Source organism: Ictidomys tridecemlineatus, unplaced genomic scaffold, assembly GCF_052094955.1.
Source record: "Ictidomys tridecemlineatus isolate mIctTri1 unplaced genomic scaffold, mIctTri1.hap1 Scaffold_95, whole genome shotgun sequence".
Lineage (NCBI taxonomy): Eukaryota > Metazoa > Chordata > Mammalia > Rodentia > Sciuridae > Ictidomys > Ictidomys tridecemlineatus.
This window is the reverse complement of record NW_027526166.1, coordinates 464,063-608,241: the sequence shown is the minus strand read 5'-3', so window position 1 is coordinate 608,241 and position 144,179 is coordinate 464,063. Positions and strand designations below refer to the sequence as shown.

At 37.4% G+C, this 144,179-nt stretch overlaps 1 protein-coding gene and 1 long non-coding RNA gene across 6 annotated transcripts; both read left to right on the top strand.

Annotated features, from left to right (window-relative positions):
- Nucleotides 1-31,542: 31,542 nt before the first annotated feature.
- LOC144374916 (neuronal acetylcholine receptor subunit alpha-7-like) lies at nucleotides 31,543-135,113 on the top strand. Of its 5 annotated transcripts, XM_078037653.1 has the most exons (10): nucleotides 31,636-31,675; nucleotides 68,657-68,796; nucleotides 77,057-77,101; nucleotides 86,776-86,885; nucleotides 121,331-121,410; nucleotides 124,733-124,900; nucleotides 126,451-126,645; nucleotides 127,593-127,679; nucleotides 128,665-128,774; nucleotides 132,994-135,113. In XM_078037653.1, the coding sequence occupies exons 3-10, from the start codon at nucleotides 77,099-77,101 to the stop codon at nucleotides 133,510-133,512; spliced, it is 1,272 nt and encodes a 423-aa protein (XP_077893779.1). In that variant the 5' UTR covers nucleotides 31,636-31,675; nucleotides 68,657-68,796; nucleotides 77,057-77,098; the 3' UTR covers nucleotides 133,513-135,113. The 5 variants fall into 5 exon arrangements, with proteins under 5 accessions (XP_077893778.1, XP_077893782.1, XP_077893779.1 ...); XM_078037652.1 differs by lacking the exon at nucleotides 68,657-68,796 and having other exon boundaries at nucleotides 31,543-31,675; XM_078037655.1 differs by lacking the exons at nucleotides 31,636-31,675; nucleotides 68,657-68,796 and adding an exon at nucleotides 51,853-51,875.
- A 1,467-nt stretch (nucleotides 135,114-136,580) lies between these two features.
- On the top strand, nucleotides 136,581-136,988 carry LOC144374917 (uncharacterized). The gene is made up of 2 exons (XR_013434156.1): nucleotides 136,581-136,705; nucleotides 136,910-136,988. It is a non-coding gene; the product is annotated as an uncharacterized LOC144374917 (long non-coding RNA).
- The last annotated feature ends 7,191 nt before the right edge of the window (nucleotides 136,989-144,179 follow it).

Below are 144,179 nucleotides of genomic sequence, written 5' to 3'. Positions count from 1 at the left end.
CACTATAGAATGCTAGAACTCATGTTCCTGTCTGGATGTATTTTGTGTCCCATCATCAACCTCTTTCTATCCTCCACCCCTTCCCAGCCTCTGGTAACCATCATTCTAATCTACTTCAATGAGATCAGCTTTTTTTTTTTTTGATTACACATATAAGTGAGTGAGAATGTGTAGTATTTGTCTCTCTGTGTCTGGCTTATTTCACTCAATATAATGTACTCCAGACTCATCCATGTTGCTAAAAATGATAAAATTTTATTTTTAAAAAAAATTTATTTTTTTATAGTTGTACACAATAACTATTTTATTTATTTATTTTTTAAATGTGGTGCTGAGGATCAAACTTAGGGCCTTGCTTGTGCGAGGCGAGCACTCTACCGCTGAGCCACAACCCCAGCCCCCCAAATTTAATTTTTGTGGATTAATAATAATCTATCATATGCATGCTACATTTTCTTTATCCATTTATTCATCAAAGGACATCTCAGTTTATTCCACATCTGTGCTTCCACCAGAGGGAGAGGAAAACATGCATTTTGAAGCATGACCAGAATATTCTGTTCTTAACAAGGCCTCTCCTCAATGGAAACTATTTTATCAGAGTCTAACTGACTTATGGGGAAGGAAGTACCCAAGTCTATCTCTCCCATACTTCCTGTCTCACACTGGGGGCAAACAGGTCACCAGGAAGCACTTAGGAAGGTCACAGCCCAAGGGTATGGTCCCACTAAAAGACTGAGACCTAATTATGGAACTATGGAGTATGTCTCTCTCCTCACACCATGACAACCCACTAGTTGGGCTCCTGTGTGACAACAGGAGATCACAATTCATAGAATGGCATGTCTCAGACCTTATTTAAGGAAAATCTCTAGGAGACCTAAGGAAAACAGGAAAGACAAAAACAACAAAATGGAAAGAAATTATAGCTTCTGACACCTACAGCAAATGGTAAATACTGCTAACTCCTAGCGTGGTAAGTGTGAAACCCCACAGTGAAATCTACTAACCTCAGTTTCTTTTATCTAGTACATCATGTCAGGCTTTTGACAACAACAACAAAAACTTCAAGGGTAATAAAAGAAGAAAAACATTATTTGAAGTGACAGAGCAAGCATCAGAACCAGACTTAGATAAAGCAGAGATTTTGGAATTCTCAGACTGATAATTTGAAACAACTATAATTAGTATAAATCTCTGTGGCAAAAGTGGTCAGAATGCAAGAACAGACTGGTGATGTAGGCAGAGGGATGAAAAGTCTAAGAAATAATTAAAAGAAAATGGAAGAAAAGATATCCAAAGGAAATGGAATCAATGTCAAAGAGATACTATCTTCACTGCTGCATTATCCACAATAGCCTAGATAGGAAAACAACCTCAGAGTCCATCAGTGGATGAGAAGAAAAAGAAAATGTAGAATACTACACAGTAGAATACAATTCAACCCTAAAAAGGAAGAAAACCCCATCAACTGTGACAACATAGATGATTCTGAAGGGCATAGTGATAACTGAAATGAGCAAGACACTGAAAGACAAATGGCACGGGATCTCACGCAGATGTGCGATCAAAAAGAGTGGGACTCGTAGAGTCAGACAGCAGAAGTTAGAGGTATAGAATTCTAATCTCCACTAGAATTCTATACCTAGAGTAATTATCTTTCAAAAACTAGAGAAATAAACAACTTTCCCAAACATAAACGAGGGAGTTTGTCTTGTGTCATAAGATCTTTGAAGTGGTGTACTGTATTTGAAAATGAAATTGAATTAGTGTTAAAGTTTATATTGAAAAATCTGGGCCAACAATAGATTGTCTATCACTAATTGATTTTAACTGTAAATATACAAATAGGTTAAAAGTAAAGTACAGAGAAAATATGCCATGTTAATACTAATCAAACGAAAGCTGGAATGGCTATATTAATTTCAAACAAAGAAGACTTCAGAGCAAGGAACGTTATTGGGGATTAAAAAGAGACATTTCATTATGATTAAGTTGATTAATTCAACCAATTCTTAGTATACATGAGCCTAACAAAACCATCAAAATACACGAGGGAAAATCAGACTGACCTTCAGGGAGAAATAGAGGAGTGTACTGTTCTAGTTGGAGACTTGAATACTCCTCTATCTGCAATTGACAGTCCAGCAGGGAGAAAATCAGTAAGAAAATAGCTGAACAAAACAACACCATCAATCAACTGGATCTAATTGCCACTTACAGAACACTTTATTCAACAACAGCAGAATATACCATCTCCTCTACTTTGCATGCTAAGCTTCACCAGGATAGATCATATTCTGGGGTCATAAAACATGCTTTAACATATTTAAAAGAATAAATGAAAGCAAAATGATAAAGTAAGTATTTTGCAGTTTTACAATGATCAACCAGGTAATGGATCCATTGAGTATCATTTGGTGACATGAGAAAAATGAAAACCAGCCACAATCCTGTTGAAAGACTACACCATCAACTATAGCCTCATCAACAGGATTGAACCTGATTCTGATTGATTAGCTGGATTGAGCTCCTTGTTTGCAGAAAATGGATAGGTCAGAAAAACATGTTGAGTTGCCCAGTGAATTTGAAATTCAGGAAGTAAGAAACTTCATAGGTACAACAGCTCTGATTCTTCAACAGATAAATTATGAAAAACAGAAGATGGAGGAGAAAGGGTAGAGGAGTAATCTTTAGATTGAAAGATATTTAGCAAGTTGCTACAGTACACATAACTATAGTATAGTGTCTAGTACACACACTTGAAATGATAAAACCATGAAGAAATGAAAGCAAAGTCTTCTTGTAAAAGTTGGTATAGTTACATTTAGAGGAAGGGACTGGCTGAGATGGGGCATGGAGGAGGGCTTTTGGGGGTGGCTGCAAACTTCTATTTCTTGACCTGGGAGGTGAGGACAAAGGCATTGTCTTATAATCATAATTAACTAATCTTTACATTTGTTTTGGTCTGGTTTTCTGTTTCATTTGAAAATACTAAGATAAATAGCAAATCAATTAATGTATACATAAATCTAAAAAAAAGTTAATGGGAAGTATGTTCTGGAATTTGAAAGAAAGAAAGTGCATTTAGGGGAAGAACTGAGATCTCCTTCTGTCTGATTCCCTTCTGTACAAATCACAGCCCCTTGACCATCAGCTCAGACGGCCCCACACAAAGCTTTCTGATTTATTTGACTTTCCAGCTCCAAGGTCAGCCACAGCCACCAGATGACAAAAGAGTGAATGTGACTGGATTAGCAAGCCACTGAGGTGTTCATCTTTAGATTAGGCATACAACATCTGAGGAAAGAAAGAAGTCCAGGGGCAGCTGGGATTCTCTCCTTTCTGTGTGTTCATAGAAGAAGAGGAAAGGAGTTACTGTCATTTTCATTATGGTCTGTATCTCTTGTTGAGTGTGTTTTTGGTCACCTTCCCTTTTGATAGCCTAACTTTTCTATCCATATTGTTGAATTAATTTCTTTAATTTTTTGTGTCTATTTGTGCATAAGAATTGTCAAGTCATGCAAACTTAAAATTATCAGGTCATTAAATTTGAAGATCCCTGCATCAATCTGAGAAATGTCATTATCTTATCCTTATTCTGTGCTCACCATCCAAATGCTTGGCTTTACTAATTATTACTTAAGCAGTATCCATTCTCTTTTAAAAGGACAAATACAAATTAAATCTCAATTTGAAATTTCAACTGACTTGGTAGCTGCAGTTTCTTTAATGAACCAGCATTTCAGAGCCAAATTCTCAGAAGGAGCTTCCTGTGAGTGATTCTCAGGGTCTCATCCCTGATCTCTCATGGCCAAATAAGTCAAGACTGGCTTGGGGTAGGGATTTGAAGGTAAACATCCTCTGCATAGGGGCTGTAGACTCAGATTTATCTTTTCTGCATATCAGTCACCAACATAGAAAATCAGTGCCATAATATCAGAGAATCATTGAGTTATAAGTTTTGAATATCTATCATCTATGGAATCTGAAATCTGCTAAGTCATGATACAAGAAAAGTATGATTTAAAACATAATTTGCATTAGTAGAATATTAAAACCACCACTGTGGAATCCCATAGTCATTCTCTCTGGAAACTTCAGCTTTGATTCAAATATTCTGACTACACATGCATAAATCTGAGAAACTATGAGTTATACAGTCATAATGTCTTAAAGATGCAGCTGGGGATGCTGGAGCAGTATTTTCATGCAAACTGAGAATGTGAAGATTGAGGACATGCTTGGCTATGGCAGGAATATCTCATTGTTCACAGAGTCTTTTGGGGGACTCAGATATTCAAAGTGGTGAGAAGGAGGAAGAGACTAGCAGTATATACTGCATTAGTCACATACCAGTTGCATAATATGGTTCAAGTACAAGATGTGGTATTATCCTAATTTTAGGAGTAAAGAAACCAAAGTTGAGAATGAGTTGATGTCAAAAGTCAACTGGTAGGTACCAGAGCCAGGACTTTAATACCACATCTGTCAGAAGCTTCTGTGTGTGTATGTGTGTTCATGAAAGCTGTGAGATATTTAAAATGTCTTTATTACATTCTTTAAATTACACATAATAATTGTACCTATTTACCATGTGTGACATTTCAATACATGTATGTAACATGTATTTATCAGATCAAAATAATTAGCATATATATCACTTTTGACATGTATGATTTTGTTGTGCTGGGAACATTCAAAATCCTACTAGCTATTTTGAAATATTCAATTAATTCTTGTCAATCAATCCTACTGTCAAGTTATCCTACTGTGCTTATAGAAATTTAGAAGTTATTCTTTTTATCCAACTGCACCCCTATCTTTACTCATTATTCATCCTTTCTCCATTCCCCCTCTACCACACCCTTTTCAGAATCTGGTAACCATGATTCTATTCTCTAATTATTTGAGATCAATTTCAGAGAAGCTTAGATAGATGGTAATGACAGTGGTGGGGGAAAGATAATGGAGGAGTCTGCATCTCTCTAGCCAGGGTCCACCTCAGTTACCTGCAAAATCTCCTAATCATGTGCGCCTACTCCTCATCTGGGCAGAATAGCAAGAATGGGCTTTTAGCTAACTCACGGGGCTTGCAAATGGTCTTCTGGTGATAATCTGAGTACTTAAGTATCCACACAACTTTACTCTTCCTCTTCTCAAATCCCAGGGCTATTCTGGGAGAGGACATAGGAGTGGATCCCAAATTAATGGATCTGCACATAAGAATAACTTCCTGATCTTTAAAGACTCCCCAAGCTCTGGCGATCCCCAGGCCAGTTAAACAACAATCCCCAGAGGGACGTGGGGGATTACCACCATGAATATATTTTGAGCTCTCCTGATAATTGATTGTAGTAGGAAAAAAAAATTGGAAGCCATAGAATTATTTTGTTATTTGGTAAGCAATGATTTCATTTAAAAACCAGTTCTTCATTAAGTTCAAACCCAGATGAATGGGATCTGAAAGGATGCTTGGCCTGGATGCTCTTCAAAATCATGTTTAGACAGAGATAAAGTCCCTAGATACTCAAGGTAGGAGCTCCCTGAACTTCATATTCCTCTCCTGAGACATTGTGAATTATGTTTTAGGGCTTTTCTTCTTTGGAGTCAACAAATTGCCTATCTTTGCTTAACTATTGAGGTTTGGGCTTCTGTTATTTGCAAGAATTGACCTAGTTTCCCAGATTGCCCAGGACTCTCCTGAATATAGTTCTGGAAAATCTCATATCTCAGGAAACACTGCAGTTGCAGTAAAATGGAGATGGTCAGTTATTCCACTTGCTACCAACATGTTCTGGCTATTTTGCTTCTGGATTTCTTGGGATGTTCTCTCTTCATTCTCCCAAATGGGTTCCTAAATGAACCACCATGATTATTTAACTTAACCACATGGGATTCTGAGTACATTCCCCACATATATTTTGAGATGCCATCCTAACCTTCACTGGCTTCCATTCTCACACATGACTCCTGCTTCACTTTTATTCTTTAACGAACACAACCCCTATTCCCTAATTCACAAGCACCTCTAAGTCAGAATGACACTATTAACTCTGTCTCTGCAGATCAGATTACTTGTGTGGCTCATAGTCAGATCAGGCAACTTGTGTGGCTCATAGTCATTGATAACAGAAGCATGAAGCACTTTCTAGCTATCTATTCTTACTCCTGACTTAGTATTCTTGTTCAAAGTTGAAGGTCACCTTCTAGGAAGTTAAGAAACCAAAACAGTTATTACCATAGGCTTTTTTCCCCCTTTATATACAGATTTTTCCACAATACCTTATGTAACTAGGAGTATATCTTAAGGATTCATTAAAGAAAATGAACAACAGGAATCTTAATCTGAGGTGGATCTTTGTAGAGAGCAGGCTGTGCTTTACTTTGAGTTACTTCATGCTGTATAGACCACTAGTTTTCAGGTTGTGCCTAAACCTAAGTTACGCCACTTTGGAAAGCAATAGTTTGCCATATGCTACTTGCTACCCCGTTTTGAGTTCATGTGCTGAGATGGAATGACTCTACCCTTTGTTTGTACAAGTGAACAACCATCATCTGCCTGGAACAACCATAAGTCACAATCTAAGTCACAATAAATAATTTAATCATGTTAATAAAAATGAACACCTGTGGACTTATCATATTAATCAGAAGCACATGGAAGCACATGGATGCATGGGCATATCAAATTTGTACTGGAGAAACCAGGCCCGGGATCTTATCAAACACATCAGACCACTGAATGATACAACCCCTCACTCATCATGAGTCTTTTTTTTTTAATTTATTTTTTTTTTATTGGTTGTTCACAACATTACAAAGCTCTTGACATATCATATTTCATACATTAGATTGAAGTGGGTTATGAACTCCCAATTTTACCCCAAATGCAGATTGCAGAATCACGTCGGTTATACATCCACAATTTTACATAATGCCCTATTAGTAATTGTTGTATTCTGCTGCCTTTCCTATCCCGTACTATCCCCCCTCCCCTTCCCTCCCCTCCCTTCTTTTCTCTCTACCCCATCTACTGTAATTCATTACTCTCCTTGTTTATTTTCCCATTCCCCTCACAACCTCTTATATGTAATTTTGTATAGCAATGAGGGTCTCCCTTCATTTCCATGCAATTTCCCTTTTCTCTCCCTTTCCCTCCCATCTCATGACTCTGTTAAATGTTAGTCTTTTCTTCCTGCTCTTCCTCCTTGCTCTGTTCATTCATCATGAGTCTTGCCCTGGAAAACAACAAACTTCAGAATCTCTGTCCTCAGGCTTTAGGGGAGTACAGTTTCTTCTACCTATGTTGACCACCCACAGCCAACCCCAACCTAACATCTTGGGCTAACAGTCGAACCTGAAAGAGAACCAGCCATACATCTGGAGCTTGGCCTGGAATAAATTCCTGTGGTTTGACAGTTCTGTGCCCTGAACAAGTTCTTTTATTGGTTCCTCATTTATCTGACCACATTCAGTGACTCTTTGCACTGTCTCTCTCTCTCTGCCTTTGCTCTCAGTTCAGCCTCCTGACTCCCTATGGCTTCCTTAAGCCTTTCTGTAACCAATATATGTAATTATGTAAAGTGTGATGTGTGTTTGTCCATTGTTCTCTGTGTGGCTCCATTTTCCCCATTACCTATCAAGCGGTTCATTGTTACCAAACCTCTCACTTTAAATTCTAAAGAGATAGGTCCTACTTTATTTAATTCACATCCATAATAACTATCAGGGAAAATCTTGTCTTTCTAGACCATCCCTTAGGTTCCTGGCTGTTGTAGTAGTTAAATTCAAGCCATTACTGGTCCCTAATTCAGCAGCTGTGAACTAATTAGGAGTGGAGATCTTGACATGACTACCTACTGTACCGTCTCAGAAGTGTAGGCACAGCATTTTATCTTAGAAACAATAAGAAACCCTGTGACTGGCATACCGAAGAAGATGATAAAATCAGCATTGGATGAATCCACATAGATAATGAGATGCAACTCTAGCCTTTTAGATTATATATTACAAACAGCCAGAATTATTTGGGTTTGAACTTTAGCTTGTTTTTACCAGTTGACCTTATGCAATTTACATTATCTCTCTTGTTCTCATCTCTAAAGGGTAAGATGAGCATACTTGACTGTTGGGCTTGTCATGAAGATTGATTAATGCAGCCTACATGTGCACCTGGCACACAATAGGGCCTTCATAACTACTGGCTTCTAATGTGGACTCAAGCATTTCATTCTCCCGTCTCTTTGTCCTCAGCCATCATAACGCACCATGACACAGCACAAGATGGGCTCTTCAATCAGCAATCAGCTCTCTTTTGGATGGAGCACAAACTGGTTGGATTTGGGCATCCAGCAGCCCTCCATCAGTCCTGAGTCTCTTATGTAATCCAAGCACATGATCAGAGATCTTATACCTTAAACCTGAATCATCAATCTCAGTGCTAATGGAATATAGAAAAACGCTTTCCCCTGGAAGATCACTAAAAGGTCACAGTCTTATTTTCCCCTGATAGATTTTCTGTCATATTATATAGTAATGTTCTGTTGGGTGGTGAGATTACTGTCCTCTTGAGAATAATAGCCATCTCTGTAGCTGTTACCCAAGTCTCCAGCTGGGCTGTGAGTTTCTCCAGAGACGACGTTTGAATCACTGGCCTTTAATTTTTAACGAGTTTTTATCTTAAAGGAACACAGATGAACAAAATCAACTCAACCCTATCCCTCGGTTTATGGCACATTAGCCATTAATATTTCCAAAAATCCTTTTGTGTTGTCTTACTCCCTTCCTCAATCAGTTATTAATTCTTTATCTATATTACTTATTAATTGTATCCTTCATCCACAATCCCCTTTCCCATTCTGCTCCCCACCTTCGTCCTTGCAATGGGCACACGTAGACATAAAGTTCTTTCAAAGCACTTTAACACATTCACGTAAACAAAAGTGTGATAAGAGTTGTTGTATGTATATGTGATTTTTGCAAATAATGCTTGTTTCACTAACTACACGTATGTTGATATATGTAAATTCTAATTCTTTAACTTTGGTGCTGAGATCTGTACTATGTGCACATATAACTATCACTATCCATTTCTGTAGGGAAGGCTATCCACATTAACCTCAGAGCCTGGCTCTCACAACTAAAGTCCCTTTTCTCTTTTCATGGGAAACACCCTAAAGGAAGACTCCTGAGTCAGAAGGTATACAATTATATAATTTTTCCTGAGTGCATTCCAGAAAGGCTCCATTAGTTGTTAATTCCCAAAGTTCACATACTCGCTAGCATTTAAAATGGTCAAGTTTTCAGATTTTTGGTTCTATCATGTCAATATGGTAACATGATGCTTAGTTTTTTATACCAAGATCATTAGCAAGGTTAAGCACACATTCATTCAGTTAAGAGATATTCTGCCTAGTTTTTCATCCAAAGGCTTTCTCATGTTTCTTGACCATTTTTTTGTATTGAATTATTGGCCTTTTCCTTGCTGATTTACAGAAGTTCTTTGTATTTTCTATATGCAGAGTAAAGCAAAGCTCAATGCCATTAATATGTTAAGTTTACATTTGCTAAATAGAAATCACCAGTTCTGAATGAGGCTTGTCCATTTTCTTCTTGTCCGACTTCTTCTATTAGCTTAAATTTACTTTCTTATGGAAACGAACCTATTTGATAGTATTCTTATGTGCATCTGTAAGGTAGACACATACATGAACACATACTTGGCTCTGCTGGAAGGTCTAGGCTACTTCCATGGCTCCTGTCCTACTAGCACACTTTTTATTCAAATGGTTTTGTACTACGTATTATTACTACCACATATTGAGCTTTATTTTTGGAATTTGTTTAGTAAGTTATGAACTTCTATAATCCATTTCTTAATTTTCCACAAATAAGATGATTGCAAAAATAAAACCTAGCTATTAGAAATAATCTGTTTATATAGATTAATACCTGGAAAGATTATTAAAAACTTTGAAAATACAATTAAAGAAGACATAAAATGTAGGAGAATTAACATGAATATATTGGATATTTTAGTAAGGATATTTTAAATATGCAATATTAAATTTATATGAAAAATTCCTCTAAAATCAGAGTAAAGAAGGAAAACAAAGCATCTGTGTAAAAAAAATGAAGTGTGGATAACATCCATTAAGAGATATTAAAAACTTATAAAAGTGGGAAAGTAGAAGGACTCTTAGAATATGAGTTCCAGTCCACAGAATGCTAAGTGCCTAAGTGCAGTGAAGCCAAGGAATAAAACAGAGTATTTACTCCAGGGAGTAAGAGCATGAAGCTTTTATACCATTGAGAAAACAAACATTTTCAGAAATTAAAAATATGATGGGAAAACAAAATATTTTACAGAAAACAGGACAGATAATAAAGAGTAGTTTCTCTCTCCCAAAGTCGTAAAACAACAAACAGATAAATGTTAAGAAAGAAAAGAAAAAAAATGACCAATTTGCAATTTGGGAGAACAAATATCCATATAGCTGGGGTTCCAAAATGTGAGAACAGATAAAACAGAAGAAAGATAAATAACAAGAAAATAATACTAGAAAGAGTTTAGGCATTTGAGGGCAGGAGTTTCTAGATCCGAAGTTCCCACTGAATACCTGATACTAGGTATAAAAGGGAATTTCATGAAATAAACCACTGTGATATTTCAGAACACTGTGGAAAAGAGCCGAAAATATGTTCAAAACATCAGGAATATAAACGGAGTCATTAAAATGTCCTCACACAGCAAATAGTGCCTTTACCTTGCTACTGAAAAAAATATTTCCTCATAGACTTCTATATAACTTAAACAATCAATCTTGCCTAAGGATAGAGTGAAAATAATTTTAGATAGTAGGGTCTTAAAACATACAGTTGCCATTGCAGTACATACTTTCTGAGAATTATTTGGTTACTGAAATGTGACATAATTTTTTTTTAAAAAAAGAGGTTAGTATGATATCTTTAAAAAATTGGTAGAAGCAGCAAAAAGAATTTCTAGGATGATGATAAGAAAAATCTTGAGGATGGCAATAGGTATTAAGCTTTCACTAAATTCAAGATTCCATAGGAAGATTATCTGGGAAAAATGGGAAGTTATTAGTGGTTTGGAAATGTTAGGAAAAAGTGCCTTTCTTTGCTAGAAATTTTTTATGTGGAAGGCTTGATCACCAGCTTGTGGTGCTACTGGGAGGTGGTGAGATCTTTAGGAGATAAGGCCTAACCAGGCTGGAGGCAGATCCTTCAAGGCTATGCCCCCAATGACCTAACTTCCTCAGGCCTTTCTCTTCCTCTCTTTTTGCTTCCTAGTCAACAGGAGGTGAACATGCTTCTCCACCATAATGTACTGTGTTACCTTAGGCCTAAAGCAACCATAGCCCGGAACCTTTAGAAGCATGAGACAAAATAAATCTTTGTTCCTTTTAGTTTGATTATCTCAGGTGTTTGCTGCAGTAATGGAAAGCAAATAACACAAGAGAAAAGTATTTATTTGATAAATTTGAACAACAATTTAATTTAAAATTCATTGACAAGAATATTATGGGAACCAGAGACAATTAAACATAAAAACCTAGATGAAGTGGGAAGTTTTGTGATAAAAAGTTAAAATGACAAATTTGATACCAGAAAAAAGAAAACCATTTCTTTAAAAAAAATTGTAAAGACTAATAACAAGTGAAAATACTAAAATTGATCAGATTCTTCCCTGCCCCAGAAGCTGCTGACACAGACAATATCATATCGGAAAATTCTACCAAAGTTCTGTTTATGTAGCTACTATTTTACACAATCTGTTTCAGAAAATAAGCTTCCAAACTCATTTTCTCAAGTCAGTTAATAACCTTCATACCAAAACAGAGCAAGTAAATTACCATCAAAGAAAATGACAGACTGATTTCATGGGTGAACATACATTCACAAATCAGAGATAGAATATTAGATAATGAAACCAATATTATTTTTTAAATTAATAAAGCAAAGTGATTGTGTAGTGTTGATCCCAGAAAAGTAGGAGTGCCATCAGAGAAGATTCAACATCAAGATTATTTATCAGAAAATCTACCAGTGCAATTTACTATCTGAGTGCATGTAAAGAAGAAAATCACATGGTTTTCTCAATACACTTATAAAAATCATATTAAAATTTTCAGTGTTTCTCACATTGAAAACCCACAGTAAATGAGACTTGGCTAATAATATGTAAGAACAAATAAGAGCAACTAGCAAAATTGCCATATCAATAGGGCACCAGTGTATAAAAAAATGAATTTCATTCCTCTAAACTAGTAATAACTATTAAGAATATGTAATAGAACTGGGGATGTGGCTCAAATGGTAGCGTGCTCGCCTGGCATGCGCGGGGCGCTGGGTTCGATCTTCAGCACCACATAAAATAAAGATGTTGTGTACACCGAAAACTAAAAAATAAATATTAAAAAATTCTCTCTCTCTCTCTCAAAAAAAGACAAATAATTTTTAAAAAGAATGTATAATAGAAATATTTAATTTGTAATAGAAATCATATTTATAAAATATTTAGGAAAACCTAATAAAAATAATTTATGAGATCTGCACAGAGGAAAACAATCTAAAGAACTGAATTTTTTAATTAAAGATTTTTGAATTAATTATAGATTCACCTGCATTTGTGAGCAATATTATATAGAGGGCTTCGTATTCTTTGCCCTCAATTGTATTTGGTAAAACTGTTACAATACAGCCAGGAAACAGACATTGGCACAATCGACTTACCAAATTCAGATTTCCCAAATTCATCTCATTTGTGTGTGTGTATGTGTGTGTGTGTGTGTGTGTGTGTGTGTGTGTCTGTGTGTGTGTGTTTAGTTCTATGCAATTTATCATACATGTAAGTTTATGTCTTTATGACTGTACTTAAGATACCCAATGGTTAAATTATCACAAAGGACCCTAATGTTGCCTTATATATCCAGGCTCCTGCCTCCCCTTCCCCATTTCCCCTGCATCTCTAACCATTGTCACCCACTTACATAATTTTGCCACTTAAAAGATGAGATATAAGTGGAATTGCACAGTAGATAGTCTACTGTTATTGGTTTCCTGGATTTATCCAAGTTGTTGTGTGTTTATCAATAGGACATTCCTTTTTATTGCTGAGTAGTAGTCTGTGGTATGGATAGAACAGTTTATATAACCATTTGCCCAGTGAAGGAGAGTTGGTTTGTTTGGGGCTATTAAAAATAAAATTACTGTGAACATGTATGAACATGTTGTGTAAAGATGAGTTTTCATTTATTTGGGATAAATGCCCATGAGTGCAATCACTGGGCCATGTGGTAATCACATATTTGTTTGGTGTGTGTGTGTGTGTGTGTGTGTGTGTGTGTGTGTGTTTTGTAGGGAATGGAACCTGGACCTTGCACATATTAGGCAATCACTATACCACTGAGCTACATGCCCACCACCATATGTTTACTTTCATTAAAAATTCCAAACCACTTTCCAGAGTACCTGAACCATTTTACATTCTCACCAATGATGAAGGGTAGCTTTTTAAATATAAGCACAAAAAAGTTATGTTAAAACTGCAAACTATGTGAAAGGGTAAAAATATAAAAGCACTTCTTACCTCATTTCTAATTACTGCAGTTAATGACTGCCAACAGTCCCTTGATTAGTTTCCAGAGTTATTTTACCCAAATGGAATCATATTATATGTGCTATTAGCTTCTTTATGAGTGGCTTCTCATATCTTTTCTATATGTACATATCTATCCCATTCTTTGCAAGGTTTCATAGCATCTAGTTTGTGGATATGTCATCTTTTATTCAACTTGGAGTTTAACAGGCTTTTATGGAATTTCTTATTCTTTTTGTTAATAAGCATAGTACTATAATAAATATTTTAATCTACATTCTAAATGCATGCATTACTATATACTGCAAGATATATTATGAATTAGTAGATTAAATAGAATTCAAATTAAATCTTCTTTTAAAAATTTTTTAGTTGTTGATAGACCTCTATTTAATTTATTTATATGTTGTGCTGAGAACTGAACCCAGTGCCTCACACATGCCAGGCAAGTGTGCTACTGCTGAGCCATAGCCTCAGCCCTGAAAATTAAATCTTTTCCTGATATTCTTAAACTGTTCTCCTAAAGAGTTGCCCCATTTACACTCTCCACAATAGTGTATAGGAATAAATCTTTTCTTAAGCCCCTTAGACTCTGGACTTTATCAGAATTTTTAATCCTTACTAATTTGAAATACTGAATATAAAATCTGCTATGGTTTGGAAAGGCCCACTGTTATAGGCTTGGTCCCCCGCTGGGTGCTATTAAGAGGTGGCCTAGGGAGCATCTTTTGGTCATTGGGGAAATGCCCGCAAAGAAGATAGTGGGACCTTGCCTCTTCCTCTCTGGCTATGTGGTTTTGTTCCCTTCCTGTTCCCACCATGTTGGCCTGCCACAGGCCCAAAGCAAGGGGTCAGTAGACCATGGAGTGAAACCTCTAGAATTACAAGTTTAAACAATCCTTTTCTCTTTATAAGTTAATTACTTCAGGCATTGTTATAGAGACCAAAAGTCAACTAACACAAATTTTAAATTAAGTCAAGGTAGTGTTGAAAGATCATATTCTGAAGTCTCCTTTTCCTCCAATCACATAGATAACATATACAGGGAAACAAAATTTTAAAAATGTGCAGCCAGGCTGCAAAGCAGGAAAATCACATCTGAGAAACCTAGAAAAACAGAAACTAGAGAGCTGATAGAAGCCTCTGGCTCCTGGGAGAAATGGGACATGAGCCATGTCAGTGCTGTGGAATAATATCTTCATAGAGCTGAATGTAAATAACTATCAAAATAGAATTCTATATACAGTTACACTATTTTTTTCAAGGAATATGGGAAGAGTACAAGCCACAGCATCATTTTTTAATCTCTCCTGATTCCCCATAGGTACACAGAAATGGGGATAGCAACACCTCAATTCCACAGACAGCCTCAACAATAGAGCTAGATAACCCAGCATCCCTAAGAGTCCAGAATACAAGAAGGAAACACTGACCTCCCAAAGGCATGTGTAGCTTGGGTGTCCGAGAGTTCTGAGACCTTCAATATAACTATAGAGAGGGTTGTTAACACATGCTTGCCATGCATGAGGCCCTTGGTTCAATCCCCTGCATGCATGTGCATACACACACACACACACACACACACACACACACACACACAATTAAGGCAGGGCCAATTTTTATGGGCAAGGAAATAGTACTTAGAAAGGGATCCTGCTTGGAAGTTAATGTTCTGCAGTTGCTGTCTAGATTCTTTTTCTTTACAAATAAAAAAAATGGTTTTTGAAGTGCAGGGGATAGAACCCAGGGCCTTGTGCATGCTAGCCAAGCATTGTACTACTGAGCTACACCTCCAGCTAAAGATTTATTCTTAATGATTTTATCTTTGAATTTGCCCAGTGAGACAACAGAGCATACACTGGCACTTGGAGGCTCAGCTTCTGTGTGATTCTATGTCTTGCTGCCTTTCTAGATGATTTCTCATCTTCCACTACTCAGCCTCTGCCTAACAACCATAATTACCCCATGGGACCTGAGGGAGAGTTCTAAATATGTGCACTCCAGGTGCTGAACTGTGAATTGAGGTTCCAGTGCCTATGAAAGTCTGTTTGCACTCAGCCCACAAGTATCTCTGTGTGCAACCAAGTGCAAAAATAAACAGCAGGTAAAAAACACCATTACAAGTTGGGAGAAAAACCACAGAAGACAATTTTTATCTTTTGTTTTCTTATGATTCCATTTTCCACTGAGCCCCCAAATTATGTGGCAAGCCTGGTGATGGTTTCTTTCTGGAAATTTAGAAAGGCCAACTTTTGAAAGCAACTGGAATTGGGAGAGGTTTTCTTACCTGTAAAGCAAGTGAGGGCAGGAGGATCTCAATTAAGTCTCAGGGGACCAGAGTAGAGTAGGTCCTGCAAACTCTCAGTGATAATAAACCAACCTGCGTTGTAGCACAAAGCTCCACAGTGAGAAAAAAATCACTGAGAAGAGCATCCAAATTTAGTTGCATAGGGACAAAAGAAAAAGAGAGTCCTAATACAGGTTTGGGAAGGTAGTATGGTTTGAATATGGTTTCTCTTCTCCAAAATTCATGTTGGAGTTTAGTCCTCATTGTGAAGATCAAGAGGGTGGAAAATTAATCCATCAATGATGCTTAGAGGTGGAAGTCTTTGGAAGGCAATTAGGATTAGGTACGGTCATCAAGGTGGAGCCCCCATGATTGAATGTTGGTGGTTTTATAAGAAGAGATAGACTAGAGGATGAACACACACACACACACACACACACACCCCCGTCTGCTCTACCTCTGGATTCTGCCTGCAAGAGGGCCATAACCAGATGTGGGCAATTGACCTCAGGCCTTCAGAACCATGAGCCCAAAATAAAAAATCTTTTCTTTATGACTTAGCAGTCATAGTGGTGTGTTATAAGCAATAGAACAGACCAAGATAGGAGGGGAACAGAGTCAGACTCAAAAAGCAAAATGCAATATTTTCTTACATTTCTCAAAAATAATAGCAGTGAGGATTCAAACAAAGAAGCAGTGAGTGAGCTCGTATGCACATATGTATTTGAGTGTCTGTGTGTGTGTGAGGTCAAATTCTGGGAGGTGGTTAAGCAGCCTTTGTCAGACTACTGTCTTTGCCTTAGATTCTGGAGTCTGATATTCCTGAAGAGCAGTTGGGAAAGGAAGAGGTCTGTACAGTGGAGGAGCAAGAACAAGCTGGAACTCAGGAGCCTGTGCTGGAACCTTGTAAAGATGGACTGAGACCTGTATCAGATCTTGCTACCACTGGTACGGGCAGTACTGGTGTTCTAAGGCAGCCATGGCTCTGTCATGGAGCAAAATTCATACTTGGCTCAGACACGGCAGACTTGCTGGGGAATGCAGAGTCTAGTTTCTGCTTCATGCCAGTATGCATGAGCTACCACATGGCTGTGGTTTCACTTCCTTCTTCCAAACCTCCCACAACAATCTCTCTATTCTAACAAATGGAAACAAAACCAATATAAGTGAAGGGATTTGTCAAGGAGACTCATTACAAAGCCTCCACAGTCCTGCAGAGCTCAGTATGATGGGAGAAAACCTGCTAAATTATGCCTCCTCTGGAAAGATTAGCACAAATTTCATGTAAAGTCAGCAACAGAAAAGGAAATAATCCATACAGAGTTTTTAATAGAAAAAAGAAATTAAAGTATATGGGGTACAAATGGGAGTTCATAACCCACTTGAATCAAAATGTGAAATATGATATATCAAGAACTATGTAATGTTTTGAACAACCAATAATAAAAAAAAGAAATTAAAAAGAAAGAAAACAAAAGATATTATAAGCATGCCAGATAGATATTTTACTCAAAGGCTTAGGAATATATCAATAGATGAAATCTATATCCTGCTATTTTAAAATAATTTATTAAGAAAATGGATACAAAAGACAAAGTAGCATAAATTAGTTGTTAGAACTCAGGAATAAAAGGAACTTAAGGATAACAGCATCTTATAAATAAACACAACACAAATTCAAATAATCATAATAGGAACCAGACAAATGAGAAAATACACTCCATTTAATTATAATGAGTCAAAATGCACTCTACTGTCATGTGTAACTAATTAGAACAAATAGGAAATATGTAAAAATAAAAGAATAATCATAATAGGGAATGTCTTAAAATGTAGAAGAGAAAGCTAATATTTTTCAAAGAATATATATAAAGAATTTGAATGAAATTAATAATGTAAAAGACTACTACTACCACTAATTACAAAAAAAAAATTTTAAAACCCCAAATGCACAAAAACAAAAAAAGCAAAATACAGATCAAAGGGGAGATTCAATAAAAGGGAATGAGAGAAATACTAAGGGTTGTAATTTTTAAAATATTTTGAAAACCAAAGGTTTGAAAACATAGAATAAAAGATATTTTGCATACTTGGGAAGGTCACCAGAAAACAATCAACAATACAGTTCTAGTACTGAGTTTTAAAGAAAAAGAAGAATTTGGGTATTCAGGAAAGAAAGAACATCCAATAGGAGAAATATATAAAAGAAAAAGAAAATGATACTATCATCAGACCTTTTAAGAGCAGCATTTTAGGCCAGAAGAAAGGAATACTATACTTCAAGATATTCAGATTTTTAATAAATGAGCCAAGGATTTTATATCCAGGCAAAATGACTTTGAAGTATAAAGGGACCAAAAAAGTCATCAATATGCAAAACCTCAGAGAACATTTTCTAGGAAACTTTCCTAGGAATGTACAGAGAACAAGCTTTAGACAGTGAGATTACTGAAGAGACATTGGCACAAGGACTATGGTAAACATTAAATGTATATTCCTATGTAGAACAAAGATTAAATATCATATATGGGCATAGAGGAAAGCGTGTATGTGATAGCTGTATGTTTGACAATGGATGTACGATTGAACTTTTTAAAAAGAGAGAAAATGAAAAAGAAAAACATCCAAAACCAATTTTAAATATTTATCTGTAGTCCTTTTGGTGACAATGATGCCACTGTTAGTCTGGATATGCTTTGATTGTAATATGAGATAAAATAAATGAGAAATAGATATATTGTTGCAATTCAATTGTCCTAATAACTGTTTTAGAACGAGGGGTTTTATGAACCAAAATTTAAGAGAGAAAAGCTTAAGAAGTAATCCTGAATTTAACTGAGTTACTTTATCATAAATAGAGATGAATGGACACATGGATGCATGGATGGATGGATGGATGGATGGATGGATGGATGGATGGATGGATGGAGAGATAAATAGATTGTCTTAAACCTACCCACCAAGGAGGCCTAAAAATAACATTTACAACCAAAAGACACCAGAGTTTCTTAGAGAAATGGTTGAAATAGCTTATTCCAGGCCTAGGACAGAAAATGTAGGAGATGAGCTCAGGATATTATATTATAACAGAGGACAGGAGCATCGACATTGTAAGACTGTGTTTAAAGGACCTGGGAGTTCCATCTACAGAATCTCCATTCACCAAAGACTGGGAAATTTGAGCATCAGTAACGTTGTCTGTAATCAAAGCAGACTAAACAGATGTACATCTGTGAGCTCACTATTAGTGCTCACAGATGTACACCTATTAGTATAGATCCACCAAGATAGTATTAAATGCACAAGGGTTGGTTCATGTTTTTTTTTTTTTATTTGAAATGAAATGCCCATGTGGGAGAAAACAGGAAGCGAGCCCAAGAAGTGTGGGAGAGTTATCAGACTTCAATATATATATGTGCTCCAAGTGGGAGAAGGAGGGGGATGCCTGGGTGCAAGAGTCCTAAACTACCAGACAAGATGGTTTGACAGGAGCATTGGGAACCAACTTTGAGACAAAGTTGGATGTCAAGGGAGTTCAGCATCTCCCAGGAACTGATGTCTCAGGAACATGAAGTAGGATGTCAAAGGTATGGCCCCAGCACAAACAGGGAGAGAGATTTCATCACTCTGTGGCTGGGTTGAATATGCAACCTGATGTTGGAGGTCTGCCTGGTTGTAGACATATACACACGCAGGTGCACACATACACAGTTTTAGTTAAACTTATACTAAGGAGCCAGTTTTTTGTTTTGAAATCTTGTAAATAAAAGAAACACCTGTCCTGCTTTTATACGCAAATACCACTGAGAAACTAAATGGCAGACATGGGGATATATTTAAAGGAAGAAAGAGTTACAGAATTGGAGCATCACCACTTTTCAGTAGTTACAAGTTAAAGATCTAAGCACTGCCAACTAAAAACCTATGGCTGCTAGATACAAAAAAAAGTGATATAAGTAGACATTATATGCCTCTTGACAATGCATTCAACAGCATCAATGAAGTAATCTTCCTTCCAAAATGAAATCTGAGTCAGGTTAAGTTTATAGATTCAACTATTGATTGCAGGAAACCTAGAGGGCCAATAAAAATGCCATACTATACTATGGGAAGACCAGCAGCTGAATCTTAATTCTACAGTTTGATTTCTTCCATGAAATTATTAAGGTTAAAAAGATACAGAGGCGTAGAAGACATATTTTTAAAATCAGGCTGACCTAAATTACAGTGTTCAGGGCTTCTCACTTGAAAGTCACAAAATTATAATAAAAAGTAATCAGAGATTTCCTATAAACCCTGGTGTGGCAGTTACTTTTGTTAAAGGAAGTTGCTGCCTTTCTTGGGAAGGAAACTTGAGCCTCCTGAGGTGCCATCATATGGTCTCATCCATGGGTGGTTAAAAGGACATTCATCTTATCATACACCCTTAGGTGACATTTCATCTGCACTGTTTTCTGTATTCATATGAGTGATAATAACAAAATCAAAATATTAATGGAAAACAGAGACATCTATAGAGATATTAATAATAACAGAGCTTACCTATGAAGACACTGAAATGAATACTAAGGATGTATGTTCATAAGAAGAGTAAACATAGAATAAAGAGTGGGTTAAGGAATAATGTTGATAAAATTAAATACTGCCTACCTAAATTATATTGGCAACCTTAGCTAAACAGTAAGTATAAAAAGTAACTCTCAAGAACTACTTACATTTATTGTAGTTTGTAATCCTGATAATTGCCATTCTGACTGGAGTGAGGTGAGATCTTAGTGTAGTTTTGATTTGTATTTCTCTAATTGCTAAAGATGTTGAATATTTTTCATATATTTGTTGATTGATTGAATTTCTTCTTCTGTGAAGTGTCTGTTCAGTTCCTTAGCCCATTTATCGATTGGGATATTTGGTGTTAAGTTTTTTAAGTTCTTTATCTTGGAGATTAATGCTCTATGCGAGGTGCATGAGGTAAAGATTTTCTCCCTTTTCTGTAGGCTTTCTTGTCGTGGTATTGATTGTAATTATCAAGAATACAAATAACAATAAATGTTGGCAAGGATGTGGGAAAAAGGGTACATTCATACATTGTGGTGGGAATGCAAAATGGAAAGTGGTATAGAGATGCCTCATAAAACTTGGAATGGAACCATTATTTGACTCACTGCTTGGTTTGTTCTGAAAGGACTTAAAAGCATCATACTATAGTGATGCAGCTACATCCTGTTTATAGAGATAAACTCAAAATAGATAAACTATGGAACCAACCTAGGTGCCCTTCAACAGATAAATAAAAAATGTGATATATATATATGATGGAATATTACTCAGCCTTAAAGAAAGATGAAATTATGGCATTTGCTGGTAAATTGATAGAGCTGGAGAATATCAAGCTAAGGAAAATAAGCTAGTTCCAAAATACCAAAGTCCAAATGTTTTCTCTGATATATGGATGCTAATTCACAATAAGTGGGTGGATAGGGAAGAATAGAGTTACTTTAGATTATTAGGTAGAGAGGAATGAAGGGATGGGAGAGGGCATAGTGGTAGAAAGGATAGTAGAATGAATCAGACATTATTACTATCTATCTATCTATCCATCCATACAACCAGTGTGATTCTATATCATGTACAACCAGAAAAATGAAAAATTATATTCCATCTATATGTGATGTATCAAAGTGCATTTTACTGATATGTATAACTAGTTATAATAATACAAAAGAACCACTTACAGGGAAGATGGAGGAAACACACACCAAGCAACCTTCTTATTCCATGGAATGGGAGTAGAAATCCTGAACAGAACTCATGGGCAGCAATTTGGGAATTTGGAAAAATAAATATCAGTAACAATATCAGAGAAAACTGCCAGAACACAAAGTATCAATGAATTGCTGGTGAGTTTAGCGTTATTTTCCTTGAAAAATTTCCAGTCTGAATTCCATGCAGTAAGAAAAACTAGAATTATGCACTGTGGTGCAGAGAGTTCCAGTAAATATACTAAAGTTTAGACTGAAAGACCATAAAAGAGAAATAGAGTGAAGGAAATCCCTCATTTTTTCCTTGCCCCCTGCCCCCAGGCAATTATGTAATGGGGAAGCAGTCACAGCAAAAGCAGCATCAGTGGAAACTTGAAGGAGTCAGATCCTCAAAAGAAGGAAAATTTTTTTCTAATGTTTGTTTAACAACATCTTCAAGAGAGCAGAATCATGTCTATAATCCTAGCAGCTCAGGAAGCTGAGAAGGAGGATCGCAGATTCAAACCATCCTCAGCAACTCAGTGAGGCCCTAAGTAACACAGCGAGACCCTGTCTCTAAATAAAATACAAAAACAGGCTGAGGATGTGGCTCCCTGAATTCAAATCCTGGTACCAAAAAATAAACAAGCAAACAAAAACCAGAATCAAACCTAGAAAAGTTTTTTTTTCTCTTTGGTCTGTGTGCTCTAGAGTATTTGTAATTGTGAAACTGAGTAGCTTCTGTGTAGAGGAACTTTAGCAAACCAGAAAATACTATAGATAGAGCAGAGTAGAACTCAGAAAATTACCCATAAAGTTGGACTGGATTCACATTCATGGATCTGATGCTAATCAGCATAAAAGACTAAAAGAGATGAGATGACCAAAGACCTGTACTCAGGCCCTTGACAGAACACTGGGTAGGACAGATCAAGGACAAATCTGAATAGCACTGAAGAGCTTAGAAAAATCTGTGGGATACCGTAAACACAGCTTATAGACAACTAAAGCATAAAATATTCTTCATAAGATTTACATAAGAGGCCTGAGGGTGTTGCTCAGTAGTCACAGTTATCTGGCATGTGTGAGGCACTGGGTTCGGTCCTCTGCACCAATAAAACTAAATAAATAAAATAAAGGTATTGTGTCCATCTACAACTAAAAAATATATTGAAAAAAAAAAGAGTTACATAAGAACCAGGATCTCACAACCTAATATTCAAAATGTGTTAGCATATAATTCTGCTTCTTGAAATTACTTTTATATAATTCAATCATAGTAGAACTATGATGTTAAAATTCAAGATAATATACTCTTTGAAGAATAGAAACTGGAATGTAGTAAAAGAAGGGCTTTTGGGGTGCTGGCAATTTTCATTTTCTGGTTTTTGTTTATTATTTTTTCAGTACCGGGGACTGCACCCAAGGGCACTTTACCACTGAACTACAATCTCAGCCCTTTGTATTTTATTTTGAGACAGGGTCTCACTAAGTTTCTTAGGCTGGTCTTGGACTTGAGATCTTTCTGCCTCTGAGTGACCTGGAATTGCAAGCATGCACCACCACACTCAGGCTTTTGTGGTTTTTGATGCAAGAATTACAAAATTATTACTTGATATTTGGTTTATAGGTTATACTTCCATTTTAAAAAATCACAAAATGAAACTTCCTGCAAAGGAAACATCAAATTAGATGGCCTTGCCAGTTAATTTTTCTCATTTCTCATTTCAGGAGGAAATAACACATCTAACACAATGCTTACACAAAGTCCTTCATAGTATAAGAAAATGGGAACTAATTCCCAACTCCTTTTAGGAGACCAGAATAATCTTGACAGCAAAACCTTCCAAGCTTATTATTAAAACAAGAAAATCTCAGGTATTTTTTTCATAAATGTAGATGTTAAGTTCTAAAGAAAAGATTTGCAAAACAAATTCAATAAAACACTAAAAAGCTAATAATAGGGCTGGGGATGTGCGCGCTCGCCTGGCATGCGTGTGGCCCGGGTTCGATCCTCAGCACCGCATCAAACAAAGATGTTGTGTCCGCCGAAAACTAAAAATAAATAAATAAATAAATATTAAAAATAAAAAACAAAAAAAAAACTTATAATACACTAAAACCAAATGGTTTATTTTTCAGGACTACCAGATGGGAAAGAATTAGTAAACAGTGTGTCTGTAACTCACTCCTCCTGTTTCTCAGGCAGTTTTAATTCTGATCAAATGCCTAGCAAAGAGTGGTTGATGATATGTATAGCTATGAGGTAAATAAGAATTCATCAGGAGTTGTTAGGTACTGACTGCTGAACCAGGATTACTTTTAATATGATATACCTGGTTTGTCTATAGTATTTATTATAAATAAATCTGCAATTGATGGGCTATAGATCTGCACAGAATAATAGAAGTTAGTTACATAGGCAGAACAGGGCTGTCTGACTTGCAGGATTATAAAGACTGATGATAACCAAACTCAGCCACTTTCCTGTACTTTGTTCACTATGCAGTTAGCACTCATCTCTGTGGAAGCAGAATACACAGTGAGTAGGAAGAGGGGACTCGGGGAGCTGTTTCTGAAGAGCTCAGTGCCTCCCAGACACAAAGGCAGCATATGGTGCTGCTCTGGCTCCATATCTTCCACTAATCATCAGTAAAGTTTGGTGCTGGACAGGCCTTGAATTTCACATAAGTCCAACTGATAATGTGGGTGTGTGTATTGTATGTTAACAATTAAAAGTGATATGCCTTCATAATATTTTTTTTAAGAGAGAGTGGGAGAGGAGAGAGAGAGAGAGAGAATTTTTAATATTTATTTTTTAGTTCTCAGCAGACACAACATCTTTGTTGGTATGTGGTGCTGAGGATCGAACCCCGGCTGCACGCATGCCAGGCGAGCGCGCTACCGCTTGAGCCACATCCCCAGCCCCTGCCTTCAAAATATTAACAGAAAAAAGGAGAAAGAATATCACCTTAACAGATGCTTAAAAAGTTATATAATTCTATACACATCCATTCCTATCTGAATAGGAATAGAAGGAAATTTCCTTCTTGTGAAAGAATTATCTAAAAAAAAATAAAGAAAAAAATAGAATCACATACACACACACATAAATAATACTACAGCTAATATTTTACTTAATGGCTGCTGTGAGTTGCATTTTGTTTTTCCCAAATAGATATGTCTAAGGTCTAATTAATTACTGGGACCTGTGAGTATGACTTTATTTTAGAAATAAGGTCTTTGCAAATTTAATCAAGTTAAGATGAGGACATTAAGGTGGGTCCTAACCCAATGCAACTGATTTCCTTTATAAAAAGAGGGGAGTCTAGGCCCAGACAGGCAAGGAGGGTGATGTGATGGCAAAAGCAGAGGCTTGGAATGATGGAGCAGAAATCCAGGAGCAGACAGGATTGCCAGCTACTGGTAGCAGCTAAGAGACCAGGAGGAACACTACTCAGAGTTGCACAGGGAGCATGCTGACATCTTGGCTTCAGACTTTTAGCTTCCTGAACTGTGAGATAACACATCTGAATATTTTAAGTGAACAAAGAAATTAATGTAGTGGTGAATTATTGAAGGCTTCTGCCTGAGACTAAGAATGAGACAAAATATTGTGCTATCCTTCCTACTCAACTGAGTTTGATGGTCCTAGCTAATATCACAGTTAATGAAATAGGTCAAGAAGAAGAAATGGAAGACTCAGAATTGGGAAATCAAACTTATATAAAAGATCCAAAATTAATAAAAGTGTTCAGAACTTCACTGAATACAAGATATGCAAATATTACATATATTCATGTATATGTAACAGTTACAAATGAATTTTTTCAAAAAATTATCATTTTTTGTAGTACTAAAAATTGAACCCAGAATGCTCTACCACTAAGGCTACATTCCCAGGCCTTTTTATGTTTTTCTTTTTAATTTTGAGACAACTAAGTTGCCAAGGCTGGCATTGAACTGTTGATCCTCCCTCCCTTAGTCTCCTGAGTCTCCGGGATTACAGGGATGTACCGCTGTGTCAAGCTAAAAAGTGTATTATTTCAGTAGAATCAAAATACATCAAATGTCTACAAATAATCCTTATGAAAATTTCCCCAAATATCTATATTCTAAACAATAAAGTGTTCTTGATAAAAACTAGGGAAGATAGAAATAAATGGAAGAAAACATTACAGATTAGAGGTCTCAGCATGATAAAGACTGATCTTTAATGATCCCCAAACTGGACTACAAATTAAATGGAATCCCAGTAAATTATAATACTATAAAAATTAAAATAGTAAGAATACCTCAGATAAACTTCAATAGAAAAAAAATGACAAATTTGTACTACCAGGTATAAGACCTATTAAAATGCTATTGTAGTTAAGAGAGTGTAATATTGATTCAAATATAAATAGATCAGACCCATATGTGTATTGTTATCTGATACACAAAGGTGAAATAACACTGAAGGAAGAAAAATGTCAACTTTTCATTAAATGGTACTGGGTAAACTGAATAAAATAAGAAATCATATAAAACAATGAATCTCTATTCTAGCCATGGCACACATAAAATTTAATTTCATATAGGTGAAAAATCTCACTGTGAAAGGTAAAATCAGAGACCTCTTAGAAGAAGGATAATATATTCATGACTTTAGGAATAGGCAAAAAGATCTAAAGTAGGAGGTATAGAATGTAAACTGTGGTTGAAAATGTTAAATATATGATGATAATCGTAAAAAGGATGGGAAAGGAAAATGTAATTTTACTATTATTAGGATTTTGAAGTTTACAGGAAATAGTACAGTAGTAAGTGCAGTAGACAGGCACAAGTTAATAGTGAATATTGCCATCCCTAGAGTGGCTGGTTAATAAATGCACAATACCATAATTAAATGCTAAAAGAGAAAATAAAATAAAATAGTATATAAAATTTTGTCTAACAACAAACAAAAAAGGTGGGGGAAAGTAGAAACAGGGTTACAAAAATAGATTGAAGATCTAGAAAACTTAATAAAATGCTAATCTACTTAACCACAGTTAACCTAACTAGATCAATTATTTCACTGAATGGAAATGAACTAAACACCCTAAGTAATATCTGAGGTATTCAGATTAGAAGAAAACAACACCCAACTGCATGCCATTTTGAAGGTATACTTTAAATATGAAGGTATGAGTTTCAAATAGAAAATTATGAAAAATAGTAAAAGTTATGCCATGCAAATAGCAGGCATAAGAAGACTGATGTGGCTATACTAATATCAAAATAGACTGTAAGAAAAGGAGTATTATCCAGAATTGAAAAAGAATATATCAAAATGCTATAAGAGCCAATTTGTCAGCATAACAACCATTTACACATATACACATACTAACAATTCAAAATACATGAAGCAAAACTGACAAAAATAAAGGGAGAATAGAATAAAAATCAAAGAATCTATAAAAAGTAAAAAATCAGTGACAATAAAGAATAGATAGAGCAACACTATCAACTTCTCTAAATGACTTTTCACTGAACAATTTCAGAAATCTTTTCAAGTGCATATGGGATGTTCACCAAGATAGAACATTTACCATATAATGAGTTATAAGTAATCACAATAGAGTTAAAAGGGTTGAAATCATAGAGAATGTACTGTGAACACAAAGGATGTAAGTTATAAATATATAAATATTTTATATCTAGAAATGATGGAACTACTTGAAAACAAAATAACACACTTTGAAATAAACCATTGGTCAAAGAAGAAATCACAAGAAAATGAAAAAAAAAAGGAAATTGAAAATTTGAATTTTAAAATGCTTACATTTCAAAGAAATTAGAAACCAGTTGTTTCAGTTTATATCTTAGAAAGTCTGTAAGGTAAGCAAATTAAACCTAAACTAACTATAAGGCAAAAATAATCAGAAGAGTAAAACTGAGAAAATAAAAAATGAAGTTGTGAAACAAAAAAGTTGTTGTCTGGAAAGGTTAATAATATTGATTCATCTTAGCAAATGTGATCAGGAAAAAAATGTGATCTTCAAAAAAGAAGACACAAATGACTGGAAGCAGGAATGAAGAGAAGATGTCACTATCCACATAACAACAATAATAAGAAACATAATAAGCAATCTTATGCCCAAAATCCAGTAACTTAAATGAAATTGACAAATTTCTTGAAAAATACAACTTAACAAAACTTTCCCAAGAAGAAATAGAAAGTTTGAATTATACTATATCTACTAAAACTTGAGTTTATATTTTAAAAAATCTTTATCAAAGAAAACTCCAGGCACATAGTGTCACTAGCCAATCTTACCAGATATTTAAGGAAGAAATAATATATTGCACAGGTGATTTCATAAAAATAGAGGAGAAGGACACATTTACCAATTTAGTTTGTGTGGCTATCATAATTCTTCTACCAAAATTGAACAATAACCACAAGAATTGGAAACTATAGAGTAATATCCTTCACTGAAATAGATGGAAAAATTCCTTTAAAATCTACTAATGAATTAAATTCAGCAGTAGTCAAATCCATAATTAAGGGAAACTGTGGTTTGATATTTTTCATTAATGTTGAAAAAAGTTTTAAATTTACTCTTTCAATATGGATCTTGCCTTATTTTCACTCTCTGGTTGATGAAGGAATCTTGCATTCCTGAAAGACCTGGGTGGGAGGAAGGCAGTCATTCAGGAATGTCCCTTGAATTCTTCAATTGTGATGAGAGGGAGAAATCAACTTTGATAGTTAAACCAATGGAAATTGCAGATTATTATTGCAGCTGACATTATCCACCATGATCAAAAACTTTAAACATACTAATTCATAGTATTATCTCCATTGGTGGGTATAGATTTTCTGCCTATGGACTTTCCCTTCCTGTTGACTATGTCTCCCTATGATGTACAGTCTGTTTCCTTGAATGCTTTGTTTTTTATTTTGAACTCAGTCTCATGAATACTATGACTTTCTTTTGGAGTTCTGTTTGTGAAGTTATGGAAGTCTTCCTGCAGAGGAATACTTAATCCTAAACTGGGTGGGTAGTACACATTTGTACTTCACATCTAAACCTAACACACTTTGGAGTACCTTCTTTCTACTAATGTGAGTCCAAGAAGAAAATATGTTTTCCCCAATTCCCTCAAAAATGGTTGAGGTTTTCTGGTTTCTCCTACATGGAACAGGAAACTTTTTCAGGCTCTGGATTTATGTGAATATCTTTATTCCAGTGCCCCATCTTTCATACGTCCAAGTTCTGGTTGTCTTCCTGGAGTGTGTTAAAATTCCAGAGTCTAATCCTTGAGTATGTATCTTTGGTTTACCTCTTCCTGGGGTTATCATAGCAATATCAGTTTGTTAGTAACTATCTTGGAATATGTTTCTGACCCCTGTTTATAGAAGCTCAGGTATGTATTAATTTTCTGTTCTCTTTACCATTTCTTTATGCTGGGAATGGGAGTGAGGGTGGAGCCTGAGTAGCCCCACTGCTCTCCACTCATGATTTCCTACTCCTTTCTTCACTTTATCAATTAAAACAAAACAAGGCAAAACTGAATCCCAGAGACAGAGCTGAATGTAGTAAAGCTCACAGGCTTACTTATTGGCATGATGGTGAATAAAATTTTTCTATACTCACATCATTCTAACGTGTAAATTGAGTGGATTGTGCTTGTGGGTCCTTCAGGTTCCTAGCAAAGTACAGGGCATAAATGTTTTTGGACCAGTTGATCCACCTTAAAATGGTTTATTTCTAATATAGTTTCTAATTTTAAATAGTTCTAATATTATAGTTCTAATTATAATTTCTGACATAATGGGGTGCCACCATGGTAAGGAATCATTTCTGTTTGGGAATTACATTTCTCTGGGCTCATGTTCTTTTATGGTGGAAGGCAGGGCCCTTAGACCTTGCAAGATGTGTGCAGGAGAATAAGTTGCACTCACATGAGGTGATGTGCCAGTGAAGATCTTCCAGTTGATGTCTCTGAGCTTTCTCTATTCTGTTGTTGGGTTTTAACTTCCTTGTCTAATACTGCCTTTGTCAGAAGGTTTTATCTTGCAGCTCATTCCTTTGGGAATGCCTAGGGTCGGGATTAGGGGGTTTGGGGAGGCAGATGCCACACCTGTCTGTTGTTCTCTTTCCTTGGCACAACACATGCTCTTTGAGCGACCTGGTCAGTTGTCTCACCTTCTATGAACGCTTCCACAAAAGAATCAGTCTTCCTTCTTCTGGGGCCTTAGAGCAGTTAAAGCCTATACTGTCGTGTGTATACATGTATCAGTTAACAAACGTAAATTTTCTTCAAGAAACCTCATTGCAAGGACAATGTATTTCCTTGAAATTATGGGGGTCAGTACACCATTCCTACTACTACTTTAAACTCAATTACTTTTTTCGTGAGCCTTTCCCTAGTTCTTAGTGTCACTCTAAAATCCCGTCTTAGTTCAGAAACGCGCGAACATTGTTGCTGTTGCCTCCTCCACAGTTGGCGGTTTAGATGAGCTGTCTACTGGACAGCGGACGACAGCGCCCCCTACAGGGGCGCAGGAAACCCCGAATATTTGTTTCTCTGTAACCTGTTTCTGGGAGCGGGACAGAGACTACCAGAGCTCTCCAAGCCCCTCCCTAGTACCTCTCTTCCAGCCCCTTTTCATATCTTTTCAGAACCACACCTCCTCCCCCTCCTCAACATTCAGGACTCTCCCCCCGCCCAGATCTCTACGGCTGTCTTCGCTGTAACTTCGTTGCCTATTAATCCCACTTGGGACCCAAAAAGGCCTAAATAATACCATCAGGTTTTGGTTGTCAGTCCAACAGGAGTTGGAGTTAACTTTTCAATATTCTGAATCTTTTTTAAAAACGAATGGAAATAAATCAAGCTATCTAATGAGAATCTCAAAACATACATTTGCAGCTCCTCTCTTTTTCTGTAGATTGCCTTCCGCACATCCAGAACCCAGCCCAGAATCCAGCTGGTGATGTCCAGGGAATGGTTGCTAAAAGAATACCCGGGGCTTAAGGGATGTTGGAGAGGGCTTCCTCTTTGATCTGTCTTATCCTGTTGGAGAGACTTTCCTAAGCCTGGTTCCGTGTCGCTGCCACCTAGACGCTGATATGGAGGAGGGAGTCTTGGATCCGAGAATTTTTCCGACTTTCTCGAAGTGGTCGGAGGCTGCTTCTGGTTGAGAGCAGGAGGGCGCACAAAGTGGACAAAGAACGCAAAGAACAGAATCCTGCGTTGGAGAGCCCCTGCCCGAGGCGTGATGCGGGGTCCGCTTAGTGGAAACTAGGATGGGGGTACCCAGAGCGTAAGCAGCTCAAAGTGCTAGCACTTTCACCCGGGCGCAGCAGTTCCGGAGGTAGCCAGGAAAACGCCCGGCCCTCCCCCGAGGGCAGGCGGGGAGGAGGCCGGGGGCGGGGCTCCTCACGTGGAGAGGCGCGCGGGGGTGGGCGAGGCGGCTGCGCGCTCGGCTCTTTAAAGGCGAGGGAGCCAAGCGGGAGAGGTGGCTCCGCGGCCTCAGGCGCAGGCCCGGGCTGACAGCCGAGACGGCGGCGCGCCGGCTCGCGGCAGCTCTGGGAACCAACGTGCGCGGCATCCGGGGAGGTGTCTGGCTGGCGCTGGTCGCGTCGCTCCTGCAAGGTAAAGCCGACACGTCTTCTTGTCCTCCACTCTTCCGCGGGATCCCGGGCGGCTCTTTGCGCTCCGCTCGGGGGCCAGGTTGGGTATCCCCGCCAGAGAGGGGCAGCAGGGCGCTGCCGGGGCTGCAGTTCTGGGCTGCATGGTTGAGCGGCGGGGGACGCGAGCAGGGGTGCAGGAGGGAAAAGGAAGAGGGGGGCGTGGGGATCTCTCCCCGGGCCTTTCCTGAGCAGCTTGCCGGTGCTCTTTTCTTCCTAAGTGTCCCTGCAAGGCGAGTTCCAGAGGAAGCTCTACAAGGAGCTGGTCAAGAACTACAACCCGTTGGAGAGGCCCATAGCCAACGACTCCCAGCCGCTCACAGTCTACTTCTCTCTAAGCCTTCTGCAGATCATGGACGTGGTGAGTCCCAGCGCCGGCTGCAGGGATGCCATCTCCCTGTCGCCAACTCCTAGGGGCTGTGGCAGCACAGGGACTGCCAAGCAGTGTAGCTTGGCCCGGACTTCCTAGCTGGTCCCGGACGAGGCGGCCAGCAATCTGACCGCGACTTCAGTTTGCCACGGGCTGCCTTGGTCTCCCCGCCTGTTGTGGAGGGACCAGGTGAAGCTTTTTTTCATCGCCCAGGCTACCTGTGCATGAGAACTTGGGTCTCACCTTTCCCTCAGCTTAGAAACAGGGCGAAAGTATTCCATGTTAGGAATCAGTAGCAAGAACAGTGTGCGAATGGTCTCATTCAGTGTCAATTTAATCAGTTCTAGGCTTTTCTGCTGCTACTAGCGTGTAGGTTTGTCCTAGGGCGAGCTGTGGATGTTTGGACTCCCCTCCCATTTGAGTAATGGAGATTTTTTTTTTTTTTTTACCTTTCTGGTGAATCTTCCTCTGGCAGTCTTCCTCGGAGAACTCAAGGCTCCACACCAGAGATTCACTTGTCTGTCCCTTCAGGCAGCTGCTTCCAGCTCTTATTGAACTCTTCTTGCTTTGCAGCCTTACCAGTGCCCATTTCACTTGGCAAATCTGTGCACTGTTCTCTTATTTTTTCCTCTAGACTGCTTTGAATATTCAATATGCATTGGTATATCCTTCATACAGTACTGATACTTTTGCAAAATGTTTGATTCATTATGAATAGGTTTGCATGTCTGGTCCACATAAGGCATTGAATTCTGTTCTGGAGTGCCTGGATTAGGGTAGGGTGGGGCAAAGGAATAATGATATTCATGGAGAGGGAATGATACCATAAGAAAGAGGTGTGCAAGTTAGCCACAACTCCAGCTAGAAAGTGCTAAAAGCCACCAGAAGGTTTCAGGAAGAGTGGCATAAGATGATAGTGACATTTCATAATCCTGCAAATAGTTACCCACATGGCCATGCTGATACGTATTTGTCATTTAATCTAGTTAAAATTGCAGTGACAAATGACTTCCTTCTGATATTACATGTGTGTCAAATGTGTACTTCTTCCTATAGGAAGAATCCTGTTTTAGATATTGAATGTATGTGTGATGATGTGGAAAAGTTATCTTGAGAGATTTAGGGGAAGATAGCTACTGTCACCTGGATTACTGGTTTATGAGTTAGTTGCTGTTTATGGAGCACAGGCTACAGGGAAGGAGAGAGGATAGGGATATCAAGTTAGGGAAACAAACTGAAAAAGAAGTTCTAGGTCACAGGGCAATGGAGGTGCAGAGGATTTGGGGTGGAAGAGGCATAGAGACTCCAGGGCATTTGTAAGATGTACTTGCTTTATAGAACAGCTCCTGTGTTACTTTAAGGAGCTCAGGATTTGTTCTTGGGATTTTGGTGCCTTTGGGCTTTGTTGATCTCTGGGTTGTTGATTTTAGGTAAATTTCTTGAGTCTCCTGAATCTTGACTTTCCTGTAAATAGAATGGATATTTTAGCAATTAATGGGTTATTGTGAGTGTGCACATTCTGTAGTCATTTCCATAGAAAAATGACTTGAGGAAACACTGTGTACCCTGACCATTCCAGTGTTATAAAAACATGTGAAGATGACCATCAGCAGCCAGAGGTCATGCAAGGGGAAATCAGAGAAAGTCTTAAAGTCACCTTGGCTGTGGATCTAGCTGTGAATGGATTGAACTTCCCAACCAGGCAATGCTGTGGAGTGGCCTTGAGAAAACTACTTTAGCTTTATAAGCCCTGTTTTCTCATGTGTAAAATGAGAATAATAATATCCACTTCACAGGATTTTGAGAGGATTAAAAAAGTGAAAGTTCTTGACACACACTTATGATTCACTGAAGATTTGCTCTATCTTAATCAGAGAATACTTACAGGGCAGGAAGTCCATGCCTAGAAAGGTGTGGTAGTCTGCCTAAGGTCACATAGTGATTCGAGAAAGGGTAGTGAGGAAAACCCACATCTAACTCACAGGTCCTTCTTTCTAAATCTGCAGCCTCCTTTGGACTGGGTAACTTATTTTGTGGAACAAAGTCAGCACAATCTACTTAAACTGACTGAACTGTAACAAATTGAATATGATTGTCCTAACATCCTGGATGAGAAAGAAGTCTCCAAATGAGACAAGGAAATATGCAATCATTTGTATTCTAGTTCTGCTTGGCTTTTCCTTGTTAAGAAACAAAGTCAGGTTTTTCCAGCTGAAATCTGAGCACCCTGGACAGAGACACTATGGTCCTCATAAGGGATCTATGTGGAAAATCTTGGCTGATAAGGATTCTCTTTACAAATTCAACTCTAGGGGTCATTTACCCATCTGACTGGGCTGTTCTAGACCATAGTCATTCCCCCCCGCCCCGCCATATTATTGTTCTACTTTTTGTCGGCAAGGAATTCTTAGAGAGCTAGGGAAATGGCATATGTTTTTACATATTTTATTTTCATTAAAGATCATTTACTCTTTTGTCAATTTATTCTACACATTTATTGGGCTAATAATATGAACTTTGCTAGATTCTGATAATTTACAGATGAGCAAGGAATAATTTCTGTTTTCAGTGATCTCATTATCTGGCTTGGGATACTAAAAAAGTAAATCCAAGCTTACTATATTGATGAAATCTAACATAAATATACCGAGTGCTGCAGATCTGCATAAGGAAAATAATTATTTCCAACTATAGTGGCTGAAAATGGTTTCAAAAAGGAAGTGATTGGCTTTCTAAAAGTGAGTGGAGTTTGCCAGTTGGAGAAAGTAGGAATGGCTTTCCAGGTAATGAGAACAGAGAGAGGAAAAATGCAGTGAAGGAGGCACACATTTCAACAAGGTGGGCTCCTGATTCCTGGGTGGTCTTATTTATTTATTTATTTATTGTAGTTGGACATGATACTTTTATTTATTTATTTATTTTTATGTGGTGCTGAGTTTTGAGAAGTTCTAAAAGAGAGATACAGTATTGACCTGGTTACTGACAGCTTTACTGATCCTTTTATTTTGTGTTAGAGAAAACACCTAGCAAGATGGAAGTTATGATTTTTCTTTGGTAGAAGTGTTAATGTGTGAGATGTCTTGAATGCTTCTGCAGAGTTCACCCTGGGCTCTAGTCTGGGTACCTAAGAGAACAGGAGGAAGTGGCATGCCAAGCATTTCATGAAGCTGAAAGACCAGCTGCTGTAGCATGTTTTCCTAGAAATGAAAACAATCTAAACCAGGACATTTTTTATTAAATGTAACAAGTGTAAACTATTGATTACAGTAAAAAATGTGAATATGTTTTGAGGACAAAACAAGAGTCTTCAAAGGAATTGATAAAGCACTAGGTAGAGAGTGGGAAGGTGAATTCCTGAGTAGGGGAGGGAAGTAATCAGATCTGTGTTTAGATGATACTAGAACATTGTGTGTGGGATAGGTTGGAGAGAAGGGAGGAATGTATGTCAGAGATGAGGATGGGTCTTTTTTAGTCTGTTTTCTGTTGCTAAATTGAAATACTGAGACTGGGTACTTTATAAGAGGTTCTTGAATTTGGAGGCTGGGTAGTCAAAGGATATGGTGCTGGCATTTGCTCAGTTTCTGATGAGAGCCTTGTATTGCTTTAATCTGTGGCAGAAAGCAGAAGGGCAAATAGACACAGAAGAGGCAAAATACCAAAGGTGACCTTTTTTAGAACAACCTGTTCTTGGGGTTACTAATCAGTCTCATGAGAATGTATCCAAAGAAAGCATACAGAATATCCAAAGAAAGGCATTAATCCACTCATGAGTGCTCTGTCTCCATGACTCAACCACCTCTCACTAGCCCTCACCTCCTAATAATGGTGCACTGAGGAATTAAAGTTCCAACACTTGAACTTTTGGAGACAAACTGAAACAACAACGGCAAGGTCAAACCTAAAATGATACTGTGGGAATGTGGAGAAAGGGAAACGTTTGTTAAGTGAAAGTACCTCGATTATTCCTAAATGCATACTCTGACTTATGATGATTATTAATTTATTAACCTCATGGGCTTGTCACTGGGATGGGAATGAGATAGTACATAAGAAATCATTTTGAATTGATGCAAATGGAAGATTCTAAACTGCCAACAATTTTCATAATATTTCTCCTTTATTCTTGCCATTTGGTCAGTCACCTGGACACATACATCTAAAGACCTTTGTAAGAGCTGATTTGCATAAAATAAATGTGCATAGTTATGAAATCATGTCCAGAAGGCAAGGTTGTTTAATATTAATAATATGAATCAATATATAATTAGGCACAAATATAAAACACATAATTATGCACAGATGATTTTTGAAATTTTTATAGATTTTGGATTTCAGGTCCACTTTTTGGAAGTTTTAATCACAGGACAGTAGTGATTAAACATTTAGAGTTTACCTAAATGCAGAAGGCAACAAAGTTGTGGAGCCCAGTATCCTAGGTATCCCAGTATCCCAGTATCCTTGTGGTTCCTCTGAACTCCCCTTGGTGGCCCTGTGCTCAGGCTCATCAGATTTATGATTTTGCATTTACTCACTACTATTTAAAAATGCTACAACTCTAAATATTATCCCATATTATTTATAAAGATTACACTTATAGAACACATTCTGAGAACAAATGCCTAAGGAAAATCTGGAAATTATCCCAGTAAAGTTATTTTTCCACACTTTTTTTCCCCTAGAAGTTCTGGGTTTATAGCAAATTTAAGAGGATGGTACAGAGGTTTCTCATATACCTTCATGCCCACACATGCCTAGCCTTCTTTATCAACATCCCCCACCAGTGGTACACTTGTTACATTCAGTGAACCTATACTGACCTGTCATTATCACACAAAGTTTAGAGCTCACATTGGGGTTTCACTGATGGTGATATGCATATTTATGGACTTGGACAAAGATAGAATGGTAAATTTCCACCACCATAGTGTTGTACAGAAGAGTGCTTTTGCTGCTCTAAAAACCCTCTGTGCTATGCCTTTACATCTCTATACTCTACTCCAACCTCTGGCAGCTGCTGAGTACCTTTTTACTATCTGCATAATTTTGCCTTTCCCAGGATTTCACACATCTGAATTCATACTGTTTGTAGCCTTTTCAAATCGCCTTTTTCATCATCAATATGCATTTTAAATTCTCCATTTTCTATGACTTGATAGCTTATTTCTTTTTAGCACTGAATAATATTATATTATGGATATATCATAGTTTATCCTTTCATATAGTGAAAGGCACTTTATTTGCTTCAAAAAATTGGAAATTATTAACAAATTATTAATGAAGCTGTTATAAATGCCTGTATTCATGTTTTTATGTAGATTTAAGTTTTCAAATCCTTTGGGTAAATATCAAGAAGGATAATGACTGGAATGAATAGTAAGAGTATATTTACTTTTATGATAAACTGTCCGACTGTATTCCAAAGTAGCTGTACCATTTTGTAGTTCCATCAACAATAAATGAGAGTTCCTATTGCTCCCCATCCTCGGGAGTATTTGGTATTGTCACTGTTCTAGATTTTGTCCATTCCCATAGGAATGTAGTGATATCTCATTGTTATTTTACTTTGTGTTTCCCCTATGACATATGGTGTGGAACATCTTTAGGTTTATATGCCATCTGTATCTCTATCCATTCAGATTTTTGGCCCAGTTTTGAGTCAGCATGTTTATTTCTTATTAAATTTTATGAGAAATATATATATATTTGAATAACATTCCTTTACCAGATGTGTCTTTTGCAAATATTTTCTTCCAGTGTTTGTCTTGTCTTCTCATTCTCTTGACAATATTTTTCACTTAGCAGAAGTTTTTTTTTTTTTAATTTTGATGAAGTCCATCTTATTGACTGTTCTTTAATGGATCATACCTTTGGTGTTGTGGATAAAATGTCATCACCATACCCAAAGTCAACTAGGTATTTCTCCCGTGTTATATCCCAGGACATGTATAGTTTTGCATTCTACATTTCAATCTGATAAATTTTGAGATGTATTTTGTGAAGGTATGTGTCATTTGACTCATTCATTCATTCTTTTGTGTGTGTGTGTGTGTACATAGATGGTAGCTGCTGTATCATTTGTTTAAAGGCCTATCAGTTGAATATTTTTACATGGGTCTATTTTGGGTTCTTTATTCTGTTCCATTGATCTATTTGTCTTTCACCAACACTATGCTGTCAAGGCCATTGTGGTTTTCTAGTAAATACAAAATTGGATAGTATTATTCCTTCAAATTTGTTCTCCTTCAATATTGTATTGAACTGTTCTGGGTCTTTTGCTTGTTCATATAAGCTTAAGAATCAATTTCTCAGTATCTACAAAATATCAGTGGAATTTTGGTTGGGATTACAGTGTAATCTATATAGCACAAGATGGGAAGAACTGACATCTTGACAATATTGAGTTTGTGAAAATAAATTTATTCTCCATTTATTTAGTTCTTTTATATCTTCCACCAGAATTTTGCAGTTTTTCTGATACAGACTTTTGTACATAATTTTTAAAGATTTAAACCCAGATGTCTACTTTTGGCAGGCTTAAATTATGTTTTAAATTTCAAGTTCTTTTGTTCATTGCTGGTACATAGGAAAGTGATTAGATTTTGCATATTAACCTTGTGTCCACCAACCTTGATGTAATGGCTTATTAGCTCCAGGAGAGTTTTTAATTTGTTAATTCTTTCAGATTTTCTACATCGACAATTATGACATTGGCAATAATGCAATTTTATCCCCCCCAATTTGTGTATATTTATTTCCTTTTTGTCTTATTGCATTAGCTGTAATTCCAGTATGATATTGAAAAGAAGTGATCAGAGGGCACATTCTTGCCTTGTTCTTGATCTTAGTGGAAAAGTTTGAATTTCTTACCATTAAATGTGTATCTAGTTGTAGGATTTTTGTATATTTTCTTTATCAAGTTGAGGATGTTCTCCTATATTTTTACTTTACTGATTTTTTGGTTGTTTCTGTTAATCAATGTTTATTTTGTGAAATGCATCTATTTTTCTGCATCAGTTGATATGATTATATGATTTCTCTTTTTTAGCTGGTTCATGGGATGGATAACATTACTATTTGAATGTTGAGTGAGCCTTGCATATCTGGAATAAATCCCTTTGGCTATGGTGTATAATTATATTTATTCATTGTTGGATTCAGTTTGCTCATAATTTTGTTGAGGATTTTTATATCTGTTCATGAGCATGTAGTCCTCATTTCTTATAGTGTCTCTGATTTTGTCATTAGGGTAATACTGGCCTCATAGAATGATTTAATATGTAGTCTCTCTGTTTCTGCCATTTGAAAGAGATTGTAGAGAATTGTTATATTTTCTACCTTTAAATGTTTAGTAGAATTTGCCAGGGAACCCATTTGGGTCTGATGCTTTCCTTTTTGGAATATTATTAATTATCGATTCAATTTATTTCATAAATATAGGTCTGCCCAGATTGCCTATTTTTATGTGTGTGAACTTTGACACATTATGTCTTTCAAAGAATTATGAATTTCATGTAGGTTTTCAAGTTCGTGAACATAGAGTTGTTCATAGTATTTTTACGTATTATTTTAATATCCATTGGATCTATAGTGTTGTACTTTTTTTTTCCAGTTCTAATATTGGTAATGTATATCCTCTCTAGTTTTTGGTTAGTGTGGCTTCAAAGAATCAGGTTTTATTTCAGTTCATTTTCCCTATTGATTTTCTGTTTTCCATTTCATAAATTTCAGTTATAAATATTTCTTCTGTTTAGTTCAGATTTGTGGTCTTTCCCACTAAGGTAGAAACTTAGATTTTAGATTTTTCTTTCCTGAGATGTTCATTCCGTGTTCTAAAATTTCCTCTAAGCACTGTTTCTACTAGTTCTCACAAATTTTGATAAGTTATGTCTTTATTTCAGTTAGTTCACAATATTAATTCTTGAGATTTTTTTCTTTGATCTGTGTGTTCAGAAGTTTTGATCTCTATATGTCTTGGGATTTCCAGCTATCTTTGAGTTATTGATTTCTAGTTTATTGAGAACTTAGAGTATACGCTGTATGATCACTATTCTTTTAAGTTGTTAAACAATGCTTTATGGCCTAGAATGTGTTCTGTCTTGTTGAATGGACCGTGTGATCTTAAAAAATGCAGTTCTGCTATTTGATGAAATGGTCTATAGATATTGATTATAGCCAGTTGTTTAATGATGTTGAATTCAGCTGTGTTCTTAATGATTTTCTGCCTGCTGCATCTGTCCATTTTTAGTAAACTTGTATTGGAATCTCCAACTATGATAGTAGATTCATCTATTTCTCCTTGAAATTATTAGTTTTTGCCTCATATAATTTTACATCCTCTTGTTAGATACATACATGTTAAGGATTTTGACTTTTTTTTAGAAAATTAGGTCCCTTTGTAATGACCCTTTGAAGGCCTCTATATCTGAAATCAGTATAGTGTTCTTAAATTAGTGTTGGCAAGATATGCTTACCTTCATTAATTAATCTGAATGTGCCTTTGTATTTAATGTGGGGCTTTGTAGACAATGTAAATTTGGGTCTTGTTCTTTTTGGTCCACTTCCATGATTTATGTCTTTTAATTGGTGCATTTAGATCATTGAAATTCCAAGTTAATTATTAATACCGTTGGCTTATTATCTACCACATTTTTTACTGTTTTCTCTTTGTTGTCCTTAACCTTTATTCCTGTTCTTCCAGTCTTCTGCCTTTTTGGGCTGGATATGAGCGTTCTACATGATTCCCTTTTCTTTTTTGGTATATCAGTTATACTTTTTTTAGTTCTGTTTTTCACTTTTTCAGTGATTTCCCTAGAGTTTGCAATATGCATTCAGCTAACCCAAGTTCTACTCTTTTGTTAATTGTTGGCATGATATGTTTTTCTCCATTTATTGCATTGTTACCACTTCAGAGATAGTGTGATTACATTATAGTAACAAAATAGTCCTGCATACATAAACAAATACATGATTGCTAACCAATGTAAGAATAAGAAAAACAAATATATGTATCTTATACATTTTTTTGCAATCTTCCTTTTTGTAAATTTGAGTTTCTGACCTCAAATCTACTCATTTTATTTCTCTCTAAAGAACTTCTTTTAAGATTTTCTGAAATGAAGGATATCTGGCAACAAATTTCCCCAACTTTTGTTTGTATGGTTTCACCTTTGTTTGTTTATAAATGTATTTATTTTATGTTTGTTTGTTTGTTGGGGGATTGCAACCAGGGATACTTTATCACTGAGCTATATCTCCAGTTATTTATTTATTTATTTATAGGCAGAATCTTGCTAAGTGGTCCAGGGTGGCCTCCAATTTGTAATCTTCTAGCCTCAGATTCCAGAGTCACTGGGAATATAGGTACCCAGCTCTTCTTCACTTTTTTTAAAAAAATATTTTTATATATATAGACCTTTATTTTATTCATTTATTTATATGTGGTGCTGAGGATCGAACCCAGTGCCTCACACATGCTAGGCAAATGCTCTACCACTGAGCTACAACCTCAGCCCTCTTCTTCACTTTTGAAGGATAATTTCTCAGGGTACAGAAATCCAGTTTGGCTGGTTTTGTTGTTGTTGCTTTTTCTCTCAACATTTTAAATATCCACTCCCATCTTCTTGCTTGCCGGAGTTTCTGAGAAGTTGAATGTAATCATCTTTTTTTTTTCTTCTTCTTCTCTATAGATAAGGTCTTTTTTCCTTCTTGCTTCTTCCAGAATTTTGTCTCTATTTTTTTTATTTTCTCTAGTTTGAAAATCATACATGTAGATGTATACTTTTTATTTGATTGGCAGTTTATCCTACTTCACATCTTCCCTGCAGTTATTGTCTATGGTTTGGTGATTGACAAGAACTTGGGGGAATTGAGGGTCATTGTTGTTTCAAGTATTCTGTTCCTTTCTGTTTCTGGTACTTCCATTATGTATACGTGATTTGTTTTCTTGTCCTACAGTCCTTGGATATTCTGTTCCTTTTTTTTCTTACTGTATTTGTTCTCTTTTTGTTTTAGTTTTCAGAATTTCTATTGATATATCCTGAAGCTAAGAGATTTCTTTCCTCACATATGTCTAGCACATTATAAGCCCATGAAAGGCATTCTACATTTCTGATACCATGTTTGTGATTTCTAGTATTATTTTTTGGTTCCTTTTTAGAATTTCCATCACCCATATATTCTTGCATGCTTTCTACTTTATCCACTACAGCCTTTAGTATATTCATCAGAATTGTTTTAAATTCCTGGTCTGATCATTCCAAAATTCCTGTCGTATCTGTTTCTGATGCTTCCTCTGTCTCCTCAAATTGTATCTGTTGTCCTTCAGTGTATCTTGTAATATTGTCTTAATAGCCAGACATGATGTACTAGGTGAAGAAATTCCAAAGACCTTTCCCAATAGGTATGAGGTATGGGAGAAGGGGAAGTGCTCCATGTCCTGAGGTTAATCAGGTCTCAGTGGTTTGCCTAAGCCTCTGGACTATGACACTCACAAGTGTTTCTCAGTAATTTTCTCCATCTTCGGACATGGTGGCTAATACAGACTTCAGTTGGTATTTTCCTTTCCTCAGGCAAGTTAGGCTTTGTCAAGAAATCAACAGTTTAGAGACATGGATTTATTCTTCCTCAGAGCAGGCTTTGTTTAGAGCAGAGTGGTCTGGTGTATTTCAAAATGGCTCATTTGGCCCTTCCCTGCGAAGGACACAAGGGGGATTTTTCTTTGATCTTTACTGGAGGAAACCTAGTCAGGGTCCTGGAGGTAAATCCTACAATATCATGGGGCCCCTCTATGATTAAGTCTCTCTGCAGTTTTTAACTCTCAGTGTTGACTGCATTGGACCTTTAGCAATTCATTAATTACCAGAAAGATTTCCTGCCTCCCACTGATTTCCACAGTGGTTTTTGCTCTGAGTCTCTGTTGTGAACAGTGGCTCTCTGTAATCACCTGTCTGTTTCCCCAGCAATCCCCTTTTGGGGTCTAAGAAGAGCTATTGATTTTTTTTTTTTAGTCTGTTCAGCTTTTACTTCTTGTTAGGACACAGTGGTAGCTTCCTAGCTCATTACATGCATAACTAGAAACCTGACCTAATAATGTTATGAAAAGTAACATTTCTTAAAATTTACAAAAGAAGTATATGTTTTATATCATGAACCAAAGTAAACTAAAAAAAAGAATGGGTATGTGGATCATCCAGATCACCCTTGCCCAAGGCGTTCTGGTGCAGCTGTGCTATCTTTTCTTCATGTTTATGGATGTGTAGAGAAATATTTAAAAATTAAAATGGTGAGAAACCATGTATGGTGCCTTAATCAATATTAACAGGCATTAATTTTAAAGTGATGCAAATAGGCCAAGTTATAAACAACTGCAAGTTTTAAAATCAAATTGTGTTTTTTCCCCATTATTGTATAACTTCCACCATCACTTTCTGTTCAATATCTGTTCCTTTTTAAATTTAGAAATCATCTAGGATTGTTTCATTGTTTACTTGTTAGCAGTGCAAAGATGTATTTTTCTTTTTTAAAAAATTCCTTATTTGTTCTTTTTAGATAAACATGATAGTAGAGTGTACTTTGACAAATTATACATACACGGAGTATAACTTCCCATTCTTGTGGTTGCACATGATATGAAGTTTCACTGGTATTGAATTCATATATGTACTTAGGAAAGTTAACGTCTGATTCATCCTACTGTTTTTCCTCTTCCCATCCCCTTCCCTTCCCTTTGTTCACCTTTGTCTAATCCAATGAACTGCTGTTCCCCCATTATTGTGTGTCAAGATCCACATATCAGAGAGAACATTCAAATAGATGGATTTTTTTTAAAGCTTTAGTTTGATCATCTTTGTCTTTGGCGATCTTTAATGTGATTACTGATATCGTTAGGTTTAAATCTATCCTTTAGTATTTGCTTTTGCCCTGTCTCTTCTCCATTCATTTTTTCTCCTTTATTACATTCTTCTGCATGAACTACTCATTTGATGTGATTCCAGTTTTACCTTCTTCTAGCTTGTGAGTCATACATTCTTCTTGTAGTGGCTTAGAGATTATAGCAGGAATCCATGAATAATGAAACACTAAATTATAACTGTTTCTGTATAATATGAGGACTTAAGATCACTTCATTTCCATTTCCATTCCAACCCCATAATTCTAACTTTTGTGCAGTTATTGTCATATATTTTATTTGTATCTGTTTTTAAACTCTGTAATACAGATTATAACTATTTTATACATTAGCATATCCTTTTATATTTACCCAAACTTTTAAATTTTGGCTACTTTTGTCCCTTCCTATATCTTTCTTTAGAGAGAGAGAGAGAGAGAGAGAGAGAGAGAGAGAGAGAATATTTTTTAATATTTATTAATCAGTTTTCAGTGGATACAACATCTTTATTTTTTTATTTATATGTGGTGCTGAGTATCGAACCCAGTGGCCCATGCATGTCAGGCGAGCACATTACTGCTTGAGCCACATCCCCAGCCCCCTTCCTACATCTTCTAACTTTCATCTGAGATCTTTTTCCTTCTACCCTTTAGTGTTTTCTTTTGTGTGGGCCTGGGAGTAGCAAGATCTCTCTTTATTTGCTTTTTTTCAAAATATATTTATACTGCTATCTTTTTTTAATGTTGCTGCTATCATTTTTAATAATTTAGAGATACAGACTCTGGGTTGACAGTGATTCCTTTCAGCACTTTGAGGTACCACCCCATTGTTTTCTGACTTCCATTGACTTTCTAGGGATCAGCTGTACGTCTTGTTTTGTTCCCTCAGGGTTACTCTTGTTTTTTTTTTTTTTTTTTTGGTCTGCTTTTAAATTTTACTTTTGATCTTTGGTTTCTAACAGTCTTACTATGCTGTACATAGGGCATTTTTTTCCTACTTGGGATTAATAATACTTCTTGAGTCTATTACTTGTTTTTTTTTTCATAAGTTTTGGAAAATTGTCACCAATTATTTACTTTAAGTATGGATTCTGTTTCATTCTGCTTTTATCCTTTGGGATTGCAGTCATGAATTGGTCATAGTTTGTCACTTTATCCCAGTGTTTCTCACCTAGAAACAGTATAGTCCCTGAGGGGATATTTTTCAGTGTCTTCAGACATTTTTTGGTTGTCTAACTGGAGAAGAAGGTGGTAATGATATTTATTGGGAAGAGTCCAGGAAAGGAATGCTTTTAAGTATCCTAAAATGCATAGGACAGTCCCCCCAAGGCAAAAAAAAAATTGTCTGGGCCCCAAAATGTTAATAGTGTGACGATTAAAAAAAAAGCAAACAAACAAACAAACAAACAAAAACATTGTAGTCCCTATATTTCATATTCTTTTCTATAATTTTTGTTATTTTCTTTCTGGGCTTCAGACTATTTTCTGTTGACTGATAGATACAATGAGATAATTTATTTCTAACTATTTGTTGTTAGTTCCAGAAATTATGGAAAAGAATATGAAATACAGGGAATACAATTGGTTTTAAAGTTTCAGATACTGTATTTTTTACTTTTAGAATTTATATAGATCTCAAGTTTGTCCTAAAATTTCTCAAATACATCAATAAGAATAATTTTATATCTGATGACTCCATCCTTGTGATATTTTATGCTTCTGTTTCTATTTTTGATTTTTCCTCTTATTTTTCAGTCACATGGCATTTTCACATGTTCCTTCTTAGACTGATGGTTTTGTAGTTCATTTCAAACAATGCATATGAAAAATTGCAGGGATAATCTGAGGGTATTGAAAATACTCTTACTCCTGTTTTATATTTGCTTCTGATCAAAAGCCAGCCTATGAGCACCAGTAATAACAGATTACCTCAATCCATGTAGGAATTAAAAAAATAAGAAGCCAGGCTTCAGTCTTTGCGAAGTTGGTTCTTGTATCTACATTCTAGGGTGTAAACCCAGAGTTTACTAGAATTTTTTTTTCATCTTCAGTAACTCCTGAACTCTTATTTTGTCTTCCTTGCTCTTGAATCTAGGTCTCCTCATTTTTAACCTCTTAGGAATTTTTAAAAGAATCACCATATGGTTCTGGAAGAGTAACCTACATCCTGTTGTTCTCTCAGGGTATTCCTTTGCTTCGGGAGCTTCTCTACAATTCCTTACTGCCTGTGAGTTTTCTGGTGCCTTCACACACACGAGTTTTGCATTTCTTCCAACTTTCCTAATTGTTCTCATTCAAGGTTTGGTTAACACTACCTCCTTAACATTGCTGATAACATTGTTATTCTTGCTGATAGCAGAATTGAAATTCTAAATTAAAACTTGTTTATAGTGCTCCTTTATAATTGATCCATATTTATTGCAGTAGAGTTTTATCCCTGTCAATACTGCTTTTGGCTCTAAGAACATAAATCTACATTTTTTTTTTTACTGTTACAGGCTGAGAATTATGGGCAGTTTTACTAAAGGAGACTTTGTTGTAAATGATACCCTTGAAGTCTACCTCTGAAGGTTTTCCCCCAAAGAATTCACTTCTCTCAGAGCTCCTGGTTCATTCCTGACATGCTGTTAAAGAAAGAGAAATAGTCTTGTTATGGAAGGATGCCATTGAAAATCTCTGCTCTCTTATTGGTTTATTTTAAAAATCAGGATTAGGTAGTGTTTTACAAAAAAGAAAGTTATTTGGAATCCTTTTTTCATTTTATTTATTTAATTTATTTTGGTGCTAGGGATTGAACCTAGGGCCTCATGAATGCTAAGTATGCTCTATCACTGAGCTATATCCCAGCGCTCATTTGGTATCTTCTAATAGCAAGTCACATGCTCTTCATTTCAGTGATTTCCTCACAGTCAACGTCAACTATAAATGACTGTGGCAAAAATGATTCCAAAGTATCACAAAATAGTGTACATGTGTCCATATTATCCTTACCTGTTACCCTTTACTTTCACTGCTAAATATCATTTTTAGTAGAATAAAGCATCACATAATACAGTTATTCATATTCCAAGATACCAAATTGGAAGCTATATAGTAGCCTCAGGTCACAGCTCCTGGCAAGATGAAATAATCAACTGAAACTAATATGAGATCCAGTTGGAAGTTATGTAAAATCTGGTATAATTCTATAAAAATCAGCAGAGGAAGAGGCCTGGATAAGAGGCCTGACCACCTGTTCTGAGTCCATTGCTGGTGCAGGAGCTGATGAGTCTTAACTGTTGGTGGCAGAGGGAAGAGGGAAGGAAATTGCCATTGTCATTGTTAATGAATTCCACAAGTAAGAGATCCTCAGTGTGGGAAATTTACTCTTGGATCACTGAAAGCAAATTGTAAAGATTCCTATCTTAGTTTATAGGCCAACTGATATCCAAAAGGTTAATATTATCAAGGTGAAGCAACCAAATGCGTATTATATTGGGGATTAGGGCCACAGCACAGCTATGAGGACTAGGATTTTTTTTGTTGTTTGTTTTCAGTCCCAGGCATTAAACCCAGAGCTTTGAGCATGATGGAAAAGCCTCTGCCACTGAACTACGTCCCTGGCCCTAGGACTAGGATTTCTGAGATCTTTTTACCATAAGCACCCAGAAATTTTTTGTGTGTGTAGGAAAAATATTGGTTTAGTATATTCTGTAGCTGGAGTAGAAAGGGTTTGCCAAGATAAAGTACTCTCTAGTTTAATGATGTTATAACAAGAGTGTGCTTTGCATGATTGTCTGTTTAACAATATGATAGACCATCAATAAAATTAAAAAAAAAAGATTCCTGTCTTGAGTCAAAAAGTCTACTTTAGAGGAAGGAAAACCAGTTTGCTTTAGTATATATAGAGAAGGCAAGCATTGGAGTGGCTTTCAAGTTGGTTTCAAGTTTTAGAAATTTATTATGAGTTTCTAATATGTTTTAAGAAGCTCACATATAGAATAAATTATGTTTGGAAATTTTGATTAAACAAATTAGGCTAAGACTGACTGTTCACTGATTGCCAGAATATATTTCATTAAATTCAAATTGATAAAATTTGCAATTGAAATCACTAATTAGAAAACATTAGTTTGTTATGTTTTCTATGAAAACATTTTATTGTCACTTGAAGTAAACTTTAACTCACCAGCCAGCTCAGGGAGAGACACAAGCTTTAATTTTGGAAATTATTCCTTAACCAATTTAAAACTTTGTGTATAATAGATATGAGCAAATGCACCATATCAAAAACAACTCAGTAAGTTGACAAAAAGGAAGCCCACCTAAGGTAACACCACCTACACAGCTTTTCCCTCATTCAGAGTATCTATCTATCTATCTATCTATCTATCTATCTATCTATCTATTTTATTGCAGTGCTTGTGGTCAAAACTGGAATCTTGCAAATGCTAAGCATTGGCCCTATCACTGAGCTACATCCCAGCCCCCTTTTCTAGAACTTTATATACAAGCATACAATATGTAATCTTTTGAATCTGGTTGCTTTTGTTCAATTTATTTTTGTGAGTCCCCAAGTTGTTGCCTGTAGCTCTACTTTATTTATTTTTGTTGTAAGATGATAATAAGATTTCTTATTTTATCTATGGATATTTAGGTTGTTTCTAGATTTTTCGCTAGTATGCAGAACACTGCCACAAATATTCTTTCAGCTGTTTCTTTGAAATTTACATCCACATCTCTAAATGAAATGCTCATATTGCCACTTTTTGGTGTAAGCTATGTTCAACATCTAAGGACTTATCATTGCCGAAAGTGAGGATTTAATTCTTCATTTTCTCCCCACTTCCACTGCCACACAGTTGTCAAATAATTATCTCCCTGTCTTCCCACCTTCCCACAGTGAAACTACATAATCGGGTTTTGTTAAATTAATCTGTAGTATTGATATGAAAATCTTTGCAATCACTTCACATCTGAGCCATGGAGTAAATTATGATATATTTGTTTTCATTAGAGTTAATACTACCTTTTCCAGTTGTTGACTCTCTCATATAATCCCTGTTTTATCCTGACTCTTCAGTAGAAATATAAATCTCTTTCCTTATGTTAAGACACATGTGGATTCCTATCTTTATCATTATTAGAGACTCTTGATACATTTTGTTCTGTTAGAAACTAGATTTGTTGTTTCCTAGGCCTATCCTACAGCTGTCAAACTGGTGCTTATTTTCACTTTTGCCTTCTGTCAACAATTCTGACACCAAGTGGGTGCCTTATAATCCAATTTAGCTCTGACACTACCCACTTAGCCTCAATTCCCACACATTAAAGGGCAAAACTCCTCAACAACACTGTCCTTAATTCAGATGTCAGTCTTTCTATACAAAGGGTTTGCATTTCTGTCTGGTCTGTAGGTAGTAGTGGTAGGTCATAGGTTCATGATTTTAACTTTTCCAGATGATGCCAAATGGTTATATCAGTTAACATTTCTACCAATAGTATTTGAAGGTTTTTGTTGCTGCTCATGCTCCCTGAAACTTGGTATTTTCAGTCTTTTAAATTGTCATTCTGGAGCACTGGATATAACTCTATAGTGTAGAGCTTGCTTACCTAACATGCTCAGTGTCCCGAGTTTGATCCACAGTACTGCAAACATAGAAAAAACATAAATTTACCCTTCTGATGGAGTGATATTTCCTTGTGATTTTAAGTAGTGGCTCTCTGATTACTAATAAAGTTGAGGACATTTTCATTTTTTAGTTTTGCATTTGAATATTTACTTTCAAGAAGTGTTTATTCATATCTCTTGTATATCCTCTTTTTTACTTATTTGTAGGAGTTTTTCTATTTTGAACATGCACCCTTAGTTGTTGCTTATTTTGTGCAGCTGTAACAGAATACTTGAGACTAGGTGTTTCTTTTTATCTTTATTAAGGCTGGAAAGTCAAATATCAAGGTGCCAGTATCTAGCTAGAGTCTTCTGTCAGTGTCATAACATGGTGGGAGGCATCACATGGCATAGGAGCAAGAAGAGAGAGCAAGAGAGGGTAGACCTACTACTTACTCCTGCAATTATGGCATTAGTCCATTCATGAGGGTGGAGCCCTCATAACTTCCACCTCTTTAAGGTCCCACCACCTAATACCATCATAAAGGAAATGAAAAAGTAAATTTTGGAGGGGATAAATAGCCAAACCATACTAATCAGTTACTTACTTTGCAAATATCCTTTGAGACTCTTTGGGACTCTTTGGCTTGTTGGTTTACTTTTTAAAATGTTCTTTCTGTTTTCTTTTGAAAACTTTTAGTGGAAGTATAGTATACTTGTAGAATATGATGTCTTCTGATAAGCAGAAATTCTTTAGCATGGCCCAACTTAGAAATCCTTTCTTATATGTTCACTGCACATGATGCCATGTTTTAAAAGTATTTTTTTTTCCTCACATTCATTAAGATATTTTTCTTTTTTTGTCTGTGCTGGAGATTGAACCCAGGGATTCAGATACACTAAACATATCTTTTCCTGCAGAGTTTTACTCCCAGCCTGATTCTATACATTCTTAATAAGGTTTTTGTTATTGTATTTTTATTGTTCTTATTTATATCTGTATTGCATCTAGAACTGAATTTTTGTGTGGTTTAAAGTATATTTAAGTAGCTTTAGAGAAATCTTGACCAATGAATTCCTTTTATTTTTCAAGACTAAAGGGTTACTAGTGTGATGAATGAATGATTGTCAAACTAAATCACATTTATACATCATATTATCCACTATGGAGAAAATATATTAGCTGTGGTAGTTTTTAATATTTAGAAATGTTGAAATGACATAATTATTTACAGAGCTAACAGTAAAGAAGGATTTATGAGAAGCCTTGGACCCTGTCCTAGGATTTCCCATTGCTGTATATCTTCATAAGACAGCTAGTTTTTACAGCCTCTATTTCTTGTTATTATGACTATTTTAATACTCTTCTTATATTTCTATTTCTTGATTTATTAAAATATCAAAAAAATCTAGACTCCTAAGATTAAAGTGCTTTAAGCATGGATATTCTTCAGGGATATTCTTATTTTTAGAGGAGATTTTGTTAAAAGAAAATTTACTGAAGTTTATTGGAGCAAAGAAGCATTCATGAATCAGGCAGGACTGAATGCTAGAAGAGGTTCAGAGAGTTTCACCCAGTAGCAAGATTTTATAAGCCAAAGGCAGAAGTAGAAAAATCAGGAAGGTTTTATAGGTGGAATGCAGAAGTATAGAAATCATCTGATTTGCTACAGGTGGGCATTTGCCTATGTGGGCATGGTCTTATCAGTTGGTTACCTGTGATTGACTGAAACCTGACTGGTTATCATTGGGTGAAACTTTGCTGTTCATTATACTTCCAAATTAGATTTCACTATGGTTGCTTGGGTTTGTTAGGTTGATATTTGTTACATAAGAAGTAACAGTATGGGGACAGCCTCTAGTCAATGGTCTCTTATTTAAAAATTTGTTTATTAGGCATGACAATGTGTCCCTCAAAGCAGGGTCTGATAATGAAAGGTGGTGGCTCATGAATGAAATGGAGATGTTTTTTTTTGTTTGATCTTATAATCTGCCTCTGAAGGAAAATCAAACTAAATGTTTGCAAAGTGACCTAGCACACCAAAACCTAGCTAAACTGATTTTAAAGATGGTATTTAAATAGGTAATGCAGTTTTGGGTATGTAATCTTGGACAACCTTAACTTTATACCTTATAAAGTAAAACATATTTGGGATTTAAAAATCAATTAGTTAAAAGCTTTGAAAACACTATTTTAAAGCAACACTAGGATTTCTTTATAAAAGTTTTATATTTATTACAAAAAGTATTCTACATTTTTATTAAATGTAGTTACTCAGCAAATTTGTGGCTGAATCAATATTTTACATTTGCCTAAAATATCTGTATATTAAAGATCAATAAAATTTCTTGTTTGAAATTTACAGAATAATAAATACGTTGATTAAAATGGATAAAAAGTTCATAGGATCCTGATATTTGCAAATATTCAGGTGTTTATGTTTGTTATAATTTGTATCAGAAATGTCCCCTAAAAGCCTTTATTTTGAGGGCTTGGTCCTCCATACATGGCACTGGTGGGAGATGGTAAACCTTTAAGAAGTGGGATGTAGTGGAAGAAACTTAGGTCTTTGGGGGCAAGTCTTGAAGAGAGATCTTTCCTTTCTCTTTGCTTCCCAGCCACTATGAAGTAAGTAGATTTTCACTATATGTTCTGTGCTGCTGTAGGTCCAAGTTGACTGGGCCAATCAACCATGAACTGAAACCTTGGAAACTGTCAGTTAAAATAAACATTTCTTCTTTTAAGTGGACTATCTCAGGTATTTTGTTACAGTAATGGAAAGTTGACTTACATATCTGTTTTATTTTTAGGGGTATATCCTATAGATAGTTGAAAGCAGTTAGGTAAATTTCAGGTAGTCTGGGATATTTCAAGCAGGAAGATCTTTTCATATCTGGCTTTGAGACTTTCCTGTTCTTCATGTTCATGGTGTTGTATTTTACAACTCCAGAATAAGTAGAAATTGCAGCAGGTACTTTTCTCTCAGCAGTGAGGCTTGGGAATAGCATATACCAACTGATGACTACAGGAACAAGAGGCATTGAATTGAGGCTTCTGTACCCAAGGGCTGAATGTCACACAGCTGAAGGAAGTTTCTATAGGATTCTCCATCCTGTTCTGTGAATGTAACAGTTTAACACAGTGATAGTGATCCAGGACAATCTTTTGATAATAACCATCAGGCAAGTATTAAAATGGCAGCATACAGATGGCACCTTCATTGTTTCTGACAGGGAAAATTATGGGCAGTGGATTAAAGTACAAAGTGGAAAGCAATATTCATGACAGGAAATGTTTCCTTCCAGTGGCGTTTTGTTCCAGTGAGGATCAGCTGGTCATTGATGTATTAGCACAAAGGCAGCTTTCCCTGGCTTCCTGGGTATTCTAGATATCACTTGAAAAGCACATTGAATTAGAAAGAAGTACTATTAAAATGCTTCAAACTTACTGTCAGGGGAAATGCTCTAGATGAGATACACCCTGTACTTTTGTCTGGACTGGGAGGATACCACTTATTTCAGAAATACTGCTCTTTTGGAGGGAAAGCAAGTCTCCTTTTGATTTGCTTATTGAATATACTAGGTACATTGGAAAGGGCTGTGAGTGTGGAGCCAGGGTGTATGGGGGATTCAGGCCTGTCACTCCTATAAGTAGGTAGCTTTGGTTGTATGACATTGAGAGTCTATGTCACTGTCTGTATTTGAAAAGAGCTGTTAAATGCATCATCTATGTATACATAACTTGAAAGTTTTCAAACAGCCTCACTTATGTGTCTTCAATGATCACATGGGATGTTGTTTCATTATTATGAACAGCTTGTCTAGGTCGAGGACATTTGGGGATTTCAACCCAATCCTCTTTGTGTGTTTTTGTTTTCAGGGTATTTTATGTTTAGCTGTTCATTTTATTTAAAAATTATGCAGTAGTTAACCCATTTAGATAGGTGACAATGAGATTTTATTTGCCCTTGAATTACTGATTTTTTTTCTTTTTGTATTTAATTTGTTTTGTTTCATTGTAGTTATTTTTCTTTCTGGATGCTGACATTGTCATTTGGTTGGCATCTGTATCTTAGTGTTGTGGCCTCCATGATCCTTGATAATTTCTCTATGAATTTCAGGCACAATATAATATGAGAAACCCCAGGCAAAAGTGTGTGTACCTTCCTCCCCCTACCCAGCCTTGGGATCTGCCTTGTCATGGAGTCCTTCAGTGGAAAATTGTATTTGGAAACCATTGACTAAAAGTAGATATTGGAATGAATTCTGACTTGAGTCTGATTTTATCTCAATAACTGAGCAAATGGGAAATATTGATGTTTTTCCTTTTAGTTTCTAGAGTTTAAGGGAGACATGCGGCTTAAATGTAAAAGATCCATTCAGTATTTCAATTTCATTCCACCAAGTATGAAGAAAAAATCTTATTCATCCAGCTGAATAGAGGAAAACCATTCTCTAAAAGAATGAGCTCATAATATCTTTCTTATCAAAAAATACAGGACTTGATAATGTCAAAGCTCAGACAGGAAAGTACTTATTATCCTAGACTCTGCAAAGCCAAGAGTAGAAAAGCAAATGTACACACACACACACACACACACACACACACACACACACACATATTTTTCCCCCACATATATAAGGAGTCAAAGTTCACTACTCACAAATTATCTGAAAGAATTTCTGGAATAATGTATTGCAATTATGTAAAAACAGAAAAAAGCCCTAAGCAAAATAAGTGTGCATAAGAAATACAAGTTGTCAGAGTCCAGAAAATTTGTCATTAAGCCTAATTGTCAATCCCTGAAACAACAACAACAACAGCAATCTATCCCAAATTATTAGATCTTATCATTGTAAAAAATAGTCCAGGAGGGGTGGCAAATCGGGTATTTCAGAGGTAGAAAAAATTGGGGAGTAAATATATTTCTCTCTGTCTCTATCACCTATCATTTATTTATATCTATAACCAGTATATATGTTTGTGTGTGTATGTGCGCTGACTTACGTAGGCATTTGTAGAGAGAGTAAGTAAATTATGGGTTTTAAAAATTGTAAATAACTACTATAAGAATAGAAATAGGATGTAAAATTTTCAAACCTTGAAGAGAATAATAGGACAAAGAAAATTGAATAATCCATTAAATCTAAGAAATGGTTTTAGAAAACACATCAAAAGACTGGTAAACTGGTGACACATTATAACAACAGAAACAAGCCCAGTCTAATCCATAATCATCATGTTATGAGTGTCACCCCACATTCAGATTGGAAAGTTGCAGCCGCATGCCTCTTTCAATAGGAGACTTAAATCATATGTACTCGGGCAAAAATAAATATGTAGACAGGTAGCTGGGGAATAACTGCACCAGGTAGACGCTAATAGACACAGCTGAGTACCTTGTTGTAATGGAAACTCATAAGGAAAACCCTCTGCAACTGGTCTCAGAGGGAGGGGCCCTCACTGAGGTGTGAGGGTGATGGTTGCTTCTTGAAGCTGGCATCAGAGCATGTAGGAGCAGGATGAGCATACACAGCAAGGGCTGATAGGCAGAGCTGCGTACCCCAAGGAGCACTGTGAACCATGAGAAGTTTGGATTTGCATCATGAGCACAAGATGAGATGCATGACAGCAGGAGCCAAAGTTAGGGCTGATTCTGTGGTAAGCATCTCTCATTCAATCCTTCACCCACTCTGTTGGATATGTTGTTGTTAGTATTCTTATATTGTTTATTGTATACCAAATCTAGACCAAATTCATAGTATTTATCATAGTACAGTAGACCCAACATGAACAGAAAATGATAGGCAGTTTCCAGCCATATGGGCACAGGAAATCCCTGCATCCAGAGTCATATAGTTGCAGTACGTAGTGCCATCTTTTACCCAGGCGAGGCCTGGAAGAAGGCCAGGTGGTAGCAACAGAAGAGGAGAGAGGAAAGTACTTCAGACACTTTCCTACATGCAAGCAATAGCCTGGGATTTCTTATGATACTTTCCATAAACAGACTTTTAGATCCCTTCCTGTCAGAATTAACTATTTTAGCTCCCATGATATAGAAACACTTATTTGCAAGTGGCTACTAGGAAGATTTAGAGAGATACAAAAGATTTGGAATAATAAAAGCAGCATTTAAAAAAATTGTGTGATCTCTGAAATTCCACCAAAAATTAAAAATGATAAAAAATTCATTCTTAAAAATGATAAAAAATTCCCATGATAGTGTCACAGTACTCTTGTGATTATTTTAGTCAGCTTTGTATCACTGTGACCAAAATACCCAACAAGAACAACCTAGAGGAGGAAACATTTATTTTGGCTCTTAGTTTCAGAGGTTTAGTCCCTGGTGGACTGACTACATTGGTCTGGACTCATGAGGAGGCAGAGCATTATGGTAGAAGGGTGTGGTGCAAGGAGGCTGCTCCTCTCATGGCAGCAAGGAAGCAGAGAGAAGTGGAAGAAGCACAGGGCAGATTCACCCATCTAGGGTACACCCCTGTGATTCACCACCTCCAGCCATGCCCTGCCTTGCCTACTATTCCCACCCAGTTAATCCATTCAAACTGAGAGGGACTGATGTGATTACAGCTCTCATGATCGAATTATTTTACCTCTGAATGTTCCTGCATTATCAAAGAAGCTTAATTTGATAATTAAGTTACCCTCATCTCTTATTTGTATTCTTATAATTCTTTCCCATAGTTTGAAAACTGGGTTCTATGAAATTTATACTTCTGCCTCCATTTACATTTTTCATCGACAACCAAATATACTTCTTTTAGCCATTTATTTGATATTTACATTTATATATCTAAATGAAGTACCCATAATGTTTCTTTTTTGGTATAGATGTTGCACATCTAAGGACTTCCAAGTACTGAAGATGAGGACTTAATTCTTCATTCACTTCCCACCTCTGCAACCACGTAGTTATATGTCTTCTATCCTTCCATAGTCCTCCAGTGAAATGACATCATCAATTTGGGTTGAATTAATCTGCAGTGTAGAATAATCCATAAAATCATTATTGACATCTGAACACATGTAGTACACTATGATTATATTAATTTTTTTTAAAGTTAATACTAATTGCCTTTTTTCAATTGTTGGATTTTTTATGTAATATCATTATTTCATCCACAAACTCTCCAGTAGAGCTATAAGTTTCTCATCTTATGTTCAGACCATGTGAATCTCTACCTTTTATATTCTTAGAGACATATTTTTGAAACGGTTTGTCTTCCTGCTTGAATACCAATGGATTGTTTCTGAGGCCTGTCCTACAACTGCCAGTTGCCTCCTGTCAACAATTCTGACATCAAGTGGGTGTCCTATAATCCATACCAACTCTGACACTAACTACCTAGAGTTAGCATCAGATCCCACTAAAGGGTGGGTTCTCCAACTAGATGGTCCTTAATTCGGATCCCAACCACTAATGGTGTCACCAGGGTGCTTACATTTCTGCTCAGTTGACTTCAAATTTAATTTGGGGCTTCTTGTAATTCCTCAGTTTTTTTTTAATTCACTAGACTCACAGAATTCAGTATGTGCTATTTGTACAATTATCATTTTATTATAAAGGATGCTAATGGCTACCCAGATGAAAGTTACTTAGGACAAACTCCAGAAAATCCTGAGCACAGGAGCTTCTGCCTCTGAAATTGGGTGGTACCACCCTACTAGGACATACATGGTGGTGTTCATTAACCAGGAAGCCCCCCCCACGCTTTGTCTAGAGTTCTTAATTGGAGTTTCATTTTCCATGCATGATGGATTAAATTACCAGTCACATATTTGAATTATCAATCTATAATCTTTATTTCTCTAAAGTGAACCTGAAAATTCCATTCTTCCAATCATATTGTTGGTTTTTCTTGCAACCTGGCCCTATCCAGGAACTCTTCAAGGGACCCCTGTGAGTCACTTCATTATATATAGTATAGCAAAGCATTTTTATCACCTAGGAAGTTTCCAGGGTTTTTGAAATTGTCAGGAACTAGAGACAAAGTATAGTTTCTACTTTATGTTTTACCTTCACACAGTCATAAAGTTGAAAGGTCATGAATCGAGTTACCCACAAAGCCTGCATTCTTTGTGGTTCCAACTATATGACAGTCTGAAAAAGAAAAATTATGGAGATGGTAAAAAATCAGTGGTTTTCAGGGTCTGGGGGTAGGCAGAGATGAACAGGCAAAGCACAGGCGATTTTCAGAGCAGTGAAACAACTCTGTAAGATATTGTATTGGGGTCTATATGTCATTGTATATTTCTCCAAACCCAGAGACTACACCTCAAGAAGGAAGGCTCACATAAACTCTGGACTTAAGATGATATGTTTGCCAGTTTTTTTTTTCATCAAGACCAAAATACCTGACAAGAACAACTTAAATAAGGAAAGATTTACTTTGGTTCCTGGTTTCAGAGGTTTCAGTCCTTGATTGGCTGAGTGCATTGTTTTGGGCCTAAGTGAGGCAGAAGAGCATATTAGAGGAAAGCTATTCAGCTTATGACAACTGGGAAGCAGAAAGACAGAGCAAGGGCCCAGGACAAGATATAGTCCCCATAGCATACCCCCAATGATCTCTTTCCTTCAACCATGTCCCACCTGCCTAGAGGTTCTGGCAACTCCCAGTAGTTCATTCACCAATCAGTGGATTAATCTAATGATCAAGTGTTTTGATCATCTTTTTCATCTTTGTGACCAAAAGACCTGCGAAGAACAGTTAGAGGAGGAAAAGTTTATTTTGGCTTATGGTCTCAGTCCATCCATGGCTGACTCCATAGCTCTGGGCCCAAGGTAAGGCACGATATCATGGCAGAAGGGCATGACAGAGGAAATTGACTCAAGGCATGGCAAGCAGAGAGAAAGCTCTGCTTACCAGGGGCAAAAATATGTACCCCAAAGGCATTGCCTCAGTGACCTGTCTTCTCCAGCCACATCCTACCTCCCTAAGGTTATTACCCAGTTAATCCATATCAGTGGATCAATCCACTGATTATCCATTGATTAGGTTACACCTCTCAATCATTTCGCTTCTTAAAATTCTTGCATTGTCTCACACATGAGCTTTTGGGGAACACCTCATGCGTAAACCATAATATCAGGTCAGAACCCTCATAAGCTAGTTCAGATCCAATTTGGGAACCAGTCCTTAACAAAAGCCCCTTCTCTGAGCCTACTTGCTTTGGGCAACTTTCAACACATGGACCTTTGGAAAACATTTCAGATCCAAAGCATAACTTGGTAATATTGTAATAATTCTGTAGGTTCACTCAGTTATAAAAAAAAATGAACTCTGATGGCAGATGTTGATAGTAGAGGAGGTTGTACATCTGTAGGAACATTTCACTCATTTTTCTGTAAACCTAAAACTACTTTAAAAATAAAGTTATTTGATATCCTACAGACATCAAAGGATAAGAGAACTATGAAGAATTCTGTGCTCATAAATTGGACAAATGAGTTGAAAAGGCTTGGATCCTCAAAAAACAACTATCATAAATCAGTTTATAACTATGAAGGAAACTGAAGTTGTCATTTTTAAACTCTCAAAAGCTGTCTACAAGAAACTTGTATCAAATATAACAGCATAAGATAGTTAAAAGTAAAATGATAGAAAAAAGGCACAACATGCAAACCTTAATCCAAAGATATAGATATCATCTGTGGCTGTGTTAATATCAAAGTAGACTTCAGGGCAAAAAAAAAAAAAAAGAAAGAAAGAAAGAATTACCAGAGACAGGGGAACACTATGTAATGGTAAATGTGTCATTCCACCAAGAAAACCTGGCATTCCTTAATGTATGTGCACCAAATAGCAGAACTTCAAAACACAGAGGGGAAAAAACCAATGAAACTGAAAGGAATAAAATAGAAACATCCATCTATCTCCATCCATCATTGGAGATCTCTATACTTCTAACTCAGTAAGTGAAAAGAAGCTGACGGAAATTCAGTAAGGATACAGACAAATTTAGTAATAGCAACTAATAGAATGCAATCAACATTTATAAAATGCTCTACTCAAGAAATACAGAATAATTCCCTTTTTGAGAGCCCAAGAAACATGCACAAAGGTACAACATAATTTGGACCATAAAGCTCAGTACACTACAGTGACTGAAATTATGCAAAGTATCTTTTCCAGTCACAATGAAATTATAAATTAGTAATAGAAGGATAATAGGAAAGTATATGAGACCATGTGGCCTCATTTTTGAGGGCCTCTGGCAAGAGTGACACAGCATGGCAGGAATGCATTAGTGGTTCAGCCACTCAAATCGTGAGGCAGAAAGTAGGGAGACTAGTGACTAAAAGATTGGTGTCCCACAGTGTCTTTCAAGGGTACACCCCAACAACCTAAGAAGTTCCCACTAAGCTCCACCTCTTAAACACCTTCAACACCTCCTAATACTCCCTGCCCTGGGAATTGAGCTTTATTACATAAACTTTGGTGGGATGTTATCCATATTCAAACTATTGCAGTATTCATAGTCTAAAACACACTAAAACACACACTTATATATAATCTATGGATCAAATAAGATGAGTCAAAATTATTTTTAAAAATAAATCTTGTAAATGAAAGGTAACATTAAAATTTTGGAACAGAAATCAAGTTCTAGGAAATATATAGCACTAACGCATATATATGAAAAGATCAAAAGCCTCAAATCAGCAGTTTAAGCTTCCACATAAAAAACCTACAAAAAAAGGGCAAAAATGCCCAAAACATGAAGAGTAAAGGAAAAATGAAGATAAGAGCAGAAATCTATAAAATTAAAAAGAAGCGATTAAAAGCAATGAAACAAAGAGCAGATTCTTTAAAAAGATCAATAAAATGGATACATATCTACCAAACTAACAAAGAAAAACTATTCAAATAACCAATGCCAGGAATGAAATAGGATATAAATATAGATCCTGAAGACATCAAAATATAAGGAGAGTACCTACATTCATAAATTGGACAAATGAGGTGAAACAGATTGATTCCCTCAAAAATCACAAACTTTCACAAGTCATTCAACATGAAGTGGATAATTTAAAATCCCTGTAACTGTAAAGGAAACTGAAATTGTCATTTTTAAACTCTCAAAAAAGAAATTCCCATACCTAGGTGAATTCACTGAATTCTATCACGTTTAAAAGAGATTTTAAACACCAATTGTAACCATCGCTTTCAGAATACAGAAGAAGAGGAATCACTTCACTTCATTTATGAAGCTAGCATTACACTCATTAAAAATCAGACAAAGTACAAGAAAAGAAGAGGGCTGGGGATATAGATCAATAGTAGAGTATTTGCTCTGGGTTTGATCCCCAAGACTACCAAGAATGCATAAACAAACATAAAAGATGGAAAAAAGATGAATATATCTCATGAATATAAACATCAACAAGAAAAAGAATCCTTAAGGAAATGTTAGCAAATGCAAAATTAACAATATGTAAAAAGAGTTGTCATGACCAAGCAGGGTTTATTATAGAGATTCAAGGCTAGTTTAATATTTGAAAACTAACCTATAAAATACAGCAATCATATCAATGACTGTGAAAAAATTTAATACCCATTATAAAAATTTCAGAAAAATTGTGAGTAGAGACAAACTTCAACTTGATAAAGATAATTAACAAAAAGCTACAGTTATATTCAGTGATTTGATAACCAATAATTTCTCCCTAAAATGGGAAATGGGTCAAAGATGTTTACTCTACACTGAAATTCAATGGCATACTTGGAAGTTCCACCCAGTGCAGTAAACTGAAGAAAAGGAAACAAAGTATTCAGATGGGAAAGGAGGAAATAAAATTGTGGCTATTGGCAGAAGACAGAAATGCATAGGAAATTCAAAACAAACAAACAAAACCCCAAAACAATTCTTAGAATAAATGAGTTCTTCAAAGCTGCAGGAATTAATTAAATCAATCTAATTTTATGCACTACCAATAAACATGTGGACACAAAAATTAAATATGATACCTTTTATAAGTGCTTACAAAGAAAATAAAGAAGGAAGAAAGGAAGACGGTGTTAATCTAACAAAATGATAAACTGGATTTGTGTAGTGAAAATTACAAAAGCTAATGACAGAAATCAATGAAGATCTAAGTAAATGGAGAGACATATTCATGAATTGGAAGACTAAGTGTGTCAACATTCCCCCAGTTGATATACAGGTTTAATGCAATTCTTAACAAAATCCTTGTGAGATATTTGTACATGGACACAGATTATTCTAAGATTTATATGGAAATATAAAAAGCAGGAATTGCTAAAACAATTTTTAAAAAGAATATGTGGGGGCCAGAGTTGTGGCTCAAAGGTAGAGCACTTTCCTCACATATGTGAGGCAATGGGTTTGATCCTCAGTCTGCAATAAATAAATGAATAAAATAAAGGTCCATCAAAGACTAAAAAAAATATTTTAAAAAGGAATATGAGGGACCAGTTTAACAAATTTGAAGATTTACAATAATCTAGATTATGGTAATGGTGGAGAAATTAACAAATAGGTCAACTAATAGAATTAAGATCTAGCAGTAGACCCACAGAAGTGTGGTCTCCTGATATTAAAAACGTGCAAATAAAATTCAGTGGAGAAAGGATCACCTGTTTAGCAAATGAGGCTGCAGCAATTGGATATTGGTATGGGAAAAAAATAACGAGCTTCAACTTAAATCTCATATTTTATACAAAAATTAAAGTGGATTACAGACTTAAACATAAAGATGTAAATGTTTCAATATCATGAAGTCCTCATGACATTGGCCTGGTGAAAAGTTCTTGAGCATGATGCCAAAAACATGATCTATAAAAGAAAAAAAAACAAATTTACCTCATTAAAATTAAAACATTTTTTTTTCCTAAGAAAGATGTTGAGTGGATTAAAAGCCACTCTAAAGATAAAATATTTTCAGTCCTTATATCTGACAAAGAACTCATCTCTAGAATATGGAAAGAGCCTTCAATATTCAACATTTAAAAATCCAGTTAGAAAACGAGCAAATGAATTTGTAGTGACAACTCAGATCAGTGGTCATCTGGGGGTTCAGGCAAAGTGGGCATAAGGATGGAATTAGATGAGGCAAAGAAAATCCATATGGATGATGAAAATGTTCATTCTAGACTGTGGTGATGGTTTCATGAATATATACATATTTGTTTAAACTTATTAGTATACTTAAAATAGTGGGTACATTTTGTATGTAAATTATTATTTCAATAAAGCTAGGTTTTGTAAAGTTTAGATTTCTTTTCAATAGAAATCTATTAAGAATCCATCAAGACATGGGAGCAGTTGCACATGCCTGTAATCCCAGCAACTTGGGAGGCTGAGGCAGGAGAATCTCAAGTTCAAAGCCAGCCTCAGCAAAAAACGAGGCACTAAGCAACTCAGTGAGACCCTGTCTCTAAAATAGGGATGGGGATATGGCTCAGTGGTTGAGTGCCCCAAGTTCAATCACAGGTACCAAAAACACAAAAACAAACCCACCAAGAAACATTTCTTCAACTGAGATAACTAAAATAAGCGAGAACCACTAGGTACATCATTTTAAGTTCAGAGTATTTGCTTTTTATTATAGCACAACCACCATTTCTGACCAAAGTATTTCATTGGATATAAGACTATGGGTTGTTTTTTAGACATTTGAAAATGCTATGGTTCTTCCTTTTGGTCTGTTTGGTTTCTGTAGAACAATACTCTTGCCATTGCTCTGTTTTTGTCCTATGGGCAAATACCGTTTTTTTTCTCCCTGCTTTGAGGATTTTTCATTGTTTTTAGTTCTTAGAAGTTTGACTTAGATATTCTTGGTGAGGATTTCCATATATTTATCCTGTTTGGGGTTTGCTCATTTCTTGAACCTCTAGATTTGTATCAGTTGTCAGAGATTGTGTCAGCCATTATTTCTTCCTGTACTTTTCTAGCTTCACCCTTTTTCTTTTTAGCCAGGACTCCAATTATACAACTATTAGAACTTTTGTTTTAGTCTCATAGGTCCCTGTGTTTTTTATTTATTTATTTTTTGGTTTATTTTATCTCTGTCTTTCAAATTGGGTAGGTGCCATTGTTCTGTCTCAGGGTTTCCTCCTGCTTTTGTTCTGTCCTCTCCCTTCTGATGTTGGGTTCATGCATTTAGTTTTACTGCTTCAAGAGGTCTGATAATTCTGAGTAAAGTAGGTTGGATGTTTGATCAGAAGATTTTAGAAAATAATTCATCACTGAAATAATCAAATCACATTCATGAGTAAATAGGATGAATAGTATGGGGATCACAGGATAGAATGTAAGCAGTTCTTTAAACAATTGGATAATGGTATAAATATAATTTTATGAATGGTATAAATATAATTTTCCCCTATATTTTAAATGTTTCATGATTATATTCTTTTGAAAACATATTTAAATTATATAATATTTTACCTCATGGATATTTAGCAATTTTTTTTACTAGGAAGTTAGCTTGTTGACAGTGTTGCTAGCATTATACATAACATCATAACCAACATTTTCAGACTTTCATCTTTGTTTTGATGGTCTGATTACTTAGGGTCATTTGTTAGATGTGGAATTACAACCCCAAAATGTAATATATATATATATATATATTATATATATATATATATATATAATATATATATATATAATATATATATAATGTATGTAATATATATATGTAATATATATATATATATGTAATATATATATATATGTAATATATATATATGTAATATATATATATATGTAATATATATATATATATGTTATATATATATAGTGTATGTAATATATATATATATTACATTTTGGGGTTGTAATTTCACATCTAACAAATGACCCTATTATATATATATATATATATTTTTAACTCTTAAAGACAATTAACTTTAGATTGCACTGAAGAAAGCCTGTGATAGTTATACATTGGCTCAGTATAGGAAGCTGTCAGTTTCACCCTCATCTGCTCTGAGTCTTACTTTAAAGCATTGATTTGAATGGCAACTTAGTTATTTTTACACACATCTATGTGTAACTACAGATTTAAAGAAATGGTCTACAGTTATGGAAGACAATCAATCTTTCATTTTTTTAAGGATCATTGCCTACTGTCTGTGGTGAAGAAAATCCATGAATCTATACCCAGAGGAGGGAAGGCATTCAGAATGTGGAAATTTCACAATATTTGACAAGTATATACATTATTTATAAACTTGAAGTTAGAATGGATCCAGGGAGATGAGAGAAGACAAACATACTGAAAATCTCTCGCTTTTCTCTTATTTGTATATTTTGGTAAGTTTTGTTTTGCCCTCTCCCCTTCACAAAGCAGCAATACATATTCATGACCTTGTGAGTATTATTCCTTGTCTCTCCACTTGTGAGTTTTTTTGAATAAGATTTGCCTTGTTGGATGGTGTGTTTCCTGCTGTCTTAATTTCCTTCCCTGTTGCTTCTGCCTTTCTGATGGAGCTTCCACTGTCAGAGCTCTGGGGAAGCACTCTGGCTCTAAGCTCCAGGTGGAACAACTTAGGTGGGACTTGAAAAGTTCCTCCTGAGGCCTGAGGGAGGCGAGTGAGTATTGTGACTATTGTGACATGGGACCGTAGGAGGGGAGGTTAGGAAGTGTCTTTGGGAAATAAGAGAACTTAAAATTCTTAGACTTAAAATGCCAAAGGACTCTTACATTCCTGGGAATTTCTTCTTATTATAACCTGATTCTCTGTTAATAACCTGACTATAAATCTAAGTTAGGACAAATACATTCCTTGGTTAAATTGAAAAGGAACAGATTGGTGTTCTAGGTTGTAATGAATATAAAAATAGATGCAAATTTATTTTGGTCCCTATGTGATGGGAAGGTGTAGGAAATAGAGGGCTGTGGGATAGAAATTCGGTGGTAGCTATTTTATAAAGTTAAACTTGGGCATTGCCTACATTGAACAATTTTTTTTTTTCCGCTTCAGGGCTTATTCTGGAAAAAAAAATCTCAGACATATCAAATGGTTCATACATAACAAAAGGTCATTTATAAAGGCAGTTATTACTTTAGAAATTTATACAAACTATTTAATCACCTAAGTTATGAAAAAGTGCCAAGGTAATTCTGTCCCTGACTTTGTGATAGGAACATTTTTCTTGGTAATTGGTGTAGAATGCTTTATGGTATGACACTTCATTGTACTTCTCAGAAGAGAAGAGGTTCGTGACTAGTCTGAATTTGGTTTACTTAGTTCCTCATTTTTCCTTGTAAGAGAGGACATCCAAATACACTCTGGATTCCAAGTGAAAAGGAATTTGGGGGCAGGGAGAGGTGTAGCTTTTTTTCTTAGTGTCTCAACTGCAGTGATTAGAATGAATACCCATGATATTTCTGGGCACCAGTAATTTATTAGCTTTCTGGAAGTCTGTAGGAGAAGAATTGGAGCCTAAATATCTTAGCAAACCCATTATTTATAGATTTTACATAAAAACAAAAAGGATTTATAAATACATTTGGGAATTTAATTAGATTTAATTAATTTAATTAGATTATTTGACACTTAAAATCCTCCTCATAATAACAGTGTGAACTAGGAGTTGGTAAGAAAGGAGTTGCTTCCTCTTCATTAATGTCAATCATTGGGGTGGCACCCTTTTAGCCCACAGGTCCAGTGTGGCCCCAGCCTAGTTTCCTAAGACAGGGATTTCAGTGCTGTCTTTCTACTGTGCCAGTTTGTTCCTAGCTTTGGAGAGCAGCACTTGGGGGATGCCTGGGTAGCAATATGGATGACAACTTAAAATCTCAGAACAAGCACTTGGGACCATGAGCAGCAGGGCTAGACCCATGGTAGCACCAATAGAGGACTGAAGGGTTGGTGTATCTTTCTTCAACTTCCTGCCTTTCTCTGAGGTATTATTTTAGAAAGCACTACTTAATAAACATGAATCACACCAGTGTTGGGCAGTCTGTCCCAGAGTTGGCTGGAAATAGAAAACACTTTGGGCCAGCTGCTGTGCTTAGGCTACTTTGAGGTCAGCCCTGCCTACTGCTTATGCTTGTGCATCATAATGTGGCCATGATGCCAGGCTGGCACTGACTGCATGACCACACCCACACCCACTCTCAGCCCTGGCTGGCCTCTGACTTCTGTATGGGGTCCAATAATGTGGATTTGTTTTCCTATAGGAGTTGCACCATCTGACCCAGGATCTAAAGCATGCTGAGCATGTACTCTACCACTGAACTATGCCCCTGCCCCTTACTGTATCACTGATTGCTTTAAACACCCATCTTTCCCTTTTTGTTATGTTTGGGAAAGAACAATCTTTCCTTTTGGTTGTTCATATCCTTCTTTATTAAGGAGTGCCAGGAATGCAGGATGACATGAAACCAGGAAATTTAAAGACAGTTAAACATTTTTTTTTGTAGTAGGGATAGAAACTAGGGGTGCTTCACCACTGAGCTACAACCTAGCCTTTTTTATTTTATTTTGAGACAGGGTCTTGCTAAGTTGTTTAGGGCCTAGCCATTCTCCTGACTCATTTTTCTGAGTCAATGTGATTATAGGCATGTGCCTCTGTGCCAGGTGACGAAGACTCTTAATATCTTTTCCTGAGTTACATTTAGTGCTCTCACATCACCGTTATGAAATCCCTTTTTCCCCCAGTCTCATTTCTTACAGTTAAGTAATATGTTCCTATAGGTTATTGCTACTAGCTTTCTCTGTTTAGGTGAGTTTAAAGGCATCTGCAAACTTAGAAATTTCAGCCTTTGAGATAATTTGTTAACATATCAGTGTTGATTCTGGTAAAAATTCCTCATTTAGGCCCTTTACCACACTTAATGATTTTCAAATGTTAGACTGTATGACTTTGAGGTGGATTGTTAACAGTCTCTGCTATTTCATGTTTTCTGTAACTTTCATTGTCCGTACAAAGAAACCTAATGCCATATTCCATTCTTTCACCTTTTAACTTATTTTTTTAAATAGTTTTTTTTACTATTTATTTTTTAGTTATAGATGGACATAATATCTTTATTTTGTTTTTAAGTGGTGCTGAGGATTGAACCTAGTGCCTCACACATGCTAGGTGAGTGTTCTACCACTGAGCTACAGCCCCAACACCTTAACTTATTTTAAAAAATCAGTTTATTCTGAAAGTTGAATACATCTTAAATTTAATGAAATATGAAATGAATATTTATTGAGGATAAACAATGTAAAAGAATTACACACACACACACACACCCCTACACACACATAAATTGAAAAGGGTTTTTCTAAAATTGTTTTCAGAGTTTTGATTATGTCAAATTAATGTTTTATATTCCATTTTTTTTTCTTTTAAATGTAGTGTTTATGCTTCCAGGATAATACCTGATAGTAAGTACTTTAATGAGGTGGTGTCAGTAACAAAATCTTTATTAATTTGAAAAATGCTTTTATTTTGACCTTACCCTTGGATGACAGGTTAGCTGGGCATAGATTTCAAAGTTGATTTCCATGATTACTTTATATAAATTGAAAATGTCACTCTGTTGTTTTCTGGATGCTATTATATTTTGCCATCTGCTCTCAGGGCAGTTGTTATTCCCTTATAGATAAACTCTGACTCTGTGCTTTTAGGATATTCTTTTTCATAGGGCACAGTGACACACACCTGCCATTAGCTAGTCCCAGCTACTCAGAATGGTGTGAGGTGGGAGGATTCTGAGTTCAAGGCTAGCCCAGGCAATATAGCAAGATCTCTTTTCCAATAAATAAGTAAGTAAATAAATAAATATTTAATGTAGCATGATTTAGTTTTTTTAATGTAAACATTTTATTTTATTTTTGTGGTTCTGGAGATTGAACCCATGGACTTGTGCATGCAAGGCATGCACTCTACCAACTAAGTTATATCCCCAGCCTAACGTTTTATTTTAAAACTGTATTATATTTTGATAAAACTTACTCTACAATGAGTAAATAGAAGATAATACACTGAGCTTTCACATACTCTACATTTAGTTTTGTCTGTTATTTTTATCTTACATTTATTAGAGTGTACATTTTGTTAAAATAAATGAATGAATACTGGCATATTTTTTTTTATGTCCCAGGCACTTCTTGTGTCCTAGTTGTTATCTTCCCTCTTGACTTGGGCATCCCTGAGGCACTCTGCGTCTGCAATGCCCTGGCTCTGATTCATAGTGTTACTGATTAGGCTGAACCCTGTGGGCATGGTGCTAAGTGGGGCAAGGTAAAGTGACTTATGATCCTGTGTTAGACTTCTATCTCTGTTTCTAGTGGCCAGTGTCTCTGGGCTGTGTTCTCTAGTGGCATATAGCCTTTCTCCCACTTTAGGCAAGACAGAAATGCTATGGGGTGCTGGAGGGGGCACGATGCCTTTACCCAGCAAGGTTAAGGCTCTAATAAAGCCAAGACTATAGGCCTCTGTTATTGAGACTGCTCTGGGGCATCTGTTCACCATGAATACTCCTCCCTTCCTCTTGCTTCAACTGCAGATCCATCATAGGAGTTTCATGGGGTGCCTAGAGGTGAAACCCATGAAATTAGAGGGGCATCCAGAAGACTGGAGCCCTCAGAGTTTTCTACTTCTGTTAAAGTACACACTCAACAGCTGGAGAGTCATCACAATTAGCATGTAAGTATTATCACAGTTTTTTCTATAGCTCCAGGGGCTTCTGCCTCAAGTCAACAGGTGTTGGCTGTGCCTCTGAATTTGCTCTCTCTCTCCAATTTCAGCGTGACCCTGAAATCTCAGTCCTCCTGGTTCCAAGAAAACACTAATTTTTCAGTTTGTTCAGTTTTTGGTTGTAAGTATGGGAGTAGTTCATTCTAAGCTGGTACATGTTGAAGCTGAAAAGTGGTTGAGCTTTGACTAGTTTTTGGTTCACCTTTACCATTTAGAACCTCATACTACATTAATTTGAAGGTTTAATGGTTCAATTCTATAAACTTCTCAACCATTTTCTTCCCTAAATTTTTCCTTCTGTTGTTTTTATATGCATATGAAATGTTTTCATTGTACCCTTTATGTCTTTAAAACATCATAGTTTCTGTTTATCATTCTGAGCTACATTTCAGATTATTTTATTGTGTCTGTCGTCAGCTTACTGATTATCATTTGTTTTTCCTTACTTGATATTTAACCTGTTCATTGGGTTTTTATTTCAGTTACTAAGTTATTTTTTTTTTATAATTTCATAGAGCTCATTTTTTTCAGATCTACTTTCCCCCATCTTCTTTTAGTGTATTTTGATATCTTTAATGTATTTCAGATGTTAATCTACTTATTCATTGTTACCCTCTCATATTTCCCTTGCCTGGATTTATGGAGATTTACTTCTGCTTATTCATTTTCTGTCTCTCGCTTATGAAGAAATTTCACCTACATTTCTCGTTTGAATTTTTAGGAGTTTACTCTGCTCACTTGGTTTGTTTCTCGTTCGTAGGGAAATTTTCACTTATATTTAACAGCAGGAGCACATAATCACAATTATAGTTTTCTGGGCAATTTTTTAAAATTTCATTTGGTTTGCTTATTTGTTACTACATTCTGGTTGCCTTAGGTTTTACTCATCTAGAACAAGATTTATGCTCTTCAATGACTTGCATAGTTCTCATATATTATATATTATTTATGTTTGAATTCTCCATCAGAAGAAAAACCATGCATTTTCAGGATTATTGTCCATCTTTGTTTCTCTGCTTTCAGCCCAGATGGAAACATACAAACTTCTTTGTTCTTCCAGAGGGCGCTTCAGTATCCCCCTGCTGCCTGGGTGGGGGCTGTTGCCCTCACCTTACCTGCACCTGTGCAGTCAGCTTGTCCTCAGGACAGTGGGCACTGGCCAAACTTGCTCTCTGAATATGCGTGGCCACAGCTCTCCCTGCCTCTGCAGCTCTTCCTTAGTCATCTCGTGCACTTATGTTTATCTTGATTTCCCCTTGAATCTTGTTTTTGAGGTTTTCTGTTGCTTTCTTGTGAGCTTTGATTTGCATTTTAAAAGTCATTTGACTTCATCCAGCATTTGCAGTTCTGTTAATAGAGCAGTATTCAGGTGAAGGAGTCTACTGTTTTGTGTGTTAATCCCAGAGGACTTAACTAGTGTGCTCTCCACCCACTCTAGTTGTGTCATCTTTGTTTTACCTCCATCTCCAGCCTTTTGTCTCATCAACATAATCTATTTGTGATAGTCCTCTGCACAAATTGCGATTACCTCATGCCTTGCCTTCTTGCCAGTAAATCAATTTCTAACTGTGTCTGTTTTGTTTCTTTCTGTTTCTGATTTATTAACTATGTAATAATGTCATTTGGTTTCTCAGTTTATTTAACTCTGCAGTCTTCCTTCATATTCCACTGTCATTTTGTTATCTCTTTTTGAAATTATGTTTAATTTGAACCAAAGTTTATTAAATGACATGGAACAAAGAACTCCTAAGAATCATGCCTATCTTGTCTGGGTTTTTCCAGGCTATACATGGTATATTGTTGTGCCTGCTGCATGCCTGTTTGCTTCCTTTTAAATATTATTTATTTACAAATACACTTATTTAATTCTTCATTTTTTATTCATAATCATACCATGATCATTAGCAGTCATTCCAATTTTTTAAAAAAATTTTCTCAGGCCTTGTGTGTTTCTTCATTAATTTTTGTTTTCAGTGTTATAATAGGAGTAAATTAATTTACATGTCCTTATTTCCTTATTTGGGATCCTTATTTATTTTTTCTTAGTTTATTAAACAAATGAATCTATATTATTTTTAAAAATTATTATAAATGTTCAAGTAAAATACACCAAATTATACTATGTTTATGTACACCACAATGAATCTGACTTTTATGTGTCATTACAATGGCCTAATAAAATAAAAAATGGTAGTGGTGGGGACCAATAGAGTAAAGGAAGGGGATGAGGGGAAGGAAGGAGATTAGGGAAAGAGGATGTACTGGGAAATGAGGTTGTTCAAATTATATTATGTGCATGTACATATATATCACAGTGGGCCTCGCTATTCATAATTATAATGTACCAATAAAACCGTTAAAAAGCATCAGAAAAAGTTACCACTTCTAAATCCAATTTCCAGGGGGAGGAGGAAGGATACAGAAATGTTGGTCAATGAGTATAAGTTGTCATTAGGAGCAAGCAGTTTGGGTGGGGTGGGGTGACTATGGATACTAATAATGCACTGTACATTTAAAAAATTTGGAAAAAAGGTTTTTTTGTTTGTTTGTTTTTTTGTTATTGTTGTTTTATTTTTGTTTTCGGTACCAGGGATTGGACCCGGGTGCATTTTACCACTAAGCCCACATCCCCAGCCCTTTTTTATATTTTATTTAGAGACAGGGTCCCACTGAATTTCTTAGGGCCTCACTAAACTGCTGAGGCTTGATTTGAACTTGTGATCCTCCTGCCTTAGCCTCCTGAGCCATTTGGGATTACAGGCTTGGGCCACAATGTCAGCCAGAAGAAATGTTTTTGATCTTTTTGCCATAAAGAAGTGGTAAATGAGGGACATAGAAATGTTTCACCTGATTTAAACTGTACCATGTATACATGTATTGAAATATCACGCGATATCCCATGAATATGTATAATTTTATGTGTCAGTCATAAAACAAGTTTAAATTTAAAAAAATATTAGACAAATGAGTCCTGCTTCTAACTTCTGTTCATGTATCTTGTCCCTTCCCATCTGTCCTTTGAGCCCATTTTCTTCTGGTTTCACACCAGGACCTTTGTTGGGATCACTATGTCTCTAGGTCAGTTCTTTGATGGGACATATCATAATTAGGTTTCTAACAGAATTTGTTGGAAGAGCCTGATACTGAGCTACCCAAATCTGTCCCTAAAGCTTTTGTGGGAAGTATGACTCAGTGCAGTTGTTTGCTTTCAGTCCTGTCAGATAGAACTTGTTATGGGCGCCATGTTTGTTGTAGATGGTGCAGGAGATACCTGCAAACTGATCTAGTCCAGATGATGGCTTAAGCACAGAGGGGAGTTGATTGTTTTTATCCAGGGCTACTTCAGATGAAGCTTGATTCCTGGTCCCCACCGTGTGCCTGGAGCTGATTCTCTCCCTGTGTGTCTTGCCTCCACTGTGTTGTCTTCCTGTCACCTCTGCTCCCTAGCTTTGCTAACTGGGGAGGTGTTTCCATCGCTGTTAGTTTCTGCTCTCTGGATCCTCTCCCAGGCTTCATTCCTCCAGATTTGGAACCTGTGGAGGAGGCAAGGGAGCCCTTCCTCTTCAGAAGGAAGCTCTTAGTAGCAGTTAAAAGTATCTGCTTTTAACTCTTCCTCATTTCCTGAGAAGGGTGGGCAGCTCTCTGGAAATGGGCTTCACTCTACAGGATCTAAATGGATGCGAGGTAAGGGGACAATTCCCTAGGAGAGCCTTCCTATCCGTGCACACACAGGCAGCTGGCGTATCTTAGCGATACATCTTTTTCCTTCAATTTGACATTGAACATTGGGATTCACAGGGGAAGGAAAAATCAGTTGGTATTGCTGGGATCAAGGACCTAACCTCAGAGACACACCTGCCCCAATGTATCTGGCATTTATTCTTCCCAGAAGAGTCATTCAGCCTAATTGGCCAGTACTTCAGTTTGTTTTTATGTGTCTGTTTTGGGATTATGTCAGTAAGGAATTACACACCGATATGTTGGGAGTGGGAGGGAAGAAAACTTGTGTTATACTTGGGTCTGATTTCTAAAAATCCCTTAAGCCTTTCTGTTTGCATTGTTCCCAAAGAGTTTTTCTAGAGCTATGCAGAATTAACTTTGATAGTTAAAAATTGAATCAAAAAATTAAAATCATTCTGGGGGCAGAAGTTTCCCAAGGATTGCAGTCTCTGTCTCAGTGAGGTTAAATAAGGAAATTGAATCTTGGAAAAGCTCAGGGGCCTCCCCATGTCCATCCAGTCAGAGAGTGGCAAAGCCCAGGTCTGACTGTGATATCTAGACTTTTTACATTGCACTCGAAGACACATACCCTGAGTAGCCTCAAAGTAAGTGCAGGGAGGGAGATGTGATCTGTACTCTGCCAAGGCCAGGCCTGAGGTAAGAGAACCAGGATGTCAGGAATGCCAATATCTATGCCAGTGACTCTGAAACTTCTAGATTTCAGGACTCCTTTACTTTCTTAAAGATTATTGAGGATGCCCCAAATTTTGCATACATCTATCAATATTTAACAAGTCAGAAATTAAAACTAAGAAAACTTTTTGCAGTTTATCCATTTAAAAAGACAATAAACTCATTACATGCTAACAGGAAAAGAATTTTATGAAAAAGACACTATATTTTCCCAACATAACACATTTACATGAAGGGGAAATTGTTTTAGTAGTTTGCAAATCTCCTTAATGCCTTACTTAATAGAAGGTAGCTTGACTTTCTTATTTGCTTTTACTGATGATCTACTATGTTCTGTTGGCTGTGCAGAACTCCAAGCAATGCTCATGAGGAAGGAGTGAGAAAGAAGGAAATAATTTCCTATGAGAAAACAAACAAACTAACTAACTTACTTTCTCTCTCTCTCTCTCTCTCTCTCTCTCTCTCTCTCTCTCTCTCTCTCTCTCTCTCTCCGATTTTCTCTCTCTCTCTGAATTTCTCTCTCTTTCTTTCTTTCTTTCTTTTTTTTTTTTGCATTCTGGATCAAACCCAGACCTCATGCATGCTAAGCATGCCCTCCACCACAGAACTACATCCCGAGTCTCATTGAGAAAAGTTTTGAGTCACTGATCTAAAACAACAGTTCTGCCCTCATCTCAGAAACCCAGGGGTTCCCAGCCTGTGCTTTGAGAACTTCTGCTCTGTACAAATACCAAAGAAAACTTTTTTTCCATTATCATAATCAAAGTGCCCATGGTTATGGCATAAATGTCAGGATGAAATCGTGGTTAAGAACATAATCATTCAGCTAGAAGAATAAGAGGTTGGATCTCAGCTTTTACTTTTGAATATAAAAGCCAGGAGTTTATTTTGTTTTGTTCCACAATTGATTATTTAAGCATTCCCTTTTCCCTTCGATTATAAAGGTAATATATACTTACAACAAAGGATTCAAACAGAACAGAGGCAAATAAAATTAGTAATTCTCATTATTAAATGAGAAAAAACAATTCTTTTAGCTTTGCTGAATTGCCACTAGGCCAAAGTGAGTTACACAGTGTGCACATGCGTGTCCATATATGTATGACATTTACACTGAACGGATTATGTTTGTGTTCAGAAAGCCCCATGTGGATGTGAGCAGAGGACAAATGTGAGTGTGTACATATGTGTGTATCCATGAGTCAGCATATTGCAGGTGGGAGAAAGTGTGAGACCTTGTCACCCTGTGGGTGCGGCCCTGAGCCAGTGAGAGGAGGAAGGAGATGCATTTGGAGAGTGGAGCCCTGCGACTACAACGGGCTTCCTTTGGAGCCTCAGCAGAGGACCCCCCTTGGCATTGCTGTACTGTCAGGTGGTGGCTGGCTGCTGCTTGTTGTTGATTACAGATTGAAATGCTATACTTCGGTCCCATGCTGCCACACAGCACAGAAATCCAGTGTCACTCTAATGAGGTTTCCGTTTGGATGCTGGAAAGAAAAAAGCCTTTTAATTAGGTTGGTAGTAATTGAGCTCCCAAACCGCAGAAGCCTTTCTCTCAGGAGAGGAAGACACAAATGCAATTAAAAGAAGAAAAGGTACCTAAATGTGGAACCTTGCTAATTCTAAGTCCATTAAAAACAACAGCTGCTTAATAAGTTGAGGCAGCAGATTCATGTCCTGAAGAGCTTAAGGAATAGGAGACCGAACTGGAACTGAGCACGTGTACAGTTTTAACATATGGCTCCTTGTGTGGAACACGGAGAACTGTGAGCTCTACAACTTTTTACCATGAAAATATATTGGCTTGTGTTGTTTTGGAAAAGGAAATGTCTTTCCTCTGTTACAGAACTGTCAATTTCTCCTAAGCATATCCCCTGTCCTGGAACCCTCTGAGATATAGTCCACTGGGAGCAGTATCCTCTCTGTGGTATCTGCCCAACCCCACCCGTCTCACCCTCAAAGGCACTCAGCAGGTGAGCAGCAGGGCACAGGGGCATGGATATGTTAGAGTGTCCCTGCCAACTTCTTACCTGTATACCACATTTTTATTTTAATAAGAAGCAGCATTCAATTCTCATTTGCATCCCTGCCTGCAGACTACACCCTGACAGATGCTAGGTGCTTTCAATCATTGGGCCTGTTTTTGGTGACTTCGCATTAGTGAACCAGGACAAGTAATTCGTATTACAGGGGAACTTTAGGTCTTAGCTTCCAGCCAAGTCTTCACGCTAACATTAATAAATACTTTCCCTGGAGAGGGTGTTAGTTGCTAATATACGGAATCCTTTAGGTTGCAGTTGAGAGGATTCAATACTAAAACAACAACATTCTAATATAACTATTGTATAAAAGTTGCTCAGTTGCCTCTTTGTGAATTGTTTTTTGCTAGACCCTGCTGTACTTGGCCAGTGATAAAGTACTGCTTGCATCCCAATTGTAAAGGGCAAGTTTGACTAGACTCTTCTTTCCATGGTATGTTAGTTCACTTTCCATCACTGTAATAATACCTGAAGTAATCATCCTACAAAAAGAAAAGGTTTATTTTGGTCCATCGTTTTGGAAGTTTCTGTCTGTGATTGGTTGGCCTCTCCCTTTGGGACTGTAGCAAGACAGCTCATTGTGGCAGGAGCATGTGGTAGAGCAGACATGCTCAAGAGCTGCCAGGAATGAAAGAGAGGAAGAGGAAGGGGCTGGAGTCCCACTGTCTGTCTCCTTCAAGAGCAATCCCCTAATGACCTAAAGACTATCTACTAGGCCCCATCTCTTTTTATTTAATTTTTTTTTAGTTGTAGATGGACACAATAACATTATTTTTTTTAATTTAATTTATTTATGTGGCACTTAGAATAGAACCCAGTGCCTCACACATGCTAGGCAACTGCTCTAACACTGATCCACAACCACAGCCCCTAGGTCCCCACCTCTTAAAAGCTCTAGTACCTTCCATAGCTCTAGGCCTTTGAGGGATACTTATGATCCAAACTGTAGTAGATGCTTGGTGTTTGAACAACGTTGATACTCTGTGCTGGGCTCAGTGGCTGATGCACAAACTTGATACCTTGCTGGATCCCCATGCAGAAAGGTATCTTGGAAATGCAGAAAAATGGGTCCTGGAGTCAGACATATCCCAGTGTGAGTGTATTCTTTGTAAAGTTGCCTCACTTTTCTAACCCTTAGTTTACTCAGTTGTGTAGGATTTATTTTGCAGATGTATGGCATGGACCTGACATGTTGACTGGCCAGGTAGAGAATATTAGAAGACCCAGACCCACAGGGATGTGGCAGAGCTATAGGCTACAGCATTCTCAACATGGGGTGGGGCTGCTTGACATGGGGCCATGCTTTTTTGGGAGGGAAGCATTGAATATTTATATTTGTTTAAAAGTACATAAATTCTAGCAATAAAACTGCCTTTAAAAATTAAAATTTGCACCCAATTTTTAAAGTATGTAAATTATAAATAAGATAAATAGCACAGTCCTTAGCAGACATCATTTCTGGATGGTAGGGCTGCCCAATTTTAATTTCCTTCTTTATACTCTGCCATCCTTTGTAAGTGCTCTATAATAAATGTGTATTACTTCAGAATGAATAGAAAAGCTTAACTCTGGGGAAATGCTGCTGGCATAGATTTGGAAGTGCTTGGTGCATTCTAATTTGCACATACAACAATGATCCCAATAGTCAAATTTCTACATAATTATATCATTTCTTCTTTTGTAAAGTACATAAGCTGTATTTATGCTGCTTTTTTTTCTTTTTTCTTCTTTCTTTCTTTCTTGTTTTTCTTTTTTAGGATGAGAAGAACCAAGTTTTAACCACCAATATTTGGCTGCAAATGGTAAGTTAAGACAGTGGCATCCTTGCTTCTGTGTCTGCCTATTTATGCTTCTGGGATGCATGTGCTTGATCAGCAGGGAAGTCAGAGGTTCTGTGAGGAAAAGCCCAGGCTGTCACCCCTGACTCTACACCTGCCAACGACGAATGCTGGAGGTGTCATGCTGCAGACTATAAATTTCTGGCTTACAGAGTCCTTTAGGTTGGCATTGAATATTCAATACTGAATATCAGCAGGGCTTGATGTGTGCTTCTATTGTACTACTGGGTGATCTGGGGACATTTCAAAACCACTTCAGGCAAGAAAAATAATAAGATGCAGGGCAGCATTTAGATGGTCCCAACCTGTGCTGTAGCCACTCCCTAGTGCTCTGCAGCACCTGCGTGTCTTCTGTACCCTCAAGAGATGCATGTTTGACTCAGTCTGAGAGTTTCTGTGCTATAAGTCTTCACATTTCATGCTGTAGTGACTTCTGCAAAAACCTCTAAAGATTATATAGATTGAGCATCCCTAATCTAAAATCCATAGTCTGAAATGCTATGAAATCTGAAACATTTTGCACATGACATTCAAACTCTTTCAGATTTCGGATTTTAAGTTTTTAGGTTTTTCAGTTAGAGATCTTCAACCAGCAAAATCTACACGAATATACCAAAATTCAAAAAAAAAAAAACTTCAAAATCTGAAATAGTTCCCAAGTATTTTGGATAAGGGATACTCAATTTGTTTTATATTCCTGGATTTTTAACTTGATATCTGTGATGCTAATCTAAATTCAATTAATTACAGGTGATATTGTGCCATCAAGTTGTAAATATTGAAATTCAAACATAAAACTGTTAGTCTTTATTTCACATGGAATCTTAATATCATCATCATAATAATTAACTCTGTGTCCATATTATTTCCTTAAACAACAATATAAGCAAACCCTTCTTTTTGCTGTTTAATGTTTTACATATCCTCTTTTTCTCCTTGCATCTGCATTTCTGTTATGCTTTTCATGTAGGGTTTTATAAATAATGCAAAATAATTTTGTATTTGAAAGACTTTTATTAATCACTATAACTCATTTTTTTCTCAAATGTAAATGTTTACATAGAAATATTCCTTCAGACCATAAGTGTTTAAAAAGTTCTTCAGATTTGACTTAATATTGCTATTATTATTGGCACATTTTATTGGTATAAATTTTAATACATAATAATACTTTTTATATTCGAAATTCATGTCTGTGTCAAGATGGAGGTTTGTTTTAAATTAATTTATGTATCCACAGGTGATTCTGTTATTTCTAGACACAAGAGAACAGAACAATACAGTTGTCATCATGAGTTCTTTAACTTATTTTGTTAATAGATGCAGCAGCATCTTGAGTTGGTAATGAAAGACTTTTGTTAAAAAAATATTATTCAATTCTTTGAACTTCTTCCAGATTTTATGCACAAAATAACATTGTTTCCATTAAATGCATCAGTTGGCAACTTAATTAGTTTCTTCTTCATTTTTATTGAAAGCAAAAAATAAAAGGATTACCCTCTCACCTTTTAAATTATTTGTCACTCAGTTTTTTAAGGTAATTCATACACAGAGACAACTGCAGGCGGATCTTTATTGGTTCTTTGTATAGTCTCCCAAGATGAGTTAAGTGAAGAATGCCTTTCTTTGTAAAGTGGAGTGGAGAGGAGAAGTAAAAATGAGGGCCTGTGGTATTCCCAGGTGAGTCTGTGGGAATGCCATGCAGAGCTGAGAGAGAGAAAACAGATCTGCTTAAATCCATTTGCTAAGTGTCCCAGAGGTGCACTAAGCTATGCATGAGACCCCTTGCAGAACCTGCCCATAATGAGTAGGGTGGAGTCTAGGAGTTTTCTCCTGCAGCATTTAAAGCAGTATGTATGCTTCAGTAGGTAGATCCCATCCCTTTTCTTGTGCCCACCTATTCTAGCTTCCTTCCTTTTCCCTGGAATGCATGATTTGTTCCGCCCTGGAAGGCTAGCCCTGCCTCCAGTGGACATGCCCCATCCTCTGGCACCCGCTGAGAGCATCCCTTTAACAGTTGTCCCCACTACCTTTCTCTTCATACGTGTATCTGTGGGGCATTCACATTCATGCCTCTTTCCACAGTCACCCTTGTCTGGGTAGGGTAGATGGCAGTCCCATTATCCATCTGCACAACTCAAAAACCTCAGTGTCACCTTTAACTCTTGTCTTTCACATCTCACATCTGTTTCATTAGCAAATTCTGACATCTCAACATTTTAAACAGATCCAAGATCTAACCACTTCACATCTGGTCTAAACTGGCATCTTGTCTCATCTCCCGTAGTGTGGAGTCTCCAGGCCAGTCTTCTGTGCAGTGCTTGCCTCCTCTAATGATGTCTGTTCTCAACATAGCAGGCTGTGTGATCCTTTAAGATACAATGAAGGTTAGTCACATGCCTCTCAGGCTCATCTCTTCAGGGTGTCCTGCCTCCCTGTGGAAATTAAGAGCTAAAGTGCCTTGAAGTCAACTTTGATCACCCCCTGCTTAGACCATCCTTCCTTTCCCATCTTCTCTGTCTTCTTTCCTAGCAGTGTTTCCTGCCCTCTTGATGTAAGTAATGCAAACATTATCCAAATACATGTCCACCTCCGGGCCTTTGCATTTACTGCTGTCTCTGCCTGGAAGGTTCTTAAGAACCTGTTGATTTGCTTGATAACTTCTTATTGGTCTCTTCCTAAACAATTGTTTCAGTATGTCTTCCCTGAGCTCCTGTGTATTGCCCCAAACACTCCCTGCTACTTCCAGCCTACACTGTCCCCACTCTTTTGCAGTGCTAGGGGTTGAACCACAGGACCTTCACATGCTAGGCTAGTGCTCTACCACCTATCTACATACCAGCCCCCACTGTATTCCCTTTACATTGCTTCAATTTTTCTTCCAAAGCACTTCTTACCATCATACATATTTTGTATTCACTGGTGTTTGTTCCTAACCTCCAAAAGTTCCTTGCCTTGCCTCCACTAGCATGTGTGCACCAGGAGAGCAGGGCTCTAGCTAGATTTGTTCACTGTTAGGACCCCTAGCTCCTAACCCACTGCCTTTCCAGAATGGCCTAAGATATTACAATACAACATAAAGCCAACACCTGCATAACATTGGGACACTTCAATATAAGGTTAAGCTCTGGCAACTTGGGGGATGATACAGATGCTTTCCCCGTACCCTCTAAGGAACAAAGCTGTTACTGATGTTTTTCTTACAAAATAAGTGCCATGTACAGCTCTCTCTCTCTCTCTCTGGTGCCCACCTATCTTAGCTCTAAGTTATTGGTTTTCAGCAGAGTATATGATAAGGCAATATTTTAAAGGGTATTGGTTTTCAGGAAAAAATATATCTGGATTATTACTTACTGTATTGAGTTCAGGTGCTCCATAAATAAAAATCTTTGCTTTGGAGGATGTCACCAGAGATCTCTAAATTTCTTTGAAGCCCAGCTTATTTCTAATTAATACTTGCATTTTCAGAAGCATCTGCAGCTTCATTTAAAAAAAGTCTCCTTTACCTACTCAACTTACCTTTGGGAGCACCTAACGTGGAAAATACTTAATGAGGCCATGTGAGGGCACCTAGAAATGTAAGACACAGTTTCCACTCTCAGCCATTTACAATCAGGTTGTGTAATTAACACATTTAAGGAAATGTTAACCACTAAGAGATGATAAATGTTTGAGGAGATGGAAATGCTAATTACTCTGATTTAATCATTACACATTGTGTACATGTGTTGAATTATCACACTCCACTCCATAAGTATGTGCAGTTATATGCCAATTAATTTTTTTAAAGTCAGAAGAAAGTAGAAAAGCTTGACATAGCAAGACCAAGTGGTTTCTTAGAAATATTGCAGGGGACAGACTGATGGAAGGATGGAAGAAGTCAAAGGTGGGAACAATCCTGTTTTATAGTAATGGGATACAGGTGAAGTCCCAGACTCCTCTAAATAGGAAGATCTGGGAGCACTGGCATTCCATCATTAATTGATACTTCTTTTCAGGTGCCTGCCATATTGAAAACCAATTCTCTTATGGCAAGTGCACTTATAAAGCTGAATAATGACATTTATTTGGAATGGTGATGCAGAAACTGTGAAAGTACTCCAACTAAATTTTTAAGGCATCCCAAGAATCTTGGGTTTAAAACAACTCTTAACAGTTCCAAGGTTCAATCCTGTGCCTCTGTGTCCCTGGCTCCTGCTTGGTGCTTCAGTCTAGAAACCCTGGTGTTCTTATGTGTCACACCATGGACTTGGGAGATTTGGGCAAGAGATCCTTAACCAAGGGCAAGCTTGGAAGCTTCCCCCAAACCATTTCTAAATGGTCCTTGTTTTTGGGTTTCATCATGAGTGATCAGCCTGGCGTAACCTAGCCTGAGTAGTGGACATGTACAGGAACCAAAGCTAGATATTGAAGGCAGAAAGGGCAGAGTATCTGGAAAAGTAGTAATGTGGGCAGGAGGTAAACAGATTCAAGGAAAAGGCTCTGAGTCATGGGTTTTTATTTTCCACAGTTTTATGTTGCTGAATTCCTGTTCTGAAAATCTGAATCCACATAACTTTATCTCTAGGGTATTTAAACTCTGAGGTTAGTTTTCTGCAAATGATAGTTTTCCTACGCATGCAAAATGGAAGAGGCAGAAGAATAAAAAATAATTAAATTCTCTTTGACCTAAAGTTTGTTGATTTTATTATCGTTTCTCCCAGTTGTCCTTGATTTTTTTTCTGAGTTTCAGATTATTCGGATAACCTTAAGGAATATGAAGTTGCTGATCTCTCTATTTAGTTCTTCATATTCCTAGGAGGAAGCAGTTGGTATATGGTCTCTGTAACTGTTTTATCACTTTGGGAGGTCTAACAGACCTAATCTGATTTAATGTATCAGAAGAAATGACAGCAGCCATTTCGTTATCTAAAGAGACACATGAGCCATTCAGAGACTTACATTTGCTTTGTTAAACTCTGTCTTCTTTTGATATCTTGCTCATTCTTCTCTTTAGATTTCCCAGCCTTCTTTTGTTTATTCTCTATTTTTAACCTTCTAATTTTAATTATGGTACTAATTGCATTCAATCATAGAATGTTAGATTGTAAACCAAATTATTTCTAAAATGTTTACCTTTTTAATTTCTGCATTTATTTTCTCTAACACATTAAAACGCAGCACATCAGGGTCATAGTTTAGCCAGCCAGTGACATGCTTAGGACCTTGATTGCATGCAGAGGATTAGGGTGGGGTGATTAAATCATTATATCTCACTGGGAAAGCAGTTTCGGAGCCAAGAGATGGAAAGAGGCTCACTTTGCTTCTTGGTGATCAAAGTAGTTGGTTGGAAGGGTTGTCAAAAATAGGATTGGATGGTGTTTTCTGACTCCAAATATGTGATATATTTTTCAACAGCAACAACCAACTCTACAACACCAGCTGGGTGTTGAACAATTTAATTTAGTTCTGACACTATCTACCTTGAGTTAGCGTCAGAACCCACAAGCTTGAGAGCTCAGTCCCACAAGGCTGCCTCCACTTCAGACACTTGCTGCAAGTGGGGTGCCTAGGACACCCGTACTTCCACCTGCCTGAATGTACATTCAGGTGTTTCTACAACCCTCCTTCACTTTAGATTCAACATTCTTCTAGAACAGCTCACAGTTCTTGGGTGAATACTTAAGTTTACTGGTTTATTCTGAAGGATGTATCTCAGGAACACACAAATGGAAGAGACATAGGGCAAAGGATGGGGAGGGGTGAGGAGCTTGGACCTTTCTTGAGTGCACCATCCCCCATGCATCCCTGTGTCCATAGCCCTGAACCGGAAGTTCCCTGAACCTTTCTGTTATAACCCAGTTTTGTTTTATAACCCATTCTCCTGGAGTTGGGATGAGAAGAAATTGAAAGTTCCCACCTTTTAATAATATGATTGGCCTTTCTGGTGACCAGCCCCCATCAGGAAGCTACCTAGAGACCTAAACCTAAATCACTTCATTAGCATAAACTCAGGTATGGTCCAGAGGACCTCTTTCACAAAAGACTCCTGGCACCTAGGAAATTGTAAGGATTGGGAAAACCAAATATATTTCTTATTATACTAAAAGGTATATTTTTTAAAGGAAAGAAAATTTTCCCTCCCCCCTCCATTTCCATGCTGGTCTGTATGCACACACACACCAAAAAGTCTCCTATGACCTCAAGGTAGGTCTAATAGGGCCCAGGTGTCAGAATCACAGAAGAATCTAGACTCCTATTGTGCTTTTTAGATCAACAGCTCTTGTTCGCTGCATATCCCATTTATAATCCCACACCCTCTTCTCTTGAAGACTCAATGAGAAGAAATTCCAGAGGGAGAGAAGGAACAGAATATTCTATTGTATGGGAAGATCAGGGAGTATTGCCATCTCTAGGTTCATTGATGCTGCTTTCCAGGTGCCACCACATGGAAAAGGTGCCAAGTGTTGTCTACAGAGATGTTGCTCTGTGCTTCGCCCCTTAGGGATCTAACTTCTAATTGGAAGCAAATGTTTTGAGAGGATAAACAACATATATCTGAAACTAGACTGTTGACAGGCCTTATTCTATGTCCTTTCATAGGAAACCCATGGAGGGCAGCAGAAGGTTCCTGCTCCAGTTCCCAACATCATGTTGGCCCTCACTCTTCTACATCTTTGGCCAGAGCTCAGTTATTATAGTTCAAGCATCCTGTAGGATTTTATATAATGGAGGAGTCTCTTTCTGTCTTTTGTTATCATTTATCACTTGACTACTAGAATTTTTACTTGCCACTGCACACATCATCTCATCTCATTCTTGCCACACTATGAGTCTTGTGTACATACAAGGAAGTTGCCACTCGGAAAGTGAGATTACCTATTTAAGCTCACACAGCAACACTGTACCAGAACCTTGGCACAAGCCAGGTCTGTTTGATTCCCAAACTCCCTGCAGCTCCCTGTTTCTTTCTGTGGGCCAGACTGGCTTTGGAGTAAGGGAGAGCAACATGAGCAGTTGGTCAGCACTTTTAGAGATAGCATACAGTCCATGCTTTCATGGGGGCTGCCTTGTCAGTATACAGATTGAGTTAGAAGAACCAGCTCTGAAACAGTGCAGAGATCACTTTGCTTGAGATCATGTAATGCAATTGAGTCCTGACCCAGTGACTGCTTCCAAAGATACAGGACTCTGAGTCTTAGTCTCTTGTAAATAAGAATAGTGATCATGCTCTCCTCCATGGATTGTGATGAACATGGGCATGCACGTGATGCTGTGCTGCCACCTGGTGAGGCACTGAACCTGAGGAATATACACAGCTGGGTGTGCACATGCAGGAGGAGGTGTGGAGTGTTGGGGAGGTAGCATGCAGCCTGGACTGCTGCCTTTAGATAGGTCTAAGCTTGACTGACCAAGCAGTTTCTTTCCCTGTCTCCCTTCCATCTTCTGACCATTGTTTGAGCACATGGAAGAGTCCAGTAGGTTGCATCCCACGACTAAACACTTAAGGTCACTCCAGGTGAACTGGGCTGGCACGAAATAATCGCACAGAGTGATACCTTTTTATTTGGGTCCTGTGACAGCTTCTCTGACCTTAGGGGTCTGTGGAAAGAGAGAGAAAGGAACATGTGCTGAACCCTTTTATTGGGAAGAAGCCATTCAAATGAGGCAAGGGGTAGGATTACAAAGGAATAGGTGAGTGTAGCTCAACTCCCACGGATGATGCCTGTACCTGAAGACCTGCCTTGCTATCTGAACTGGGACAATGCCCAAGTCACCACGAAATGTAGTGATTGGTTAGAGCCTAGTGATTCAAGACTGGAAGGTGTGGTCATTCAGAGTGGCTTCCCACACCAGTGCTTGCTTATAACTTGCTTATAACTCACCTTTCCGAGCAACTCCTGGATTCCTAGGGCCCTGATTAGCATTACTAATAGTTGCTATAATTGGCTTTATAATAATCAGTGACCAATCCAGAGATACATCCCAGGGTGAGATATAAAGAAAGCATAGAAATTGGTATGGAAGAGCTTTGTGCCCAGAGCAGGGAGAGAAATAAAGAGGAGCACAGGGCCAAGGGTCCTGAGAAAGATCAGACTTCAGAAAACACCTTTGGTGGCACCCAGATGTTCCTGACAGACAACTTGAACAAGACCAGCCCTTCCTCAGTGTTCTCCTCCCATACCCTCTCCAATAGCCCTTGTCTAATTAGAGACCATAGCAGGGTACTTCTCAGTCCTAAATACCCCTGATGAGGCTTCCCAATGATATTTGTTAACATATTCTCATTCTCTGAGGTCCCTGGCTGTAAAATGATATTATTTAACTTAGTATCTTCTCCTGTCTGACTTCAGATTGTTTCAACTCTCAGATAACCTTTGCAGATATACCTGCCATCCCCAGAGTTTGGTTAGATGTCTGGGACATGGCCTTGGGCCCCTGTTGCCAGTATCAATAGTTCTAAACCCACCATGCCTCATCTATAATTCCTGAATTTCAACAGTTCTGAAGATTCATTTCTCCCTCTTCCCTTGATATTTTTGTAACCTTGCATCAAATTCATTTGGTCTGAAATGAAATTGAAATTGATGTGCAATTGAAGCATTTATTTATCTCTCAGTGTAAATATGTAAGTTTCAGAGCAAAAATAACAGTGTTTGATTAAGGGACATCTGCCTTGGTTCCAGCTGGAGGTGTTGTATAGGGTACCTTTCTAAATATTGGAAAGTCTGTTCCAGAACATGGGTGGTCCCAGGGGAAATGAAAACAGAATGGGGCCTGATTATGATACAGTTGTATTATCTGCTGGGCCCACACCTGCCATCCTTGAGATGCCATGGTGGGTAGAGTGCTGGTTTCATGACACTGGTGGGGAGCTAGGGTTCCACCTCTATGGTCCCAATAGAATTTGGCCCTAGAAATGGCACGTTAGCACCTGATCCTGGGATGGAGAACCCCAGGCAAGAGCCTTCCTCTGTTTGTACAGTAGACACTCAGGAATCTAAATTAATTCCTGGACCTGAGTTTGTGCATCTATGAATACTTTCACATTCCTCACCTGCGTCCTTCTATCCTGACAGTGTCCCACTGTCCAGGCTCAGTGTTTGCATTGGTAGGTCCTGGTTTTAGAAGCATTGTTGTTGTAACTGAAGCAATCCAAATCTAAGAATATGCCCTTAGAATTTCTGAGAGTCTCCCACGCATTTGCACAGTACTGTTTTCATGGAAATAAATGGTGTATATTTCCACAACCTGATTTTTATTCCAGTTGAAATAAATAAATTTATTTTTTTTTCAAAATGTCCTTAGAATGAAAACTTGAAAAGCAGAAGAGTTATTAATTTGGCTAGAAGGAACCCATCACTGTGGGAGAGAAGGCTCCAGGGCATGCAGTGGGTTGGAATTAGCTTTAATGTTACCATCTAAATGTGGTCATGGTGACAGCAGAAACTTAAATGTGATTTTTATGCTATTCATGATCATTTTGGAAGGATTTATTTAATTCCAAGTTGCCTAATATTGTATAGACAGCAACTCAGTTTGTGTAAATATAAATGTCTGGAACTCTTTTTCACTTTGAATATACCTAATAATCTCTTACAAGAAATATAAGTAGGCCAGGAAGCAAAGTGCTGCTAATGTCATTGTCTGTGTGCCAGTCTTGGACAGATCACTATTTACAATGGAATATGTCAGAATATCCAGGCGTGAAGACTGTTCGTTTTCCAGATGGCCAGATTTGGAAACCAGACATTCTTCTCTATAACAGGTAAGAACTCTGGACAAAAGGAAAAGTGATTTTTTGCTTGTATATATGTGGCAATCAAGCATATTCGAACATTTTATAGAAATGCTGGATATGCTATCTATAATTGGAACCATTGCTCCTCATGAAGTTTTGCAAGTGACCAGGACTTTGAGAAGCAGCTCTGTCCCCACCCCACCCCACCCCACCCCCGCTGGTATTTTCTGTGTTTGCATGCAAGTTCAGGTTTTCCCACATGTTGTCTAAGGTCACCTTAGGGGTCATGCATTATAGGTGCATAACACCTTTTCTCTGCATATTTGGGTATGAAGCATTCATGTGTAAGAGTACATTTGCTCTCTGAATGGCAGCGGTTGCCATCAACAGCAGAAAGTATGTGCCTATGGGATGTCCAGGTGGAGTCTTCTTCATTTGTATTAGGAGAGCTCTGTTGCAAAGGTGACTAAGTTCATAAAGACTCTCGCCTTTAGCTGGTCAGGGAAACAAGCAGCCCATGTTGCCCACTTGACATAAGTAAAGTATAATAATATTCTACTAGTTTTTCTCCTGAGGGCAAGAAACAAAGGATTCATCAATAAGTCAAGGCTGTTTGTTATGGAGAGCAGATGACTTAGAGCAAGAATCTAGGCAAGAAAAATTTCTAGGAGTAGTAAAATTATTTGTTAAACCACTTAGCCAAATAAAGATATCTAGACTATCTCTTCTATTTTATACATGATGACTAGATTAAGATAAAATAAATTTTCTAATGAGGCAGACCTCTTTGGTTCCATCTGGAGGGAGAAAGGAGTCTGGACTTTTCAGGATTCAGAGAATGGTGTGACCATCTATCACTGTCCTCCATGGTCACTTAGTGAGCCCCCTTGAGCCAGCTAATAGGTTCATCCTATATTGCTCCTTCCAGAAGCCTGAACAATTCTGTTTCTTATGGACTTCTAATTCTGTTTTTGCTGCTGGGGTCTTATTTCCCTTGAATCATTGGACCTGTTTTTAGAAGAATATCTCCTCAGCTGCTGGCATTTTCTGCAGCTTAAATAAAGATCAAGAGACTAATGGGAAAGGCAATGGGAACTTTCCCGGGTACTGCTAGGCAATGTTCTTCACCTAAGTGGTGACTGCAAAGATATTTATTAAAAAACACCCTTAATCTCTAGGTACTCTACTTAAATATATTTAATATTTTAGAGGTGGGAAAAAAACAGTTTGGACAACTGAGCTTTGAAAACTGTCTAATGTCCAAGTATATAATCCCTTTTTGAGGGGATGAAGCATGTGAACTTTTATGCTGGACTTTGGGTCATCTCTTTCTTAGGGTCTGTATGAGTTTGCTAGGGCTCCTGTAAAAAGAGTACCATAGACTGGATGGCTTAAAAAACAGACATTTGTTTGCACACAGTTCCAGAGACCAGAAGTCTAAGATCAAGGAGTAGGCAGGATTGCTCTCTTACAAAATATTTAAAACTATTTTAAAGTAACTATAGATTCATAGTAAGTTTCAAATATGTGTACAGGGAGGCCCTGTGCACCCTACACCCCACCTTCACCCATGTTGGCCTCTTACTTTAGTATAGCACAATGTCAAAACCAGGGAATTGACATTGGCAAAATTCACAGAGCTTGTTCAGATTTCATTTGTTATGTATTTGTGGGGGGGAGTCCATGAAATTTTATCACGTGTATCTTTGTGTAGTCACAATTGTGATACAGAACTTACCATTATCATAAGGCTCCTTTGTGGTACCTCTTGATAGCCCCTCCTGCTGTTCCCAACCCATGCCCAATCAGAGTTGGTTTCTTCTGATCCACTCTCTGCAGCTTACAACTGTCCATCTTCTGTGCTTGTCTATGTCCTAACCTTTTCTTAATATAATAGTTTTTCTCCTAAGGGCAAGAAACAAAGGATTTTCTGATTATACATCAGTCAGATTGGACAGTGACTACCCTAATAACCTCAGTTGTTTTAAATTACCTCTTTAAAGGCCCTATGTACAAATATAAGTCACATTTTGAGGTACTGGGGTTTAGAATTCAACATACGAATTTTGGAGGTAGCAATTCAGATAGTAACGGGCATTATGGCCGACTGCTTATAAACAAAGCTCTGAGGTTGAACAAATCAGGATGTAAATTATAGCCATAAAATATGCCATATTTAAAACTTTTGATTATTCCATTTGTCCTTTGCACAGTGAAGGAAATGCCAACTTCACAGAGTTCGGAAGGAAATCTCTATGGATGTTTGTAGCATGTTTAATGTGGTACTTAGCAATGATAAACATTTAGCCATGGCATGTGTATTAAGAGAGTATTTTAACAGTTGAAAAAGAATGTGTTTCACAGTTCCTAATTCAGTTTTCTTCATCTGGAATCAATAATAGATTTTATAATAAGGCTATAAATGATGGGTTTTTACATCTGTGTGTAAAACTGTTAACTCCCAAATATAAAAAGTTTGATGATTCAACTATTCTGGCTAAAGAAGAGTTGCTCAAGTGTTCTGTATAATTGAATTTGAAGGAGCAAAGATACAGTAGTTTCTGCCTGACATATGACACAGGCCCTCAGGAATAATGCCATATTCTTTCTATGCCTGGCTCAGAATTCTGTTTTTCTCACATCTGCCTTTAAGCTCTCCTTAGCAAATTTTCTCTTTCATCTTCTGCTCCTTTCCTGTTGACAGAGTCTTCCAGAATCGCTGATGGAGCATATAGAGGCTGTCATGCCTTATGCTTTAATTTTTCTGAGCAGTGGGATGTAGGACTTCTTTCTGAAGTAAACTGCTAAATGTATGGCTTTCATGCTCACATGAATCGTTTACAGAGAATATTATTTAAGCCTGTCTTAGACATGGTACCCATAATCTATTGCTACAGAACAAACTACCCTAAATTTAGTGGCTTAAATAAACAGAAAACTCCTATTATTCTCAGGATGCTGTGGACTGACTGGACCCATGTGGCTGGGCTGGTTGTCTATTCCATGTAACACTTTCAAAGAGTAGTCAGCTGGAATTAGAATACCAGGGAACACAGTCACACTGCTGGAATAAGCTGGCTGGCAAGAATGTTGGCAGTGGCTGGAAGCTTAGCTGGGGTTGAGTGTTGTGCCACTTGGGTTTTCTTTTCCTGTCCTTTTCCACAGGTGCATATGTCCCCCCAGCTTGGTGGTTGGAAACAAGAGGAAAAAAGTAGGGGCTGCCCGGCATCTTTGGGACTGAGCATGGGAGTCCCAGAATGGTCTGTCATCCATTCTGTTGGGCAAAGTAAGCAGAGGTGCAGAGTCAAGGTGGGGGGAATTGGTCCCATTTCTCTAGGCCATGCAGGAAAGGATTGAAGCAAAGGTGAGCTCTAGGGGAGATTAGCTGTCAGATGCTAAAGAAGGAAAATGATGAAATTGTGAAGGTCAGATTAAAAATTTGGGGAGAACAGGAAGAACAGACTAGGCATGCATATTGAAAGTACTGGCTAAATGGAGCACTCAACTAAATTCATTCTGTAAGAGGATTAGTGGGCTAAGAGAGATTGTTTCAAACTAAAACATCGTTGGATAATTCCTAGACTCTATTCAACAGCTTCCCTTGGCTGGCTAGACGTACTGCATGGGCCCCCAGGTATGTATGGACTGGCCCACCTTTCTAAACCTGCTATTCCCTAGCCCCACTGTCTCACCTCATTGATACATGCTGAGTCTTCTGCAGACAGGCTATTTAATCAGAGTTCCTCTTTGGGTGAGGAATTCCCACCTCCCTTATCCTTTCAACCTAACAGAAAGGGGTTCGTGTCCCTACAGCACTTAAGGGCTTCTCTTTCTCAGGGGACCTGATAGAGCACTTAATACATATTCATGAACAGATAAAGTGGAAGGAGGATATAGGAATTAATAGGAGGAGGAGCTGAGAGGATGTTGCTAAGAATGGCCAGAGAAGAAATAAAGCAAAGAGAATAAATCATATTGCCAACCCAGAAAACATTGAAATATGAAAGAGTCCAAAAATTGACATTGGAATTAGCAAAAATGGGTTTGTCTTTAGTAAGATCCTGACCTCCTGATATTCTGTACTTGGGGATTTTGAGAGATGCCAGCTTAATATTTCTTGCCAGCTGCCAGACACTCATAATCCCATGTTCTGCTCAGAGACTCATTTGTTGGTTCATTAGTGTGTGAATGAGGGTACAGGGGCTTTTACTGAAGGAGGGGGTTAAAATGCTATCACTCTGAAAGCCAGGGTTTTTAAGGAGCGTTGAGTCCAGTGATGCCTCACAAACACGTCTCTTATTTCTCACTGTATTCCAGGTTGATATTGGAGCCCACGTGTGAGCCACTAATGGTTTTTGAGATATAATGCATTTTCTGTGCTTTGAAGAGGCTGGGTCACTGCAAAACAGCTATCTCTGCATCATTTCTGGAATAGGTTGCTGAATTTTCTTGATGGATGGGGAACCAGTTATGTGTTCCCAGCCAGCTGGCCAGGCTCTGAGGAGAGGATGGGCGTTAATAAAAGCTCTGCCCAGTGCTGATTTCAGTAGTTTCTCGTTGCTTTATTTTGCTTCACTTGAAGCCATCAGCTCAAGGATTTTTCTGAACACAATATTGCTCAAAGTGAGTAGCAATTATGGATGGTTTGTCACGATGGCCTCTTTTGGATGGAATTGAAAGCCTTGCCAGTATCAGCAGTCAGCTTGCAGAAGGTCTGAATCCTAGGGACATGGAGGCCACCCTATGCCATGCAACAGCAGGCAACTGCCTCAACCCCTCTGGCTTCATTTTTGATGAACATATTTAAAGATGTTTTGTAGGTTCTGAAATTTGAAAACAGTGAAGAGTGCTAATCATCCATTTCACAGACTGTACAAAGCTGCATTTGCCCATCTATAGGTTGATGTTTTTCTTTACACTTTTATGTCACCCTGTGATGATAGCAGAGCCTTGGAAGTGACAACGTGTACAGGGCATTCTGGGTGCGTTGTAATATAGCTTTATAAGAATTCTTAATTGTGCTAATCAATGAGGTGCCAATGGAATCAATTTATTCCCTTTCCAATGGTCTTAGGTTCCCCCAGAAGTCAAGCCCAGACAGATTCATGTGTTTTTGGGGGGTAGTCATAACCGAGAAGCACTATTGGGGTAGGGGTGGGGTGGGTGGTTACTAAGGCAAGGAAAGAAGGAAAACCAATCAAAGACCCATTAAAAGTTGCTTTGTGGGCAGCTGGGGTCCACTCCTACTGGGAACCTCTGAGAGACCATCTCAGAGATGCTTCCAGAGATGTGAGTTTCATGGCATGTCTGGCAATCCTACTCCCTGCATGGACCAAGTGTGCTTTGGTAGTCAGAGCCTTGAGCTGGGTTGCAGATCCCCAGAGGAAACAGCTGTCGGGGCCTTGGGTGTGGAAAGGATGGTTGTCAGTATGGCCTTCCTTAGCACAGATGGGCCATATGCTCAAATTTCAATCATTTTCACCTTGCTATGATTGTAGATCCAGTCTTGGCTTTCTGGGACACACAGCAAGGATGTGAGTGGTAGGGAGAGTGTCTGAGGACTCTGGCCAGCTGGGTGTCCTCAGCCAGAGCAGAGTAGGCAGGCAGGTTGCAAAGGTAACTGGGCTAAACAAAAGTTCAGGCCTGCTGAGTATTTCCTGGGGGTGTCACACAGGTCTGCATGTGGAATGGGATCACTCACTTTCAATGTTGTCACTGTTAACATCGCCTATATCATGGTATTTGTGGACCAGAATAAAGTTGGCCTGCTGGTGCTCAGAGACCCATAATGCAGTCATGGTTAGCCTTGAGGTGGGAGGGTGCTGAAGGCATTGTTAAATGGTTGTCAGGAATAGTTCTTGTATGTGGTAGGAATCTTCAGGTGAGCAAAGATAGTTTTGCTGCTGCATTCTCAGAGAAGAAGGCTTTAGCAATGTACTGTTGGGATGAATCTGCATTATCAAATATTCAGACCTAATCTGGAGAGAGGCTGTTTCTAAATAGTGTGTGGGCAGAAGGAGAGGAGGAGAAGCAGTCTGTTTTCAAGAAGTGAGTGGAGCCAGCCAATCTATATTTACATCTCTAAGATCATCATCCGAATGGTCCATCATGGTCTCTCCTGATCATCCTGGGTTCTGGTGCTGTTTGTTTTTCATTTGTTCATTAATCCAGTCAATATTGGATGAAGGCTCCTTCACTATTATTGTACACTGTTGGGGGAACTGAGGGTGCAGCCATGATGAAACCAGACCAAATATCTGTCCCTTAGAGAAAGAGAGATGGAATTTTCGAGGGGAGAGCATGCACCAATTGAAGGTGCTCCCAGTAAAACAGCAGGGGAGGGGGAAAGGGGATGGCATAGCAAGAGCTAGGACCAGAGGCAGAGGTGAGACCCACAGAATAGTACATCATGTGATGTCAAGGAGGGGAGTGTTCCTGACAGAAAGAGCAGCCAGGGCAAAGGGCCTGTCAGGAATGCTTGTGAAAGACTTGGAAATTCAAGAAAGAAGAAGACAATTGGGCTTTTACTGAGTTCACACCTTACTGGTTATCTAATTCTGCAGTGAACTGTGCCCATCATGGTCTTCCACCTATTTTTCAACTCTGTAAGTTCTAGAAAACTGGTAGTGAAGCAAATGATTTTAGTCCATAGAGAAGCAAAAGGACTTTGTGAGGTGGTAGGTTCCTCTATTAACAGATTGAGATCAGCATTCCTAGATTTCTGGTTACATTTATGTGTGTCTCCTGGGTGCTCCTCAGAATGGTTTTAGCACCTTGAGGTTCCCTCATGAATGAGTGACTTAAATGCTGTCTTTGACACATGTTCATTTTATACTTGTACAAGTGCCATGGTTTTATCGTTTAAAAAATGTATCTTTTATGGTTGCCTTAAGGCAGGAATATGTCATCTAGATCTATTCTAGGAACAGAAGGGGACTGTGTGGCTGTTAAGGATGGGGAAGGGGACAAAGTCAGTCACCAGAGTGGGTCAGAGACGGGATAGGGAGTGGACCAAGTCTGGGGGTTCTTGGGTTTCACTCTGAGTGAGGTGGAAGAGGCTCTCACCCTTTTTCTTAGCATTTTCATTTCACTTCTTTTTTGCTTTGCATAATTATAAAAAGATTTATTCTCCTTCCACCTTGCTGTCAACTGACTTCCATCAGGTGATTTTGTCTGGAAGTTACTCTCTGTTCTTTTCTGCATTGTTCTCTCAGGGCATGGCATACACATGTTTTACTTTTGTTATTTCCTCTGGCCTCTCAGTAACACCAAGAGGGGAGGGAGGACAAGTGAGTGTGCACCATAAGCCAACCACTGTGAACCCAGCCATGGGTCCACCTTTGACCAACTGGGAGCCATTTGTCTTTCTCCATGATTCCATGAACACAGGCCCAGAACACAGGCCCACACTTATTACTTCAGCATGTTGGAGCCAAACCCTTTTTATTGGGCACCCACCTAGTGCCAGGGCACCAAAGAAGCTTCCTTCTTTCTTTGTCAAATTGATATGCATATCCACTTTTCTCAAGATAAGAAACAGGTGCTCAGTCACTTTCCTGAGGCCAGCCAGCTTGGCCTGCCTGACTCTAGAGGTTGGCTTACTACTTGCCTGTCTCTGGTCATGTCTGGAAAGCCCATGTACTTTTAGTGCTCTTGTGCTTTGTTTTTTTTACAAGTTAAGTTATAGTGTGCTATTACACAGTAGGGTGACTACAGATAACAATAATGTACTTGAGTTGGTAATTTTTCACCACTGTAACAAATATATGAGATAAATAAACTTAGAAGAAAGGCTTATTTTGGCTCACAGTTTTATCATGGGGGGAGCCTGTAGCACAGGAAGCCAAAAGGGAAAGAAGATAACTCTGGGTCCTGTAATCCCCTTGAAAGCATGCCACCAGTAACTTAAACCCTCCCACTAGGTCCCATTATTTAAAAGCTTCCACCACCTCCTAGTAGCACTGTGGGTTAGGGATCAAGGTGTAACACATGGGCCTTAGGGGGGCATTCCAGACCCAAAATATAACAGTATTATATATTACAAAGGATGTAGAAGAGAGGATTTTTAATCTTTTCACCACAAAAAAAAGAAAGAAAAATATTTAAGGAGATAAATATGCTTATCCTGATTTGAGCATTATACAGTGTTCACATGTATGGAAACATCAAATGGTACCCTAAATGGGTATCACTTTTTGCATATAAATTTTTAAACACTAAAAAAGAAACAAGAGGAATAACTCCTTTCTCCCTCTGTCTGGATGTGGACTGACTTCACTTTCAGGTCTTCTCTGGGACACTTTGCCTGCCTCTGCCTCCACCTTTCCTTTCAATTCTGGAAATAGTGAGTGTGTCTTTTCTGGAGCTGCTGTGGGATTTTCGTATTGATGCCTTTAAAAAAATAATAATTATAATTTTGATACTAGGGATTGAACCCAGGGCCTTGAACATGCTAAAAAGTGCTCTACCTCTGAGCTATATCCTCAGCCCTTTTTTAAAATGGTATTTTGGGCAGGGGTCTCACTAAGTTGCCGAGGCTGACCTCCAACAGCAATCCTGGCTCAGTCTCCCAGGGAGCTGGGATGACAGGTTTGTGCCACCATACTCGACCCATCCTGATGCTTTATTATGACTTTCATTCAGCATGTGACACCTACTTTTTCTTTGACCAAATCCCTTGCCTGCTATTGCAGGCCACAGAGTAACCCTATGACAAAACAGAGAATGCAAAAATCCAACTGCTGTCTAAGAGCCTGAGCAGAATCTGTAGCAGAGGGCCAGGTGCTACTGTGAGTGGCGTTTTCTGGGGATGCCTTTGAATCCTAGGTGGCCCAGGAAAGGCTGTCTTCCTGCATGTAGTATAAGTCTATTCCACAGAGCAGCCCTGCACCCTGAGGGCCACAAAACCAATCATGCCCAGCAGCATAGATTTGGAGATGAGCTTATTGATCTTTGTAGCAATGAACAGAGCCAACAGGATTGTAAGGGTCTGTGTAATAAATATGTGAGACAGGAATTCAATGGGGAGTTCAGTCATCATCATGAGCTGCCTGAGGGAAGGAGGATGGGTAGCGTAGGTGGGGCCAAGGTCAGTTCCCACCCTGCCTCCTCCTTTGGGCCTGCTGTGGGTGTCCCTGTGCATTTTCACTATCTGCCATGGCTGTTTTCATCTGCTACCTGCATGAGAGGAGGACATAGATAATTGTGGGTCCCAGGGCAATTAATTCTTCCCTTCACCCTAGGACCTCAGCTACACAGGGTGAGGGCCCAAGCTGAAAGTGCCCAATGGTATATTTCAAAATCTGGAGAAACTGAGGCTTGTGTGCCAGGGCCATGGGGCTGGTGTGCTGAAGCTATTTGTTCAGCTCAGGGATATTGTTTTGAGGACCCACTATGCATAAGATATAGTTTCTAAGAGGATGCACATTCACTGCTCTCAAGGCATGTATAATCAGCAATAAATCACTTCACCCTATGTGGTTTCATCTGATTTGATTTTGTGGCAATCAGTGAAGTGATCTGGAATGACTCCCCTGTGTTCACAATTGAGAAAATTGTTTCTGAGATTAAATGGCTTTTCCCGGGCTTTGACTGCAAGCCCATATGCATTTTCTAACACTGGCCAGCTTCTTCAAGGGTGTCAGACAAGGGTCCCAAGAAGTATCCTACAGAGCAGGAGATGATGGATGTGTCAGGGATATAACAACTTAGAAAGATCTAGAAGAGAGAGAGATCTTCATTCAGGGGCAGACTGTGAGATTTTTTTTTTTAATAGTAGGGGGTCCACACCATTTAGTTTTTCTGGGATTATTCTGGTTTCTGCCTGGGGTCCTGGAACAGCTGTTAATTGAACCCTTTTTTTTATATATGTTTAAGAGTGACTTGGTTTAGATTGGGGGCAGTAGTGTGTGCCGTAATCTCACCTACTCCGGTGACTGAGGCAGAAAGTTCTCTGGAGCCTGTGAGTTCAAGGCCAGGCTTGACAACATAAAAAGAGAGTGACTTTGTTCATACAATACTTTATTTATATGGGTCCCCTTACCTTAAGATGGCAAGCTACATTGACAGAACGGTTATATTAATGCATGGGAGCCAGCAAGGTGGGGAAACAAGTAAACTAAGCTATAGCACGGGCTCTGATAGTGGTGGGACATATCTTGGAAGGTAGCAAATAAGGTAGGCTCTCAAATCATTTACTTAACTCAAGAGAGAGGATAAAGAATAGGAATCATGTGATCAGGAGTAAACTAAAATGTAAGAAATTCAGCACAACTTATAATTCCCTAAAAGTTAGCATGGCAAGAGCATATGGAAACCAGCAAATTCCAGTGAATGAATGAACTTATTAGGGCTGTTACCATGTAACCATGGAGAGTTGCAGTTGGAACTCAGGGTTTTTTGATTGATCCATCTTCTCAGCAACAAAAAATAAAAAATAAATGGATTGGGGGCAAAGGTTTAGGATATGAATAAAATGTAAGAAATTCAGCGCAACTCAGTGAGACTTCTCCTCTAGGAATCTAACACTGACCCATGACCACAGTCACCCCTTCTGGGGTGCTGTGTACCTTGAAGTATGTTTGTTTGTAAACATTGCATGATGTGGCAAATGCAATTGTAACACTTTTTGTTATTCCTTAGTGACCAGTGAGCTTATATATATATATATATATATATATATATATATATAGTAGCTAAAAAGAGAGAGAGAGAGAGAGAGAGAGAGAGAGAGAGAGAGACAGACAGACAGACAGACAGACAGATACACACACTCATACTCACACACAGAAGGCACAAGATGTATTTCCCAAGGGCACAGCCCCAAGGAACCACTCTCTTCTTCTAGGTCTCACCTCCTATTTGCCACCATTTCCCAATAGTCCATTCAGCCATGAGTCCAGAAATTGATTGGTCCTCATGATTCAATCACTTCCTAAAAGCCCCACCTATAAATATTGATACATTGGTGACCAACCCTTTAATGCACAAACTTTTGAGGGCCATTCCAAATCCAAACCATAACATTTATTTAAAACAGATTTTATGCTCTTGGATAATTACATCTTTTTTTGATGGATCTTTAATGGTCTTGGAGTGCCATACCAAAAAGTTACAAATTCATTCAGTTACAGTTTCTTCTAATACTTTTTGATAAACCAGATAGTTTAATTTTTATTTTGTGGGTTATCCTTCTGAAATTGTTGTACATGTTGTGGAGTGTCTAACTTAACTTTTCTTTAAGAGTTAGAAAATAATTCTAACATTTATTGAGCAATATATCTTTTCCCTGCTGAATTGCAATGAGATAGTTATATTCATCTATTCATGTGTCAATACCTTACTGAGTGCTGAGCAGAATGAATAAAAAGATGTATTATCATGCTGAAATTTTAAAACATCCAAGATAAAAAGAAAACCCTTACAAGCTCTGCAAGTGAAAATTCATAGTAATAGGAAACAAATTTTCCTAAGTTAATAGAGTATTACTTTTAAATATTGGCCAGAAATTATTCTTTTAAACAAATTATTTTACTAAACTGAATTTCCTAGGCAAAAATTAAGGCAGTTTCAAATATGTAGAGATTCAAGTCTAAAATAATTACTTAGAATATACTCTAGCAAATTGAAATTAAGAAAAAGGCAAACATAGCCTTAGTCCAGCTTGTGCCACTGTAGCAGAATTCCTGAGACTAGATAATTTATAATGAACAGAGGTTTACTTCTCATGGTTTGTAGGTTGGAAAGTCCAGTATCAAAGGGACAGAATCTATTGAGGGTCTTCTTGCTAAATCACAACATGACAGAGAGTACATGAAAGAGTGCAAGTACAAGAGGGACCAAAACCACTCCCACTGCAAGTAACCCACTCAGGAGTAACAGCATTTGCTTTTATCTATTCATGAGAGCTGAGCTCTTAGACTGAAACACCTCATAAAATCCCACCCACTAATATTGGTATGATGGCAACTAAATTTTAACATGAGTTCAAGAGAGAACAGACATTCAAACTGTATCATGTTGGCACCAAGAGTCATAGTTAAATCTAAATATTTGATGATATTTTCAATATAAATCATGACTTGGGGATTTGAATGAGGAAGAGATTGGGGGGGGGTGAAAGTAACCATAGAAGTTCAATGTAGGGCTTCTCTGGTTTGGATATGATGGAAATGCCCTAGTTACATACAAAATGAGAAAGGTACAAGTAAATATAGGTGTTAAATATTAGACTACCTCTCCCAGGAACAGAAATAGTATTATAACTTCCAAACCATCTGACATTAAATAAGAAACACAACAGTAAAAATGCAGTCAACATACCAAATGCAAGATCAGAAAAGTGAGAAACAATAGAAGTATTGTTTAGAAACAATAGAAGTATTGGACCCCAGAGTTAGTATAAAGATTATTTTATTTCATTGTTGATGTTGTTATTATCTGGTGGTGGGTGGCAAAGATCAAAACTAGGGCCTTGCACATGATAGGCAAGTACTCTACCACTGACCCCTATCTCTGATGAATGCACTAAAGACATTTGGGATTCAGTGGTGACAGAAGTCTTCTGGAAGCTTCTGTCTACTGACTAAAGACAGAAACTTTTGGGAGTGAGGACACCATAAACCCCTTTCCAGTAGAATTTTAATGTCCAAAAATAATACAGAGAAAGCCCCTTGGATATACATAAACAAACATTATCTGAAATTTCTTACCTCTTTTTGTTCTCCTACAGACCCATTTATTCTTCCCATGGAAGGCCCTCAATCCCCAACCTCCCCTTTAGCTGTTTGGAAAGTCACCTATTTCTGCATGTTCCTGCATGCACCATGAGTAAATATCTGTTTATTATTGATAATTTGTCTTTTGTCAGTTTCTTTTGTAGCTCCTTCACACTAAATATCAGAGATAGTGGAAAAAAAATTTTTTCTCATCCTAAAAGGCAGAAAGATAACTAATAGGATGACAGTAGTAAGTAGTAAGTTTTAAAAAATCACTAATCAAAGAATGCAAATGAGTTTAAATTCTATACTCCCAAACAAAATAGACGTACAGATAGGGCAGTAAAACAAATCCAAATCCAAATGGTGGATATATACAGACAACATATTTGAATCAAAATGTTGTAGAAGATTGAAAAGGAAGGAGTTGAAAAAGTCACATCTACTAAACACCATAAAAATAAACCAAGTTTAGCAGTAATTTTTTTGAGAAAATGCATGAAAAGGGATATGGACATTTTATATTTCTAATACTAAGTAATTATAAATATCCCAAGTGACTCTTAATGTATGAATGGTTAGGTGAACTGTGATACATCCACACCATGGATCACCACCTGGCCAATCTCAAAAGGAAGCAAACTGTATAAATTCTTGCCTACAATATTCTTGAACTGCCATAATCATGAGGGAGTACTGCTAAGTCTTTTCCAGGCTTAGGGACATACAGAATGTGGTTATAATGAGATAGTTATGAGGGATTGTTGCAAAAAATGATACAGTTCTTAATTATAGTGGTTGTTATACAGATCTACATGTGTTGTGGCATTGCATAAGATCATGTATATGCAGAAATTCATTCATATGAACCTGGTGAAATCTGAACAAGCTCTGTAGATTATACCAATGTCAGTTTCTTGATTTTGATATTAGTTACTTAAAATATTACTGTGGGGGAAAATTAGAAGGGATAGGAAAATGTGCCTCTCTATATTTTTCATTTTCTTATGAACTATAATTTTCTCAAGACAAAGTTTTTAAAAAGCTGACACCAGATAGCCACAATGGAGAAATGGACCAAATCTGCTCGATAGAATATTATTTCCCTGATAAAATAATGATTAAAAAAGCAGTTGGAAACAGAAAATGTTTATAAGGACCAAGAAATGCAGTAATTAAAAACACAATAAATGTATTGTGAATGGACCAATAAAAAGATAATATAAAATGAAATTCAGTTGTTTGGGGAAGGTGAAACGGAAGTTAGGCAATTTGGCTTTGCTGTGGCAACTGATCCTCATCTTTTGAAATATGAAGTCTTCTTTCTTTGCCTTGTCCTCAGTCTGGAGTTTGTTTTTATTATAAGTGAAGTCAACAAAGTCAGTTACTAAAATGTATGAGTGGACTACCTTGTGCGAGTCACTGGGTTTGATCCACAGTACAGAAAAGAAAAGGAAAACAAAAGGAAGGAAGGAAGAGAAAAAAAAGAAAAGAAAGAGGATAACAACTGGAAAGTTAGGAAGAACTTCACCTGAAAAACCAGATGGTACCATTCCAGGTTTTCTAAGGAATCTCCATACTGCTTTCCAGATTGGTTGCACCAATTTGCAGGTCCACCAGCAACGTAAGAGTGTGCCTTTTTTCCCACATCCTCGACAACATTTATTGTTGTCTGTATTCTTGATAACTGCCATTCTGACTGGTGTGAGATGAAATCTTAAGAGTAGTTTTGATTTGCATTTCTCTAATTACTAGAGATGTTGAACATTTTTTTCATATATTTGTCGATTGAATGTACATCTTTTTTTCTGAGAATGTCTGTTTAGCTCCTTAGCCCATTTATTTATTGGTTTGTTGTAACACAGCATCAATGTTTATAGCAGCTCAATTCACAATAGGTAAGCTGTAGAAGCAACCTAGATATACTTCAGTAGAAGAATGGATAAAGAAGCTGTGATATATATATATACACAATGGAATATTACTCATCATTAAAAGAGAATAAAATTATCTAATTTGCAGGTAAATGGATGGAGTTGGAGAATATCATGCTAAGCAAAGTAAGCCAGTCCCCAAAACCCAAAGGCCAAATGTTTTTTCTGATAAGTGGATGCTGACCCATAATGGGGGGGCATAGGAAAAATGGGGAAATTTTGATTGGGCAAAGGGGAGGGAGAGGTGAGGAGGGGAAAGGGGGCAGGAAAGATGGTAGACTGCAGCAGGACATCATTACCCTAGGTACATGTATGATTGCACATACGGTGCAACACTACATCGTGTACAACCAGAGAAATGAAAATTTGTGCTGCAGTTGTGTACAATGAATCAAAATGCATTCTGCTGCTGTCATGTATACTTAATTAAAATAAATTAATTTTAAAAAGATTTAAAAATCAAAAACAAACAAAAAACCAGATGGTACTTACCATGGGTCTCCAGTAAGCTATGAATGGACCCGTGAGTACAAAATACTTAAGTTCAGAATAATAGCCTTTAGAAGTATCGTCTTGGAATCTGTGAAATGCATCCCATACCATGTTCTACTTTCTAAGAGCAAAGAAACTATGTCAGAGTTACATCTTTCGTATTAACTAAAAAATGCATATGGAATCCTTCAATGATTCATTAAAGTTTATAGTACTCATGCATCATAGGAAAGATAAGAAGCTAAGTAAGTGCCTGGGGAAAGTATTCAGGTGGTTAACATCAAGTTCCTGATCATTCTTCTGCCATAAGCCCCATGGTGAAAGCACCATTCATTAATCAGTTGGTTTTTCTCTTGGCAGCAGGAGGGAGACAAGAATGTAATTGAGGTTAGAGCATGGGCTGAAAATCACAACTTCCAGCCACCAAATTCCTCCTAGCTTCTACCTAATTAAATGAATGCAAGCTGGTATTCATGCCTAGAAGGCAGAGTTTTTTAAAGTTTGTTCCAGGGGACCACTTGCAGCCAGCAGATTGTTGAGCTTTATATTCCACACTTGCCATATTAGATCTGGTGCAAAGCAGAGATGGAGTCTTACATGTTAACAAGTGCTTGGGAGCTTCTAAGAGACATCAGAAAATCAAGGTATAAGTCAAGATGATCAACAGGCTCTCAAGCACCCACAAGAGTGACAAGGTTCAAAAGACCACCTAAGAACCATTATACTGTTCTGGGAGTTTTCAAAGAAGGTCCCAAGATACCTTTTTGATCCCCTCCATCTGGTGCAGAAGGCTGCAGAGGAGGCTCCTGTACTAGGTAGCCCAGCAGAGAGTGGTTCTGGAGCCCTGCCTCCAAAACCTTAGGCAGTAATTCTTCTGCAGCACTCAGCTGGCTTTCAACATACCAGGGGGATGCCCAGGGAGGAAATCCAGGAAGAACACATCTGCTGCTTCCGAGCTGTAAAAGTTGCCAGAGAGCTCTCTTTCAGTTGCTCTGGCAACTTTTACATTTAAGTATGTGGTCTAATATGTTAATTATCATCCATTATTATGTATCTGAAGTTTAGAGGTTTATCTTTATGCCTATGGATTTCTAATTGCTCTGCCTTCCTTAGTTAAAATTATTTATTTCTTCTCTGAAGTGATTCATACCTTTGCAAAGATTAGTTGAGCATATTTGTGTGGGTTTACTCTTGGGTTTTCTATTCTGTGTTATTAATCTTATTTCTATCCCTCTTCCAATATTATGCTTATCTTGTTTGCTTTAGCTCTTCAGTAAAGCTTAACATCGAGTAGGGTGTTTCCTGCCACTTCATTCTTCTTTTTTAAAATTGCTTTAGCTATTTTAGTTCATTTTCCTGTCTATTTATAAATTTCTATGTCTAGAAAATCCTGGCTGGGTGTTAATAGGAAATTTGTGAAACCTAGAGATCATTTTGAAAGAAATTGGCATCTTACTATAATATCTTCCAGGCAGTGATCGAGATATGTGTCTTATTTAAATTGCCTATGATTTTTTAGTTAGCACTTTGCAGTTTTTGGCATACAATTTCTATACATGTTTTATTAGATTTATATTTCAGTGTTTCATTTTTGGTTTCCCTTGTTTAGTCCCCACATGTTTATTGCTTGTATGGAAATAGATACTTTTTGTGTGTCAATTTTATATATTTTGACCCTGATACACATACTCATTAATTTAGAAGTTTTTAATTTGGGGGGATTCCTTGGTATTTTCTACATAGACCATCAGGTCACCTGGCAATAGAGGCAGTTTTATTTCTTTATGATATTCATTTCTTTTATTTCCTTTACTTCCCTAAGAAGAGTTCAAGAATTATATTAAAAGTAGACATCTTTATCCTTTTCCTATTTTAGGGGGAAAACATTTTCTTTCACCATTAAATATAATGCTAATTGTAGTTTTTAGTAGTTCTTTCTTTAGATTGAAGAGATTTCCTTTTATTACAGTTTTATGAGTTTTTATTATGAGTATAAGCTGAAAATGGTCACTTACTTTTACTGCATAAATGGGTATGATTATGTACCTTTTCTTCTTTAGCTTTTTAAGAAAAGGGTGTAGATTATATGGATAAATTTTCAGTTATTGAACCAGCTTTGAACACAGTGAATAAACTTCATTGGGTCATGTGTAAAATTCTTTACATATACTGTTGAATTGTATTTGTTCAGATTTTCTTAAGGATATTTATGTGTATTTATGCAGATTGTGGGCTACAGTTTTTAATCTTAACCTTTTTATTTCTACTATCTTTGGTTTTGGTATCAGAATAATACTAGTTTCTTAGTATTACAAGGATTTCCTCCTTTTATGTTTTCTGGGAAAGAGTTGTAGAATGTATATCCATTATTCTTTAAATGTGTTAGAATTTTTCAGCAAAACCATCAGGATCTGGAGATTACATTTTTAAGAGTCTTGAGAATCATGAGTTCAGTTTAATTGCCTTCAGGGTCCTCCACTTGCTCTGCCATATCTCTTGGTTGGGTGTTAGTAGTTTGCACTTTTCAAGGAATTGATGCATTTTTATTAAGTTGTTAAACGTGTGTATGTAGAGTTGTTTGCAGCATTTCCTTACCAGCCACTTGATATCTACAGAGTCTATAATGACACATTCAGGTTTATTCCTGATATTCATTTCTCAATTATATTGATCTTTTCAAGGAAGGACATTTTTGCTTCATTGATTTTCTCTATATTTTTCTATTTATTTTTTCCTTTCTTATACTTATTACAGACTTTTCTTCTTTTTCCAGTTTCTTAAAGAGTAAGCATATATTACAAGTTAGAAACATGCTCTTTCTAATGTGAGCATTTACTATTATACTGTTCCTCTTAGGATTTTATCCTAATCCAACACATGTTGATACCTTGTATTTTTGTTTTTAATTAAGCTCAGTGTATTTTTTTTTTAGTTTTCTTTTTTTTTACAAAATATGCTAGTTTATATAATATTCAAATTTCAACCATCATCATTTACTACAGCATTTAAATAAAGCATAAGATCTCAATTAATGCAAAAGTGTTGATAAAATTGAGATTAACCATATTTTACAAAGAAATTTCAAAAATCTTTATTTTAGTTTTCTTGAGATTTCCTTTTTTACTCATAGACTCTTTAGAAATGTGGCACTTAGTTTCCAAGTATTTGGAGAGTTTCCTGTTACCTTATTTATTCATGTCTACTTTGATTTTGTTGTAGGCAAATACCACACTTTGTATGGTTTTACTTCTTTTAAATTTATTGGGGTTTGTCTTATGGCTCATGATATGGTTGGTCTTGGTCTCTGTTCTAGAGCAATGTGAGATGAAAATGTATTTTTTGCTGCTATTGTTAGCCATTTGTCTAAATGCTTGTGAAACCCTGCAGGTTGATGGTGTGTTAAGTTCTTGTACATCTTTGTTGGATTTCTATCTAGTTGTCCTGTCATCAGTTTCTGAGAGAAGAATGTTGAAGTCTCTACATATAATTGTAAATTTGTCTACTTTCTTTCTTTTTTTTTTTTCATTTCCGTCACATATTTTGCAACTTCCTCATTCGGGAAAGCAATTTTGATTACTGTGACTTCTTGGTGGATTGAGCTTTTATCATTATGTAAATTTACATCTGTCCTTCTAATTTTCTTAGCTCTAAGATCTACTTTATCTGATAATAGCATAGTCACTCTTGCTTTCTTTCTGAATCGTATTTGCAGGGTGTATATTTTTCTCAGATTTCCTCTTCCCCGTCTTCCTATGGTTTACTTGAACATTTTGTTTAGAATTCTTTTTTTATTTGTTTTTGAGTGTGTCCCTTTGTTTGACTGTTTCAAGGTTGCTGTAGGCATTATATTTGTTCTACTAGTGTCAATATCTGACTCAAGAATAGACATTTTATCTTTCTTCTTTTTTATTTTATCTTTTAAGAACTTCCTTAAGGCACTTTTTTTTTTCTCCAAGGAAATCTGCTGATAATGAGTTCTCTTAGTTTTCCTTCATCTGAAAATGTCTTGACATTTCTTCCTTATTTCTGAAGGATATTTTTACTGAATATAGACCTCTGCTTGACAGGTATTTGCTTTTAGCACTTAAAAAAATGTTATGCTTCTGCTTTCTGTTCTCCATGGTTTCTGATGAAAACTCTACTGTCATTCTACTGACCTTTGTTTAGTTTAATTTAAATCCCTTTATGGATCATTTCTCTCATGCTGCTTCTAGAGTTTCTCTTATGTTTAGTTTTTAGATGCTTAATTAGGATAAGTATTGGCATGAATTTCTTTGGATTTATTTTTTTGGGGGTTTTACTCAATTTCTTAGCTCTCGAGATTTATATCCTTAACTAAGTTTGAAAAAGCTTTCGCCATTATTTCTATGAATAATGTGCAGTCTCTTCTTTCTCCTCTTTCCCTGAGACTCTCATGACACAAATATGAGATCTTTTGTCCCAGAAGCCCTCTCCCCATTTAAAAGTAAATACACACACATATATTTATGTTATATATATATATATATATATATATATAAATCTTTCACCTTTGTTGTTTAGATTGGATAATTTCTGTTTCTATTCTATCTTCAAGTCACTGAGTCTTTCCTTTGTTATCTCTACTCTGCTCTTGAGTCCAGCCTGTGTGTTTCTAATCTCATTGGCTATATTTTTCAGTTCCAAATTTTTCATTTGGTTTTTTCTTCTATCTCCTTTTTTCTTTACTGAGACTTTCTACTATTTTGTTTGTTTCAGAGCATGTTCCTCATTGCTTACTGAAGCATTATTATAATGGTGATTGTGAAAGCCATGCCAGAGAATTCCGGTATTCCAAGATGTGTCATCTCAGTTTTGTCATCCGCTCATTTTCTTTCTTTTTTTTTTTATTACATTTGAGATTTTCCTGGATTTTGGCTTTATGATTAATTTTAATTATATCTTTGACACTTTAAGTATTATTTTATGAGACCCACTGTCTTCTTTCACTGTTCTTTTCTATACCTCACCTCCTCTGATACTGCACTAATGGAGGATGGCACCCCTATTGTCAGGTGGAAGTAGTGGTCCAGGGTTCCTGCCTAGCCTCCATTGACACCTAGGAGAAAGAGGGGCACCTTGTTACTTCTGGATGGGGGGTGTAAGTCCAGACTTTACAAGTGTCCTCTAGTGATATGGCAAATGGCACTTGTTACCACTGAGTCAAGGCTTAGTCCCAAATCCTTGGCCTTCTCTCACATCACCTTGTTCAGATATAGGAAAGGGTACCTTATTTTCACCTGGTGAAGTTAGACATCGTCTTCACTGGGCCTTTGTTGATGAGGTTAGTGAGCACACTCATTTTTTTCCCCTTTGGTGTTTAATTGGGGTAGAACTATTGTGTACACAATATTTGTTTGTCCAACTTCCCCTTTTCTGATCTTTTCGCTTTGCTTAGGACTTTATGTGTTCCTGTTTATATTTATGGGGGAAGCCTTCTTTAGGACCCAGTTGGGAATATGTGAGACAAATAGAAAACCCAGGGAGCTCAGCACCATGTCATTCATTTTTAATGTCATCTTATCTCTTCCACCTGCTTCTCTGCAGTTTTTCATGTTTATTTTTGTCTTATTTTCATAATATTTTGTCCAACTTAATGAGAATAATAGTATTTTAGTCAGCTTGGGTTGCCATAACAAAATAACAGATTTGGTGGCTTTAAATAACAGAACCTCACAGTCCTGGAGGCTAGGAATCCCAAAATCAAGGTTCAGGCTGATTTGATTCCCTGGTGTGGGCCCTGGTTTGCAGGTAACCTTCTTCCTATTGTGTCCTCATGAGAGAAGGTTTGGAAGGAAAGAGAGGGAATGCTTGCTCCTACATGTGCACCCACAAGAGAGCAGGTAGGGACACAGATTAGATCCAGCTTTGTTTTCTTCCTTTTATTTATAAGGCCACGATCATACCAGTTTAGGATCCCACCCTTGTAACCACATTTAATCTTTATCAACTCTTCCTTACCATTTTAACCTTATCACCTCCTTATCATTTTCTTTCTTTTATACTGTCATAGCAAGTAGGTTTTTTAATAAAAACATAACACTTCATTTATTTGGATTTTATATTTATTCAGGTTGATATTGGTCAATTTCCATACTTGATGTAAGAGGAAATTCACTCTCTTTAGAAATATCAGTCTGAACTGGGCATGGTAGCACATGTCTGTAATCCTAGCTACTTGGGAGACTGTTGAAGGAGGATCTCAAGTTTGAGACTAGCCTGAGCAACTTAGTGAGACCCTGTTTCAAAATTTAAGGAAGGGGTTGTTCTGGGGATGGATCTTAGTGATGGAATGCTGGCCTAGCATGCACAAGGCCCCTGGGTTCAAATCTTAGCACACACACACAAAAAAAAAATAGAAAGAAAGAAAGAAAACAAGAAAACAAAATCAGTCTGATCAGTTTTTAGTCAGTTATAGCAAACCTCAGGCATGAATTTGGGACCCTGAATAAAATTCCCTTAACATCAGGTCAGCTTTATTGCTGGAGGACAAACTGCCATGGTACAACATTGTTATGTTTGCCTTTATATTTTCAGGTGACCCTTGACTGATATAGATGTATTTCCACATGTAATGAATACTCTTTATACATAGGAAATTAGTGTCAGAATATTTTCTCTTCCACAGGTAGACATGTTTAGTTTTCCTGCTTTTTCTTTTTTCTTTTCCTCACAGGCCCAGGGCCAAATATAGGTCACATAGTTTAAGAACTTTAATTAATTATGTTTAGTTTATGAACCCATTTATATCAAGTTACACAGGCTACACAGAGCTTTGTGATACAAGGGATGTCAAGGCCCCAGATAGACTCAGGAGGATAGAGTCTAGCACTAAGTGCTAGGGAATTCACTGAACCATCATGGGTCACAAAACTAATTTCCCACCAAGGCAGGAGTAAAGTCTGTGCTTCTTCTTTCTGGTTCCATACAAGGTGGGGAGAACTGAGCAGGCCAAGACCCTCAGAAGGTAGCCGACTCAGTCAGAAGTTGGAAAGGGGAAGAAAAGCCTACTCTGCAGCACAGGAAGATGAGAAGGAACTTGATTGTGTTAGGGTGTGCTAGGAGTCAGCTCAACAGCTCCCTTATAGATTTCTAACAGGTGGAGTGAAGGGTTCCCTCTGATGCATCTGAAGTTTGTTTTTGTTTTATTTTTAATAGCCAATACTACCTGAGAAAGCCCTGCTCCACCCAGCATTAGAAATGGTTGGGTTGAGCTGGAAGGTTCTGAGACAACCTGCTAGAAAGGAGCCCAGGGCATCTGGAGAGAAGGCCCTCCAGCCAGGTCCACAGGATCACTATGGAAAGGTAGCAACCCTGGACTTACAAGGATTAGAGTTTCATTCTAGTCTGTCCAGCCAGTAAACTAAAGCTATGGGGATGCAAGTTAGCCTTTGAGTTATGAGATTTTTATAACCTGAAAATGGTCCCTGCTACAATAAGTGCCCAGGAGTGGATGCCATGTAGCTTTGAGGGAGCCCCAGAGCCCTGCTCATTTCTCCTTCCTTGCCTATTTTTCCATGACTGCACCTGTGTCTTTTAATCCCTTCTTATATATTACAAAAATGTTACATACAAAGGCTTTATCAGGAATGAAACAGTACAGAAAATATGACCAGGATTCAATTAAAAAAAACTGCTGAAGATGAACTGTATGTTAAAAATTACAAAACATTCTTAAGAATCCATTTGAATTTGAGCAGGCAGCTACAAACACAGCAGAAGAAAGAAAATTAAACATAAAAGAAACTAAAAACACACACACAAAAAAAACTTTAAAATGTAGCTTTGAAAAGAATCAAGTAGGATTAATAGAGGTGAGAATTATAGCCATCAAAATCTAAAAATCTAGTGCAGGCTAAGGATGCCAGATGAGACATTATCATTTAAATTGACAGAGACAATTTCCTGTCAATCAAGGAACACTACATAGATGGAAAATAGGAAAGAATGTTAAATTGTAGTTGCAAGAATATGATTTCTAACACTTCTTTTGTGTTTTTATATCCTAGGTTCTATTCCAAATTCTTTACACATATGAATAAACTTTTGGGGAAAGTACCATTATTATTTGCAGATAAGGCAACTGAAGCAGTGTGTCCAAGGTCACAAAGAAAGCAGGTTTAGAAAGCCGAATTCTTATCAAGAGAGTTCCTCTCACTTGAAGAAGAGGTATTTCCACATACATTGTCTAGTAATGTTGAAGACAATGACAGAAAGAATGTAGGAAAATGGTTAAAAAGATTATTTTCAGAAAACAGGTAAAGTCATAACTCACAGATATAAAAGTGAACACCTGTCAGAGAGTTTATTAACTCATATGACATGAAGGAACCAGGCAGATGTTATAGTCAGTTCAGTGGAAAAGCCAAACCAGTACAAATTTATATGGCATTTGGGGATTTTGAGATGACCTGGAAATGGACACAAAACTTGTTCCTCTGCAGTGGGCAGGAAGTCAAAGCATTACTTATTAATGACAACTCAGCTCTCACACCTGTCTGTTGCCAACAATCTACTAATCATTGCAAAATAGCTCAGATAATCGGCTGTCATGTATAATAACTAAGAAGAATCAATAAAAAATAAAGATCAATGAGCTACATTAAAAAAAAAAACAACGGATAGGGTGAACATCGATAATTTAAATCTGTGTCCTGTAGAGAATATTGTTTTCCACTGAAATATGGTGCTTTTTCTGCAGAAGCCATGTTCCAAAAGAGTGGCTGAGAATTTAATAATGTTGATGAGAAACACAAATCCTCAGATTCAGGAGACATAGTCTGAGGAAACAATGTGTAATAAAAAAGGAGCCCAAGAAATGTTGTGTGGGGCGGGGGGGGGCAAAAAAACTAGAATGCCTGAAGCCAAAGGAAATCCTGGAAATAATGAAAGAAAAAAGCTTGCTAACGAAGGAATGGCAATTAGGTAGACTGCAGACCTTTTAAAGGCAACAATAGGCGCCAGAACAAAAATAAAATGAAATAATGTCTTTAAAGTACTGAAAATAATTGTCAGCCTCGAATTCTGTTACAAGCAAAACAATTCTTTACACAGAGGGCAAAATCAAGGTACATTCAGGAAAACAAAGACTAAAGGACCTTACTGTGTAAAGTCTGTACTCATATAAAAGAAATGACCAGAAGATAAAAGTGGATCAATGTATGAAAAGGAACAATAGGAAGGCAATTGGTAAACATTTAGGTACATGCAAATGGGAATGCATAACATCATAAAGATGAATTTAGGGTATGAACACAAAGTGGAGGGCTGGGGTATGGCTCCATGGTAGAATATATACTTAGTCTTTGCCAGTCCTGGGTTCTGTACCATCCACACCCCCAGAAAAACAAAAACCAAGTGGGATTAAAATATTGTAAATAAGTGACATGAAACATGTTTCTTGGAGAGTACTTGGAGGTAAAACATTCAGGTGCACTTACGTTGCCTAAAAAGACCACACAGATAACAGCTTTATGTAGAATATACAAGTTAAAAATGTAAGAAGAATCAACAGGCCCATAAGACTAATATATTTATCTTCTAAACAGGTAGAAACTAAGGGGATAAGAAATAAAGAAAATGTCAGAAACTTAAAGGAAGGAAAAAATCCAAAGCACAACATGAGATAGTAGAAATAAAACATTATAGTCAGACCAAGGTTGTGGCTCAGTGGAAGGAGCTTGCCTTGCATGTGTGAGGCACTGGGTTGAATCCTCAACACTACATAAAAATAAATAAAGATATTGTGTCTATCTACAACTAAAAAGAAAAAGCAATCTTAAAAAAATTATAGTTGGAAGGAGACCCTAATTGTTATACAAAATACGTGTATGAAGATGTGAGGAAAAAAAAAAAGAATAGCATTACCCTAGATAAGGTAGAGAGAGTGATGGGAGGGGAGGGGAGAGGTTGGGGAGATAGGAAGGATAGCAGAATGAAACAGACTTTATTATTACTGTGTGTATATTATTACTGTGTGTATATAAGTGAATGCATGACTAATGTGATTCTGCAACCTGTATACTCAGAAAAATGAGATATTATAACCCATCAGATTCAAATGTATGATATGTCAAGGTCATTGTACTGTCAGTGTAACTAATTAAAACAAATTTTAAAAAAAGAAAAAAAATAAAGTAAATGCTTTTATTATTTTAAAAAAGTTATACTCAACAAGACAAAATATCTGTTAAAAAGCAGGTATTTCCTAACAATAATTTGTTTTTTAAAAAGATCGAAGTATAGACTATTTAAATGGAACTAAATCACATGTACGCAAGAGATGAAAACAAAAACAGGAAAAAATAAATATTAAGTAAATAAAAATAAATTATTTTATTTATTATAAATTATAAATTATTTTTAAAAATAAATATCTGAAATATGAAACATCTAAATGTGAATTAAAAAAGAAAAAAACACCTTTGATGTGTATGGAGTATGTGTAAGGAGACGGACTGCAGGCCTTTCAAAGGCACACAATGAGAAATACATAACCTTAAATATGTTAGAAACAATTTAAAAAGGAAATTTGTGAATTAACTAGCCAATCACAAGATGTTAGAAACAACATTAAATCCAAAGAGGAAAGAAGGAAGAATAAAGATAAAACTAGAAATTTGTTAAATAAGATAAATAAAACACATATTGATAAAAGATAAGTTTTATTTATTTATTTTTAAAAATAACTACTAATAACAATTTGGGAGGCGATTAACAACAAAGTAAGAAGGCATAGGAAAGTGTTTACTAGGTATAAAAGGTATAAATTACTAGGTTTAAATATGATCATTAAATCAGAATATTATGGGAGTTTGACTCAATAAATTTTGGAAATTTAGAGAATATTTAATACTTTCAAACAAAATAGAAATATAGACCAAAAATTAAGTGAAGTTTTAAAAATGTATATTGTTAAAGCAAATTTATTTTACAGTATAATTGAGTGGCAAATATAGAGTTTCCATTTATACCCATTGCTCCCCACCTCCACTGACTTCCCTGTTATCAACATCATCCACCCAGTGGCACATTTGATGAACTTGCATTAATTCATCATTATCATCCAGAGTCCATGTTTTATATTAAGTTTTACTCCTGGTGTTGTACATGCATTAATTCGTCATTATCATCCAGAGTCCATATTTTACATTGTTTCACTCTTGGTGTTGTACATTATAGTGTCCTATGGAGACTATTCACCCAAATCTTCTGTGCTTAATCTATTCATCTGTCCCTCCCACTGACTCCTAACATCACTAATCTTTCTGCTGTCTCCGTAGTTTTTGTGTTTTCCATAAAGTCATATAGTTGGAATCATACAGTATTGTTACCTTTTCAACTTGGCTTCTTTTATTTAGTAATGTAATGTAAATTCGAATGTAATATAGATTTAAGCTTCCTCTGCTTTTTTCATAGCTTGATAGCTCATTTCTTTTTATTTCTCTATTTTTAAATTTTATCATTATTACTTTTTTATTTTATTTTCTTGTTTTATTCTATTTTTTTTTTTTTTTTGCAGCTCTGGGGATTGTATCCAGGAACTTGCACATGCCTAGGCAAGCACTCTACTACTGAGCCACATTTTTAGCCAACTCAATTCTTTTTAGCATTGAAAATGTTTTAATATCTGGATGTAGCATAGTTTATCCACTCATCTACTGAAGAGCATCTTGGTTGCTTCCAAGCTTTAGCAATTATGAATAAAGCTGCTTTAAACATCTGCAGGGCAGTTTTTTATGTGTATGTAAATTTTCAGCTCCTTTGTGTAAATTCCACAAATCAAATTTAAGAGTATATTACTTATGTAAGAAACTGCCAAAATGTCTCCCCAAGTGACTGTACCAGTTTACAATGAATTGTCAGGGGTGGAGGGATTCCTGTTATTCCACATCCTTGTTAGCATTTGGTGTTGTCATTGTTCCAGATTTGGGCCATTCTGATAGGTTTGTAATGGTATCTCATTGCTATTTTATCTGTATTTCCCTGATCACAGGATGTGGAGCCTATTTTCATATGTTCATTGCCATTTGCATATTTTCTTTGATGAAATGTCTGTTAAGGTCTTGAACATGTTTTTCAGTTGAGTTATTTGTTTTCTTATTTTTGAGTTTTAAAAGTTTTTTTGCCTATCCTATTATTTATAAGTTATGCTTTTTGCAAATATTTTCTCTCAGGCTGTGATTTGTCTTTTTATTCTCTTGATATATTTCAGAAAAGCAATTTAAGCTGGGCATGGTGGTATGTGCATGTAATTTCAGCTGCTTAGGAGGCTGAGGCTGGAAAATAGCATGTTCAAAACCAGCCTCAGCAACTTAGGAAGGCCCTAAGCAACTTTGAGACCCTGTCTCTAAACAAAAATATAAAAAGGGCTGGGGATGTGGCTTAGAGGTTAAGTTTCCCTGGGTTCAATTTCCAGTACCCAAAAAAAAAAAAAAAGTAATTCAAAAAGGTGGGTTTTACAGGGAAGTCCCATCTAGCATAACACTTAGAACATAAAAATGTATGAATTTTAATTAAAATACTAGCACACTAAATCTAACAAAATTTAACAATAAATATTAACAAAATTAGTTTTCTATTAAGAATGCAAGTTTCGTTTAACTTTCAAAAATCTACTAATACAATTTAATCTAAAACAATCATCCTGGTAGTTGGAAGAAAAAAATTAATTGATATTATTTAATACCCATTTGTGTATTAGAATAAAAATCACCTAGACTGACACATGATCTTTACCAAAAGCTCAGTTAATGCTGAAACATTAATGTTTCCCTACACTAGTCCTTTTGGATGCACTTTTCTCAGTTTCAATTGCCATGGTCAACTGTGATGCAAAACTGTTAAACAGAAAATTCCAGAAGTAAACAATTTTATTACAATACATTGTTAAAACTGTTCTATTTTATTATTAATTGGTGTTAATCTTACTATGCCTAATTTATAAATTGAACTTTATTATAGGTGTGTAATTACAGGAAAAAGCACAGCATGTATAGGAGCTAGTGCTCTCCATAGTTTCAGTCATCCCCCAGGGCCTTGGAAATTATGCCCTTGGATAAGAGGGTCTACTGTGTGTGGAGCAAAGGAAGGATATCATTTGTCATCACTTAAAAAAAAAACAACAACCAATAAGTAGTTAAGAATTAGGAATCAACTAGATTATCATCCATAGACTGTATTATTTTTATATAGAAAACTCACAAGACAAAATATTTTGGATAGAAAACAGAATCAATATAAAAGTATTGAATGTATTTCTATTCTCTTACACAACTGGAAAATGTAATACAGCAAGTTTTATGTCCAATATCTGTACATATTAAAAAGTATTAATACACACTAAGAAATATTTATATAAATGTTGTATTATATCAATATATGCCTCAAAAATCTCAGTAACATAACACTGTCAAGTTTTCCCAAGTTTAATTTAATGTGATTCCACCAAAAGTCTCAACAGTGTCTTAGTGGGACTAAACAAGCAGATCCTAAACTTTACAATAATGAGCAAAATGTCAGAATAGCTAAAGCAATTTCAAAGAAAAAGCACTAGTTTGAGGCACTTGCCTTGCCAAATACCAGCACTTTCATAATTCTGTAATAATTAATATGATGTTGAATTGTACTGGGTCAGGAATAGGCATATAGCTCAAGGAACAAAATAAAGAACCCAGAAACTTGAAACATGTGATGATAATATCCCTATGCTATTTAGAAAATTGTTATAATCCATCCAATGTTATATCCAATTGTTTGATAATAATATCAATGTTATGGATAATTGAACGTGTAAATTAATAAAGAAAGGATTCTCCTTTGCAAAATAAATTTCACTGTGTATATTTAAGGTATATAGCATGATATCGTGAGATAAACATGCATAGTAAAAATTATTGTAGTGAAACAAATGAACATACCCATCATCTCACATAGTTACCCATTCTTCTTAAGTTTGTTTGCTTTTGTAACACTAGCAGATGAAGTCTACATTTAACAGGTCTCCCAAATACAGACAGTAATCCTCTTGTTGTATATTAGGTCTTTAGTCTCCTTCATCTAACATATCTGCTAATTTATGTTTTTGGAATCTCCTTACTTCCTTCCTATCCACTTCCTTTCTGCTTCTGATAAATACAGTTTTATTTTCTTTCTTGAATGGATTCTTCTGGAAGCCTTCTACTGATGATCCAGACATAACCTCCTGGAACTTCTAGCAGCTTAGAAATGACCATGAAAATTTGGTTCTACACAAGCTTTTCATCACAGACTGTAATAGGCCATACAGTGGGTCATAGAACAAATGTTTTAGAAGAAAACATGGAACTTAATCAGAATATCTATGACAGGGTGTATAGATATAGGTACAAATGTATAAAATTCATCTAACAAAATCCATCTATTTTAAGCAAACTTGTTTTCCCTCTTGAAATTGGAACCTACCTTGCATCAGTAGTGCCTTTACCCTGTGTCTTAATATGTACTTTACAGATTTTTTTTCCTTTCTTTAGAAATCTAAAATAAATGGTGCCTTAGAACCATTGTCTTCTGAAATGTATGGGCTTCTCCTTCCTCCTGTCTTACGTATTTTCAGATAAGAGCATTTTCAGCTAGTCTACTCTTCCTTCTCGTAGTCTTTCAAGGATATTAAATGCTCAGATGGGATGGGACTGATTTCACTTGAAACTTCATTAGTTGGGGGTCATTCTGAACCCACACATGGTGTCCTCTTTGTACAGTATACCTGGATTTTTTTTTCAAAGCTTCATCTGTTCCTGGATGCACATTCTTATTCTGTGGAACACATATTCCATTGGGACTTGGACTTGCTGATACTTCTTGATGACTGAGCTTCACTGTTTTTTATTTTTATTTTTTTCTCTCTGGTGGTCCATTTCTTCCTTCTCTGTGGTTGGCCCAGACACTCTCCCTTGCATGATTATGGTTGAGCCTCTCAAGCTCAGTGGTGGTGCTCATGGCAACAGGGCAAGTTGAGGAGTTTATCCTAAAACTGGGATCAGAGGGATCTAATTCCAAGGCTCTTTGCAGATACAAGATACAGTGAGGCACTACATGGGACCCCAAGGATATGAAGAAGGGAGAGTTCCAACTTCAGACCCACATGATCCACCTATGCCCTGTGGAATCTCCCACTTTATGCTTTCCCTACATCTGAAAGCATTGTTGGTCATCCCCTTAGGTTGGGCCCCTGAACCCTGCTTGGCACAGCCACCCTCAGTTTTTCCCCAAGCCCCTTTCTAGCCTCACTGCTTAGATAGTTTTTTTCCCCTAGACCATGGGTATTTTTCTCTCCCATGGTCTAGGGAAACAGAAGTTCCTGAAGCCTCCATCATTTAATATTATCCTCAGGAACATGATAAGATCATGTCCCCTTCTAGAAGCATGGCGGAACTTTGTAGCTTCTCTGCCCATCTCTAGAGTCTGTGTAGGGGCCTTTCCTCCTGACCCCTCCCCTAAGGACAGAACCTATATCCTGAGTATCCGAGTTAAATTTGTCCTCAGTGAGTGCCCCCTTTGTGGTTGGTGGTGAGACTCAAAGGTCTCCTTACATCAAGATGGCACTCTGGTCATCTCTGGCTGGAGGAGGATGAAGGCAGCCAGAGGAAGGCAGGAAACCTAGGGACCAGGTTGGGCATCCTCAAAACTCTATGGATGCCTTGTGTCTTTCAGTAGTCAAGGAAAAAAATGCATATATATATATATATATATATATATATATATATATATATATGCATTTCAAACTATTTAATATAGAAAATTTCAAATATACACAAAAGCAGAGAGAGGAATGAAGTGATTCCCTGTGGACCAATCTCATCACTGTGGTTATCAGATTTTCCCAGCAGGAAGGCTTCAAGATCACATGCACTGTGGTTGCTGTGTTCTGGCATCTGTCGGACATTTCTGTGTGCAAAAGGCCAGGCTGTGCAGCAGACTGTGGATTTTGTGGCCACCCACAAAATGAGTGGCTTTAGCCATTTATATTTCAGAAAAATCTCATTATTTGTCTTGGAGAGCTATGTTCAAACTCAGTGTTTTGCAACAAGGTCCCTTTTCAAGTCAATCTTATCTCCAGCCCTTATGTTCAAAACAGATGAAAGTACTTTTTAGCACACATCTGTTACATGAGTTCACTTTTGTATTATTTATTGATAAAATCAACTCGCCTATGGGAAAGAACATTTTAACTGCTATCATGTATATTGATTTTCGAGTTTTGGTAACAATTGCAATGTCACAATCCCATGTATCTCAGTATTCTGTATGGATGAACAATACTTTGAAATCATGGAGTCACACAGGTAAGCTGTTGCTAATGGCAACAGTTTTTTAATCTTGTTTTAACCTATTCCCCTTGTGGTCTTAAAAATCTCTTCACTTAAATTGGAATAAATGCTTGGAGAAAAAGCTCGTAGAAACTGCTTTTTTTTTTTTCCAGAGTTGGATCATTGATCTAACAGATGCTCATAGTATTTATTATAAATATAAAAACCAGGAAAGAAACCCAAGCCTAAAATACACAAAATTTTGTATCCTGTGGCATGGCATCAGACCACACTTTCTATTGTTGCTGCCAAGGACCATTGTCAGTGGCAGAACACATGCCAAGTCTGGTGTAGATTCATTGTTATGTAACTATAGACACAAACTTGCATTTTTTAAAAGAGTAATGCAAAACTGAAATCTCATGTGGTGAATCATTTACAAGAAATTCAAATGTGGTGTACATTCATGGCAAGAGAAATTTCAGTTTATCTCTCACCCAAAGGGGAATAAAATGACCCATAAATTAATATTGGTAATCTCTGAAAAGTTAAAATTTTATGTATAATCATTTGATTGCATGGACCTTGATTCGTATTTTAAAAATACAAAGAAAAGAAAATATTGGAATCAAGCATTTGCAGAAATCTCAAAAGTCTTCCATAGCATGTTAGGGTCCCAGAGAACCTAGTTTGAAAACCATGGTGCTATTCTGAGTTGTTACATTTTTGAAGGTTCGCATTTTTAGCTATTTTATGCCCAGTTATGGTTTCTGATATGACTCATTAACGCAGTCAGATACAGACTACAATCAAGCAAGAATATTTACATCCTTATCCTACTTCCTCTCTGTCTTTCCTTTCTGGTGTTTGGATGTTACCAGGTGGATGTGTTCTTTATTGTCTCAGTGGATAATTATTTTATGTCAACTGAGCCTCCGTCCCTCCCTCCTTTTCTTCCTTTAAAATTCCTCATATTTATCATATTCAAATCATGACTTTCTTATGTACTTTTTTCCTTCAGCTTCTGGTTCCTGTTATTCTTATTTGAAGATGGTTTTTAATATATTTTAAATCAAATCCATGATGTTTTCCAGCCTGTTATTTCTTCTGTCTCTTGCTCTGCATCTCCATTTCCTAGGAGAAATCTCTAGCATCTCTCGTTGGGACTCTCTGTTCCTGGGCTCCTGTCTGGATTGTTGTGGTGATCCTCACCTCTGTTCCCAGGTTTCATCTAAAAGTTTGTTTCTCCTTTCTCAGTTTCATCCTCATTTTTTCTGAAGCTGACCAAGGACACATATGTGGGAGAAAGCTCTTTGAGGCTTCAGTATTCTTGAAAATGCCTTTCTTTGCCTTCATGCTCGAATGGTTTTTTTTCTGCTCTGGAAATTTTTCTTTGTGTGATTTCTTTAGTAATTTTCTCCCTCCTACTCTCCTGTTGTCTCTGAATGGACTGGAGCTCTCCTGGCCTTGTCCTTAGGAGGTGTATCATTTCTGTCCTACTTGTCATCTCTGATTTTTTATCAGCCAAACCTCCAAATATTTATTTAGAAAATTATTTCATCAATTTTAGCTTTAATTTCCATATTGCTGTTTTCCTAATTGCAATATCCTCTTGAATTTTGGGGGAGAATATTACAGTTTTAAAGAAGTAATTTTGTATTCTTTTCATGGACAGATCTCTTTGGATTTTTAAAAGATGTGTATCCTTGATTGTAAATCTCATGTAAAGACTGATCACAAATATGTAGTGGTTCTGTGTTTTCTCCTGAGAGGACCAAGGCATAGAAAAGGCTCACTGAGCCTCTGTCCATCCATGTGGGCAGCCCTTACTAGAAGTTTTCTGGTCATCAAAATGAGGGGCAATTTGACTCTGTGGAATGAGCATCTTTTTTTTGCCTGGGTTTTCTTGAGGCAGTTTATTATTATTTATATGTAGAAGGACTGTGTTTTAACACTACCCAGGATTTATTTTAATCAATATGGTAAGACATATAGACACAGAACTGACTGTTGCTAAGAAAGAAGATTTTATTCAAAGTTTCCTAACAACAAGAAGCATAACTCACCCCTGAGTCAGGGATACAGGGGGAAGTGCCGGATTGATTATAAGGCAAAGAAATCAAGGAAAATGTAGATAGATAGGAGCTTTTATTGTGGTTTGCCAGGGAAGGAACAGGTCAGGCAGAATAAGCAGGTTTATAATGGGCTGATTTGAATACTTTCACATCCCTGGGGTGATTAGGGCTGGTGGATAGTGACCCCCAAGTGTGAGAGCCTGATAGAATGGGAGTTGAGAGGTAGGCTCTGGATTGATTGATTTATATTTGAAAAGAGGTCTTGAAGACTTGTTTACTGTTTCTAGGAATTGACTAATCCCAGGAGGGGCAGTTCCTCCAGGTCAGCAAGGCCTCAGATGTGAAATGTCAGAAAATAGAAAAGCAAGTCATGGTTAATTTAGGTCTTTACTTTTAATCCTTTTTCCCCCCTTTTAGGGGTGTGTGTATGTGTGGGTGTGCACGGGTCCGTGTGCGCATTTATCTAAGTTGTCACTGACAGGGGAGGGTCTTGGGGCACATTCATCTAAAACTTGTGCTAAATTTGCTATCTCTTCCTACCCCCACCTTCATCATTACCAGCTGTGGACCAGAGCCCCTTTGGGATTCTGTGTCCAGCTCCCTCCTGCACCTGCAGTTTCAAACATATGGAGTACATTTGTTAATCCTCAGCAAGTATTGGGCCCCTTTGAAGAGATTGGAAGTAAAGCTTTGAACATAGAAGGTTATGACCTGTCCTGTGAGGTGAACGGGGTGGCCACATGCACCTATGTTCCTTATCTCCTGTGGAGATGTTGAGATTTTTTTTCCCATCTACAGGTGTTCTCCTTAATTTATTTTAGAGACCTGGGTACAAACAGGAGCCCCTAGAAAGCTGCTACTGTTCTGACCAGGGGCTCAACTCATCTAAGTGCACTGAGTAATCTACAGCCTCATAGCACTGGCTCACAAAACTCCATTTTCTGATTCTAGTGCTGATGAGAGGTTTGATGCCACATTTCACACCAACGTCTTGGTGAATTCTTCTGGACATTGCCAGTATCTTCCTCCAGGTAAGACCCATTTTCTTTGTCTTCTTCCAGTTGGAAAATTTAAGCAAGTAAATTAAGCAAATATCAGCCCAGTTGATGGCCCACCTGAGGGTCAACTGGCTCTTACATGCATCCTGCTTCCTCCTCTTCCCTTCTCTCTGTGCTTTCACGGTCCCCTCAAGACTGCCATCTTTCTCTTTTTTTCTTGGAATCCTGGCTCAAGTGGTCTTTGCCAGCATGTGCCGGGGGTTCTTATTTTCTGCCATGTGCTCTGTAAAGTCAGTCCATAATTAAAGCAAGTCTTCCTTGTTGGGGATAATCTCCAACTCTCTTTTCTACCCATAATCCAGATCTCAGGTCCTTTTGTCTCCATTCCAACATGTAAGTCAGATAAACATGCCCTTTCTTCCCTCTTGTGACCCACAAGTCTGATATCCAAACCATTTTTTTCTCCCTTCCAACCAACAAATCAGACAATCAGGTCCCCTCTCCTCCACTTTGGTCCTCCACTTTCCTCGACTTCCTGTCTTGGCAGGTGTTCCAGGTGTTGGGGGAGATGGTGGGAGTGCTGCATGGTGTATTGAGTTCATGCATTCAAGAGCACTCAAGGGTTAGATGTTAGGTTCAGTGCTTTCTAGGGAGCTCATTACTGACTTGTTCCTGAACTAGTTTTTTTTTTTTTTCCTTTTCAGCTTTCTCATGGTGAGACACTTTCTGGGATAGACCTCCACCCCCCATCCCCAAACCCATTATTTCTTGGGATTTCTAAGGCCCTAGGCTGTTCATTGAGTTATCCACAGCTTGGTAAATTCAGATTTTTGGCCTTGAGGCACAATGTGGATTGTTTTAGCATATGAATATTAACCAATCTTGGGTTTAGCTTTTAGAACTTTTTTTTTAACATATTCTTTTCAAGGATTTTCTCCTATACTGTCTGGTTTACTTAACTGCCTACTCAAAAGGAACCTGCAATTATCTCACTACCAGCTTGCACACACTCATACCACCCACACACAACCACACACACATCACATATTCTCACATTACACACACAGACACACACACACACACACACACACACATACATACACCCCTTCAACAGTCTGTCTTATTCATTCCACTGCACACAGCAAAGTCAGCCAGCTTTGCTTTTTGGGTTGTTGTTTACATGCACTTTCTGTCAGCTGATGATAAACATCCTCTAGACAGAATCTGTGTTTGCTCACCTTAGAATCCTTGGCTCCTCAACCATGTGTGGCCCATGTGAATGGATGAGTGACTGAATCTATCAAAGACATACACCTCCCTATAATATTTGTATAGATTGAAGAAATCTAGCTTTTCAGGCTTTCTGTCTTAACACAACTGTTCTTGGGCAATTCCCCCCATTTTTACTACCCTAGCCTTTCCTTCTGACAGTGGGTCCTCTGTAGACCGGCTGTGGAATGCCTTCCAGCACATCTGAGTTCCTTTTCAACCAGCCTGCAAGTTATAGCTTCTGTTATGAGTGCCATTATAAGGGCCATTTTAGAAGATGGTGTCCAGTAGTCTCCAGGGTAGAGGAATATGTTGCTGCAAATTGTTCTTAGGACTGAGTTTATCTTCAGCTACCAGGGCAACACTCTGGACCCTCAAATGCTCTGAATGCAACAGACTCTGTGAGACTCCATCCTATGACCCTTCCTCAGTGGCCCTGGGAGTCTGGTCAGGATGGGACACATTGTGTTGTGACCTGGGACAATGCCTTACACTGGAAGGAAGGGTACAGAACTCCCTGTGCCTTGGGGTCATGTAGGGCTGGTTCTGGGACACTGCTCTGCCCCTGCTTAGTGATGCTTAGTGTTACATGGGTATAAAAGAGTGTTTTGGGTGTGGGTTTTGAAATAGAGACTTGATTATAACGTGACTTTTCCTGCTTCATTTTATGCATTTATTTTTAATAGCTTTATGGAGGTAGAATTTACATATCATACATTTTAAGTACATAATTCAATGATTTTTAGTAAATTTAGAGTTGTGCAACCATTACCACAATCCCATTTTAGAGCATTCCCTTCCCTCCACAAAGATGCCTTTTGCCTATTTGCAGTTAATTCCCACTCCCACAGCCAGCCCCAGGCAACTACAGATCTGTTTTCTGTGTCTTTCTTGGATTTTTTCGTAGAAATGGAATTGTATAGTTATAGAATGTTTTAACTTGCAAATAGTCTGGGTTTGGGGGAATCCACACTACTAATGGAAGGGGAGTGTCAGTTAAGACTTCCAGATTCCTATAAACATTTGAAATAATGCTGCAAATCATGTTTAGAGGACCTTGAGGGGGCAAATAATTTATTATCTGTTCACAACTTGGCTGTGAGGTGAAGTCTGGGTTTTCAAGGCACTTTGAGTCCCTGCCTCCCTATGGTCTTTATTTAACTTGATAGTTGACATTTACAAAGTACCTGCCTTTCTCCACCAGCAGTGGGACACTTAAGCCAATCATGCCTTCTAGTGTTGCTCAATCTTCTCTGAGCAGGGAAGAGAACAGGGCATAAAAATAAAAACTAGAATGATTTCATCTTCATGACCTTCTGGGAAATTCACTTTCAACTTAACAGAGCCTGAACTTCCTCTTTCAGTGGAAACCCTTCCTTGTATTCTCTTGGGCTTACACCTGTCAGGTTTTGTTGTATTTTTATTTTTATTTTAATTGTAGATGGACACAATATCTTTACTTATTTATTTTTATGTAGCACTGAAATCGAACCCAGTGCTTCACATAAGCTAGGCAAGTGCTCTACCAATGAGCCATAACCCCAGCCTGTTGTTCTATTCTTGATCTAGAATCCCCCACATTTATTTCTAGATAACCACATATTTTCCCAATTGGTTAGCTAAATAAAATGCCTTCCCAGACCAAACATACCCACACAGAAATACATGCCCCCATACTTTAGATTCTTGAGCATTTTTATTAATTCCTTTCAGGGTTTTTTTTATAATGTTCTTTATTTTTCTCCTACTATTGAGTCTGATGCACAGAGCAAACACAAGTTTATAAAACTAATTTCTTTGCACAAAAAGCCCTGAGAAGTCTTCTTCAACAGAAGCTGTCATGGTTTTTGAATTTCAGAAGACAGTGAAGCTTTAGGTGAGCTGCTTGTCTAGAGGTTTGCAAGATAGATTGATAGATCAATAGATTGATCAATTGATAGATAGATAAAATATATACAATTTTTTTCTGGGTAGGTTTAGAAGCAGTTTGAAGGTGCAACATGGTCTAGAGGGACTGCTGTGTATTTTGAATCCATCTCAGTTGTCTTCCACTTCAGCCTTCTGGTTGTTTTCATCACTAACACAGGCATATTCAAGAGCTCCTGCTATATTGATGTGCGCTGGTTCCCCTTTGATGTGCAGCATTGCAAACTGAAGTTTGGATCCTGGTCTTATGGAGGGTGGTCCTTGGACCTGCAGATGCAGGAGGCAGATATCAGTGGCTATATCCCCAACGGAGAATGGGATCTCGTGGGTAAGCCCAGCAAAGACACAAGACTTGCAGCCTGGGGAAAAAAAACTGCTTTCTTCCTGTTGAAGTTTAAAAGTTAGGGATTTTCCACTGACCTTTCCAGTGTGAGCATTTTTTGAACTCTGCAGCATTCTTCATCATTTACTGAGAGCTATAGGATGAGAAACCAACAACAATGAGTGAATCTAACACTTTCAGGAGGAATTTGCAGCTTGGTGAGGACATGTTTAAACAAGTCAGTGCTGGTGACATCTTCAAGTCCACGCCATTGCTAAAATATGATTGCACAGCAACTTTCAATCAACAGTGTGAATGTCATAAATGAGGTTCAGATAAAGTAAAAACAGTTTTATTCAGGAGCAAAACACATTTACAAATATTGGGAAATGGGTTTGGCTACACACTGAACAAGTCTGCTTAGGGATAGTTGAGCTTGGGGTTTATAACAAGAAGTGGGTATAAAAGCTTAGCATTTGGGGAAAAAGATCAACAAGATTGAGGCAACTCTAGTAGTTGGAAATGGATGCAAATCAGGGTGATCATAAATTTCATAGTCCATTGGATTGTCCAGCTCAGGAGGCAAACTGGTCATTGTAGCATTCCTCACATCTTGCAAGGAATTGTTAGATTCTGAAAAAATTGTTCCTTCTGTAAGACTCAGTTCTCAACATGAAATTTATCTTGCAATCTACCCTGTCAGCAAATCTCTAAGACTTAGAAAAACATTTTTTTTACTACTCTGCAGTCATTTTCACTTTTATTTTATCAACAGCCATTTAAAATGGAAAAGCAATGTAGTTAAGATTCACTTAACACTGAATATGCATTCTGAAATGCTTTGTTGCATGATTTTGTCATTATGCAAGCATCATACACTGTACATACACAAACTGAGACAGCTATAGTTCAGTAGGTGATATAAAACTGAAGCACATTTTTTATCAATTTCTTTTTTTTTTAAAGAGAGAGTGAAAGGAGAGAGAGAGAGAATTTTTTAATATTTATTTTTAGTTCTCGGCGGACACAACATCTTTGTTGGTATGTGGTGCTGAGGATCGAACCTGGGCCGCACGCATGCCAGGCGAGCGCGCTACCGCTTGAGCCACATCTCCAGCCCTCAATTTCTTTTTTATTTGTTTGCTTTTTGGTGCTGGGGAATCAAACCCAGTGCCTCATGAAAGCCAAATGGGTACTCTACCACTGAGCCACAACCCCAGATTCACTTGTTTCATCTTTGACAGAAGCATCATTATGTGGCTCATGACTATAATTACTTTTATAATGATAAAAATTGAAAGTGCATCATTTATTCTTATGTACTTTTATGTACTTATAATCCTTCAAAAGAATATTTACCCATTTGCTTAAGTATCACTGAGATATCTTAAAACAATTTTATAACAAACTAGCAAGGGTTTGTTCAAACATCAGTTACCAGGATTTTTAGTACTTAGCAAACTCCAGGGCTATGCTCGTGTGTGGTATATACATGGAAACAAACACAGTAATTATGTTTTCAAATGATAGTTCCTTTTCTCCTCCTCCCCATGCAGGAATTCCAGGCAAAAGGAGTGAGAAGTTTTATGAGTGCTGCAAAGAGCCATACCCAGATGTCACCTACACGGTAACCATGTGCCGCAGGACACTCTACTATGGCCTTAATCTGCTCATCCCCTGTGTACTCATCTCAGCTCTGGCCCTGCTAGTGTTCTTGCTCCCTGCAGACTCTGGGGAGAAAATCTCCCTTGGTAAGTGCCCATATCTTTGGCAAGAGTCTGAGACTGGAGGCCCTTCCTTTAGGTCAGCTCTGGAGGGTTTACTGTGGATGGTACAGGGATGTATTTTGGGGTCCCAAGGGCCTGCCTGACTTATTCTTCATGAACCTCTTAGACCAAAGCAGCTCCAGAGTATCATAGGCTCCTGATTTGTGCTCCAAACTGGATGGATGTACCCTCCTGAGAATAACACAGGATCCTGGAATCCTCTGATCCTACAAAGAGTATGGATTCACCCATGGAGGACCAGCTAGTTTGATTATGCCTGGAAGTGCCTGTGCTTTTTCTCCATGGTGGCAATAAGTCAGCCTTCATTGTGGACAGGGAAGAGTTTAGCTCGGTTTCAGCTTGCATTTGTCTATTGTATGCAGCATGATTCCTTACAGTTGCTTCCATATGAAGATAAGTAAAGTAAAACTTTGAATGGTGAAATGACTTTTTAAATATCTCAAAGAATTTCTCAGTGTCTCAGTTCATCAATCACAAACATTTCACCTTCTGAGTACAAGGTTCAGAACATTACATAACTTTTCTAAGATCACACAGCTAGTAAATGGCAGAGTCAAAACCTGAAACTAGGCCTTCTGACTGCAAGGTTTCTTTTCCCACTGTGTGGAGGTACCTCTCAATAATATTGCGGTAAAGAAACTGACAGATAATTGTTCTGTGTTGATTCCTCCAAATTTCTGATTCCAAAACTTGTCTTTGTCAGAGATCCTTTTGGGACTTTGACAGGTGATAGAGACTTTCTTCCAGAAAAACATTTAAATGCCCATATGTAAGAAACCATCTGTCCCAAAGCCTTTCCCCAGCAACTCCTTAATTCTTTGAAACTCAGGTTAGATGACCCAATTACTGGTAGAGGGAATTTAGAACTTGTTGCCTGTTTTGTCTGAGGATCTTCTGTGTGTTTGTTTTAGGGATCACAGTTTTACTGTCTCTAACTGTCTTCATGCTGCTTGTAGCAGAGATTATGCCTGCAACATCTGATTCAGTGCCATTGATAGGTAAGTCAAGAGTCAGGCTCCTTTCTAGAACTACAGATTTAGAGAGTCCCTAGCATTTCCCAGTAGATGCAAAGAGTAGAAATGTGTCCTTCATGCCCTGAAGAGCTGTATTGCTCCCTCACCTATTGCCTCTGTTCACTTGGGCCCAAATAGTGGGAAGAGGATATTCAACTTTGTGGTTAGGCTTTAAGTTACTGAAATGGCTAGGAGTGGTGGTGTGCCACTGTGGTGCTAGTACTCAGGAGGCTGAGGCAAGAGGATCACTTGAACCCAAGAGTTCAAAACCAACCAGGGCAACATAGTGAGACTCCCATCTCAAAGAAAAAAAACATGCAAAATTGCCTATTATACCATAATTCTCCCACTTATTCTTGCTTTGAGGTCAAAGATTTTATCATTAGAGATTCATTATTTTGGTTGAGACCTTGTTTGTCTACAAATGTTTTGTTACAAAGGGAGAAACATACAATTTACCTCTTAGTCATTGTTTCCAGGAATAACTCAGGGTTTCCATATAATAAGTATTTGGGGGAAATATATGTTTTGTCCAAGACAGGTATGAGGCATGACCTTCTGCTCGGGGAGGAATGACAGGTGCTTTGCACCTTCCTGTATGGAAATAAATGGAACCATACAAAAGGATACCCAGTCTAGTGGTTAGAATTTGATACTCTCACTACTGCAGCTGGGGTTCTATTCCTTGTCAGGGAAGCAAATCCTCCAATTCAGTTGTGAGGCTGCAAAGCAGCATTCTGCCAGCACCTATGAGGTTTATTATGGGAGGTACCACTCCTATACAGTGATGGGAAGTCAGGTCTTTGGGTTCTAGGCTGCCTGCTTCCCACCAGGGGTGTGGGCAGTGGGCTATAGGCCTGGCCCAGACAGCCAGTCACTGACAGTAAGAGAGCGAGGTCTGCACACTCCTCCTGTGACTTTCAGTGCTCCTGGGGCCTCAGATCTCACCCTGTGTCTGTTCTCTTCACAGCCCAGTACTTTGCCAGCACCATGATCATTGTGGGCCTCTCTGTTGTGGTGACAGTGATTGTGCTGCAATATCACCACCATGACCCTGATGGGGGCAAGATGCCTAAGTGGGTACGTTCCTCTCACTCCCATGGAGTCAGAGCCCCTCCCTAAAGCAGAGTCTTCATATGGTTTATCTGTTTTAAAAACCAGCCCCCAAAGTAGCACTCCAAAACAAACGGGTCTGTTTTTCATATGACTTCTCCTCTCTGACTTCAACCTCTTTTCAGATAGTGTAGTTATGGTGAGTGTGCCTCTTAGTATCCATCCTATGACAGTGTTTTAACCTGACATCCCAGAGCATGGCTCACATAACTGGCTGCCTGTGTATTTTGCTAACAGAGTGTTTCTAAAAACTATTCTTTTGCATGGCCAAATTGGAGAATTTTGCAACAGTAGAAAGCAACTGATGACACAGACACTTAGCAACTCGGTGAGGGCTTCACAACAGAATGAGCTATACAAAAACATAGCTACCCTTCCGTATCTGCAGAAAATTGATTTCAGGATTGCCTGTAGATACCAAAAATCTTTTAGATTTTGTTTAGAGAATAATGGAAAAACAAGTCTGTACATGTTTAGTACAGATGCAGTTATTTTCTTAAATGTTGGTCAAATCCATGGATATGGAACCTGCAGATATAAAGGGCCCAAGTGTACATACACTTAATATACATAGAAACATAATCTAATGGAAACCCTATAATGTAAAGGTAGATAGGTTACTAGTAGAGAAAGGAAAGGGGATGGGAAAAAATGGAATAACTTGATTAGAACTGAGCCAGGGCCAGGAGTTTCCCCATGTCACCAGAACAAAACCTGAGTTTTCACCTCCCATGCTCATGTGGACCCTGCAGACCTTCTTGGTCTTCCTGTCCAGAGTGTTTAGTCTAGGATGGAAAAATCTCTTCTATCCCCAAAGGAACCTGTCTTTAGAGACCCATTAGTTTGTATTTAAGCCCAGAAGAGAGTCTAGGAATCACCACCATGCTAAACGTAGCATAAAGTATGAGATGCATTTATATACTCTCCAGGAACAGAAAGTTTCTGGGCTTTCTAAGAACATTCAATGTGCAGTAGTTCATAGTTACCTACAAGTTAACTAAGGGAAGATCAATTTTTTAAAATATTGGGCTTGCAAATTTATTGTTTCCCCCTCAAGTTCCTTTTCATGTACACTCTTCTCATATACTTAGTAAAAACTCACCTGTAACTTATAGTGCCAGCAGCAGTGTCACTCAACCTAAAATGATGATGCCTCCTGCATAGGTCACATTGCTACCATATGTGAGACTTGTTTTGAGAAGTACCTACCCCCTTTAAAAAATGGGATTCATTTGCACGTATGCAACTACATTCTCATCTGACTTTCTCATATATTTGACACACTTGGAAAAGATGCCAGGACAGATATGAGATTAGGCTTCTAGTTTATTTTTTGTCTGTCTGTCTGTCCTTCTTTCTGTTTGAAGCAGATGATACATTTAGATACATTTACCTGTTTCAAAAGTGTACATCATATTAACACTATACCTAAGAAAATTGAGCTCCTATTCCCACCCTTCACCCTGCTCCCACCACCAATACTGAAACATTCAAATGAATTTCTTCTTTTTTCCTTTTAGTGTTTGTTTATGAAAATATGAACACTTATTTCTTATTAGTTATTCAACTGATATGGAGATAAGGGAATGAAACACAGATGCAAAACCATTTTTAATGACCTGATAGCACTCTGCTCTTGTGAAAAATCTTAATTAAAAGCATATGCTAATTTTTCACCTCTTAGCATAAGAGCTTGTTAGAACCAATTGGCTACAAATGAAATATAAAGTGTATAAATTTCATTTTTATATAGCATACTACATTTTTCTTTTCTTCCATGTGTTTTTAAAACATAAACAGCCTCCAAGGGACTCTTACAATGATCTGTTGCTCTGAAGAAGATACTGCTGAGTGCAGTGGCATTATGTGACATTTGCACAGTCAGAAACAAAACTATAACCTAACAGAAGAGGTCACGAGCACAGTTTGATAAGTGCCAAGAGGATAATTTCATCTTTGGAGATGCTTTGGCCTTGAAAGCTAATAATTCAGGCCATGGAATTAAAAATAGACTTGGCAATGTGGATCATATTAGCTGGATTTGTGCCTCAGGGTATGTGCAGATTCAGTCATGGCTGGAAAAGTGCCTGACCCTGCTTGGCTCTCATGTGCACAGTTGCATCTGGGTATAGTTGCAATCACTATCGGACACCTTCCCTCAAGGTCTGGTGAAGACTTTGTGGTATTTCCAAGAAGGAGTTGGGCTAAGTCACTGGAACTCTGAAAGAGCATGTAGTCTCTGACTGATGAAGCTACAGAGGTCTAGGTACATTACCTGGTATAACCACTTGCTTATTGTATGACCTTGAGCCAATTAATTAGCGTCTTGGAGCTTCATTTTATCTGTGTGTAAAATGAGAGAATTAAGCTCACTTCCTAGAGCTCTTAATGGCCCAAGTGAGATGACATGTCTCTTGAGGGCCAAATTCACCCTAGATGTTTTCACAGAGGTTTATGTTTTCCTCCTCCGCACAGATGGTGAAAAACACTCCAGGGTCAGGAGACCCAGCCTTCCTAGGATATAGAGTGCCACCTACTGTGGAAAGCACACTGTGAAATGAAGGCCTATCTTTGAAGCTATAGTGAAAATTATTTTAGTGTTTCTTCTTCTTCTTCTTCTTCCTTCTTCCTTCTTCCTTCTTCTTCTCATTCCCTGCCCCCAGATCTTGTTTGCTTCAGTCACCTTTGATAAGATACCATAAAAATGAATGTCAGGAAAGACTTCCCTGCAGATATGAGCTTCACAACTTACCATCTCTATCTACATGGAGATAGATCTGCTAGGTTGCTGATGAAATTTTCCCATACTCAAAAAATGAAATAGGTATCTGGATGATTTTAGGAAAAGAGCTCCCTTTTTATATACTTATCTAGGGAAACTTACAAAAATTATATAGTTATCTAGAGATGCCTTCAAAAATGCTTCCTTTTTTTTCTTATTTTGGGACATTAGCTGTCTCCCCTCTTTCCAAGAGAGTTAAAAATAATATAAACTCACATGGTAATTTTTCACAAACTTCTTCAGGCACATTGGTACCAAATGTGTATAATATACTTGAGCCAGAGTTTGGCAAACTGAGACCCAGCTGGTCAGATTTAGCCCACAAACTTTTTAAAATACAGTGTTATTAGAAAATTGTTATACTCATCTGTTTACATCCTTTCTATGTTTGTTACTTCGTAAGCTGAGTAGTTGCAACAGAGATCTGTGGCCTGCAGATCTAAAAATGTACCATCTGTCTCTTTATAGAAAGTTTGCCAACTCTGCTTTCAACTTTCAATATAAGTACTTTCCCAGACATCCTTTTATTTGGTGTTCACTGTAGCCTAAGGGATCCTAAGATGAGGGGCTCTATGACTTCCTTGGTCCACAGCACATTGGTGTCTCAGGAATTTTTCCACAGAGCTCCTAGACCTGAGGAAATATTCCCCAACAGTGTCTTTATTACATAGGTTGAAACAATTTAGCTTTTATGTCTTAACATCATGAGACCACCTGTAGGGTACATTCAGCACATCCTCTTGAGTCTTGGGATTAGATTGGAAACCACTGTCTTCATTTTTTTGTTTCACATTGGAACTTAATTTTTTTTTTCAGGGCAACTTGGAAAACCAGTGTTGCAAAGATATAATGTCATCACGAGATGTGACCATCTAATGTTGAAAGCCTGAACTATTTCAAATCAGTGGTCCTTGTGTTCAAGGGCTGTCCTTAAATGTTAAAATCTCCCAGTGCCTCTGTGATTTACAGTGGTCTTCCAGGGTGCCTTACACACAGTATGGGAGATAGAGGATTAGACCTGAAGGTCCTTGGTTACAGATGTGTGAAGATCAGAGAGGGAAAGTGACTTTTGTTGTTTACCTATCCCAGAGGTATTCTTACCAAGCCAGGCCTCCTCTGACAAGGCTGTCTTCTTAAAGAATGCAGCATGTGTGCCCACCCCAGGGAAAAAAATCAGCTCATAACCAGGGTGATAAACCTGTTATAGCTTTTATTCTCACTTCATGTTTGACTAACAGTTGTTAGGCTTTGGCACCGCCTGCCCATATAGAATCACTGGGGAGGTGATGAAACGTGTTAGCCCCAGGATCAACAAAGTCAGGCCTGTTATGTAGGATCACAGTGCTGTCAGGATCAGTTAAAATCCACTTCTTGGCCTCTCTTAACATTCTCTTGTCCCCCCAGACCAGAGTCATTCTTCTTAACTGGTGTGCATGGTTCCTGCGCATGAAGAGGCCCGGGGAAGACAAGGTCCGCCCAGCTTGCCAGCACAAGCAGCGACGCTGCAGCCTGGCCAGTGTGGAGTTGAGTGCGAGTGCAGGGCCTCCTACCAGCAACGGGAACCTTCTGTATATCGGCTTCCGAGGCCTGGAGGGCATGCACTGCGCCCCGACCCCTGACTCTGGGGTTGTGTGTGGCCGCATGGCTTGTTTTCCTACACATGATGAGCACCTTCTGCATGGTGGACAGCCCTCAGAGGGGGACCCAGACCTGGCCAAGATCCTGGAGGAGGTCCGCTACATTGCCAACCGCTTCCGCTGCCAGGATGAGAGTGAGGCTGTCTGTAGTGAGTGGAAGTTTGCAGCCTGCGTGGTGGACCGCCTGTGCCTCATGGCCTTCTCAGTCTTCACCATCATCTGCACCATTGGCATCCTCATGTCAGCTCCAAACTTCGTGGAGGCTGTGTCCAAAGACTTTGCATAACATCACCCAGTTCTATACACGTAGGAAATGCACAGATAGGCAAAGTGGTTGTTGGTGAGAATTCTGTGGTAAACTCACAGCAGCATTAAATGTGACAACTCTGATGTATCCTTTGTGGCTGTCAATCCTGATGGTTACAGGTTTCCTTGTTACCTTCAGTAATAGGATCTTAGTATTTTTCTGTTTGATATCTTATGCATACCATTGGCACATCACTATGTTCAGCAGGGCCACTGTACAGTCATTTTGCCCATTTGTTCTCTTTCTGGAGAGCCATTTAGAGAGATCTCTGTGGCTCCAGACTTCCAGGGCAGGCCTGTACAGTTGGTTTTGCATGCTTGCATGTCATTTGCCATAAGGCCCACATAAAAATTCAATGTGTGCTTTTGCCTGTGTACAAACCTAGATTAAAACTAATGATAATAAACCACTCACTAAATCCATTCTAATAATTGACTTGTGAAAGAAAAAAAAACTAAAACCTATCTGCTGGCTTTTCTGTAGTTCAACTATATATTTTTTCTCTACCGATGAGAGTCGGTAGAGAGAAACAGTTGTATGCTGTTTATAGAAGAGAGTGAGACAGACACTGTTTGTGTGTGTATGTGTGTGTTTCTTGTAAACTATGTTTATACCAGCTGACTAATTTTTACAAACCTATTCTTTTGAGAAAAATCAGAGGGACTCAAGTTTGTGTCAATTCCAATATAGGACCAGACCCAGTCAAGTGTGCATGAGAGGCTGTGTCCCCTGTAGATCCTAGATGACTCCCAAGATTCACGTGCTACCCCTCGACACTGTTCTGTTCTGCAAAATTCAAAGGACAAATAGCATTCTGTGAGAAATACCAGCTCGAAGGAATAACTGAAGCTATGTTACACACTTTAATGTGCTTTTTTAAAAATAAGAATGTCTTAGATGCTTCATACTTGTTGGAGATGATTCGTTTTAGAAGAATGTCCATCCAAATGCACACCGTAAAATGAGCATATTACTTGGCTTTTTCTCCATGTGACAGGGCCAGGAGGCAGGGACTGGGACCTCTCTGGGCCCATGTGTAGTAAGAACTGGGGAGGGGATGGTGGCTTTCCGAGATGCCCATCAGTAGCAGTCAACATGGAGGAGCTGTCAGAACATCAGAGGCTGCACAGCAATAAGCCCTGGTTTCTGACTTTTGGGGTTCTGCCTCCTTATAGCTTGTTCACCCCAGTTTCAACACAGAAAGTTGGCTCAGGGTTAATGGGTGATTCACTGGAGATGTGTTCTAAAGACAAGAACAATTTCAATTTTTTAACCTAAGAGGGGACACCATATCCCACTGAGATTAGCAGGTAGTAATCACTATTGCCTCTTCTTGGTTGTTATTGTTTTTAATGAGATCAGAAGGTAATTCACCAAGAAAAACCTCTGTGGTTCTATTGTGTCATTCAGTAACTGCTCAAAGCTCAAAACTGTGCTTCTGAGCTCCTAGAAATCTTTAATCTGCATCTAACCACTGAGTGGGGCACATCATGAAAGATTAGATTTTCAGATCAAAAGAAATTGCCATCCATTTCACTAATTTCTGAGTAATGCCTATAAATTCACTTGTTTAGAGAAAATGAAGGTTTGTGTGTATTATGTGTGCATGGGTGCGTGCATATGTGCAAGTGCCTGTGTGTGCAACTTGAGAAGAGAACTTGTTTACAACAAGAAGGTTGATAAACCACGAGACTCTAGTAAAATGCTATTTGGAGCAGAGTCATCCACCCATTCTACATGGTGTGGACAAATGACGCACAATGTTGTTTTTGTTTTTCCTATTGAGGTGTCTTTAGAAACAAATAGAAGTGTTTGATTTAAAGAGAGAGCTTCGTTTCTTATTGTTACATGAGATTAATCTCTACCATATATTTTTTTGCTTTAAAAAAGAGAACATTTTTCATTTTGTATTTTATACAGAAAAACATAAAAAGCAAATAAAAGTTTTCATTTTGACCACCCAAATAACTATTCTGTCATTGATAATAATAATTAGGAATTAACTCTCCACAAAATTAGAAAAATGTGTATGGTTAGAAACAGAAACCTTCCTTATCCTAGTTACTTGAGAAGTTGAGGCAGGAAATCACAAGTTGGAGGCCAGCCTCAACAACTTGGGAAAACCCTTCCTCAAAATAAAAGAAAAATTAAAAAGGTGTGGAATTGGCACAGAGGTAGAGCATCTGTGTGTTCAGTCCCCTGTACCACAAAACAAAACCAAGCAGCCTCCTGCCACCCCCTTCCACTTTTTGTCCTCCACAGAGGCCCCTTTTTGTCCTTCACAGAGACTCCTTTTTGTCCTCCACTGATGAGTTTTCAGAGACATTTCTAGAATGGAGGAAAAGAAGGGGGGGGCTGAAGGAGGAGAGAGTTGGGAATGGAGAAAGACATATTCTAGCCCTCATGCTATGCAAAGCACTCTGCACCTAGTGTTCTGACTTAGAGATCTTTCCACAGTGACATATGAAGATCTACCTCTATTTCTCTAAATGGCTGCTTAGCATTCCTTTGCCTCAGTGGACCATAATTTATTTGATTTTTTCTTTTATTGGTAAACATGTAGATATTTCCAGTTTTTATTTTTATATGCAAATCTATACTTACCATCTCTGTGTGTATATTTTACCACACTTTTGTGATTATATCTTGGTAGAAATTCCAGTTAGAAATGGAATTGCTGGACAATAAGGCTTTGTGCATTTAACATTTTGATAGATATTGCCAGATTATCTTCCAGACACCAATCAGTGGATACCCCACCAAGAGTACAATGAAAGGACAAGTTTCTTAGCCTTTTAGTGCTAAATATTGTTGAATTTATTTTTTTCCCAACATGGTAAAAAAAAAAAGGTATTGCACTATTATTCTGACTTTAGTTCATTCTATTGTGAGGTTGAACATCTTTTCAAATGATTTTTTGGCAATTTCAATCTTTGTAAATTTATACTTTTATGCAGTTTTTCAATTGGGTTGTTTGGCTTTTTTTTCTTTTTTTTTTAAGAGAGAGTGAGAGAGGAGAGAGAGTGAGAGAGAGAGAGAGAGAGAGAGAGAGAGAGAGAGAGAGAGAGAGAATTTTTAATATTTATTTATTTTTTTTTTTAGTTCTCGGCGGACACAACATCTTTGTTGGTATGTGGTGCTGAGGATCGAACCCGGGTCGCATGCATGCTAGGTGAGTGCGCTACTGCTTGAGCCACATCCCGAGCCCCTTTTTTTTCTTAATTCATTTTCTTATGCATGTCAGGCTCTTCTCTTATGTCTGGAAATATTTTAATTTATCATTTATCTTTTGATGTGTTTATTAGTTTGCTTGTTTATTGGCATATAGAATGTTTATAATATTATGTTGTAAATTTATCTGTATTTTTCTTTGCAGATACTGGGATTTATTTACAGTTTATTTAAATGCCTTCCTGATTTTGAGATTATAAATAAACTTACTTTTTCTTCTAAAATTTTGTGGTTTCATTTGTTTATATCTTCTGACTTCGAGGGAATCTTTTATTGCAAGAAACAGAGGTAAAGACCCTATTTCTTCCCTCCAATCTGTGATCAGTGGTGTCAATCCAGTATATAACAATGTGTTTCTGTAATAAAATAATATTCTCCCCACTTGCTCAAAATGCCACCTTATGTGTAAACTTAGTTTCTTTAAGCATTTGGGTCTATTTTTTCTTCTGTTGATCGATCTCTCTCTCTCTCTCTCTCTCTCTCTCTCTCTCTCTCTCTCTCTCTCTCTCTCTCTCTCCTCCCCCCGCCCCTTTTCTAAAGCTTTATTCAATAGTTTCAAGTTAACACACTCATCAACTGCCATTTTCTCTTTATTTTTCTGTCATATGCATCATTTTTTAAAATTGTACCTCAATTTATAAATTGAGTGTTGCTATTCAGAAACACTACAACTAGGCTTGTATTCAAGTCAAATTTTAAGTCACTCATTTGAGTTTTATGGGTTTTTTTTAACAGGTTCTATGAATCTCTTGTCTATTTACAGATATTTTGTTTTGCTTATCATTTTCAATGGAATGACTTTTTTTCCATTTTTTCAAACTGGATGTTTAGAAAAGTCATTGGGTTTTCTACATTAATGTCATAATCAACCACTATAATTGTGATATTTTTTCTCAGATTTTCTTTGGACTTCTTCCCAATATTACGCTTCTTTCTTTCTTTATCCAATTGCGTTTGTTAAGTAACAGTGATTCACATAGCACACTTGTCTGTTCTTAATGTTAATGGGATATTTTAATGTCTCACATAATTCTGTTTGTATGAAGACATGTATTTTCCTTGTCATAATAAAAAGGTATCCATTTAGTCTCTCAAACTATTACTGCTCCCTTGGAAAAATGTGCATATTAGATTTTTGTCAAAGCCTTCCCAGTATCCATGGAGATCATCAGATACTTTCCCCCTTTGCTCTAGTAGAATGTTTTATTATGTTAATAGAATCCTTAAGAGTAAATCATTATTATATTCCTGAGGTGATTGCTACTTGGTCTTATGATTTTTGCTATCAATAGTCGTAATTATGATTAATCATTCCACAGCTTGCTTTTGTGTGCATCGATGGATTCAACTTACTGTGGATGACAAATATGCAGGAAAAAGTTGCATCTGCTCTCTGAACACATACAGATTTTATTGTCACTATTCCCCAGTAATACAATATGGCAGCATTTACATAGCATTTGTATCATATTAGGTATTATAAATAATGTAGGAATGATTTAAAGTAAAGGGGAGAATATGTATAGGTTACATGCAAATATTGTACCATTTAATATGAGGGAATTGAACAACATCATATTTTGATATCTGAGGAGGGTCCTGGAATGAAACCCCTGAGGACTACTCTACTTGGTTTTAGAATCATTTTCTACTTAAGTTTGAGAGAACCATGTGTGAGATCTCTGGGCTAGCACCATTATGTTTCTGGATTTCTCCTACCAAGCAGGTTAGGTCCTCAAGCACTTCTGGAGTTAATTTCAGTTACATATTTTAATATAAAATTAATCATATCTATTTTTCATCTTAGAATAGTTTTACAATATAGGTGTTTAGGATTTTTAATGTATTTTTTTCCTCCTCTAATTGTGTACGTGTCTCCTGTGTTCATTGATTTGACTTGACACAGTTTTTTTTTTCTTTGACATTTCTACTTAGCAGCTTGGGGACCTAGATGCTGAGTCCCATTGGTCCCTGTGCTGAGGCAGTCTTCCTGCTGATAGCAGGAATCAGGGTAACCCAAGCCACAGGTACAGAAGTGTAGCCTTCTCCTGCCCAGCTTCAGGGACCCAGGATGGGAACTTTTGCCTTCCATGGGCACTGAGAGCCAGTGGAACAAACCTGGAAGGACAACCAGACTGTATTAGATGTTGCTGGTCATTCCACTCACACTGGGAACAGTCCTCTAGAGAACAGACCCAAACAAACTTTTACCAGAAGCCCTCTTGCCATGTATTTCTCAGGAAATAATGCTTTCTTGCATAATTTACCATTCATTTCTTTATTCTTTTCCTACAAAACACCCCTTCCATCCTCCTTAGACCTTGGTCAAAGAATTGCTGCCTCACCACTGGTGGATTCTTCTTCTAATTTCATTTAATTCATTTTTATATGGGTTTGACCTTCTCATGTAGTATATCATGAGTTGGGGAAGTGGTTCCAAAGTAATTGATTTAGGCTGCTGTCTGCAGTTTCCATCTGTATGAAACTTTGGGGGCAGACTCCTACTATGTCCACAGCAAACCCCACTTTAGGAGTTGCAGGAACAAGGAACAGTTCATAGTTTTAACATTTTTTTTTATTTTGTTGCTGGACTTTACACATGTTAGGCAAAAACTCTACCAGTGAGCTACATCCTCAGCTCTTAACCACTTTTAAGAGTGCAGGTCAGTAACATCAAGAAATTTTCAAATTGTTGTGCAGTCATCACCTGCATCCATCTCCAAGGACATTATCATCTTCCCCAGCTGTAATTCTGAACCCATTAAACACTAACTCCTCATTTTGCCTACCCTTTGCCCTGGCCACCACCATTATTTTTTCTATCTATGCCAATATGATACTCCAGGAGCCTCATGTAAGTGGAATTGTATGGCATTTGTTCTTTTTGTGACTGGCTTCTTTTTCTTAGCATAATGTCCTTAAGATTCATCCATGTTACAGTTTCTTTTCTACTTTGATGTTGTGATGTATTTTTCTGTTATTCAGAAGATTCCAAATTCCTATGTTTCTGTGTATTTTTATTTAATCAAGTGAATACTTTAACTTTCAAATTTTATTATTCTAATCAAAGATTTAACAGCCATCTCCACGTTTTGATACATAGTGTTTTATTATCTTCATTTGGTAAATATGAGTTAACTTTGATGTCTTCTTCTACTGAGCTTTAAAGAATGTTTTAACATTCTCAGTTTTATTGAGTTAAAAATTTCAAATTTTATTCCACTTTTCTTTGAACACTGTGTGTGTGTGTGTGTGTGTGTGTATGTGTGTGTGTATAAAAATGAGTTTGTATAAATAAGTCCTATTCTGAATGGGACCCTGACCCCCATCTGGATTTCTGTTCCCACTGCCTTTGACTACTTGTCCTGTCACAGCCTGGCATTGCTTCTCTTTGAATTTTCCTTCCATTTTCTATATGCTGTTTAACAAAATCAGATTTTGATTCTCCTGTAAATCTTCATCTTGAATTCATACTTGATTGCTTTTAAAATCAGGCCCATAGGGGCTGAGGCTGTGGCTCAGTGATAGAGTGCTTACCTAGCATGTGTGAGGCACTGGGTTCGATTCTTAGCACCACATATAAATAAAATAAAGTCCTTTGACAACTAAAAACAATATTTAAAAATTAAGGCCCATAGATTTTCTGAGAAGATGCCTAGTGTATTCTTACCTACTGATGGGGAAAACAGGCTGTATATTCTCTACATTCACACAGCACTTCCAGTCTTCAGGTATGCATGGTTTTTCCCCACTAACCAAGACACCTGCTTGGAGTCTTATAGTTTAATCCAATCTGCTACTAACTGCCCAGAATGAGGGCAGACTCTACAGGCAAAAGTCTCATCCCACCAAACTGTCCCTTGTCCCACTTCTCTACCAAGTAGTGGTCCCAGGTATCCACAACTTCTGTCGGATTTGGTTACAAATTGGAAATTCCCCTTCTAAGTTTCAATCATGTTCCAGAACTGCTTATATAACTCAGAGAAACATTCTACTTACATTCACTCATTTATTGTAAGGGATACAACTCTGGAACAGCCACATAGAAGAGAAGTATATGGAAAGGATTGAGGTATGGGATGAGGTATGGAGTTTCCATGCCTCTTTGGGTATGCGACGCTCCTGGCACCTCCACCAGTTCACCAACCTGGAAGCTCCCAGACCCATCCTTTAGGAATTCCTATGGAGGTTTCATTCATGGGTCTGATCAATTATTGACTATGTTTCCAATTCTTCTTCCCTCCTGTGGTCAAAGGTTCCAGGTTTCTAATCATGGCTTGGTCTTTCTGACTTCCTGCCCCCATTCAGGAACCCAACAAGAGTGCTACCTCGTTAGGACAAAAAAAAAATCTTCCATCACCCAGAATATTCCTAGGACTTAGAAGCTATGTGCCAGGAACTGGGTCAATTAACAAAAAATAGATCAAAAGATACTCTGTGTTCCCCTGTCACTTAGGAAATTACAAGGATTTTTCACACTCATAATTTGTATTTCTTTGATGCACTTTTAGATTTATCTGGAATATGAATTTACATTTTAATATAACAGATATATTTACTTTAAACAATTTTAAACATTTTAAAATTCATATTTCTTTTGCTTCCTGTTTGGGATTTTCTTTCTTTTTCTTCCTTTTTGGTTGCATGGCTTCCTTTTGTTAAAATAAAGAAATATTTTTGTGTGTCTATGTGGTTACCTATATAATATTTCATAATAAAATTAAATGTATATTTCATAATTCATCAACATGACAGCATCTATTCATTTTCTATTTCTCATCTCAAAGACTAGCACATTATTAGTTATCTTTTTTGTTTTTAGTCCTTCTGCAAACAAAGTTTCCTTTTATAGGCTTACATAATGTTTTAATATTTATCAATTCTTAACAGTATCTTATACTACTATTGAGGGCAAAATTGGAAGATATTAAAAGGGATGTGAAAATTAATTCATTTTGCATGCAATCTTCTCTTTCCCCAATTTTGATAGTGTAATTACCTTTGTTATTTTTACCACTTCACAAGTTGTAACATTTACTTTATGAAAATTCATTTCCTGCCATCACAAACATGGTATACTTATGAACACCCCATATTTTCTTTTTTTTTTTTTTATTGTTGGTCGTTCAAAACCTTACACAGTTCTTAATACATCATATTTCACAGTTTGATTCAAGCGGGTTATGAACTCCCAACTTTACCCCGTATACAGGTTGCTGTATCACATCAGTTACCCTTCCATTGATTCACATATTGCCTTTCTAGTGTCTGATGTATTCTGCTGTCAGTCCTATTTTCTACTATCCCCCCTCCCCTCCCCTCCCCTCCCCTTTTCTCTCTACCCCTTCTACTGTAAATCATTTCTTCCATTTGTATTATCTTGTCTTACCCCTCCATTACATATTTCTTGATATATCATATTTCACATTTTGATTCAAGTGGGTTATGCACTCCCATATTGCCCCTTATACAGATTGCAGATTCACATCAGTTTCACTTCCATTGCTTTACATATTGCCATCCTAGTGTCTGTTGTATTCTGCTGCCTTTCCTATCCTCTACTATCCCCCCTCCCCTCCCCTCCCCTCCCCTCTTCTCTCTCTACCCCCACTACTGCAATTCATTCCTCCCCCTTGTATTATTTTTCCCTTTCCCCTCACTTCCTCTTGTATGTAATTTTGTATAAACCTGAGGGTCTCGTTCCATTTCCATGCTATTTCCCTTCTCTCTCCCTTTCCCTCCCACCTCTCAACCCTGTTTAATGATGGTCTTCTTCTTGTGCTCTTCTTCCCTAGTCTGTTCTTAATTACTCTCCTTATATCAAAGAAGACATTTGGCATTTGTTTTTTAGGGCTTGGCTAGCTTCACTGAGCATAATCTGCTCTAATGCCATCCATTTCCCTCCAAATTCTATGATTTTGTCATTTCTTAATGCAGAGTAATACTCCATTGTGTATAAATGCCACATTTTTTTTATCCATTCGTCTATTGAAGGGCATCTAGGTTGGTTCCACAGTCTTCCTATTGTGAATTGTGCTGCTATGAACATCGATGTAGCAGTGTCCCTGTAGCATGCTCTTTTTAGGTCTTTAGGGAATAGACCCAGAAGGGGGATAGCTGGGTCAAATGGTGGTTCCATTCCCAGCTTTCCAAGAAATCTCCATACTGCTTTCCAAATTGGCTGCACCAATTTGCAGTCCCACCAACAATGTACAAGTGTACCCTTTTCCCCACATCCTCGCCAGCACTTATTGTTGTTTGACTTCGTGATGGCTGCCAATCTTACTGGAGTGAGATGGTATCTTAGGGTGGTTTTGATTTGCATTTCTCTGACTGCTAGAGATGGTGAGCATTTTTTCATGTACTTGTTGATTGATTGTATGTCCTCCTCTGAGAAGTGTCTGTTCAAGTCCTTGGCCCATTTGTTGATGGGATTATTTGTTATCTTATTGTCTAATTTTCTGAGTTTTTTATATACTCTGGATATTAGGGCTCTATCTGAAGTGTGAGGAGTAAAGATTTGTTCCCATGATGTAGGCTCCCTATTTACCTCTCTTATTGTTTCTTTTGCTGAGAAAAAACTTTTTAGTTTGAGTAAGTCCCATTTGTTGATTCTAGATGTTAACTCTTGTGCTATGGGTGTCCTATTGAGGAATTTGGAGCCCGACCCCACAGCATGTAGGTCGTAGCCAACTTTCTCTTCTATCAGATGCCGTGTCTCTGATTTGATATCAAGCTCTTTGATCCATTTTGAGTTAACTTTTGTGCATGGCGAGAGAAAGGGATTCAATTTCATTTTGTTGCATATGGATTTCCAATTTTCCCAGCACCATTTGTTGAAGATGCTATCCTTCCTCCATTGCATGCTTTTAGCCCCTTTATCAAATATAAGAAAGTTGTAGTTTTGTGGGTTGGTTTCTGTGTCCTCTATTCTGTACCATTGGTCCACCCGCCTGTTTTGGTACCAGTACCATGCTGTTTTTGTTACTATTGCTCTGTAGTATAGTTTGAAATCTGGAATCGTTATACCACCTGATTCACCTTTCCTGCTTAGTATTGTTTTTGCAATTCTGGGTATTTTATTCTTCCATATGAATTTCATGGTTGCTTTCTCCATTTCTATAAGAAATGCCGTTGGGATTTTGATTGGCATTGCATTAAACCTATAGTGAACTTTTGGTAATATCGCCATTTTGATGATGTTAGTTCTGCCTATCCATGAACAGGGTATATTTTTCCATCTTCTAAGGTCTTCTTCAATTTCTCTCTTTAGGGTTCTGTAGTTTTCATTGTATAAGTCTTTCACCTCTTTTGTTAGGTTGATTCCCAAGTATTTTATTCTTTTTGAGGATATTGTGAACGGGGTGGTTGTCCTCGTGTCCATTTCAGAGGATTTGTCGCTGATATACAGGAAT

Excerpts from the sequence above, each read along its gene's own strand:
- LOC144374916 (XM_078037652.1), top strand. Across the intron at positions 121,411-124,732 it reads TTGCCAGTATCTTCCTCCAG|GCATATTCAAGAGCTCCTGC; the intron begins GTAAGACCCATT and ends TCACTAACACAG. Across the intron at positions 127,680-128,664 it reads TGATTCAGTGCCATTGATAG|CCCAGTACTTTGCCAGCACC; the intron begins GTAAGTCAAGAG and ends TTCTCTTCACAG.